At 44.9% G+C, this 144179-nt stretch overlaps 7 protein-coding genes, 1 long non-coding RNA gene and 1 pseudogene across 8 annotated transcripts; 4 read left to right on the top strand and 5 right to left on the bottom strand.

Annotated features, from left to right (window-relative positions):
* Positions 1-25438: 25438 nt before the first annotated feature.
* Positions 25439-32291, bottom strand: LOC123452927. The gene is made up of 5 exons (XR_006632669.1): positions 32236-32291; positions 32039-32134; positions 31851-31951; positions 26064-26460; positions 25439-25674 (listed from the first exon to the last, which is right to left on the bottom strand). It is a non-coding gene; the product is annotated as an uncharacterized LOC123452927 (long non-coding RNA).
* Positions 32292-61745: 29454 nt separating this feature from the next.
* On the bottom strand, positions 61746-63594 carry LOC123452922 (UDP-glycosyltransferase 91C1-like). The gene is made up of 2 exons (XM_045129663.1): positions 63013-63594; positions 61746-62911 (listed from the first exon to the last, which is right to left on the bottom strand). The coding sequence occupies exons 1-2, from the start codon at positions 63433-63435 to the stop codon at positions 61898-61900; spliced, it is 1437 nt and encodes a 478-aa protein (XP_044985598.1). The 5' UTR covers positions 63436-63594; the 3' UTR covers positions 61746-61897.
* Positions 63595-70551: 6957 nt separating this feature from the next.
* LOC123452926 (non-specific lipid-transfer protein 1-like) lies at positions 70552-71308 on the bottom strand. The gene is made up of 2 exons (XM_045129667.1): positions 70898-71308; positions 70552-70763 (listed from the first exon to the last, which is right to left on the bottom strand). Exons 1-2 carry the CDS (start codon positions 71254-71256, stop codon positions 70754-70756), a joined length of 369 nt encoding a protein of 122 aa, XP_044985602.1. The 5' UTR covers positions 71257-71308; the 3' UTR covers positions 70552-70753.
* A 7641-nt stretch (positions 71309-78949) lies between these two features.
* LOC123452924 lies at positions 78950-80047 on the top strand. The gene is made up of 2 exons (XM_045129665.1): positions 78950-79258; positions 79368-80047. Exons 1-2 carry the CDS (start codon positions 79008-79010, stop codon positions 80035-80037), a joined length of 921 nt encoding a protein of 306 aa, XP_044985600.1. The 5' UTR covers positions 78950-79007; the 3' UTR covers positions 80038-80047.
* A 2086-nt stretch (positions 80048-82133) lies between these two features.
* On the top strand, positions 82134-87588 carry LOC123397293 (annotated as a pseudogene).
* A 2212-nt stretch (positions 87589-89800) lies between these two features.
* LOC123452925 (dirigent protein 4-like) lies at positions 89801-90508 on the bottom strand. Its single transcript, XM_045129666.1, has one exon. The coding sequence runs from the start codon at positions 90480-90482 to the stop codon at positions 89925-89927; it is 558 nt and encodes a 185-aa protein (XP_044985601.1). The 5' UTR covers positions 90483-90508; the 3' UTR covers positions 89801-89924.
* A 3359-nt stretch (positions 90509-93867) lies between these two features.
* On the top strand, positions 93868-95602 carry LOC123452923 (UDP-glycosyltransferase 91D2-like). The gene has a single exon (XM_045129664.1). It carries the CDS (start codon positions 94107-94109, stop codon positions 95481-95483), a length of 1377 nt encoding a protein of 458 aa, XP_044985599.1. The 5' UTR covers positions 93868-94106; the 3' UTR covers positions 95484-95602.
* A 3110-nt stretch (positions 95603-98712) lies between these two features.
* LOC123452921 (DUF21 domain-containing protein At1g55930, chloroplastic-like) lies at positions 98713-101196 on the bottom strand. The gene has a single exon (XM_045129662.1). The coding sequence runs from the start codon at positions 101179-101181 to the stop codon at positions 99073-99075; it is 2109 nt and encodes a 702-aa protein (XP_044985597.1). The 5' UTR covers positions 101182-101196; the 3' UTR covers positions 98713-99072.
* Positions 101197-105368: 4172 nt separating this feature from the next.
* Positions 105369-107168, top strand: LOC123452920 (UDP-glycosyltransferase 91B1-like). Its single transcript, XM_045129661.1, has 2 exons — positions 105369-105930; positions 106041-107168. The coding sequence occupies exons 1-2, from the start codon at positions 105508-105510 to the stop codon at positions 107043-107045; spliced, it is 1428 nt and encodes a 475-aa protein (XP_044985596.1). The 5' UTR covers positions 105369-105507; the 3' UTR covers positions 107046-107168.
* Positions 107169-144179: the final 37011 nt, after the last annotated feature.

Below are 144179 nucleotides of genomic sequence, written 5' to 3'. Positions count from 1 at the left end.
CCACCTCTTTAGGTACTGTAGCAATCTTGATTTCTATTTATATTGGTGTTGGGCTACTGTATTCTCACTTTTCCATGGCTAGTACCCCATGATACTATCCATAGTTTCATCAAAACAAGCAACCAACTCAACAAAAACAGAATCTGTCAAAAACAAACCAGTCTGTAGCAATCTGTATACTTCATATACTTCTGGTCCCTAAAAAATTCTGAAAAATTACGACTGCCTGGGAAAAAGGCATATCAACCAGAAGAAAAAAGAATAAACTCCAAATATCTTTCTGAATAAAAATGAAAAATCATCTCATGAGCGAAAAGTTTCTGTCTTTTTCCAGCAGGATCAAACAACCATCACCAAGACTAGTCATAAAGGTTTTGCTTGGCTCAAACACAAAAAGAAATAGAAACACAATCATAACAGAATTATGATAGTGTGGATGCAACAAAACAGAAAGAAAAAGAAATAAATTCTTTGGGTTGCCTCCCAACAAGCGCTATTGTTTAACGCCCTTAGCTAGGCATAAGGCGATAGAATCACATATCGTTGTCTTTGTTCTCAAACCATAAGCAGCGTGATCAGTTATCATCTTAAGGTTTTCATCTTTCTTGCTAGATGACTCGCCACTATTTTTGGGAACAAAAATAGACTTGGTGACCTTATTGTGGGCAAAATGTGGAGTATTCTGCACAGCGGCTAAAGCGGAACCGAAGTTGGTTATAACATCCTCTAGTTTGCCAATCCTAGCGGAATCATGACCTAGTTTTTCGTTAACTGTGGGTTCCTTCTCCTTTAAATTTTTCAAAACCATTCCCACCTCGGATCCGTACTGAGTGATTTGATTATGGATCTTTTTATCCAAATTCTCAATAAGTTCGATAGTAGCGACTTTATTTTCAATGACGTCCAGCCTACGCATCACATGTTCCAGAGTTAAGGTAGTTCCATTAACCATGAGTGGGGGTGAGTATACCAAATTTATTACCGCTCCGTAAGAATCAACCGTATGGCTACCCAAGAAATTTCCACCTACGATTGTGTCAAGAATATACCTATTCAAAGGAGAAACACCCACGTAAGAACTGTGAAGCAGGACGGTAGTGGATTGCTTATGAGTAGATCTACTCTAAGCATTGCAAATCCTATACCAAGCGTCCTTTAAGTTTTCTTACTCAATATGTTTGAAATTGAGAACTTTGTTGTCAGGAGTATCGTTCGAAGTGGTGGATCTAGCCATGAGGACAAGTAGACTATCCCACACAAACGAACAGAAAACAAGCGAGGGAAAAGGGCAAACGGAAAAGGCAAATATTTTTTTGTAATTTTTTTTTCAGAAGTGGGGGAGAGGAAAATGAGAGGCAAAAAAAGTAAATGCAAGAGATTAGTTTGCGACACTTACTTGGATGAGTTCTTGACTTATCCTCCCTGGCAACGGCGTCAGAAATCCTTCTGCTACGTCGACAGAAACCTTCTGTCCTCTCTTGAGCTTGCGTTGGTTTTCCCTTGAAGAGGAAACGGTGATGCAGCACAGGAGCAGTAAGCATTTCCCTCAGTTTGAGAACCAAGGTATCCATCCAGTAGGAGAATCTCGTTAGGTCCAGAGTACCTGCACAAACACAAAGTGCTTGCACCCAACGCTACAAAGGGGTTGTCAATCCATTCAAGATTGATTGCAAAGTGAGATCTGAAGGCGTAAAGTGCAACGAAGTAAAAGTGTAAGGCTGAAAATATGTTGTGAAGTAGACCCGGGGGCCATAGTGTTCACTAGAGTCTTCTCTCAAAATAGCAAATATTACGGTGGGTGAACAAATTACTCTCGAGAAATTGATAGAACCGCGCAAAGTCATGACGATATCTAAGGCAATGATCATACATGTTGGCATCACGTCCGAGACAAGTAGATCGATACTTTCTGCATCTACTACTATTACTCCACACATCGACCGCTATCCAGCATGCATCTAGTGTATTGAGTTCATGACGAACAGAGTAACGCCTTAAGCAAGATGTCATGATGTAGAGGGATAATCTCAAACCAATGATGAAAACCCCATCTTTTTACCCTTGATGGCAACAACACGACGCGTGCCTCGCTACCCCTTCTGTCACTGGGTGAGGTCACCGCACGGTATGAACCCAAAACCAAGCACTTCTCCCATTGCAAGAATCATAGATCAAGCTGGCCAAACAAAACCCACAACTTGAAGAGAATTACAAGGATATGAAATCATGCATAAGAGAGATTAGAAGAAACTCAAATAAGATCCATAGATAATCTGATCATAAATCCACAATTCATCGGATCTTGAAAAACACACTGCAAAAGAAGATTACATCGGATAGATCTCCACGAAGATCATGGAGAATTTTGTATTGAAGATCCAAGAGAGAGAGGAAGCCATCTATCTACTAGCTATGGACCCGTAGGTCTTTGGTGAAGTACTCACGCATTATCGAAGAGGTCATGGTGTTGATGAAGAAGCTCTACATATCTGAATCCCCCCTCCGGCAGGGCACCAGAATGTGCCCCAGATGGGATCTTGCGGAGACAGAAGCTTGCGGCGGCGGAAAAGTACTTTCGATGATCTCCTGATTTTTTCTGGGATTTTAGGGAATACATAGGCGGAAGACCTAGGGCGGAGGTGGCCGAGGGAGCCCACAAGCCTGGGAGGCGTGGGCCCCCCTGGCCGTGGCTAGGGGGCTTGTGGGGTCCCTGGAGGCCCCCTGCCTTGGTTCTCAAGCTTCCCGATCTTCTTCTGTTTCAGAAAAAATCTTTTTGGAAGTTTCGTTCCATTTGGACTCCGTTTAAAATCCTCCTCTGAAAAGGGTAAAAAACATGGAAAAAATAGGAACTAGCCCTTGGCACTGAGTTAATAAGTTAGTCCCGGAAAAGATAGAAAAGGCATACAAAACATCCAAAGTTTGACTTGATAATAGCATAAAACCATCACAAATTATAGATACGTTGGAGACGTATCAGAACCACATAAGCAAGAAGTAGATTAGGTCATCGGTTGTTCTAAGACCCGCACTATGTTGTAATCTTGGGGTCTTAACCTGTATATATAAAGGGGAGCCCCTGAGGTAGATAGATCAAGTCATAAATCCTCGAGAGCTAGGTTAGCGATTCCACACCCTTGTAATCAAGATCATCATCAATTACACACAAAGTAGGACATAGGATTTTACCTCCATCATAGGGGCCAGACCTAGGCGAATCCTTGTCTCCCGTTCCCGATCAACCCCATCCAAGCAACGACCACTAGTGTAGAAAATCCTAGCTATGGCGTGGCAAAAATGGCCTTGCTGGCGTGGACACCCAACGCCACTAATATGGCGCCACAGTTAATAAATAGTTATTGTGTTCACACCGCCACACCATCGGTATTTTACATACTAATGGTGGGGCACTACTCATTAAGGCAGCCACTATTTTAAATAGCATTGGCATGAACATTTACCTACGTTAGTACTATTCAATACTGGTTGTGACGTGAGCAACACTCACCAACGCCACCACTAAGTAATTACAGATTAAAAAATTCAGTTATATAATTTCTCCGTGCAACCAAAAATTGATACATTCATCCATCTTTTCAAATCAGTATTGTTCTTATCGTGATCTACAATGTGGTTGTCATTGTGTTGATGTCATCGTCATCATCGGCACCACCGCGGCCCGTATTGATGTCGTCGCCTTTGTTGCCACTGCAACCCCGTGTCGATGTCGTCATCGCCGCATCCCCTTGTCGATGTCCTCGTTGCCGTACCAACTTAATTCCAGCAAAAATGAAGCATTAGCTATTAGTTAAAACATAGAATGCACACTTATCTTTTTATCTATATTCTCACATGCCTTTGCAAACAAATCACAGAAATTGATTGCAAGCATCACAATAAAGAAGGCATTTATTTCATAAGACAACCCATCAAGCATCAGATTAAACAAGGCAAGAATAAAGTATATAGACTAATTAATGAAACCAGAAACAATATCTAGTACTAGTTATAGCATGTTGGGGAAAGTCACATGGGAAACAAAAAAAATTCCTATGCACACACAAGATCTATCCATGGTGATGACCATCTACGAGAGGGGAGAGTGCATCTACATACCCTTGTAGATCGCTAAGCGAAAGCATATATAACGCAGTTGATGTAGTCGTACGTCTTCGTGATCCAATCACGATTTGTCCCATAATCTCATCATGATCCGTCCCGCGATCTCATCACGATCCGTCCCGTGATCTCATCATGATCCGTCCCGCGATCTCATCACGATCCGTCCCGCGATCTCATCACTATTCTTCCGATCTAGTGTCGAACGGACGACACCTCCGCGTTCAACACATGTATGGCTCTTTGACGTCTCCTCCTTCTTGATCCAGCAAGAGAGGAAGGAGAAGTAGATGGGATCTCAACCAACACAACGGCATGGTCGAGATGATGGTGGAGCGGTGCCAGCAGGGCTTCGCCAAGCGCTGCGGAACCAATCTGAGGAGAAAACGGTGTTATAGGAGAGGTAGGGCTGCCCCGGGAGCATGGGAATTGTGTTGGAAATATGCCCTAGAGGCAATAATAAATTAGTTATTATTATATTTCTTAGTTCATGATAATCGTTTATTATCCATGCTATAATTGTATTGATTGGAAACACAATACTTGTGTGGATACATAGACAAAACACTGTCCCTAGTAAGCCTCTAGTTGACTAGCTCGTTGATCAAAGATGGTCAAGGTTTCCTGGCCATGGGCAAGTGTTGTCACTTGATAATGGGATCACATCATTAGGAGAATCATGTGATGGACTAGACCCAAACTAATAGACGTAGCATGTTGATCGTGTCATTTTGTTGCTACTGTTTTCTGCGTGTCAAGTATTTATTCCTATGACCATGAGATCATATAACTCACTGACACCGGAGGAATGCTTTGTGTGTATCAAACGTCGCAACGTAACTGGGTGACTATAAAGATGCTCTACAGGTATCTCCGAAGGTGTTAGTTGAGTTAGTATGGATCAAGACTGGGATTTGTCACTCCGTGTGAACGGAGAGGTATCTCGGGGCCCACTCGGTAATACAACATCACACACAAGCCTTGCAAGCAATGTAACTTAGTGTAAGTTGCGGGATCTTGTATTACGGAACGAGTAAAGAGACTTGCCAGTAAACGAGATTGAAATAGGTATACGGATACTGACGATCGAATCTCGGGCAAGTAACATACCGAAGGACAAAGGGAATGACATACGGGATTATATGAATCCTTGGCACTGAGGTTCAAACGAAAAGATCTTCGTAGAATATGTAGGATCCAATATGGGCATCCAGGTCCCGCTATTGGATATTGACCGAGGAGTCTCTCGGGTCATGTCTACATAGTTCTCGAACCCGCAGGGTCTGCACACTTAAGGTTCGACGTTGTTTTATGCGTATTTGAGTTATATGGTTGGTTACCGAATGTTGTTCGGAGTCCCGGATGAGATCACGGACGTCACGAGGGTTTTCGGAATGGTCCGGAAACGAAGATTGATATATAGGATGACCTCATTTGGTTACCGGAAGGTTTTCGTGCATTACCGGAAAAGTTTCGGGCTCATCGGTAGTGTACCGGGAGTGCCGGGAGGGGTGCCGGGGACCATCGGGAGGGGTGTCACGCCCCAAGGGGTCTCATGGGCTATGGGAAGAGATAAACCAGCCCCTAGTGGGCTGGAATAAGTTCCCACTAAGGCCCATAAGGTTTGAGAAGGAAAAAACACAAGGTGGAAAGAGTTTCCAAGTGGGAAGGTGGAATCCTACTCCAAGTAGCATTGGAGTAGGACTCCTCCACCTCCAATTTCGGCCAAACCTTTAGGTTTTGAGGCTGCCTCCTCCCCTCCCTCCCACCTATATATACGGAGGTTTTAGGGCTGATTTGAGACGACTTTCTCACGGCTGCCCGACCACATACCTCCATAGTTTTTCCTCTAGATCGCGTTTCTGCGGAGCTCGGGCGGAGCCCTGCTGAGACAAGATCATCACCAACCTCCGGAGCGCCGTCACGCTGCCGGAGAACTCTTCTACCTCTCCGTCTCTCTTGCTGGATCAAGAAGGCCGAGATCATCGTCGAGCTGTACGTGTGCTGAACGCGGAGGTGCCGTCCGTTCGGTACTAGATCGTGGGACTGATCGCGGGATTGTTCGCGGGGCGGATCGAGGGACGTGAGCACGTTCCACTACATCAACCGCGTTCACTAACGCTTCTGCTGTACGATCTACAAGGGTACGTAGATCACTCATCCCCTCTCGTAGATGGACATCACCATGATAGGTCTTCGTGCGCGTAGGAAAATTTTTGTTTCCCTTGCGACGTTCCCCAACAGTGGCATCATGAGCTAGGTTCATGCGTAGATGTCTTCTCGAGTAGAACACAAAAGTTTTTGTGGGCGGTGATGTGCGTTTTGCTGCCCTCCTTAGTCTTTTCTTGATTCCGCGGTATTGTTGGATTGAAGCGGCTTGGACCGACATTACTCGTACGCTTACGAGAGACTGGTTTCATCGTTACGAGTAACCCCCTTTGCTCAAAGATGACTGGCAAGTGACTGTTTCTCCAACTTTAGTTGAATCGTATTTGACCGAGGAGGTCCTTGGATGAGGTTAAATAGCAACTCATATATCTCCGTTGTGGTGTTTGCGTAAGTAAGATGCGATCCTACTAGATACCCTCGGTCACCACGTAAAACATGCAACAACAAAATTAGAGGACGTCTAACTTGTTTTTGCAGGGTATGATTGTGATGTGATATGGCCAATGATGTGATGTGATATATTGGATGTATGAGATGATCATGTTGTAATAGAAATATCGACTTGCACGTCGATGGTACGGCAACCGGCAGGAGCCATAGGGTTGTCTTTATACTAACATATGTGCTTGCAGATGCGTTTACTATTTTGCTAGGATGTAGCTTTAGTAGTAATAGCATAAGTAGCACGACAACCCCGATGGCAACACGTTGATGGATGATCATGGTGTGGCGCCGGTGACAAGAAGATCGTGCCGGTGCTTTGGTGATGGAGATCAAGAAGCACGTGATGATGGCCATATCATGTCACTTATGAATTGCATGTGATGTTAATCCTTTTATGCACCTTATTTTGCTTAGAACGACGGTAGCATTATGAGGTGATCTCTCACTGAAATTTCAAGACGAAATTGTGTTCTCCCCGACTGTGCACCGTTGCGACAGTTCTTCGTTTCGAGACACCACGTGATGATCGGGTGTGATAGACTCAACGTTCACATACAACGGGTACAAAACAGTTGCACACGCGGAACACTCGGGTTAAGCTTGACGAGCCTAGCATGTGCAGACATGGCCTCGGAACACAAGAGACCGAAAGGTCGAGCATGAATCGTATAGTTGATATGATTAGCATAGGGATGCTTACCACTGAAACTATTCTCGACTCACGTGATGATCGGACTTGAGATAGCGGATTTGGATCATGTACCACTCAAATGACTAGAGAGATGTACTTTTTGAGTGGGAGTTCTTAAGTAATATGATTAATTGAACTAATTGTCATGAATATAGTCTAATGGTCTTTGCGAATTACGATGTAGCTTGCGCTATAGCTCTACTGTTTTTATATGTTCCTAGTGAAAATTTAGTTGAAAATTGATAGTAGCAAACTTTGCAGACTGAGTCTGTAAAACCGAGGATTGTCCTCGTTGCTACGCAGAAAGCTTATGTCCTTAATGCACCACTCGGTGTGCTGCACCTCGAGCGTCGTCTATGGATGCTGTGAACATCCGACATACACGTTTCTGATGACTACACGATAGTTCAGTGCAAAGTACTTAATGGCTTAGAAGCAAGGCACCGAAAATGTTTTAAAACGTCACGGAACATAAGTGATGTTCTAAAGAGATGAAATTGTGATTTCATGCTTGTGCCCTTGTTAAGAGGTACAAGACCTCCAACAAGATTCTTTGACCACAAAGTGGAGGAGAAAAGCTCAATCGTTGAGCGTGTGCTCAGATTGTCTGAGTACAACAATCACTTGAATCAAGTGTGAGCTAATCTTCCAGATGAGATAGTGATGGTTCTCCAAAGACACTGCCACCAAGCTGTGAGAGCTTCGTGATGAACTATACATATCAAGGATAGATACAATGATCCTTGAGCGATTCGTGATGTTTGACACTGCGAAAGTAGAAATCAAGAAGGAGCATCAATAGTTGATGGTTTGTAAAACCACTAAAGTTTCAAGAAAGGCAAGGGCTAGAAGGGATACTTCGTGAAACGGCAAAACAGTTGCTGCACTAATGAAGAGACCCAAGATTAAACCCAAACCCGAGACTAAGTGCTTCTGGAATGAGGGGAACAGTCACTGAGGCGGAGCAACTCTAGATACTTGGTAGATAAAGAAGGCTGGCAAAAGTCGAAAGAAGTGTATTTGATATACTTGATGTTGATGTGTACTTTACTAGTACTCCTAGTAGCATGAGGGTATTGGATACCGGTTCGGTTGCTAAGTGATTAGTAACACGAAATGAAAGCTACGGCATAAACGGAGACTAGCTAAAGGCGAGGTGACGATACGTGTTGGAAGTGTTTCCAAGGTTGATATGATCAAACGTCGCGCGCTCTCTCTACCATCGGGATTGGTGTTAAACCTAACTAATTGTTATTTGGTGCTTGCGTTAAGCATGAACATGATTGGATCGTGTTTGTTGCAATACGATTATTCATTTAAAGAGAATAATGGTTACTCTATTTTCTTGAATATTCACCTTCAATGGTTTATTGAATCTCGATCGTAGTATTACACATGTTCATAATATTAGTGCCAAAAGATACGAGTTAATGATGATAGTACCACTTACTTGTGGCACTGCCGCTTGAGTCATGTTAGTATAAATTGCATGAAGAGGCTCCATGCTGATGGATCTTTGTACTCACCTGATTTCGAATCACTAGTGACATGCAAATCATAACACATGAGCAAGGCCTTGTTTTCATTGAGATGAAATAAGATAGTAACTTGTTGGAAGTGATACATTTTGATGTATGCAGTCCAATAGGTACTGAGGCACGCAGTAGATATCATTATGTTCTTACTTCACTGATGATTTGAGTAGATACAGGAATATTTACTTAATGAATCACAAGTCTGAAATGTTGAAAAGTTCAAATCCGTTTCAGAGTGAAGATCGTCGTAACAAGAGGACAAACTGTCTACGATATGATCATAAGAAATGAATATCTGAGTTACGAGTTTTGGTACACAGTTAAGACAATGTGGAAATTGTTTCGCGGTTCATGCCACCTGGAACATCATAGTGTGATGATGTGTCTGAACATCATAGCCACGCACTATTTGATATGGTGCATACTATGATATCTTTTGTTGAATTACCACTATCGTTTATGGGTTATGCATTAGAGACAACCACACTCACTTTAAATATGGCACCGCGTATTTCCGTTGAGATGACACAGTATAGACTGAGGTTTAGAGAAATCTAAACTGTCGTTTCTTGAAAGTTTGGGGCTTCGACACTTATGTGAAAAAGTTTCAGTATGATAAGCTCGAACCCAAAGCGGACAAATGCATCTTCATAGGATATCCAAAACAGTTGGATACATCTCCTATCTCAGATCCAAAAGCAAAGTGTTTGTTTCTAGAAACGGATCCTTTCTCGAGGAAAGGTTTCTCTCGAAAGAATTGAGTGGGAGGGTAGTAGAACTTGATGAGGTTATTGAACCATCACTTCAACCAGTGTGTAGCAGGGCGCAGGAAGTTGTTCCTGTGGCGCCTACACCAATTGAAGTGGAAGCTGATGATGGTGATCATTGAGCTTCGAATCAAGTCACTACAAACCTCGTAGGTCGACAAGGTCGCGTACTGCTGCAGAGTAGTACGGTAACCCTGTCTTGGAGGTCATGTTGTTGAGCAACAGTGAACCTACGAGTTATGGAGAAAGCGATGGTGGGCCCAGATTCCGACAAATGGCTGGAAGCCATGAAATCCGAGAGAGGATCCATGTATGAAAACAAAGTGTAGACTTTAAAAGAACTACTTGATGGTCATAAGACTACTGAGTAAAGATGGATCTTTAAAAGAAGACAGACGATGATGGTGATAAGTCACTATTAAGAAAAGCTCGACTTGTCGCAAAGATGTTTTCGATAAGATCAAACAGTTGACTATGATGAGACTTTCTCACTCGTAGCGATGCTAAAAGTCTGTTAGAATTATGTTAGTTGTTGATGCATTATTTATGAAATATTGCACGTAGGATGTCAAAACATTGTTTTCTCGACGGTTTCCTTGAGCAAACATTGTATGTGATACAACCAGAAGGTCTTGTCGATCCTAAAGATACTAGCAAGTATGCAAGCTCCAGTAATCCTTCAATGGACTGGTGCAAGCATCTCGGAGTTGGAATATACACTTTGATGAGATGATCAAAGATTTTGGGTTTGTACAAGGTTTATGAGAAACTTGTATTTCCAAAGAAGTGAGTGGGAGCACTATAGAATTTCTGATAGGTATATGTGGTTGACATATTGTGGATCAGAAGTAATGTAGAATTTCTGTAAAGCATACAAGGTTGTTTGAAAGAAGTTTTCAAAGGAGTACCTGGATTACGCTACTTGAACGTTGAGCATCAAAGATCTATGGAGATAGATCGAAAGCGCTTAATAGAAGTTTCAACAAGATGCATGCCTTGACAAGTTTTTGAAAGAGTTCAAAATAGACCAGCAAAGAAGGAGTTCTTGGTTGCGTTGTGAGGTGTGAATTTGAGTAAGACTCAAAACCCGACCACGGCAGAATAAAGAGAATAGACGAAGGTCGTCTTCTATGCCTTAGCCGTAGAATCTAAAGTATGCCATGCTGTGTACCGCACCTGAAGTGTGCCTTGACTCAAAGTATGTTGAGAGGTACAGAGAGTGATCCATGATTGAATCACCAGCAGCGGTCGAAATTTATCCTTAGTAACTAATGGACTAAAGAATTTTTCTCGATTATGGAGGTGGTTAAAGAGTTTGTCGTAAAGGGTTACGTCAATGCAAGCTTTGACACTAATCCGGATAACTATGAGTAGTGAAACGGATTCGTATAGTAGAGTAGATATTTGGAGCATTTCCGAATAGCACGTAGTAGCAGCATCTATAAGATGACATAAAGATTTGTAAAGAATGCACGAATCTGAAAGTTTCAGAACCGTTGACTAAAACCTCTATCACGAGCAAGACGTGATCAGACGCCATAACTATATGGGTGTTGGATTCGTTGGAATCACATGGTGATGTGAACTAGATTATTGACTCTAGTGCAAGTGGGAGACTGTTGGAAATATGCCCTAGAGGCAATAATAAATTAGTTATTATTATATTTCTTAGTTCATGATAATCGTTTATTATCCATGCTATAATTGTATTGATTGGAAACACAATACTTGTGTGGATACATAGACAAAACACTGTCCCTAGTAAGCCTCTAGTTGACTAGCTCGTTGATCAAAGATGGTCAAGGTTTCCTGGCCATGGGCAAGTGTTGTCACTTGATAATGGGATCACATCATTAGGAGAATCATGTGATGGACTAGACCCAAACTAATAGACGTAGCATGTTGATCGTGTCATTTTGTTGCTACTGTTTTCTGCGTGTCAAGTATTTATTCCTATGACCATGAGATCATATAACTCACTGACACCGGAGGAATGCTTTGTGTGTATCAAACGTTGCAACGTAACTGGGTGACTATAAAGATGCTCTACAGGTATCTCCGAAGGTGTTAGTTGAGTTAGTATGGATCAAGACTGGGATTTGTCACTCCGTGTGAACGGAGAGGTATCTCGGGGCCCACTCGGTAATACAACATCACACACAAGCCTTGCAAGCAATGTAACTTAGTGTAAGTTGCGGGATCTTGTATTACGGAACGAGTAAAGAGACTTGCCAGTAAACGAGATTGAAATAGGTATACGGATACTGACGATCGAATCTCGGGCAAGTAACATACCGAAGGACAAAGGGAATGACATACGGGATTATATGAATCCTTGGCACTGAGGTTCAAACGATAAGATCTTCGTAGAATATGTAGGATCCAATATGGGCATCCAGGTCCCGCTATTGGATATTGACCGAGGAGTCTCTCGGGTCATGTCTACATAGTTCTCGAACCCGCAGGGTCTGCACACTTAAGGTTCGACGTTGTTTTATGCGTATTTGAGTTATATGGTTGGTTACCGAATGTTGTTCGGAGTCCCGGATGAGATCACGGACGTCACGAGGGTTTCCGGAATGGTCCGGAAACGAAGATTGATATATAGGATGACCTCATTTGGTTACCGGAAGGTTTTCGTGCATTACCGGAAAAGTTTCGGGCTCATCGGTAGTGTACCGGGAGTGCCGGGAGGGGTGCCGGGGACCATCGGGAGGGGTGTCACGCCCCAAGGGGTCTCATGGGCTATGGGAAGAGATAAACCAGCCCCTAGTGGGCTGGAATAAGTTCCCACTAAGGCCCATAAGGTTTGAGAAGGAAAAAACACAAGGTGGAAAGAGTTTCCAAGTGGGAAGGTGGAATCCTACTCCAAGTAGGATTGGAGTAGGACTCCTCCACCTCCAATTTCGGCCAAACCTTTAGGTTTTGAGGCTGCCTCCTCCCCTCCCTCCCACCTATATATACGGAGGTTTTAGGGCTGATTTGAGACGACTTTCTCACGGCTGCCCGACCACATACCTCCATAGTTTTTCCTCTAGATCGCGTTTCTGCGGAGCTCGGGCGGAGCCCTGCTGAGACAAGATCATCACCAACCTCTGGAGCGCCGTCACGCTGCCGGAGAACTCTTCTACCTCTCCGTCTCTCTTGCTAGATCAAGAAGGCCGAGATCATCGTCGAGCTATACGTGTGCTGAACGCGGAGGTGCCGTCCGTTCGGTACTAGATCGTGGGACTGATCGCGGGATTGTTCGCGGGGCGGATCGAGGGACGTGAGGACGTTCCACTACATCAACCGCGTTCACTAACGCTTCTGCTGTACGATCTACAAGGGTACGTAGATCACTCATCCCCTCTCGTAGATGGACATCACCATGATAGGTCTTCGTGCGCGTAGGAAAATTTTTGTTTCCCTTGCGACGTTCCCCAACAAATTGGTGTATTCAGCCCCTCCCTCTCCCCCACTATATAAGGAGGCAAGGGGGAGGGATGGGTCACAGCCCTAGCCCCTCCTCCAAGGAGGGGGCATGGGCCTAGGGAGGTTTCCTCCCTCCCAGGGCACCTAGGAGGTGCCTTCCCCTTTAGGGACTCTTCCCTTCCAACTGCACGGGCCCTTGAGGCTTGCCCAACAAGGCTTGGATGCCCCCTTACAACGCATGCACGTCCTATGGGATGGAGGGGCCCTTCCGGACTCCTCTGGGACCCTTTGGAACCTTTCGAAACCTTCTAGAAGCTTCCCGCACTACAAGAAATATGTCAACTAACGACCTTCAATATTGGTCACCGAATGGTCATTGATTTCCATTTGCGACCTTTATACGACCAAAAACAGACGGCCAAAAGCTCAGGGTCTCTAATGAACTATAATGACCTTTTTGCTCGATTTGTTGTAGGATTTTACGACCAAACGAAAGCATTGAAATTATTTTGGTCGTTGGTTCTCTCCCTAGGCCACATCGGATCCAATGTGGCAAGCTGACGTGGCAAAGTTACGACCAATTGGATTGGTCGTTGGTAAGAATCAGCCCGGTCCAGTTCGGTGTTTTACATGCGCCGAGCCCAACAAATCAGCCTTTTTATTATTTTTTCCTATTAATCTTCGTCAGCTACATGGGCGAGGCCCAACAATTTAGACTTTTTATTTTCGGGTTGTAGCCTTTGTTTTTTGTTTTTTAATGCACCCCAATTTTCAAGTTCTGGTAAGTGGGTCCCACATGTCACATTCTGCTTTGTGGGCCCGTGTTGTCAAGGTCATGTTTTTCAGATTTCAATATGCTCATAATTAAACAACCAATATTTATATCAAAATAGACAAAAAATAGAGACAATACTTCAAATAACAGCAAAACGCAATCTTTTACATAATATAACACATATAAATGTGATCAGCATTAAGTTTACAATCAGATAAAAAGCTCTACAAGTGTATAGTAATGAAGCATCACATGGGCTTCATTACTCCCAGAACTAGATCCACTCAACTATGCTTCTTCTTCTTTGTCCGGATGCTTGTGAAGAAACATAAAAGGCTAGCATATGCACGTTCTATAACAAAATGGTTAGGAACAAAATAAAAATAATTTAACAGCATATTTAATAGTAAATAACAAATAATTAAATAAATTGGTACACAGCAAGGTACAATGCATAGGCCAGAGCAACAAAAAATTGGTACTAAATCCAGAAATCACCATCTGAAATAAAGTTAATAGGACATTTTAGAATCAACTTGTCAGCTCACAATAATGTTTGCATTGGACACATCCAGAACTAAAATTATACAAAAATTCCTAAATTCCAATGCCCAATGCCCGAATGTAAGATGTTGGTTGTCGAAAAATAATAACTTGCAACAAGATTTAAAACAGAACAGCAAGGTGATGTTATGACCAAATCCTAACCAGAATGCATTTAATAAAATGGATTGCTTCTCGCTGTTGTAGCAGAATGCATTTAACATTTAATGCATTTAATATATATACATGCTAACGACATGTAGGTTTCATCACGTCATGATCAAGTACTCCAAACCAATGCATGCTTTGCAAAAAAAATACTAGATGAATCTCACTAATAGGAGCATGATACGTCTCCAACGTATCTATATTTTTTTATGGTTCCATGCTATTATCTTGTCAAACTTTGGATGTTTTGTATGCCTTTTATATCTTTTTTGGGACTAACTTATTAACTCAGTGCCAAGTGCGAGTTCCTGTTTTTTCCATGTTTTTGACCTTTTTCATAGGAGAATTTCAAACGGAGTCCAAACGGAATAAAACCTCCGAAAAGATTTTTTTTTTCGGAACACAACATACGCACGAAGCTTGACAACCAAGGCACAGGGCACCAAGGGAGGCCACAAGCCCCCTAGACGCGGCCAGGGGGGTCGCGCCTAGCAGGCTTGTGGGCCCCCTGGGGCTCCTCTGCCCTAGTTCTTCCGCCTATAAATCCCCGAAAATCTGAAACCACGGGAGAGAGTCACGGAAATATTTTTCCGCCGCCGCAAGCTTCTGGCTCCGCAACATCCCATATGGGGCACGTTCTGGTGCCCTGTTGGAGGGGGATTCGGACACGGAGGGCTTCTCCATCAACACCATCGCCTCTCCGATGATGCGTGAGTAGTTCACCACAGACCTTCGGGTCCATAGCTAGTAACTAGATGGCTTCTTCTCTCTCTTGGATCTTCAATACAAAGTTCTCCAAGATCTTCATGGAGATCTATCCAATGTAATCTTCTTTTGCGGTGTGTTTATCGAGATCCGATGAATTGTGGATTTATGATCAGATTATCTATGAATCTTATTTGAGTTTCTTCTGATCTCTTATATGCATGATTTCATATCCTTGTAATTCTCTTTGAGTTGTGGGTTTTGTTTGGCCAACTTGATCTACAGTTCTTGCAATGGAAAAATTGCTTGGTTTTGGGTTCATACTGTGCGGTGACCTCACCCACTGACAGAAGGGGTAGCGAGGCACGCATCGTGTTGTTTCCATCAAGGGTGAAATGATGGGGTTTATATCTATCGCATGAATTTATCCCTCTACATCATGTCATCTTGCTTAAGGCGTTACTCTGTTTGTCATGAACTCAATACACTAGATGCATGCTGGATAGCGGTCGATGTGTGGAGTAATAGTAGTAGATGCACAAAGTATCGGTCTACTTGTCTCGAACGTGATGCCTATATGTATGATCATTGCCTTAGATATCGTCATGATTTTGCGTGGTTCTATCAATTTCTTGACAGTAATTCGTTCACCCACCATAATATTTGCTATCATCAGAGAAGCCTCTAGTGGACACTATGGCCCCCGGGTCTACTTCACATCATATTTTCATCCTTACACTTTTACTTTGTTGCACTTTCCGCCTTCAGATCTCACCTTGCAATCAATCGTGAAGGGATTGACAACCCCTTTGTAGCGTTGGGTGCAAGTTTGCTGTTTTTGCGCAGGTACTTTTTGGAGAATTGGCTGGATACTCCTACTTGATTGATACCTTGGTTCTCAAACTGAGGGAAATACTTACTGCTACTGTGCTGCATCACCCTTTCCTCTTCAAGGGAAAAAACCAACGCAGGCTCAAGAGGTAGCAAGAAGAATTTCTGGCACCGTTGTCGGGGAGCATCAAGTGAAGCTTATCCAAGTAACCATCGCAAACTCATCTCTTGCATTTACTTTTTTGCCTCTCGTTTTCCTCTCCCCCACTTCTAAAAACAAAATTTACAAACAAAAATTATTTGCCTTTTTCGTTTTCCCTTTTCCTTCGCTTGCTTTCTACCTGCTTGGGCGTGATAGTCTACCTGTCCTCATGGCTAGACCTACCGCTTCGAAAGATACTCCCGAGAATGAAGTTCTCAATTTCAAAAAAAATGAGGAAGAAAACTTAAAGGATGCTTGGTATAGGATTTGCAATGCTCAGAGTAGATCTACCCGTAAGCAATCTACTACCGTCCTGCTTCACAGCTTTTATGTGGGTATTTCTCCTTGGAATAGGTATGTTCTTGACACCATCGTAGGTGGAAATTTCGTGGGTAGCCATACCGTTGATTCTTACGGTGCTTTAATAAATTTTGTAGGCTCACCCCCACTCATGGTTAATGGAACTACCTTAACTCTGGAACATGTGATGTGTAGGCTGGACGTCATTGAGAATTTGGATAAAAATATCCACAATCAAATCACTCAGTACGGATCCAAGGTGGGAATGAATTTGAAAAATTTAAAGGAGAGGGAACCCACAGTTAACGAAAAACTAGGTCATGATTCTGCCAGGATTGGCAAACTAGAGGATGTTATAACCAACTTGGGTTCCGCTTTTGCCGATGTGCAAAACACTCCAAATTTTTCCCATAATAAGGCCGCCAAGTGTTTTTTTGTTCCTAAAAATAGTGGTGAACCATCTAGTAAGAGAGATGAAGACCTTAAGATGATTAGTGTTCACCCTACTTATGGTTTGAGTACCAAAGACGACGATCTGTGATTCTATCGCCTTATGCCTAGCTAAGGGCTTTAAACAATAGCGCTTGTTGGGACGCAACCCAATGAATTTATCTTTGATTTTTGCTTTCTGTTTTGTTGCGTCCACACCATCATAATTCTGTTATGATTGTGTTTTTTGTGTTTATTTTTGTGTTTGAGCCAAGTAAAACCTTTATGACTAGTTTTGGTGATGGTTGTTTGATCATGCTGGAAAAAGACAGAAACTTTTCGCTCACGAAATTATTTTTTATTTTTATCCAGAAAGAGCTTTTGAGTTTATTCTTTTTGCTGCTGGTTGATACGCCAATTTCCCAAATTTTCGTAATTGTTAAGAATTTTTTAGATACCAGAAGTATACGAAGTATACGGATTGCTACAGACTGGTCTGTTTTTGATAGATTATGTTTTTGTTGTGTTGATTGCTTATTTTGATGAAACTATGGATAGTATCGGGGGGTACTAGCCATGGAAAAGTGAGAATACAGTAATATAACACCAATATAAATAGTAATCAAGTTTGATACAGTACCTAAAGAGGTGGTAGTTCGTTTTCTTGTGCTAATGATATCACGAGTTTCTGTTTAAGTTTTGTGTTGTGAAGTTTTCAAGTTTTGGGTGATGTTCTCATGGACGATGAGATAAAGAGTGGAAAGAGGTAAAGCTTGGGGATGCCCAAGGCATCCCAAGCTAAATTCAAGGACACCAAAAAGACTAAGCTTGGGGATGCCCCGGGAAGGCATCCCCTCTTTCGTCTTCAATCCACCGGTAATGTTACTTGGAGCTATATTTTTATTCACCACATGTTATGTGTTTTGCTTGGAGCGTCATGTATTATAGGAGTATTTTCTTTTTGTTGTGTCACAATCATCCTTGTTGCACACCTTTTGAGAGATACATGCACTCATCGTGAATTTGCTAGAATACTCATTGAGCTTCGCTTATATCTTTTGAGTTAGGCAATTTAGCTCACATGTGTTTCACTTATATCTTTTGAGCTAGATAACTTTGCTCTAGTGCTTCACTTAGATCTTTATAGAGCACGGCGGTGTCATATTTTGGACAAATAAGAACTCTCGATCTTCACTTATATCTTTTTGAGAGTGCTCTCTCTGAGTAACTGGGTAGTTGGCTTGTGCTATGAAAGTAGTCCTAATGATGATAGGCATCCAAAGAGGATACAATAAAACTTCCATATTCTTGTGCGTTGATTAGAAAGAGAAGTTTGATTCCTCTCAATTAGTTTTGAGATATGGATTTGCTAATATTAGAGTTATGTTAGTAGGGTGTTGTGAATCAAGAAATACTTGTGTTGGAGTTAGTGATTCCCGTAACATGCACGTATGGTGAACCGCTATGTTAGGAAGTCGGAGCATAATTGATTTATTGACTCTCATCCTTTGTGTTGCGGTCGGGATCGCGCGATGGTTAACACCTACCAACCCTTCCCCTAGGAGTATGCGTTTAGCACTTTGTTTCAATTACTAATAAAAACTTTCGCAATAAGTATGTGAGTTCTTCATGACTAATGTGAGTCCATGGTATAGATGCACTTTCACCTTCCACCATTGCTAGCCTCTCTAGTGCCGCGCAACTTTCGCCGGTACACAAAACCACCATAGACCTTCCTCAAAACGGCCACCATACCTACCTATCATGGTCTTTCCATAGCTATTCTGAGTTATATTGCCATGCAACTCCCATCGTTCCGTCTCATGACATGTGCCATCACTTTCATATTGCCATTGCATGATCGTAAGATATCTAGCGAGTCATACGCTAAGCTAGATCGTTGCACATCCCGGTACGCTTCCGGAGGCATTTCCTATAGAGTAATCATTGTTCTAAGCAATGAGCTGTGAGTAAATAAAAGTGTGATGATCATCATTATTAGAGCATTGCCCATGTGAGGAAATAAAAAAGAAAGAGGCCAGAGTTTCCCACAAAAAAAATATGGAAAGAGGCCAAAGAGCCCAAACAAAAAAAGATAAAAAGAGAGAAGGGACAATGCTACTATCTTTTTCCACGCTTGTGCTTCATAATAGCACCATGTTCTTCATGATTGTGAGTCTCTTGTTTTGTCACCACCATATACTAGTGGGAATCTTCATTATATAACTTGGCTTGTATATTCCAATGATGTGTTTCCTCAAAATTGCCCTAGGTCTTCGTGAGCAAGCAAGTTGGATGCACACCCACTAGTTCTCCTTTTGAGATTTCACATACTTATAACTCTAAGTGCATCCATTGCATGGTAATCCCTACTCTTTCACACTGATATCTATTGATGGGCATCTCCATATATAGCCCTTTGATACGCTGAGTCAATGTGACCATCTCCTCCTTTTTGTCTCGCAACCTCTACCACACTTTATTCCACCTATAGTGCTATATCCATGGCTCACGCTCATGTATTGCGTGAGAGTTGAAAAAGGTTTGAGAAAGTAAGACTGCGAAAACAATTACTTGGCCAATATCGTGGTTGTGCAAGATTTAAATTCGTTATGTGGGGATGATGAAGCATAGCCAGACTATATGATTTTGTAGGGATAACTTTCTTTGGCCTTGTTATTTCGAAAGTTCATGATTACCTTGCTAGTTTGCTTGAAGTATTATTGTTTTCATGTCAATAGCAAACTATTGTTTTGAATCTTACGGATCTGAACATTCATGTCACATGAAAGAAGTTACAAAGGACAAATATGCCAGGTAGCATTCCACATCAAAAATTCAGTCTTTATCACTTCCCTACTCGAGGACGAGCATGAGTTAAGCTTGGGGATGCTTGATACGTCTCCAACGTATCTATAATTTTTGATGGTTCCATGTTATTACCTTGTCAAACTTTGGATGTTTTGTATGCCTTTTATATCTTTTTTGGGACTAACTTATTAACTTAGTGCCAGTTCCTGTTTTTTCCGTGTTTTTGACCTTTTTCAGAGGAGAATTTTAAACGAAGTCCAAACGGAATAAAACCTCCAAAAAGATTTTTTCCGGAACAGAAGATACGTAGGAAGCTTGAGAACCAAGGCAGAGGGCACCAGGGGAGGCCACAAGCCCCCTAGTCACGGCTAGAGGGGCCCACGCCTAGGAGGCTTGTGAGCCCCCTGGGGCTCCTCTGCCCTAGTTCTTTCGCCTATAAGTCCCCGAAAAATCTGAAACCACGGGAGAGAGCCACGAAAATACTTTTCCGCCGCCGCAAGCTTCTGTCTCCGCAAGATCCCATCTCGATCACGTTCTGGTGCCCTGCCGGAGGGGGGATTCAGACACGGAGGGCTTCTCCATCAACACCATTGCCTCTCCGATGATGCGTGAGTAGTTCACCACTGACCTTCGGGTCCATAGCTAGTAGCTAGATGGCTTCTTCTCTCTCTTCGATCTTCAATACAAAGTTCTCCATTATCTTCATGGAGATCTATCCAATGTAATCTTCTTTTGCGGTGTGTTTGTCGAGATCCAATGAATTGTGAATTTATGATCAGATTATCTATGAATCTTATTTGAGTTTCTTCTGATCTCTTATATGCATGATTTCATATCCTTGTAATTCTCTTCGAGTTGTGGGTTTTGTTTGGCCAACTTGACCTACAGTTCTTGCAATGGGAGAAGTGCTTGGTTTTGGGTTCATACCGTGCGGTGACCTCACCCAATGACAGAAGGGGTAGCGAGGCATGCATCATGTTGTTGCCATCAAGGGTAAAAAGATGGAGTTTATATCTATTGCATGAATTTATCCCTCTACATCATGTCATCTTGCTTAAGGCGTTACTGTGTTTGTCATGAACTCGATACACTAGATGCATGCTGGATAGCAGCCGATGTGTGGAGTAATAGTAGTAGATGCACAAAGTATCGGTCTACTTGTCTCAGACATGATGCCTATATGTATGATCATTGCCTTAGATATCGTTATGACTTTGCACGGTTCAATCAATTGCTCGACAGTAATTCGTTCACCCACCGTAATATTTGCTATCATGAGAGAAGCCTCTAGTGAACAATATGGCCCTCGGGTCTACTTCACGTCATATTTTCAGCCTCACACTTTTACTTTGTTGCACTTTCCGCCTTCAGATCTCACCTTGCAATCAATCGTGAAGGGATTGACAACCCCTTTGTAGCGTTGGGTACAAGTTTGCTGTTTTTGCGCAGGTACTTTTTGGAGACTTGGCTTGATACTCCTACTGGGTTGATACCTTGGTTCTCAAACTAAGGAAAATACTTACTGCTACTGTGTTGCATCACACTTTCCTCTTCAAGGGAAAAAACCAACGCAAGCTCAAGAGCTAGCAGAGCCCTAGATGATTAATGGAAGAAGTAATCTGCAGATTACACAGTCAACAAGTAAAGGATATCTCTCCCTGTGGAAGAACTAAGTCGATGAAGACATGCAGCAGCAACAGGAGAAGCCTTGCATCATCAGTGTAATGAGAAAACTGGTTATTGCAGAGTTCATCACAACGAGATTACTGCAGCAGCAAACTATATTAGCAGCAGAGAAACTGGAACCAAATGATTATTATTACTATAAAATTAAAAGGAAGCTCAACTTATATCCATGGTTTCCCTCTTGTAAAGCAAGCATCAAACAACACAATAGCAATGAAATTGCACATCCGAATCGAACAAGACGTGATGGGGTATTGTGTCGAGAACAATTGCAAGTATTTTGTGCACATCACATCAGATCTGTATGGGTAGAAAGACGAAGTGGAGCTCACCATGTGTGGGGGTAGGAGAGATAGGTTGAGCATCCATGAGGAGTCGTCCACCTACAGCAGCAGCTTGTCCGCGTCACAGCAACCTGCACGAAAAACAAACGCAAGGATCAAAATAAGAGGAGATGTAGAAACTAAAGCTGGAAGCCGCGTTGCCGAATGCTAAATCAACAATCGACAATCAAAAGAAACTGAAATTGGATCAAAATTAATGTTTGATGTTGCGAAATCAACAATCCAAAACTGAAGCTTTTTTATATATTGGATTTAATGCTGGTAAAACATTTAATCATTGGATAAGGTCCATGCAAGGAACAATATTTTTAACATCTGAGCACAAATGAATAAATTATAATAACCTATTAACTAGCACATGGTCCATAATAGTGTATGTTGTTCACCAAATAGAATGTTACAGAGATATCACTAACACTTGCATTAGAGGATCCAAATGGAAAGTAACTCAAGCACCCTGCAGCCCCAGCAAGTCGAGCTGAATGCAACAAGTTGAGTAGGGAATGGCGACTCACCCTCCACCGCCATAGCCTCTCGACGGGCGTGCGCTTGGCGGGGATGTCGAAGGGGTCGTCGTCCCCGGTGCCCCGCCCGTCGGCCTCAAGGACGTCGTCGCAGCCGTGATCACCGGGCGGCACCTCGTCGACCCGTCGCACGTAGCGCCCCGGCGACGCCTCGGGCGACTGTTGGAAATATGCCCTAGAGGCAATAATAATTCGTTATTATTATATTTATTTGTTCATGATAATCGTTTATTATCCATGCTATAATTGTATTGATTGGAAACACAATACTTGTGTGGATACATAGACAAAACACTGTCCCTAGTAAGCCTCTAGTTGACTAGCTCGTTGATCAGAGATGGTCAAGGTTTCCTGGCCATAGGCAAGTGTTGTTACTTGATAACGGGATCACGTCATTAGGAGAATCATGTGATGGACTAGACCCAAACTAATAGACGTAGCATGTTGATCGTGTCATTTTGTTGCTACTGTTTTCTGCGTGTCAAGTATTTGTTCCTAAGACCATGAGATCATATAACTCACTGACATCGGAGGAATGCTTTGTGTGTATCAAATGTCACAACGTAACTGGGTGACTATAAAGATGCTCTACAGGTATCTCCGAAGGTGTTCGTTGAGTTAGTATGGATTGAGACTGGGATTTGTCACTCCGTGTGACGGAGAGGTATCTCGGGGCCCACTCGGTAATACAACATCACATACAAGCCTTGCAAGCAATGTGACTTAGTATAAGTTGCGGGATCTTGTATTACGGAACGAGTAAAGAGACTTTCTAGTAAACGAGATTGAAATAGGTATGCGGATACTGACGATCGAATCTCGGGCAAGTAACATACCGAAGGACAAAGGGAATGAGATACGGGATTATATGAATCCTTGGCACTAAGTTTCAAACGATAAGATCTTCGTAGAATATGTAGGATCCAATATGGGCATCCAGGTCCCGCAATTGGATATTGACCCAGGAGTCACTCGGGTCATGTCTACATAGTTCTCGAACCCGCAGGGTCTGCACACTTAAGGTTCGACGTTGTTTTATGCGTATTTGAGTTATATGGTTGGTTACCGAATGTTGTTCGGAGTCCCGGATGAGATCCAGGACGTCACGAGGAGCTCCGGGATGGTCTGGAGATAAAGATTGATATATAGGAAGTCCTGTTTTGGTCACCGGAAAAGTTTTGGGCTCATCGGTAGTGTAACGAGAGTGCCGGGAGGGGTGCCGTGGACCATCGGGAGGGGTATCACGCCCCAAGGGGTCTCATGGGCTATGGGAAGAGATAAACCAGCTCCTAGTGGGCTGGAATAAGTTCCCACTAAGGCCCATAAGGTTTGAGAAGGAAAAAACACAAGGTGGAAAGAGTTTCCAAGTGGGAAGGTGGAATTCTACTCCAAGTAGGATTGGAGTAGGACTCCTCCACCTCCAATTTCGGCCAAACCTTGAGGGTTTGAGGCTGCCTCTTCCCTCCCCCTCCCTCCTATATATACTGAGGTATTAGGGCTGATTTGAGACAACTTTTACCACGGCAGCCCGACCACATACCTCCATGGTTTTACCTCTAGATCGCGTTTCTGCGGAGCTCGGGCGGAGCCCTGCTGAGATTAGATCACCACCAACCTCCGGAGCGCCGTCACGCTGCCGGAGAACTCATCTACCTCTCCGTCTCTCTTGCTGGATCAAGAAGGCCGAGATCATCGTCGAGCTGTATGTGTGCTGAACGCGGAGGTGCGGTCCGTTCGGCACTAGATCATGGGACGGATCGCGGGACGGTTCGTGGGACGTTTTGCGGGGCGGATCGAGGGACGTGAGGACGTTCCACTACATCAACCGCGTTCACTAACGCTTCTGCTGTGCGATCTACAAGGGTACGTAGATCGGAAATCCCCTCTCGTAGATGGACATCACCATGATAGGTCTTCATGCGCGTAGAAAATTTTTTGTTTCCCATGCGACGTTCCCCAACAGCGACTACACGCCGACGTCCTCGACCGGCATTGTGTCGCTGCCATCTTGGCATAGTTGAGGAGGAGGAGCTCCTATAAACCCAACTTTTAAAGAATGAAGGCCAGCATCTGCAAATAAAAAATTATGAGAAGTTAGAAACATAATCATGTGAATTCGTGAATATAAAATTCTCATAACAATCAAAATTTCTTGCAAGACTTTAGATTTAACAGGAAACCATGCATATAACATTCTCATAACAGCGAAAACTGAGATATATTTTACAAATGATAAATACCAGCACAATGCAAGTTAACACAATAGATGGATAGTACAATGTCATGTTTTTGCATGTTTGAAATTCAAATATGAGAGGAGTACATAGATACTACAATATAACATAGCAAATTAAAACTGGACAACACTTCAACAACACATATCTTGTTTGGGCATTTTCAAATAGGATAACATATCTCCGTCACTGGCATCCACCATCAAAGTTAAAGTAAACACCCACTACAACAGGAACCCTCCTATAACAACGCCTTTTTCCATATCTAAACGTCCAAATATGCGTTGCTAGTGTCTTTACCAACGCTTTGAGATGCGTAGCCTTATCCAGTGTTGCTAGTGCATAATGCAACGCTTATACTGCCGTTGGTAAAAGGGAGTGTTGCAAGACTACAACAAATAACACGAACTTCTGCAACAGTTTTATGTGTTGGTATTGACGTAGAGGAATCAAAATCGCATTGCTCGGCAACGGAGATTTTCCAACACTTCAATTGTTGGTACATATACAGTATGAATAATAATATTATTATAATATATATTGGTTGCAATTAAATTACTTCTCCATGTAAAGGTGATAATTATGTATTTCAAGTGAGGAAAAAACAAGACAATATACTCACGAAAAGAAGAAATCATATATTAGATAAAAAAATATTGAATTACAACAGTGGATATTACAAGAGGGATATTACAAGAGGGACATCATCCAAATATGATGCACAATCTAACTATTTTATTGACATCAAAACTTAAACTCAAAGCATCCATCAACATCCATACAACTTAACTAAAAATTAACTGAGTAACAACATTCAACAAGAATATCATCCCTACAACATAACTCAAACTAAAAGCATCCATCATCATCATCATCATCATCAACATCATCATCATCATCATTATCATGAAACAAAACATCGATATCATCATTGCAGTATATATAATTGCCACACAGCCATGTAGTCATCCATTTATCTTTTGAATCTACAAACAAGATAACAAAATAAACCGTTAGCACACAATGCATTGACAAGATGCAAGTAGTAATGAAGGTAAGATATTAGTCACATACAAAGTTTGAAGGCCATAAAATCTTTGCTTTTCTGCATTACCGAGAGTATTGCAGTTTTTGCGACTTTGTACAAAAATTTTAGTTTCCACGAGTGCCATAACGACATGCACTACCCAAAATTCATTATTAATTTCAGGGCCATCAAGTTTAAATTTAGCTTCAGAACTTACAATTGTAGCTAGAGCTACGTCCTTGTTATGATTTTTCAGGCATTCAAGAATGCTGAGAAAAATAAAAGTTACCATATGAAAAAACAAAAACATAACAGGGGGACATATGAAATGAATTTGAGCACTCTTACAAGTAGTTTAGTGGCACCCATCAAAACCAGCGAACCACTTGAAGCACTCTTATTGCATGTATTAGCACCTTTTGTTGTTTTTTGTCCAGGACAACTTCTGATAGCAAAGAAGAAGTAATAAACAAGGTAGCAGTATATTTTGAACAAAATTTGTATGTGATTTTGAAAAGATACCAGCTTGTTTGCAATAGAAGTTTTTTGGTCCTGGCATGCACTAACATTCTCAAGCAAAGTTTCTTTGTTTTGAACAACATTCTAATAGCAAGATGACCGATAGATACATAACCATTGGAGTTACATATTTTGAACACATTGTATATGGTAAGAGAAATATATCTTATGTGCAGCACAATATATTTCCCCTTGCTGTGCACTGAAATTCTTGTCCATTCCATATCTGCTACAACATGACAATGACCAAAAGTTCAAATAAATTATGTAAAAGACGACAATTGATAAATTATGTGGTAATTAACCTAGTTGAGTCTAAACGTAGAATAGTAGAAAGAGTTGTAAACCGGACTGGTTGTTGTACGAGTCCGGGCTGCGCTGTGTTGGTTGCCAACCGAGTCGGCATCGTGTTGGACGCGGCAAGTCCTTGTATCCCTTTATATACGTAGAGTAAAATCTGAAAAGGTGTAAGTTACGCACCGCAAAAGTAGTCTCCTCAATCTAGCTTTCATCGTATCTTTCTGTCGCTAGTTACGTCGAGAGTTGCCGGTTATACAACACGTACAAGCCTCGCTTTCGGTTGTACTGGCAGAATCCATCAAGCTGCCTCCTTGCTAGCTTATCTAGCTAGCTTTGTACGATGTGTGTCTCCCGGGTGATTTGATCCAGCGATTCAAAGCCAACAATTGGTATCTAGAGCCTCTACGATCTACGATCTACGATGACGGACAGCGACGCTGAGTCGGTCAAGTCCGGCAGCGGCGGTGCCAAGGCTGCAACAGAGATGGAACACAAGCTGAAGGTTCGCGCTCTACGGACAGATCGCGGCGGAGAGTTTACGTCGAATAAGTTCAACGACTACTGCGAGAAGATTGGCATAAAGAGGTTCCTCACGGCACCTTACACGCCGCAGCAGAATGGGGTCGTTGAAAGGCGCAATCGAACCGTCGTTGACATGGCAAGGAGTTTACTCAAGAGCAAGAACCTGCCGGGGACTTTTTGGGGAGAAGCTGTCTCGACGGCGGTCTATCTTCTCAACCGGGCTCCAACGAAGGCGGTGGTCGGCAAGACTCCGTATGAAGCAATTTACGGACGTAAGCCAAATGTGTCTCATCTACGGACGTTCGGGCGTGTGGCACATGTGAAGACGGCGGAGCCGCATCTCTCAAAGCTTGTCGATCGTAGCACCAAGATGGTGTTCATCGGATACGAGAGGAGTTCCGGCACCAAGGCATACCGCTTCTATGATCCACAAACCAAGCGTCTATGGATTTCACGCGACGTCGTGTTTGAAGAAAACAAAGCGTGGAATTGGAGTGCAGCAGCCGACAATGCTCCAAACGGTAACATATTCACGGTTGAATTTCCAACTGATGATGATGCAGCGGAGGATGTCCAGGTGGTTGGCAAGACGCCCAACCAAGGTGACCACAATGGTAGTGATCATCATGGTGCCGACACCGACGACGACGCGCATAGGTCGCAAGGAGATAGCGACAACGCCGCGCACGACACAGGCGGAGATCTCGACGACAACATCAACAACAAGGCACATAGTGACGACGACAATCAAGATGATGGTCACGGTCACGACGACTACGCCGACGACACGGATGTCGATGACACACCAGGGTCTCAGCCATCTTCCTCAAATGCATCAACACCAACACAATTTGTGTCGCCTCCTTCGCAAGCCACAACGGACTCCTCAGGGCCTCGTCGCTACAAGACCCTCAAGAAAGTCTACAAGTACACAAAGCCAGTTACGCTCGAGTACTCCGGACTATGTCTGTTCGGAGTTGAGGAGCCGACGAACTTCGTAGAGGCGAGCAAAAGTCGTAGTTGGACGCACGCCATGGATGAGGAGATGAAGGCGATTGAGAGCAATGGCACGTGGAATTTGGTAACCCGACCTCCAAACGAAAAGGCGATAGGTTTGAAGTGGGTTTACAAGTTAAAGAAGGACACGCAGGGTGCCATTGTGAAGTACAAGGCAAGACTCGTTGCAAAGGGCTACGTTCAACGTCAAGGAGTTGACTATGATGAGGTGTTTGCACCGGTTGCTCGAATCGAGACGGTGAGAGTGCTCCTAGCTTTGGCAGCACAAGAGGATTGGAAGGTTCATCATATGGATGTTAAATCCGCTTTCCTCAACGGCGATCTCACAGAAGAAGTGTACGTGGAACAACCCCTCGGCTACGAGAAGAAAGGCGAAGAAGGAAAAGTTTACAAGCTCAAGAAGGCACTTTACGGGTTGAAGCAAGCGCCAAGAGCTTGGAACTCAAAGTTAGACCGAAGTCTGGTCTCGCTCGGGTTCAAGAGATGTCCTCTCGAGCACGCAGTCTATACAAAGAACTCCAAAGGCTCAAACCTGCTAGTTGGAGTTTATGTCGACGATCTGATTATCACCGGAGATAGCGTACAAGAAATTGAACGTTTCAAGGCGCAAATGAAGAACAAGTTTAGCATGAGTGATCTGGGATTACTCAGCTATTACTTGGGCATCGAAGTGAAGCAAAGCTCCGGAGAGATTTCCCTATGTCAATCGGCCTACGCGGTCAAGTTATTGGAAAAGTGTGGCATGTCAGATTGCTACGAGACACAAGTTCCAATGGACCAGCGTCACAAGTTGAGCAAGCGAAGCTCAAATCCGCCGGTGGACACCACAATGTATCGAAGCGTTGTGGGCAGCCTAAGATATTTGGTGCATACCCGACCTGACTTGGCTTATTCAGTCGGGATCGTGAGTCGTTTCATGGAGAATCCGACAACCGAGCACATGAGCGCGTTCAATCAAATCTTACGCTATGTGAAAGGCACCATTAATCTTGGTTGCACGTGCAAAAAGGGAAAGGAAGGATTGATCCTTCGTGGATATTCAGATAGTGACATGGCAGGTGATGTTGATGACCGAAAAAGCACAACGGGCATGGTTTTCTACCTTGGCCCGAATCCGATTAGCTGGAATTCTCAGAAGCAAAAGGTGGTGGCACTGTCTTCACGCGAGGCAGAATACATAGAGGCAAGCACGGCTGCTTGTCAAGCAGTTTGGCTGAGAAGACTCTAGCTATTCTTGCAAAGCGGGAGGTGCAGAAGGTATCATTGAAGATCGACAACCAAGCTGCAATCTCATTGTGCAAAAATCCAGTTCATCACGAAAGGAGCAAGCACATAGACACCCGGTTTCACCACATCCGGGAGTGCGTTGAGGAAGGGATGATAGAAGTTCTGCACGTGAATACGAAGGACCAGCTTGCCGATATTTTCACCAAGTCCCTCGGTCGAAGAAGTTCATCGAGATGAGGAAGAAAGTCGGAGTGCAAGCACTGGAGACAAAGCAACAAGGTTAAAGAGGTGAATGTGGTAATTAACCTAGTTGAGTCTAAACGTAGAATAGTAGAAAGAGTTGTAAACTGGACTGGTTGTTGTACGAGTCCGGGCTGCGTTGTGTTGGTTGCCAACCGAGTCGGCATCGTGTTGGACGCGGCAAGTCCTTGTATCCCTTTATATACGTAGAGTAAAATCTAAAAAGGTGTAAGTTACGCACCGCAAAAGTAGTCTCCTCAATCCAGCTTTCATCGTATCTTTCTGTCGCTAGTTACGTCGAGAGTTGCCGGTTATACAACACGTACAAGCCTGGCTGGCAGAATCCATCAAGCTGCCTCCTTGCTAGCTTATCTAGCTAGCTTTGTACGCTGTGTGTCTCCCGGGTGATTTGATCCAGCGATTCAAAGCCAACAATTCTGTAGTTCTACTCGACCTTATGACAGTCACTCCCATAGATATGAAGACGATTAATTCAGATTTCAACTCAAAGAATCATATTTTTAAGTAATTTTTGCCCCTACAATCAACAAAATTAAGTCTAGCCACATTTATTCCTTATCAAATCAAATAGCAACTCATTCCATACCGTGGAGGTACTAGGAATACATCAAGTGATTCAAATTTCATAGTGAAAACGATGAACTAATAATCATTACTCTGAAATGTAAATTTGCAAGGGGTCCATTATTTTGTTCATAGGGTGTATAAGAAAAGCAGGAAGTAACAAAAGGAGACTCCATATCGTACATCTTCCGATGACCCCATTTTTTGTTATGTTTTCATTATTGGGAACATTACTATGAATAAAATGTAGCTGTCTTTCAATAGTAATAGTTTAACTGTCTACCTTAATGCATGTAAACAAGACACCCGAACAAAATTCCTTCGCATCTTGGGGAGAGCGTGGTTCTTATGGGATAATATTGGTCACAGTATTGGCAACGTATCTAAATCAGGCTCGGTGTCTTTTTTTGATACCGTTCAAAGAGGAAATTCGTAACTTCCAGTTGTTCCCGAAAAATGAGATTCACCAAAACTGCAGCAACCATTTTAGGGATAGACGCAATGAAAAAAATAGCGCGCTATACAAAATACTGTCGCCCCTAAAAATATGCTATTAGCGTGCTATTAACGAGATATTGTACATTGATCAATTTAGCGAATCAATTCTATATATGCTGTAGCATGCTATTAGCGGCGATATAGCGTGCTATTTTTTTCAGTATAGACGCCTGCACCCTCCTATCCTTGTTTTCTCGAAGTGGATGCCCCCTCGTACTGGAATTATAAAACTGAATTCTGACGCATCCTACCTCGGTGCTTCTTGATCAAGTACGATGGGGACTGTTGTCCGAAACTCTCAAGGACAACCTTTCTTTTCCACGGGGCGCTGCATTAGTATGCGCGCTAGTGTGGAAGAAGCTAAGGGGTTGGCTCTCTTGACCAGTCTGAGAGAGTTATCTAGATTTTTTAATGGGGCAATTTTGGTGGAGCTAGACTGTATGGCTCTGGCCAAAGCATTGGAACCTGGCATCCATAACCAATCCAGTCTTTTCTCCATAGTCAATGACATTCAGGCTGTCCTGAACTCTTTGAGTTCGTTTCAGATTGGATGGGTGAGTAGAAAGCAGAGTAAGCTGGCACATAGCCTTGCTGACTTGGTTAGAACATCTAGTGATTTTTTTCTTCATGGCAGAAGTTCCTTTGGACCTGAAAGAAATTCTACAATCAGATTGTAACCCTGATGGCTGATTTTTGATATATTTATTTTATCCTAAAAAAAAGAGGTTTCGTTCATGCACAAGCATAATAGCTAGGCTGATGATATGTTATTCTCAAGTCATGGGGCCATAACGAGATCCCATGTGTTGGAAAGTATACATATGTTTTCACCATCATTCACATGGTTGTTCACTAACATTCATTTTCAGAACAAGTGTGTTGTTCTGTAGATTGGACATGTAGTTGTGCTGCTGGAGATCATGTTCTGATATTCATAACAAAATTAACATTTTATTGGGGCCTCACTAGTCGACAAGATACTTACTGCAACTTGTCCATAGGTACGACCAAGATACCACTTCACCCCGGCCATATTATAATATGATAACAATAAGAAAATTACAAGATCGCAAACATCTGCACACACAGGAAAAAAGAAAGAAACTATGCTAGGTGGTCAACTCCAAAATGTTAGCAAGAACTAACCAACTGTACTACCCAACCAGAATAGGATAGTCGGTAAAAATTGGAGTTCCATAAAGAAATTCTATGAGAGATTGAACTCACCTAGACAGTAATGGTGTACAACTAGATTGAAATATTGGGCACGTCCACACCGGACACCTTGTAAGTCACCAGATTTAAGCCACCTCTTATGTTTAGTGAACCTACGAAGCCCAAAACAAATAAGCGTCAGGGCACTACTGAATAAAACCTAAAAAGCTAATTTCAATCCAGTATAGGAAAGGTCTAACCTTATAGAAGAAGAATCAGAAACAACCCCTTCTATCTGAAGGGCCCCAAAAATTCTGAACCAGTAACAAGGACAACTATCAAACACTTGGTGTGCACTATCAAGCTCACAAAAGAAAAGAGTAATTAGAAACCATAAAAGGGACAGATCTAAAACAAGGGAGAGGAGGCAAAATCTTCAAATCGTACTAGTATTTACCTTGAGTTTCTATGAATCCGGGGTGGGAATTGATCTGGTTTCCATCCCAGTTGATGGCCAGCTACGAGGTTGCTAAGGGTGGGCATGCCATGATCGATCTGCTCAAGATATTGATCCTACGAGATGAGGAAGGGAACTGTGTTGATATGGGGGCGGGGGGGTTCCCGATTTTGGTGGCGCTGTTACCTCCTCGCGAGACCTGTTTTGAGTCTTCATGATTGATTCGTATCACCGGTGGGCCAAGGTAATCAAGTGCCCGCACTTATTTTCTTTTGACCAAAATTAGTCGCTATTGGCGGAAGATAACGGAGGGAAAGGCAAAAATGGTGTGAAATCAGAAAAGAACACCACGAGTAAAAATTTGAAGCCAAAAAAATCGTAAGAGCATCTATAACCGGGTTGGACAAATCCGGCACGGGCGTGCTTGGGCACGCCCGTAGACGCATCCGACGGTCTTTTATATTTTGCTTCGTGCATCCACATACCTCATGCTCGAACTCTTAAATTCATACGAAGTCGTTGGTTATCCGATACAAATTGTCTGAGTTCAAAAGTTTTAAACAAAAGCAAATGATATCATAGTTCAGCCAAACAGACATGCGAAAATGAAATCAATATCCGACCGACAAGTGATGATTGTCGGATCATTGGTCGGACGAGTTCATCCATGCGTCCTGCTCTGCCTAGGCATCCATCACCGTCTCCATCCGGGTTGCCTCCTCCGCCTACATCCTAGCAACGATCGTCACCTACATCCGGGATGCTTCCTCCGTCTGAATCCTAGCCGCCTGCTCCGTTGCCGCAGCCGTAGCTTCCCGCGCTGCCTCCAACGCTCTACGGTCGTTGATCTCCTTCTTCTTCTCCACAACCATTTTTTTGGCATGCTCATCCAAGGTGGATTCATCTGCGAGCTTGATTTTTTGCATCCTCCATGTCGCGTGAGGGTCTAGCCAACCGTCTGATCCTCCTCGGTCTCGACGGTACCATACAGCATAATCCGTGTCGGCGCTTGCATGGATGTGTTGCGGGGAGCCCGACGCGCCGGGGAGACATCTCGTCGACGATACCCGCATGTACCTGTGCCGCCAACTCTGCCTCCCTCTATCACTGCCGGCGACGGTGCATCCTACGGGTGATGTTCTTCGACTTGCATGACGAAGTGGAAGAAGGGTCGTCAATGGACAAGGCGGACTACGTCTCCGTCGCGGCGGTTGGGGAAGGGTTGGCAGACATCGCGATGACGAATCAGGACAGGTGGTGAGGGTGGAGAGCAAGGGTGCCGGAGAGCGAGGGGTTGGGTGCGGGGAATGTTGAAGGGTGGCGGGAGGAGGAGGAAGGTTTTGGGGCATTTGGTGCAATTTTAGGTGTGGTCGGGCTATCGAGTTCGGCGTGACAGGCGTTCCCGGACGCGCTAGGGATCCCTCATATCCATCCCATATTTGGGCTGGAAATAGGGGTGTCGGTCAGCCCGGGCGTTTGAGACCGGTATGAAAGGTCCGTCTGGCATGAATTTTTGTGACCGGTCAGTGACCGGGTAGTCTGTCTGGGCGTTTGAGATGGGTTTGAATGGTCCGGTTGTAGATGCTTTAACTTCTTTATTATCATCTGGCCTTTGAAAGGCACTTGTACATATATTTATGATAAATACAACATGTTTCTTCTATGTTTGTGTAAACTCAGTTCAAGATGGATGAAACGAATATTGATTTTTGTTACTCAAACCGAACTTGATTGACGGTGACTTGCCGCTCGTGGCATTTCTGTTCAGCTTGCTCCGCCGGCATGCGCAGGGCAGCGTCGGCCTCGATCACCACACCATTCCATCCGACCTCCCCTTGTCCTTGTCGGCGATGAAGGTGGCATTGCGCGGCGAGTCAACCATGTCGATCTTGACTAGTTGGTAGCCAAGGTGGCTCCGGCGCCATGCAGACATCTTTATTGTGGTGTTCGACTTGTAGATGGTGTAGGCCTTCGTGAGTACGGCGTTTGCAAGGATCCAACATAGATTCACGAGGTGCCCGCGTGCACTCACAGGCTCTAGGTACGGCACCTGCTTCAACTTCTTTTCCTTTTTCCTTTTCTTTCATTTTATAATTTTTTTATTTTATTTTTATACTTTGTTTTCAAGAAAATGTTTTGAAATCCCAAATTTTGTTCGTGATTTCAAAAAGTGTTCACGGTTTTAAATTTTATTCACTTTTTCAATTTACGCTCACAATTTAAACTTGTTCAATGTATATCATGAAATGTTCAATGAGCATTTAAATAATTTTCAGCACATAGCACAAAATTGTTTAACATGTAGTTAAAAAAAATTCAGCTTATACTACAAAAATGCTCAACATAAAAAATTCGTTCATCGTATATCACAAAAATGCTCAATATGTTTTAAATTTTGTTCAGTATATATCACAAAAATGTTCATCGTGTAGTTAAAAATACTTCATCGTATATCTCAAAAATATTCAATGTATATTTGAAAATCGTTGTATATGAAAAATCAATAAATTTTGCTTCATGTTTTCGGTAATTGTTCACGTTTAAAAAGAAATTTTTAACCATTTGTTCCAGTTTCAAAATTTGTCCAAGAAAATAGATCTGCCGTTGTAATTAGTACATTAACTTTACGCTCTATTTAAAACCAATCACACTCGCTAGGTGTATTGGCTGGCGACGCTGCTGTGTCACGTTAGTGTGTAGGAATCCAACCAGCGCTACTTTTTTTTTGTTCGGAATAATTTTTCTTACCTTTTCTAAAAAAAACAATTCTTATGTTCACTCGTGGCCTGGCAATGAACCGGCCCATTTACACGAGCCTTGCGCGGAAGCTCTTCTGAGCCCTGGTCACCTCCCGAATGACGACCAGGGTAGGCTGTTATTAGGTTTTATTTCGTCCAAGCAAATTTCTTATTTATTGTCGGTCGACTAGCCTTTCTTGCCTCCTTTTTTGTTCTCTTGGATGTGTGGTGCTTCTGGTTAAGGAAAAAAACATGGCCACCAGTTAAAGTGATTCCGAAAACTCATAGATTTTCGGATAAAATTCACAATTTTTTGTAAAAAATCGCTATGTTGAAAAAAGTTCATCAATTTCAATATTTTTCTCTCAAATTAAAAAAATAAATTTCTCATTGATTTCAAAAAATGTACATTTAATTTTAAAAATGATCATCATTTTTGAAAATAGATTATCAAATTTGTGAAAAAGATCACCAATTTTGAAGAACAGTCCTCAAATTTTAGATGGGCTCATCATTTTTTTAAAATTTCATCAAATTTGGAAAAAAAATCATCAACTTTGGAAAAAATCTCAATTTTGAAAGAAGTTCATACAATTTGCAAAAATAAAAAAAATAAAAAGAGACACTAAAGAAAATGAAAAGATTAAAGAAACATTAAAAAAGCGGTCCCCGGTCGAGGAAGCTTCACACAACCGGGGGCATCGCCAAAGTGAAGAAAGAATAAAACGGAAAAATGAAGTGAGTACGCACAAGTGTATAAATGTCATAATGGTTAATCGGTTGTCTTTTAAATAAGAGATCTAGAATTTAAACTGACACCCACTTCATTTTTTAAAGTTTAAACGATAAAAGAGGTAAATGGGTTGGTCCGTGCAGCATTGCTGAAAGTAGGGGGAGCGGGCGTTTGCGCCAATGCCTTTAACCTACGCGACTTGCGTCGAATAGGATTCGGCCCGCCTAGATTAGAGAATAAAACAAAGGGACTACACGTGATTTGGTTTTTTTGCTTGAAATTTTACAGTGTGTGATTAGAGAATAAAACATATTTTTATGCCACATTCATTATTTGTATCTGCGTGTCTAATTAATATCTAATTATTTTTCATTTTTTATTATGAAAATTTACAATCTTATAACAGACATAATATGCAACACATACGTGGCAACGTATATGATCTGTTGCAATCTATGTATGACACTATGGTCACAGGTTGTAACTCTACAACGCATACATTGCAACGTTTATATGTGTATCTTACATGAATTTTGCAACTTATAGTCAAAATATTGCAGAGTATGTGTTGCTTTATAAGGGGTATTCTTGTAGTGACCATTAGTCAAGCATCTTTGTAGCCTAGTAGTGAACATGAGAACCTACTGCTGCACTGTTAATGTTTCATGAGCGCCATACATTATAATGAATGCAGAAAACATGGGAGTGATTGTAGGCTACAACAGGGGATGAAAGATCTGGTAGAATACCAACCCACATGGCCGCACTTAGAGCAAGCACAATAGTATAGCCAGCTACTGGCTATAAGTCATTGCCATGTCATCTATAGCTCACCTTATAGCCAACATGTACAATAGTTCATTGCAAAAGTGTACTACTTCTTTATTATATGGTCCACCTTTCATACTCACAAAATGCCTAGGAGCACGTGCTAGAGCTGGCTCTTAGCTAAAAGCCCGCTTACCTTCTCTCTCCTCTTCTCTTTCCTCTAACTAAACAAAAATATATTAGTTTATTTCTTATAGCCAACTGACTCAGCTCTATTGTACTTGCTCTTATTGTGTTTCGTGAAAGTCAAAATCAAAAGCATGGATTCACGTAATAAAGAGCAAAAAACAGACAGTATCTGAAGAAACATAGTGGTGAAACTGTGAACGTGAGAACCGCAACCTCTGCCTGCTGAAGCTAGCCATGCAACTTTTGAGATAGAGAAGTGGCACTATCCCGAGTCCACAAGTGTATATTGATTGCAAAAAGTTGTGGGTGTGTTTTTAACAGATTCCTGAAGTGCGAAAAGGATAGGAGTAACATTCCCAGTACCATGAAGATCTACCAACCGATCTGAACCAGTAGTACCACCAACAAAAGCAATGCAGTGTAGATGTTATCCTCACGTGCATGTTTGGATAGGTGGTGCGCCTCCAACGTCTCCCATTTGTCGAACTGCTCAGTGCACCTGTGGCAACTGAGGCCGTCGGAGCCCTTGTCGCCGATCTAGTCCGCGTCGACCTCGCAGGACGCCTGGTGCGCCGTGGCCGCGGTGGCTTCATCCCTGTCCAGCAGCAGGTTCGGGGACCTCGGCGGCATGCACCGCATGCTGCCCGCCTGGCATGAGCCGGCGGCATGCACCACATGCTGCCCGCTTGGCATGAGCCGCTGTACTACAGCCCGTGGCTCCATCCGGGCCCTTGAGTCGAGGCGGGGACGCGCTTGTTGAGTTCATGCAAGATCTCGACGAGCGGCTGCCTTGGGGTGTGCTGTGCGCCGGATCCACGGCGTTGGCCCGCCCACGCCCACGTCATCTCCTCGTATCTACGGGAGAGAGAGAGATGGGTTGTGAGAGAGGCTGGGGTGGGGATGGAGGGGGTCGAGGCCGGCGGCAAGCGGCGAGGGGCGGTGGATGGCGACGAGCGGTGGTGGATGGCAGCGAGGGGAGGGGAGGTATTGGGATCGGGATCTGGGAGGGGAGGTTCACTGCACGGGGGGAGAGAGGAGTGGTGTGCAGGGGAGAGGGGAGAGAGGAGGTCCTGGTGGTTTTCCTAGGGGTAACTTGCGGTTGGTGGGGTTGTGGGTCGTTGGATCTGGCAGTATCCGATGGTCTCTAATGCTTGATCTGTGTGATATGTTTATAGACCAATCAGAACGAAGTATAGGCTTCGATGACGTTATGACCATCTCAATTGGTCGTAATCGATTAATAATAGGAGGCCGCTACCAGTCAGCCAGTGTCCAAAATTATTATTTTTTGTGAAGGACCTACCATATATTTGTTGTAAAATTGGATCAAATCATTTTTCTAAAATATTAGATCATGTTTAATATACAATTGACAAAATGGTTGGGTGTCAAAATCTTTGAGACACCTCTCGTGAAAAAGACAAAGTTTCCCCGATTCAGCATGAAGCGGGTCAAATTTGAATTGCAACTGCATCATAGATTCCTTTTTATTTTTAGCAAAAATCATTTATAGGTATAAAATTATCCATTTAATCACATAAATACCAAAAAAAGAATTCCAAGATTCAACCACTAGCTACGAACGGACATGCCCGTTGTTTTGACTGCATTTTGAAATGGGCATTTAAAATTCAAAAAAAACAAAAAATTGTAAAACCTTCGCATTGTGTCATTATATGTGACCAATTTATAATAAAAATAATAAACTTGTAATACGGTAATTATTTTTAAAAAGTGTTCTCAGAAATGAGCTATCACGTGTGAAGATTCATAACTTTCAAGCCAAATGATCAATCTTATGTCCACATTCATGGCATAGTTTGTTTAAACGATCTAATATTATGCACAAGGGTGCATATTGGAATGGCAAACAATGTTGATTAAGGAAGTTTTCATTTTCCTTATATAAAAAATTCATTTTCCATTTTTCAACTGTCCAAAATGAGTTTTTTTGTGAAGGACCTACCATATATTTGTTTCAAAATTGGACCAAATCATTTTTCTAAAATACTAGGCCATATTTAATGTACAATTGACAAAATGGTTGGGTGTTAAAGCTTTTATCCACCTTTAGTGAAAAAGACAAATTGTCGCCGATTCAGCAGGAAGCGGGTCAAATTTGAACTAGAGGTGCCTCATAGTTTGCTCTTTATTTTTCTCAAAAATCATTTTTAGGTAAAGAAATATCTATTTAATTAGAGATCCAACAAAAATTTGTCAAGATTCAACCCCTAGCTATGAACGGTCATGCCCGCCATTTCTACCGCATTTTGAAACGGTCATAACAAATTAAAAAAATCAAAAAAATGCAAAACCTTCGCGTTGTGCCATAATATGTGACCAAGTTATCAGGAAAAATAATAAACTTGTAATACGGTAATTATGTCAAAAAAGTGTTCATAGAAATGAGCTATCATATGTGAAGATTCATGGCTTTCAAGCCAAATGATCAATCTTATGGCCACATTCATGACATAGTTTGTTGAAATGATCTAATATTATGCACAAGTGTGAATATTAGAATGGAAAAAAATGTTGATTAAGGAAGTTTTAATTTTCCTTGTATGAAAAATTCATTTTCCATTTTTCAAGTGTCCAAAATGAGTTTTTTTGTGAAGGACCTACCATATATTTGTTTCAAAATTGGACCAAATCATTTTTCTAAAATACTAGGCCATATTTATTGTACAATTGATAAAATGGTTGGGTGTTAAAAGCTTTTATCCACCTCTAGTGAAAAAGACAAATTGTCGCCGATTCAGCACGAAGCGGGTCAAATTTGAACTAGAGGTGCCTTATAGTTTGCTCTTTATTTTTCTCAAAAATCATTTATAGGTACATAAGTATCTATTTAATCGAAAATACATGGTCTGGTGGCTTGACGTCGAGGTTTGGATGGTGGTCGAGGGCCCCAACTCCAGAGCGCGTGAACTTGCATGCGAGTCGCATGGTCACCGCCTGACCGTTGCGTTGCCACGCGTTCTGGGTGGAATAGGCATGTTTGGTTTATTGGACATACCCTCGATAGGTGTCAGGAAGAATAATACAATAGAAGAATCTCACGAGGAGACCGAAGTAAGCTGAAACATGAATTAGCAGCCAAGTGTTTGATTAGCGGTGCGGGTAATGCACATAGACAATGGGCTTAAATTTTGGCTGAGGATGGTCATCTACTGAGGAGACTCTCTTGCCAAAATTTTAGCTCACATGGATGAACCTAGGTGACACTTGCTTTGCAAAGTACCACATTGTGCAGAATTATGGATGTTGAAGCTGGGAACAAATGAATCAAAGGATTGAGCTGAAAATTGGTGTATGATGTTAATTAGGGCATATGAAGGCACTGTAAAAAAAATATACCATTTGGACATGCCAAAGTGACACTTCCTTCACAATATGTCAATCTGGACAAAAAATGGTAATTGAAACTGGGCTCACATGGATTGTTAGATGGGGCTAAAATTTTGTGGAGAGCTATGTTTTGGGCACATAGAAGATGTGGAAAAAATTCAACTCATGAGGATATTCCTATCTAGTACTTCCTTCACAAAGCTGTTAGCTGAACACAAACTTTGGAAATTTGTTGAGAAAGATTTACTAGGCAAATGGTTACAAAAGTTTTCATGAGGCAATGATTTGGATAGGAAAGAGTGCCCACAAAATTTGAGGGTCATCAAAGAAATAGAAATAACACTTCCTTCACAAAGTGCTATTCTAAACAGAATAGGAAAATGAATATTGTTGAATTACTTTCGAACTATGGAAGGAAGGGTTTTCACATATTTGAGGAATATACGATCCAAAGTATTTATGAGAATTTTCAAGAATTTTTGGAATGACAGAATAGTAGGTTGCTTCACAAACTAGGCAAAAAATAACATATGGACATGACACGTAGGCAAAACTGATGATGTGGCACCTAGTCATAGCTATGAGCATCTATATTGGTCGTAATTAGCTACAAATTAGGCAGCGAAACAGGGCTATCTGCTTTATGATCTTTTCCAGTAAGGAAGTCACGACCTTTCTCATGAAAAAGGTCGTTAGTTTTTGAGGTTAGGACCCCTCCGGACAGCATACGACCAATTGGTCTCAAATGGTCGTAGATTTACGACCAATTCTGCGAGTGTCACTGACAGAAGGTCGTTAGTTGACATATTTCTTGTAGTGCCGGTACAATACCGATAAAACTCGAAACTTTCCGATGGCCAAAATAGGACTTTCCATATATAAATATTTACCTCCGGACCATTTCGGATCTCCTCGTAACGTCCGGGATCTAATCCGGGACTCCGAACAACATTCAGTCACCAGCGTACATATCCCAATATTACTCTAGCGTCACCGAACGTTAAATGTGCAGACACTGTGGGTTCGAGAACTATGCAGACATGATCGAGACACCTCTGCGGTCAATAACCAATAGCAGGACCTTGATGGCCATATTGGTTCCTACACATTCTACGAATATATTTATCGGTCGAACCACGATGTCAAGTATTCAATCAATCCCTTTGTCCATCGGTATGTTACTTGCCCGAGATTCGATCGTCGGTATCTCCATACCTAGTTCAGTCTCGTCACTGGCAAGTCTCTTTACTCGTTCCGTAATACAAGATCCCGTGACTAACTCCTTAGTCACATCGCTTGCAAGGCTTGTTTTTATGTTGTATTACCGAGTGAGCCCTGAGATACCTCTCCCTCACACGGAGTGACAAATTCCAGTCGTAATTCACGCCAACCCAACAGACACCTTCGGAGATACCTGAAGAGCACCTTTATAGTCACCCAATTACGTTGCAACGTCTGATACACACAAGGTATTCCTCCGGTGTCCGGGAGTTGCATGATCCCACGGTCATAGGAACAGATACATTGACATATACAAAACAGTAGCAATAAGCTGACATGATCATATGATATGTTCATAGTATGGGTCTTGTCCGTCACATCATTCTCTTAATTATGTGATCCCATTATCAAGTGACAACACTTGTCTATGGCCAGGAAATCTTGGCCATCTTTGATCAACGAGCTAGTCAACTAGAGGCTCACTAGGGACAATGTGTTGTCTATGTATCCACACATGTATTTGAGTCTCCAATCAATACAATTCTAGCATGGATAATAAACGATTATCATTAACAAGGAAATATAATAATAACCAATTTAGTATTGCCTCTAGGGCATATTTCCAATAGTCTCCTCATGACGAGTTGATGGATATACTTCTCGCCCCTCGTTGGTTACCCGAAGTGGAAGGTTGAGAAGTAATCAGGAGCAGATTTCCCTTACACGGGGACTGTAAGGTTTATCGAACCAGGAGGACTCCGAGGATCAACAAGTAGGTGTCCGCTGCTCTGACGCTAGCACAAGACGTAGACCTTCACACACAACAAATAACTTTGCTCCCAACGAGTTCAGAGAGGTTGTCAATCTCTCCGACCTTGTGGTTTGCAATGGATCCAAACACAAGAGGGAATAGCGATAGTGATTGCAACAAAAAAGTAAATAAAAATAGTAAATGGTGGAGGTGTAAACAATGGTGGTAATATGGACCAGAGTCCCATGATGTTCACTAGTGATGTCTCTCTCCCAAAAGACGATAAACAACTATGCTGGGTAAACAAATTACAGCTAGGCAATTAACAGAATTATAAACGCACCGCAATGCTAATCATGCTACAAGAAAGTTAGAGGCTCAAAAGTAATGGTGAGTACGCCAAGACAAGTAAACCGTTTATCCATCAGCATCTACTCTCCAATCATCCACCTTGAGATATCTATCCAGAACATCTCGCTGGTATTAAGTTGCGAGCCCCACCCAAAGTGTATACTCAAAGCAACGGACAACTGCATTAACGAACTTTGTGTAAGGTAAACAATCCTTGGAACCGTGGTCACAAGCACCATTGTTTTCTTCCTAGTGGCAACAACACATCCCCTAGTCTCATGTTTCTGTCACTCAAGCTAGACATCAGGGGGCATGAACCCACAATCATGCATAACGCTCCCTCTTAGAGTCACAATCTACTACTTGGCCAAAGCAATAAAAAGCAATGGAGAACATGTATGAATTACTCAAGAACATAATATAAAAGGAGAACCAAATATATAACTCATCACAATCTGAACATAATCTCATAATCCATCGGATCCCAGCAAACTCAGCATAGCAACATCAGGTAAATTACATAGATGCCTTGATCATGTAGGGCAGCTCACAAGGGCTAAGCATTGAAGCACAAGATTGGAGAGAAGACATCACATAGCTACTGGTCATGGACTCATGGTCCAAGGAGGACTACTCACGGCACATCCGGGAGGCATCCATGGTGGTGGAGAAGCTCCCGGAGGTCAATCCTCCCTTCGGTGGGGTGCCGGGAAGAGGTCTTCTCGCGCTCCTGATCTCGAAAGCGCTGCAGCAGTGGAACGGTGGAGAAATTCGTGATTCTGGATCTATCCTCGGGATTTTCTGTCCGAGGGGTAAATATAGGCCAAAGGAGGGCGCCAAGGGTGGACCCTCCACTCAGGCGGCCTCGTGGCGCGGCCAGGAGGGGGGGCGCGCAGGGTGGACGCCTGGGCAGGGCATGGCTCCCGTCTGGCCCACCCTTGGTGTTTCGTGAACTTCCGTCACACTAATTTTTATATATTTTTGTCCGTTGCTTGAGTTTACACTTTGGGTGGGGCTCGCAACTTAATACCAGCGAGATGTTCTAGATAGATATCTCAAGGTGAATGATTAGAGAGTAGATGCTAATGGATAAACGGTCTACTTGTCTTGGAGTACTTCCCATTACTTTTGAGCCTCTAACTTTCTTGTAGCATGATTATCATTGCGGTGCGTTTATAATTCTGTCAATTGCCCAGCTGTAATTTGTTTACCCAACATAGTTGTTTATCGTCTTTTAAGAGAGACACATCACTAGTGAACATCATGGGACTCTGGTCCATATTACCACCATTGTTTATACCTCCACCATTTACTATTTTTATTTACTTTTCCGTTGCAATGATTGTCGCTATTCCTGCTTGTGTTTTGATCCTTTGCAAACTACAAGGCCGGAGAGATTGACAACCTGTCTGAACTCGTTGGGAGCAAAGTTATTTGTTGTGTGTGCAGGTCCACGTCTTCTGCTAGCGCCAGAGCAACGGACACCTACTTGTTGATCCTCAGAGTCCTCCTGGTTCGATAAACCTTACAGTCCCCGTGTAAGGGAAATCTGTTGCTGACTACATCTCAACCTTCCACTTGGGGTAACCAACGAGGGGCGAGAAGTATATCCATCAGCTCCTCATCAAGCAATCTGGCGCCGTTGCCGAGGACTCCAATCTTCAAGACAGGGGAGTTGCACACTATCCTTGACCTTTTCTTTTAGTCTTATTAGTTCGCTTTCTATTTTTTGCTTTAGAGTCTTATACGAAAAACCATTTAAAAATTAGTTTATTTGCTTTTGGTTGTCCTTTCTGCGTAGTCCAACATGTTAGGGTTTGATGCTTTGAGGGAATCCGAGGTCCTAGATTTCCATCGAATGAATGGAGAAAATATGATGAAGGCTTGGGATAGAATTTTTGAAGCACATAAATGGATTATGCCTTGGATGCCTATCAAAATTGTGTTTAGAAATTTTTATCGTGGTCATTTTATATGGTGTAAACACTCTCTTGATATTATAGCTGAAGGAGATTTTTTAGAGTGTGATGAGGCTAGAGCTCTTGATATTGTACATGGTCTATCTAATTACCTTGTTTTTATCGTGGATTTGACACTATTATAGATAGACTTGCTACCATTGAAAGAAGAATAGATGCTCTAGACTTAAGAGAAAGAGAGAAACCCATGGTTGATAAGAAAAAGATTTTGAAAATAGATGATGACTGGGAGCCTTTTGTTAGAATTAGCATCTCTAACCAAGACTTCCTTGCTTATTGTGATATTGGATCCATGGTTTCTACAAGGCCAAAAGTTGTTTATGAGTCTCTAAGCCTTTTAAACATGGACAATTTTTCATCTTATCATGAACATGCTATTGGGGATATTTCTGAGATCTACAGAAAGGTAAAAGATGTCGAGGTTACATTCTCTAAAAGGAATGCAACGGTTGATTTCTTCATCATGAAGCCAAACCAAGGAAACATAGTGCTTGGAAGGGACTTCCTCCGAGCCATGAAAGGCTTCATTGATATAGGTAAAGGACACATACGCTTACGTGGGATAGCGAAATGTACGTACCCGTTCCCTAGGAAAAATAAGGATGAACTTGTTGAGGATCCGTTTGAAGGTTTTGATGATTCCAATGACTTTGGTGAATTTTGATCCTTCTTTTTGCATCATGCCTAGCTGAAAGGCATAAAAGAAAGCGCTTGTTGGGAGGCAACCCAATTTGTTTTTTTTACTTTCAGTTTTAGTGGTCTTGATGCTTGTTACTACTGTAGCAACATCATTGTATCTTTATTTTCAAGCTTTGTGTCAAGTTTTAGCCTCCGATTGCAAGAAAGTTCAAAAGTTGTGACATGGTGTCGAGAAACAGATTCTATTTGCATGACGAAAAAATTCGCCAAAAATCACCAAATCATCTTTTTTATCTGAATTGTTTTCACAGTATGCTCTATATAATTGTCTTCATGGCGTCTGTTCTGAGTTTTTTGATTTGAGTTGCAGAACTGCCCCGAAAAAATATTTACTACTTGTTGTTCTGTTTTTCCCAGATTGTGCCCTGCTTTGCGTTTTCATTGCTTTGCAAATCTTAAGCTTGCTTTTTCTTTGCAAAAACCTTTTGGCAATCTTGAGAAACAATAGCTCTTCATGAAAATCTTTATTTCCAGTAGAGAAAAAATTATTTTATTATGGACACTAACCACTCTAATCAGCTTATGACGAGTTTCGTATGAAGGGAGTTTTCAAGTATGCGATGGAAGATGATGAAAGAAGATCTAGGAGTGTCAAGCGCTCAACTTGGGGATGCCCCCATGCACCCCCAATAAATATTCAAGGAGACTCAAGCGTCTAAGCTTGGGGATGCCCTCGTGCATCCCCTTCTCCATCAACAATCATCAGTTCGCCCTTCTCCATGCTATATTTTTATCACTTCATATGTTATGTGCTATGCTTGGAGCGTCCCGCTCTTTAATTTTTAGTTTGTTTTAGTTTTGCTTGTTGTTCATAACAAGTTGGACCCTAGCCTTCTTTTTTCTGAGAGAAACACGCTCCACTCCACCCTAGAAACACAACATAGGTTTTCACGCTTATCTTTTTGTGTGTTCTTTATCTTTTCATAGCTGCTGTCATGCTTAGCTCTTAGTTTTCATGCTTTTGTTTAGGTTGATTTTGGAACTCCCTTGAGTTATCATGCTTATCCTGTTTAGAGAGTTGGCTTGTTGCACCGAGTTGTGTGTCTTGCATGAGTAGGTAATTGAGGTTGCTATTTAAGTATAGTAGTAACTTGCAATAGTTTTGAGGTATTGATTTGAGTAATGTTTGGACTATTGGTGTCAAGAGCTTGAGCCTATTAGTGATAGGTCTCGTATTTCGGGAAATCTGTGTGTATTTTTGAAAACTAAAAAAATTAGTTGAGAACTCTAGCTACTATATGGATTGCTAATCTCTCGAGGGGTTGCAATATATAGAGTACCCTCATGTTATCATGGGTCGAGGATGCGCAAGGATAACCAAACCCCCAAACACTCCTCTTCGGGGTACTTGTCTCTTTCTAAATCTCCTGACTAGATAGAGAGTTACCGATAATAAGTGCATGAGTTCTTCGGACTAAGGCGAGTATCCGATTGTTGGCACTTCTGTTGGGGAACGTCGCATGGGAAACAAAAAATTTCCTACGCGCACGAAGACCTATCATGGTGATGTCCATCTACGAGAGGGGATGTGTGATCTACGTACCCTTGTAGACCGTGCAGCAGAAGCATTAGTGAACGCGGTTGATGTAGTGGAACGTCCTCACGTCCCTCGATCCGCCCCGCGAACTATCCCGCGAATAGTCCCACGATCTAGTGCCGAACGGACGGCACCTCCGCGTTCAGCAGACGTACAACTCGATGATGATCTCGGTCTTCTTGATCCAGCAAGAGAGACGGAGAGGTAGAAGAGTTCTCCGGCAGCGTGACGGCGCTCCGGAGGTTGGTGATGATCTCGTCTCAGCAGGGCTCCGCCCGAGCTCCGCAAAAACGTGATCTAGAGGTAAAACCGTGGAGATATGTGGTCGGGCTGCCGTGGCAAAGTTGTCTCAAATCAGCCCTAAAACCCCACTATATATAGGAGGAAGAGGGGGAGCCTTGCCTTGGGGTCCAAGGACCCCTAAGGGCTTCGGCCGAGCCAAGGGGGAAGGTCTCCCCCCCCCAAACCGAGTCCTACTTGGTTTGGAAGGTGGAGTCCTTCTTCCCTTTCCCACCTCCTCCTTTTTTTTCTTTTCTCCTTGATTTTTCTTCCAATGCGCATAGGGCTCTTTTGGGCTGTCCCACCAGCCCACTAAGGGCTGGTGCGCCACCCTCAATGCCTATGGGCTTCCCCGGGGTGGGTTGTCCCCCCCCCCCCCGGTGAACTCCCGTAACCCATTCGTCATTCCCGGTACATTCCCGGTAACTCCAAAAACCTTCCGGTAATCAAATGAGGTCATCCTATATATCAATCTTCGTTTCCGGACCATTCCGGAAACCCTCGTGACGTCTGTGATCTCATCCAGGACTCCGAACAACATTCGGTAACCAACCATATAACTCAAATACGCATAAAACAACGTCGAACCTTAAGTGTGCAGACCCTGCGGGTTCGAGAACTATGTAGACATGACCCGAGAGAATCCTCGGTCAATATCCAATAGCGGGACCTGGATGCCCATATTGGATCCTACATATTCTACGAAGATCTTATCATTTGAACCTCAGTGCCAAGGATTCATATAATCCCGTATGTCATTCCCTTTGTCCTTCGGTATGTTACTCGCCCGAGATTCGATCGTCAGTACCGCATACCTATTTCAATCTCGTTTACCGGCAAGTCTCTTTACTCGTTCCGTAATACAAGATCCCGCAAGTTATCCTAAGTCACATTGCTTGCAAGGCTTGTGTGTGATGTTGTATTACCGAGTGGGCCCCGAGATACCTCTCCGTCACACGGAGTGACAAATCCCAGTCTCGATCCATACTAACTTAACGAACACCTTCGGAGATACCTGTAGAGCATCTTTATAGTCACCCAGTTACGTTGTGACGTTTGATACACACAAAATATTCCTCCGGTGTTAGTGAGTTATTGTTGGAAATATGCCCTAGAGGCAATAATAAAATGGTTATTGTCATATTTCCTTGTTCATGATAATCGTCTATTGTTCATGCTATAATTGTATTAATAGGAAACAGTAATACATGTGTGGATAAATAGATCACAATATGTCCCTAGCAAGCCTCTAGTTAGCTAGCTCATTAGTCAATAGATGATCATGGTTTCCTGATCATGGGCATTAGATGTCATTGATAACGGGATCACATCATTGGGAGAATGATGTGATGGACAAGACCCAATCCTAAGCCTAGCACTAGATCGTATTGTTCGTATGCTAAAGCTTTTCTAATGTGAAGTATCTTTTCCTTCGACCGTGAGATTGTGCAACTCCCGGATACCGTAGGAGTGCTTTGGGTGTATCAAACGTCACAACGTAACTGGGTGACTATAAAGGTGCACTACGGTACCTCCGAAAGTGTCTGTTGGGTTGGTACGAATCGAGATCGGGATTTGTCACTCCGTGTGACGGAGAGGTATCTCTGGGCCCACTCGGTAGAACATCATCATGAGCTCAATGTGACTAAGGAGTTAGTCACACGATGACGTGCTACGGAACGAGTAAAGAGACTTACCAGTAACGAGATTGAACAAGGTATAGGTATACCGACGATCGAATCTCGGGCAAGTTCTATACCGACAGACAAAGGGAATCGTATACGGGATTGATTGAATCCTTGACATCGTGGTTCATCCGATGAGATCATCGTGGAGCTAGTGGGAGCCACCATGGGTATCCAGACCCCGCTGATGGTTATTGGCCAGAGAGGTGTCTCGGTCATGTCTGCCTGTCTCCCAAACCCGTAGGGTCTACACACTTAAGGTTCGATGACGCTAGGGTTATAGGGAATTGTTGTACAAGGTTACCGAAAGTTGTTCGGAGTCCGGATGAGATCTCGGACGTCACGAGGAGCTCCGGAACGGTCCGGAGGTAAAGATTGATATATAGGACGGATGGTTTTGGACACCGGAAGTGTTTCGGGCGTCACCGGTAACGTACCGGGACCACCGGGACCACCGGAGGTGGCCCCGGGGGACCACCGAAGGGGGGCAACGACCCCGGGAGGCTAGATGGGCTAAGTGGGGAAGGGAACAAGCCCGTAGGTGGGCTGGTGCGCCCCCCACCCAGCCCATACGCACCAGAGAAGGGAGGAGGGGGGAAACCCTAGGCGCAAATGAGGCCCAAGGCCCACCTAGGGTGTGCCCCCCCCTTTCCCTGCCCTGGCCGCCGCCCCCCTCGGTGGCTGCCGCACCACCTAGGGGGGAACCCTAGGGGTGGCGCACCTCCCTCCCCCTCCTCCTATAAATATAGAGGGGTTTTGGCCATTGAGACACACGGTTTTCCCTCTCTCTCGGCGCAGCCCTGGTCCTCTTCCTCCTCCTCTCTGCCGGCGCTTGGCGAAGCCCTGCCGGGAGACCTCGTCTCTCCATCGACACCACGCCGTCGTGTTGCTGGAGTTCTTCCCCAACCTCTCCCTCCTCCTTGCTGGATCAAGGCGCGGGAGACGTCACCGGGCTGCACGTGTGTTGAACGCGGAGGTGCCGTAGTTCGGCACTAGATCGGAATCGCTGCGAGTACGACTCCATCAACCGCGTTCTAGCAACGCTTCCGCTTAGCGATCTTCAAAGGTATGAAGATGCTCTTACCCCTCTCTCGTTGCTGGTCTCTCCATAGGAAGATCTGAATATGCGTAGGAAATTTTGAATTTATGCTACGTTTCCCAACAGTGGCATCCGAGCCAGGTTTTCTATGCGTAGATTCTATGCACGAGTAGAACACAAAAGTTGTGGGCGATGATTTGTCAATTTGCTTGCCGTTACTAGTCTTATTCTTTTCCAGCGGTATTGTGGGATGAAGCGGCCCGGACCGACTTTACACGTACGCTTACGTGAGACTGGTTCCACCGACAGACATGCACACAGTGCATAAAGGTGGCTAGCGGGTGTCTGTCTCTCCTACTCTAGTCGGATTGGATTTGATGAAAAGGGTCCTTATGAAGGGTAAATAGCTTTGGCATATCATCATTGTGGATGTCACGTAGGTAAGAAGGCGTTCTTGCTAGAAACCCAAATCAGCCGCGTAAAACTTGCAACAACAATTAGAGGACGTCTAACTTGTTTTTGCAGGGTTTGACATGTGATGTGATATGGCCAAAGTTGTGATGTTGCATGTATGATGTATGAGATGATCATGTTATTGTAATAGGTTTCACGACTTGCATGTCGATGAGTATGACAACCGGCAGGAGCCATAGGAGTTGTCTTAAATTTATTGTATGAGATGCAACGCCATGTGCTTACTACTTTTACTTCATTGCTAACGGTTAGCTATAGTAGTAGTGATAGTAGTAGTTGGCGTGATGACTTCACGGAGACACGATGATGGAGATCATGATAATGGAGATCATGGTGTCATGCCGGTGACGATGATGATCATGCGATGCCTGAAGATGGAGATCGAAAGAGCAAAGATGATAATGGCCATATCATGTCACTATATGATTGCATTGTGATGTTTATCATGTTTTACATCTTATTTCTTAAAATGACAGTAGCATAATAAGATGATACCTCTTAAAATTTCGAGAACGTATTCCCCTAAGTGTGCACCGTTGCGAAGGTTCTTTGTCTCGAAGCACCACGTGATGATCGGGTGTGATAGATTCTAACGTTCGCATACAACGGGTGTAAGCCAGATTTACAAACGCAAAACACCTAGGTTGACTCGACGAGCTTAGCATGTACAGACATGACCTCGAATACAAGAGACCGAAAGGTCGAACATGAGTCGTATGGTTGAATACGATCAGCATGGAGTTGCTCACCATGGTGACTAGTCCGTCTCACGTGATGATCAGACACGGGTTAGTCAACATGGATCATGTATCACTTAGATGACTAGAGGGATGTCGATTTAAGTGGGAGTTCATACTTAATTTGATTAAATGAACTTTATTGTCATGAACTTAGTCTAAAAGTTGTCTTTATAAATATTGTAGATGTCCAACGTCAACCTCAATTTCAACGCATTCCTAGAGAAAAACAAGCTGAAAGATGATGGTAGCAACTATGCGGACTGGGTTTGCAACTTGAAGCTCATCCTTGAAGCAGCTAAAAAGGCTTATGTCCTTAATGCGCCGCTAGGTGACCCTCCCGCTCCCGCAGCAGCCCAGGAAATTCTGAACGTCTGGCAAACGCGGAGTGATGACTACTCTCTGGTTAGGTGTGGCATGTTATACAGTTTGGAAACGGGGCTCCAAAGGCGTTTTGAGCAACACGGGGCATATGAGATGTTCCAGGAGCTGAAGCTAGTTTTTCAAGCTCATGCCCGTGTCGAGAGATATGAAGTCTTCGACAAGTTCTTTAGTTGTAAGATGGAGGAGAACAGTTCTGTCAGTGAGCACATACTCAAGATGTCTGGGTTACACGATCGTCTGACTTCACTTGGAGTCGAACTTCCGGATGATGCTATAATTGACAGAACCCTCCAGTCTCTCCCACCAAGCTACAAAGGCTTTGTGCTTAACTACAACATGCAAGGGATGGAGAAGACCATTCTCGAGTTGTACTCGATGCTCAAGTCTGCGGAAGTAGAAATCAAGAAAGAGCATCAAGTGTTGATGGTCAACAAGACCACTAGTTTCAAGAAAGGCAAGGGTAAGAAGAACTTCAAGAAAGACGACAAAGCTGTTGCCGCGCCCGGTAAGCCAGATGCCCGGAAGAAGAAAAAGAACGGACCCAAACCTGAGACTGAGTGCTTCTATTGCAAGGGAAAGGGTCACTCGAAGCGGAACTGCCCCCAAATACTTAGCGGACAAGAAGGCCGGCAACGTTAAAGGTATATGTGATATACATGTTATTGATGTGTACCTTACCAGCGCTCGTAGTAGCTCCTGGGTATTTGATACCGGTGTTGTTGCTCACGTTTGCAACTCAAAGCAGGAACTGCGGAATAAGCGGAGACTGGCCAAGGACGAGGTGACGATGCGCGTCGGGAATGGTTCAAAAGTCGATGTGATCGCCGTCGGCACGCTACCTCTACATCTACCGTCGGGATTAGTTTTAAACCTTAATAATTGTTATTTAGTACCAGCCTTAAGCATGAACATTGTATCAGGGTCTTGCTTAATGCGAGACGGCTACTCATTTAAGTCAGAGAATAATGGTTGTTCTATTTATATGAGTGATATGTTTTATGGTCATGCTCCGCTGGTGAATGGTTTATTCTTGATGAATCTCGATCGTGATGTTACACATATTCATAGTGTGAGTACCAAAAGATGCAAAGTTGATAATGATAGTCCCACATACTTGTGGCACTGCCGCCTTGGTCATATCGGCGTTAAGCGCATGAAGAAGCTCCATACTGATGGACTATTAGAGTCTCTTGACTTTGAATCATTTGACACATGCGAACCTTGCCTCATGGGCAAGATGACTAAGACTCCATTCTCAGGAATAATGGAGAGAGCAACCGACTTATTGGAAATAATACATACTGATGTGTGTGGTCCAATGAACGTTGAAGCTCGCGGTGGTTATCGTTATGTTCTCACCCTCACCGATGATTTGAGTAGGTATGGGTATATCTACTTGATGAAGCACAAATCTGAGACGTTTGAAAAGTTCAAGGAATTTCAGAGTGAGGTTGAGAATCAACGTGACAGAAAAATTAAATGTCTACGATCTGATCGTGGAGGAGAATATTTGAGTCACGAGTTTGGCACACACCTAAGGAAGTGTGGAATCGTTTCACAACTGACGCCGCCTGGCACACCGCAACGCAACGGAGTGTCTGCACATCGTAATCGCACTTTATTAGATATGGTACGATCTATGATGTCTCTTACCGACTTACCGCTATCATTTTGGGGATACGCATTAGAAACTGCAGCATTCACTTTAAATAGGGCTCCGTCTAAATCCGTTGAGACGACACCGTATGAACTATGGTTTGGCAAGAAACCTAAGTTGTCGTTTCTTAAAGTTTGGGGCTGCGATGCTTATGTGAAGAAACTTCAACCAGAAAAGCTCGAACCCAAAGCGGAGAAATGCGTAATCATAGGATACCCTAAGGAAACTATTGGGTATACCTTCTATCTTAGATCCGAAGGTAAAACCTTTGTTGCCAAGAACGGATCCTTTCTAGAGAAAGAGTTTCTCTCCAAAGAAGTAAGTGGGAGGAAGGTAGAACTTGATGAGGTAATTACACCCCCTCTCGAACAGGATAGTAGCGCAGCGCGGGAAGTTGTTCCTGTGGCACCTACACCGACTGAAGAGGAAGTTAATGATGATGATCATGAAGCTTCGGATCAAGTTACTACTGAACCGCGAAGGTCCACAAGGGCACGCTCCGCACCAGAGTGGTACGACAACCTTGTGATGGAAATCATGTTGTTAGACAACGGTGAACCTTCGAACTATGAAGAAGCGATGGCGGGCCTGGATTCCAACAAATGGCTTGAGGCTATGAAATCCGAGATAGGATCCATGTATGAGAACAAAGTATGAACTTTGATGGACTTGCCCGATGACCGGCGAGCCATAGAAAATAAATGGATCTTCAAGAAGAAGACTGATGCAAATGGTAATATAACCGTTTACAAAGCTCGACTTGTCGCAAAGGGTTTTCGACAAATTCAAGGAGTTGACTACGAAGAGACTTTCTCTCCCGTAGCGAAGCTGCCTTTTATGATTATGAAATTTGGCAAATGGACGTCAAAACAGCGTTCCTTAAAGGGAACCTTAAAGAAGAGTTGTATATGATGCAACCAGAAGGTTTTGTCGACCCTAAGGGTGCTAACAAAGTGTGCAAGCTCCAGCGCTCCATCTATGGGCTGGTGCAAGCATCTCGGAGTTGGAACATTCGCTTTAATGAGGTGATTAAAGCGTTTGGGTTCATACAGGTTTACGGAGAAGCCTATCTGTACAAGAAAGTAAGTGGGAGCTCTGTAGCTTTCCTCATACTGTATGTGGATGACATATTATTGATGGGGAATAATATAGAGATGTTGGAGAGCATAAAGGCCTATTTGAACAAGAGTTTTTCAATGAAGGACCTTGGAGAAGCTGCATACATATTAGGCATCAAGATCTATAGAGATAGATCAAGACGCCTCATAGGTCTTTCGCAAAGTACATACCTTGACAAGATATTGAAGAAGTTCAATATGGAAAACTCAAAGAAAGGGTTCTTGCCAGTTTTGCAAGGTATGAGATTGAGTAAGACTCAGTCGCCAACCACGGCAGCAGATAGAGAGAAGATGAGTTCTGTCCCCTACGCTTCAGCCATGGGCTCTCTAATGTATGCCATGCTGTGTACCAGACCTGATATAAACCTTGCCATAAGTTTGGAAGGGAGGTACCAAAGTGATCCCGATATGGAACACTGGACAGCGGTCAAGAATATCCTTAAGTACCTGAAAAGGATTAAGGAAATGTTTCTCGTTTATGGAGGTGACGAAGAGCTCGTCGTAAAGGGTTACGTCGACGCCAGCTTCGACACAGATCCGGATGACTCCAAGTCACAGACCGGATACGTATATGTGTTGAATGGTGGGGCAGTGAACTGGTGCAGCAGCAAGCAAGAAGTCGTGGCAGCATCTACATGTGAAGCAGAGTACATAGCTGCTTCAGAAGCGGCTCATGAAGGAATTTGCATGAAGGAGCTCATCACCGACCTTGGAGTGGTTCCAAGCGCGTCGGGTCCTATGACACTCTTCTGTGATAACACTGGAGCCATTGCCATAGCCAAGGAGCCCAGGTTTCACCGGAAGACGAAGCACATCAAACGCCGCTACAACTCAATCCAGGACCATGTCCAGAGTGGAGTGATAGATATTTGTAAAGTACACACGGATCTGAATATTGCAGACCCGTTGACTAAACCTCTTCCACGAGCAAAACATGATCAACACCATAATGCTATGGGTGTTCGATACATCACAATGTAACTAGATTATTGACTCTAGTACAAGTGGGAGACTGTTGGAAATATGCCGTAGAGGCAATAATAAAATGGTTATTGTCATATTTCCTTGTTCATGATAATCGTCTATTGTTCATGCTATAATTGTATTAACAGGAAACAGTAATACATGTGTGGATAAATAATTCACAATGTGTCCCAAGCAAGCCTCTAGTTAGCTAGCTCGTTAGTCAATAGATGATCATGGTTTCCTGATCATGGGCATTAGATGTCATTGATAACGGGATCACATCATTGGGAGAATGATGTGATGGACAAGACCCAATCCTAAGCCTAGCACTAGATCGTATTGTTCGTATGCTAAAGCTTTTCTAATGTGAAGTATCTTTTCCTTCGACCGTGAGATTGTGCAACTCCCGGATACCGTAGGAGTGCTTTGGGTGTATCAAACGTCACAACATAACTGGGTGACTACAAAGGTGCACTACGTGTACCTCCGAAAGTGTCTGTTGGGTTGGTACGAATCGAGATTGGGATTTGTCACTCCGTGTGACGGAGAGGTATCTCTGGGCCCACTCGGTAGAACATCATCATGAGCTCAATGTGACTAAGGAGTTAGTCACATGATGACGTGCTACGGAACGAGTAAAGAGACTTACCAGTAACGAGATTGAACAAGGTATAGGTATACCGACGATCGAATCTCGGGCAAGTTCTATACCGACAGACAAAGGGAATCGTATACGGGATTGATTGAATCCTTGACATCGTGGTTCATCCGATGAGATCATCGTGGAGCTAGTGGGAGCCACCATGGGTATCCAGACCTCGCTGATGGTCATTGGCCAGAGAGGTGTCTCGGACATGTCTGCCTGTCTCCCAAACCCGTAGGGTCTACACACTTAAGGTTCGATGACGTTAGGGTTATAGGGAATTGTTGTACGAGGTTACGGAAAGTTGTTTGGAGTCCCGGATGAGATCCCGGACGTCACGATGAGCTCCAGAATGGTCCGGAGGTAAAGATTGATATATAGGACGGATGGTTTTGGACACCGGAAGTGTTTCGGGCGTCACCGGTAACGTACCGGGACCACCGGGACCATCGGAGGTGGCCCCGGGGGACCACCGAAGGGGGGCAACGACCCCGGGAGGCTAGATGGGCTAAGTGGGGAAGGGAACCAGCCCCTAGGTGGGCTGGTGCGCCCCCCACCCAGCCCATACGCACCAGAGAAGGGGGAGGGGGAAACCCTAGGCGCAGATGAGGCCCAAGGCCCACCTAGGGTGCGCCCCCCCTTTCCCTGCCCTGGCCGCCGCCCCCCTCCCATCTGGTGGCTGCCGCACCACCTAGGGGGGAACCCTAGGGGTGGCACACCCCCTCCCCCTCCTCCTATAAATATAGAGGGGTTTTGGCCATTGAGACACACGGTTTTCCCTCTCTCTCGGCGCAGCCCTGCTCCTCTTCCTCCTCCTCTCTGCCGGCGCTTGGCGAAGCCCTGCCGGGAGACCTCGTCTCTCCATCGACACCACGCCGTCGTGTTGCTGGAGTTCTTCCCCAACCTCTCCCTCCTCCTTGCTGGATCAAGGTGCGGGAGACGTCACCGGGCTACACGTGTGTTGAACGCAGAGGTGCCGTAGTTCGGCACTAGATCGGAATCGCTGCGAGTACGACTCCATCAACCGCATTCTAGCAACGCTTCCGCTTAGCGATCTTCAAAGGTATGAAGATGCTCTTACCCCTCTCTCATTGCTGGTCTCTCCATAGGAAGATCTGAATATGGGTAGGAAAATTTTGAATTTATGCTACGTTTCCCAACAGTTATATGATCTCATGGTCATAGGAACAAATAGTTGACACGCAGAAAACAGTAGCAATAAAATGACACGATCAACATGCTACGTCTATTAGTTTGGGTCTAGTCCATCACGTGATTCTCCTAATGACGTGATCCAGTTGTCAAGCAACAACACCTTGTTCATAATCAGAAGACACTGACTATCGTTGATCAACTGGCTAGCCAACTAGAGGCTTGATAGGGACATTGTTTTGTCTATGTATCCACACATGTATATAAGTCTTCATTCAATACAATTATAGCATGGATAATAAACGATTATCTTGATACAGGAATCATAATAATAACTTTATTTATTATTGCCTCTAGGGCATAATTCCAACAACTTCCACCATCCATATTTTGCTAGCCTCTTCGGTACCGTGCATTGCCCTTTCTCATCTTGAGAGTTGGTGCAAACTTCGCCGGTGCATCCAAACCCTTGGCATGACATGCTCTGTCATCATAAGCCTCATTATATCATTCCTCAAAACAGACACCATACCTACCTATTAAGGCATTTCCATAGCCTTTCCGAGATACATTGCCATGCAACATCCACCATCTCATGACTTGATCTTCATGTCATACATGCTTTTGCTTGATCAAGGAGTCGCATGCTAGTTGGGCCTTGCCCTTATTATTGCTACATGACGCGCTAATTTCATTGCATATCCTGCTACACTAGCATAGGCATACATTTGCCTACATCATGATAGTTCTCATTTGTCTTTATGTTGAGTACTTCTTATAAAGTGTGAAGATCTTCTATTTATTCTTGTAAAACATAGAGTGTTGCCCTTAAGTGAGGAAAAGATCCCAAAGAGGACAAATTAGAAGATCCCAAAAGAGGACACATGAAAAGATCCCAAAGAGGGCAAATGAGAGATAAATAGAAAGAGCCAAAGAGGCCACACACAAAAAAGAAATGAAAACAGAGAAGGGGCAACACTAATATTCCTTTTGAAGGATCCACACTCGTACTCCATTGTTATATTTGTACTCCATAGAGATTATTATTCATGCATAACTATGTGGGGACCCTTACACTATAGAACTTGGCTTGCATATTCCAATGATGAGCCTCCTAAAATGAGCTCTAGGTCTTCATGAGCAAGCAAGTTGTATGCACCCCCACTAGTTCCATTGAAGAGCTTACCTTAGCTTATATGTGCATCCGTTGCATGGAAATCCCTACTCCTCACATCATATATATCATTTGTCTTTGTCTCGCCTACGGTTGTCCTCATTGATGTGAGCCTTTCACACTTTTTTTGTCTTCCTTCCGCATCATTATTCTCTTTGCCATACTAAGTGTCAACATATCTTGCTTGCGCTCATCCATTGCATGAGTGCTCAAAGTCGAAAGCGAGAGGATCATTTTGACTTGTGCCTGAGCAGTGGTCTGGGGATGAGTCGAAATAAGATTCCGAAGGAGACCAAGTGTGAAATTTTAGTATATTGAGTTAGTAGGTTAGTCCAAATATGTGTAAAAAGGTATAAAAGCGTAGAAAAACATATAACAATGTCACCAAAAAGAGCATGGAACAAACATAAATTATAGATACGTTTGCGATGTATCATCTCCCACTTGTACTAGAGTCAATAATCTAGTTCACATCACTATGTGATTGTAATGAATCCAACATCCATACAGTTCTGGGGTTTGATCATGTCTTGCTTGTGAGAGAGGTTTTTAGTCAACGGGTCTAAACCTTTCACATCCATGTGTGCTTTACAAATCTCTATGTCATCCTGTAGATGCTGCTACCACACGCCATTTGGAAGTATTCCAAATGACTGCTCCACTATACAAATCCGGTTTACTACTCAGAGTCATCCAGATTAGTGTCAAAGCTTGCATCGATGTAACCCATTATGACGAACTCTTTTATCACCTCCATAATCGAAAAAATTTCCTTAGTACACTACTTACAAAGGATAAATTTTGACCGCTGTTCAGTGATTCATTCCTGGATCACTCTTTGTATCCCTTGACAAACTCATGGCAAGACACACATCAGGTGCGGTACACAGCATGGCATACTATAGGGCCTATGGCTAAGGCCTAGGGAACGACCTTCGTCCTTTCTCTTTCTTCTGCCGTGGTCAGATTTTGAGTCTTACTCAAATTCACACCTTACAATACAGTCAAGAAGTCCTTCTTTGACTGATCTATTTTGAACTCTTTCAAAATCTTGTCACGGTATGTATTTCATTGAAAGTTTTATCAAGCGTCTTGATCTATCTCTAAAGATCTTGATGCTCAATGTTCAAGTAGCTTAATCCAAGTTTTCCTTTCAAAAACACTTTTCAAACAACCGTATATGCTTTCCAGAAATTGTACATCATTTCTGATCAATAATATGTAAACCACATATACTCATCAGAAATTCTATGTGACGAGGTGTGCCAAATGTTCTCTTTGTTTGTCCCTCTGTGGGACTCCGATCACTCAGGTAACCGATGAAGACGACCTGATCGTCCTTACCTCGATGCGAGTGGGATCCATCCCAACTCACTGATTGGGCATTCGGAGCTCAGAGCTCTTGATTGTCTAATTCACTAAATCTGTCTTCCCGAAAGATAGTCGATCACTACCGACTGCGGACATAGTTGTAAGTTCGGGCGTTCGGGATTCCTCACTCTTGAATCCGTAGAGGTTTGCCGAGAGTCCGAATGACGCAGCCCCGAGATACAACCCAAGCATCTCCGAAAGTCCAGCGATATCTAAGGAAGTCATTCACTCGGTCTGCAATACCTCAACTGATTCGGGGGCTGCTAACGGGGTTATACATTAGGAGTAGGCCTACGGACCTACTTCCCTAGGCCCACATAGGTCCCCTTACGAACATCAGTGTCCTTCAAGCCACCAACGCAGTCTCGACCTCACTTGGTATAGCGTATGGTCACTCGGCATGTCTGGGGTCATTCGGATCGCCTTGTGTCAGTCGGATGCATCTTGTCACTCGGACCATAGCAAGGCAATGGCACCGAAGAGGCTGCAATGGCTAAGTACTTAATTCATCACATGAGGTGCAGTGAAGACCCACATACCAGTAACGCCGCGTGTAATAGCTGTCATTTCTAGTAACTCCATTACTTATTAGCATTAACTCACCTTGTAATGAAGCTCCATCGGTCGCGGCATGCACTATATAAGCCACTCCTGGGCTCCAGCTCAAGGGTTCAGCACCTTGTAATCTTTCATACCCCATAAGAAAACATCAGCCCAGGGCTAGAGACGTTACCACTTCCGAGTGGGGCCCGAACTCGTATATCCGAGTGTATCTACTGCATCTACTTAGACTTCGCCCCGAACCTTCGTACCCCTAGGTACTACTGTCAGGGTCATTCCCACGACAAGGGCTACAGGTAATATGGTGATAAAAAATAGAAGAACTCCTTCAAGCTATCGATTTTGAATGAGCCAGGTCTCATTTCTTCGCGGAGGTTTGCAAAGATCATCTTCTCCAAGTTATTCATAGAAAGGCCCAAAAGCCAGCTCAACATCACACGAATTTCTTTATTCCCACTAATTTTATCAAGTCAACTAGAGTCCATTTGCTTGGCCTGTCAGCACCAGCGATCACGACCCGACATCATCAATGTTCATGACCCGGCAGAGTCTATATATAACCCGGCTTCACTAGTTGGTAATTTCTACGCCCATAAATCAGTAATATTTTCATCCTAATTCAACAGCCACTACATATCATGCCCCAACAAGAGCCCCGCGTCCTAGAAAGCCGGTTGAACAACAGACGAATTTATATTCCTAACATTTTCATCAATCCCAAGCACGAGGAGTTGGCTTGATATTAAATGCATTGTTATTTCCAGTACTTTTTCTATGGGGAAACCACATCAGCAAGTGGATTGTGAAGCCAACCCAATGATATATGTCCAAGAGAGACCCTGATTTTCGAGGAGCCACTTCATTGATATAAACCGGCCAGTGGAGCAAGCAGGGCCCTTAGCATATTTATTATTTTTATTTCAGGACCTTACGATGAATAAATTCAAGATAATCTGGGCTAATGTTGGGGATATTCCCCACAGTTATAACCTGGCTAAAGATTTGACCCGGCCTAGAATTTGAAAGCTCTATGGGTTGCCCATTTTTTGGGTTAAGATAAGATGAGACAAGGAGAAATCCAAGGCTCAATGACGAGACCCGGCAGGAGACTGACTTGACACGAGCCGAATATACTGGATCGCAAAGAAGGGCCCAAAGGCCTAGAATGAGACCTGGCCGAAGGCCGACTCATGGAGGGACCATGAAGGGCTGGCTCATGAAGAATACTCAGTGGGGTTCTCAGCGTGGGAGACAAAGAAGACCTATAAGATTTAGAGTATGACTCCCATTAAGGGAAGCAAGACCTGAAATAGGGTTCAACTTGTAATTGAAAAAAGACTATTTATAGTCCTAATAGGACTCCACATATAAGTTTTGTCCCTTCAACTTATATTAGAAGGGGTAAGATATCAAGAAGGGGAGGACATTAGAGATAGAGATAGATAGATTAGAAACCCTCGAGACTAGAGGTAGCGAAATATCACCTTTATAGTCGAGATCATCATCATCATCATCAATATCAATCAAGGAGGATGTAGATTTGTACCTCCACCATGAGGGGCCGAACCTAATTACGATGGCCTCACACCTAAGTTCTTTCACGGGGATATCTACCATGACAAAACCACGACACTTTTAATACAATATTATGAATTAATAAAAGAATACAGGTCCACACTTTGATAGATTTCTCATGGGTGAAAAAATCAAGTGTGTCATAAATTCTCCGGAGACCACGTGAGATATGTGTAGCACCACCTAGCGAGAAAGAAAATAGAGCCACATCACAGATGACACGCTGGACCACATATGTTCCGAGTAATGCTACGTCTACAAAGGCTTACTTAAAGATTTTACGTACAAACTGATGTGTAAGATTGTGATTTGTAATTGGGGGATGAGGGGCCTCACCCCCACTGAAAATCAAGGGAATAGAAGAATTAGTTTGAAAGGTTAAATAAATCTTTGTAAGTTTTTTGTAGGACTAGCATTATTGCATATGCTCCGGTTTGAGTATCAAACACAGAATGTTCCACCCGCCAATAAAAAAAAACACACACACACACACACAAAATGTTCCCTTATTGTTCACGAACTATCCCGTTTCAGCTGGTTGTGGGGGCGGCGGTAGTGTCTTTGCCACCAGTGGCAATTGCGGCGCCGTGAGATCGAAGCCGTTGCACAAATTCGTCGATGTACCTCTCCTGTCGCTCCGAATTAGCCACGACCCTCTGCATCTTCGCCGCACCTGCCACGAATCTCCTCCTTGCCTCTCCGTCAACCATGACTGCCCGGACCGCGCTCGCGATGCCATGGCGGTCGAACGAGCCATCGCTCTCGTCCCTCGCCACCTGCAACCCCGCCATCTTCGCCTCCATTTGGCGCGCATTGGGGCCTTGGTCGCCGAAGATGGGCAGCATGACGAGTGGGTGCCCGAACAGGAGGCCTTCGATCAGCGAGTTCCGGCCGCAGTGCGTCAGGAACCCGCCCACGGCCGCGTGCGCCAGGATGCTCATCTGAGGAACCCACCCCGTGGTCACCAGCCCCTGGCCGCGAGTTCGCTCCTGGAAACCGGGCGGAAGCATGTCGGCCCCGTCATCCAGGACGGCGGCACCGCTGGGCTTCCTGAGAGCCCAGAGAAAGCGCGTCCCGGTGAGCTCCAGCCCGAGGGCCAGCTCGAGCACCTGCTCCAAGGGCAGCGGCACTTCGCTCCCCAGCGCCACGTACACCACGGAGCCGGGAGGCTGCTCGTCCAGCCAGCGCACGGTGGCGTGCTCTGCCGATCCGTTGGTGCCGCCAGCACGGCGGCCTCCGTCCGGTGACGGCGGCAGAAGGCCGAGAGGCACGACCGGCATGTCCAGTATGGTTGGCACCAGCGGGAAGGACTCGGGCTCCCACTCGACGCAGCTCCGGATGACCCCGAGCGCGCACCTATCTTTCGTCAACTGCCAGCGCTGGGCAAGGGACATACCCGATGCGCCTTGGTCGTCGTACATCGTCGCCAGCTCCTCCTGCTCGTAACGAGGGCGGGTCTCGGCGACCGCTCCACTTTGCTCCGTCGGCGGGGGTTGCGCGACAGCGATCACCGCAGCGGTCGGGAGAAGCATCGCGCATGGCACCTGATTGATTGAGCATCGAGCTAGATCTTTAGGACGTGCATGCGACGGAATTAATGGAACCAAGCGAGCAGCGGGCACGGCATGCAGGTGGGTCGTCAAACCTTGTGCTCAACGGCGGAGGCGGCGACCCAGTGGTGGAAGCAGTCGGCGATGACCCATTGAGGCCTGGTGCCGTCGTCGGCGCACGCGGCGGCCATGAACTCCGCGAAGGGCGCGGCGAGGCCGTCGAAGGCCTTCCAGTGGAGCTCCCGCTGGTCGTCGGGGACGTCGTTGGTGGACTCGGCGCCGTCGGGGAGGCCGTCGACGCGGGGCAGCGGGAGGGCCACGAGGTCCACTCGCGGCGCTGCGGCCGGGCGCAGCGGCGGGAGGCGCGCGAGGTTGCGGGGCGTGGAGACGTAGGACACGCGGTGCCCCCGCGACGCCAGCCGCTCGGCGAGCTCCAGGTACGGGAGCATGTGGCCGAACGCGAGCCAGGGGACGACCACGACGCGCAGCGGCGAGGAGGAGGACCCGGAGCCGTCCATGGCGGGGATCAGGAGCTCGCTCGGCCTGACGACGGGCCGGCCGTGTGCCGGCGAGAAGTGAAGAACCGGCAGATCGGTGGTGCTCTGCTCAGTGGGAAGCGCGCCACCACTGGTTGACACCTATATTTTGTTTCTTAATTGTGCAGCGTGGAACGTTAAATAGGCTCCACGCCACCCACCATCTGACTAATTTGTTTCTTAATCGCCTTTGAAATCTGCAGCATCACCGGATATTGTAGATTGTAGTGTACGAGAACGTTTGTGTGTAGACTCTAGAGTATGTCCAGTGGGCTCAGGATGGTCCCACCATGATCCTCGACAGAGTGGTAAACAGTAGTGTACGAGAATGAAGGCAGGTACAAACAGGATCTGTGTATGAGAATAACTATTTGCAATTATTATGTGGTCTACGATGACTATACCGCTACTCTGATGTCATGCCTGATGCATCGCTAGATCACACGCAGGTCAGTTTTTTTTCCTTTTGCATATTCATGGTTTGAGATTGGTAGCACGCGGTGATGGGCAAGTCGTTAGAGCATCTACACCCTCAAATTCGATCCCCCGAACGCTCGTGAACATCTCTGCGGATATTCATCGTCCACGTCTCAAATATTATATTGTATATCTGGATACCTTAAATTAGAAACCTCAAATCCATACTATGTAAACCTAATACTAAACGGAGCTCGTCCGGCTCCGTCATGCCTATGTTCGATGGCTGGCTGTGTCCCTCGTAGTGTCGATCCGATCGCCGACGAGGTAGAGTATGACATGGGACACTACTCGGTTCACGGGGGTCGAAGTCCTGCCGTCTCCCATCCTACTCTTCCTCGTCGGAGCCCGTAACCGGCACGGTGCCAGTCGATGACGGATCCTTCCTGAGAGGAGCTGACGTTCACCACGACGCGGTTGCATCAAGAACGCTGCTGCACCCTACGGGGGCGTAGGAGAGTGTGTTTCCGCCTCTTCAACATCCGTTGCCGCGAGGGCCTCCGCCACATCCCGTGTCCGCTGCCTCGCCCGGCGGGCACGCCGCGCCATGACATCGTCCGAGGCCGACCTTGCTTCGTGCCCGACGCGCCAACGGAGGGGTTGCGCTTCCGCCACGGCGTTCGGACGCAAGACGGTCCGCACCGCCTCCGGTGAGGCAGCAACGCCGGATCCAAGCACCGGTTGTGCGGAAGCAATGAATTCCCGGTGTTGCGAGTCCGAGCGCTGCCGTCATGTGGTCGCCTCCCAGGAGCGGCGGAGCGCAAGCCGGACGACCATCTCCTCCTCGGGGTCGCGTGGAACGAGCTCGTGGTCGATGGATCTGGAAGTGAAGGACTCGGTTCCGCTGTCAGCCATGCCGGATGTGAGCTTGGGTGGCGGATGGGAGTGAAGGAGAGTGGAGTGAAGTGTCTAGGGTTTGGTCCGACGAACGAATGGGGACGAATATACGTGGGCTAGATGTGGGCTAGTGCGGGGCCAGGCGGGCGTGTCCGGGCACACCCGGGCTCCTGTATATCCGCCCCGTATTTGGGCTAAAAATGAAAGGTGCCGGTCGAGCGTTTGAGGCCGGTTTGAGAGGCTCGTTCGAGTCGGTTTTTTTATCAAGCACTGATCGAACGGCCTGTCTGAATGTTTGAGGGAGAATTTGAAGTGTCCGGGTGTAAATGTTCTTACAAATAGAGGAAAAGATGACGGGCAACGATACAACGACAAATGCATCCATGCGTTGGAGTTGCTCTAAGCCGCCGTCTACAAAATACGTACGCAAATCACATGTACATACCATAATACCGTTGTACAATCTTAAACTCACAATCATGACGGATATGGTTGGTGACAATTTTGGAGCCACCAGCCCACTTGTTCCGAGACCGACCGTCGAAGTAACCTGGAAATGTGGTCATGGTCATCACCCGCACCGTAGCGGCGTTGACGATAACAACCAGGAAGATGTTCAAGCTGCTTTGAGATTCTCCTTTTTTTCGTGGGGAAAGGTGCTTTGGGATTCGGTGTGTGAACAGTAGCACATTGTCTAGCTCAGCGTTTGATGTCCTAATGCTAAAGTGCTTCCCCGGGCATCTTCGGGTCTTGTAAACCTGAATGTAACCTCTATTTTTTTTGGCACAACACGTGTATTACCAGTTTACCACATGTCCATTATTAAACAAACAAATTACATTGAGTACATACATGGTCACTTCATGAGACAAAGAGATGGCCTAGTGTCTTGGAGATCCATATGTCTAATCTAACCATCGCACATCGTCGATCACCGCCGTTACCATGGCACAACCGGAGAAAGACGTTAGCAACCTTCACACCAAAATCTGAAAGAACTTCAATGCAAAGCACACTGATTTATGAACCGATTAAACGGCTCTCAAAAGAGACAAAGCCAAGTCTTTGTCGCACGTCGTTCGGAGATCACCCCCAAGTCTATCAAATCCTGATTCTTCATTCAAAGTGATTGGAGAAGATGAACGCCGCCGCAAGCAACCATCTGCACACCACACTTCAAGACACACACATACTCTGCACTAGCCAACGTTGTCGCCCGAGAAGACGCCAAGCATCAGCCACCACAACCTAACATCGTCAAAACCAAAATTCAACGCACAGAGGCTACCTGCTTTCCGACGATGTCGATTGAAGCATCACCAAGGCAAGGAAGAAGCAAGGCCAATTTATTTCGACACGGCGTGCATTCCACCAGCAACACTATACCTTGGAGGAATACTAAACCTATCATATCTAGTAGCCAGAGCGAAGTTGCCGGGGTCCCCAAGCCCTCGGGCCGCCGGAGTGAGAGCCGAAGGGGCCGGGGCCCGCAGCCACACCGGCGAAGAAAGAAGCCGCGAAAAGATAAACCTCTATTTTATTGGGATAATATGTACAGCTTTCTTTTTACAATAAAAATGGATTAACACCCATCCACACATCAAAGTTTTTTTTTACTTTGTATTGTGCTTACCCTATTTCGGAAATATTATAATTAACTTTTGATTGCATCCACAAATCTTTAAAAACCAATAGACTTTGAACATTCGGCAAATATAGATTCTAAGAAATCATTTTCTAACTGTTTTATTCAATATTCAAGAAGTTTTACATATGTTTCACTAAATTTCAGTAATGATCTTTGAAATACTTTTTTTCACGTCTTAGACTCCATTAAATAATATTTCAATCATCCCACACAAGTTTCAAATCAAAAATAAAATAAAATTATGTATCTACTCAAATATTTAAAATATAAGACATGCGATTTTTTAAATGTGTAGTAATAATTAAATTTGATTGGAATCCAGCTATAATAATTCAAATATGTACGATTATTTATGGGTTTTGTTGAAATTTTAAATTAAAAAATTCACTTCGAAATTAAAATTTAGCCATGCGGTTTGGTAACAGTGGCGACCTCATGGTCAAAATTAATTAATTAGCAAAACACCAACATAACCAAAAGCTTGTTTAAAAGATCGGAAACACAATTACGTGACATGTGGCATGCAAACTAATAGTACTCCACATGGGAAATCAAACGAGAACAAGCTTGAGAACTGACAGGGGAAAGGACCGCAGAAGACGGCACCTGTGCCTGACCATGTCTGTATCTTCGCCGCAGAGGTCTTCCTCTCCTTGAACATATGGAGAAAGTGAAACTAGTGTCTCTTTGATGATATCAATAACCGCCATTGAAAGCTTGTCAACCTTGCCCCTCGGCTCGGACACGATGAAGTGTATGTGATTGGGCTCGTCCCTATTCACAAGAGGGAACATGGGCACTACATTGCGAGGGAGAAGACGCTTAAAGACGGCAATATACCAAAACATTTGAGACGTAATCACCGCATCCTTGTGTCAAACATTGTCTTCTGATGATGCACGAGTATGGCAGGTGATGGTGAAACTAGAACTAGCAGCGAGCGGGCCAGAAAAGACGTCATCGTCACGGGCAACGTCGACAAACTTGAGCTGATCGCCCTCTTTCCCGGCGACGCACAGGCTGCGGTACATCTCGAGGGTCTTTCCGCTTGGTGAAGAATCTTCAGGACGGTTGTTGATGGGCAATCGGCTGTAAGAGATCCTACTACTTGGTACTATAGTTTCTGGTGCATCATGACGTGTGTTGTAGGACATGATGCCTCCTTGGTGGTAATCAACCCGGATTACGCAGTCTTTGGATATGATGGTAGCGTCGGTCGACCAACGGGTCAGGTCGGTGAATTCCTCCTTTGTATGTATGACCGGGAGCGTCAGATTCTTCCAATTTCCCTTAGCAACTACATCATCAGAACCATCATTGGCCGTCCATAGAGGGGAGTGGAAGACGCATAGTTCTGCTCCCATACGTGCTCTACCTTTTGCTGAAACATCAAACTTGGCCAGCTGCACCACGGTGAAGTCGCCATCCATGCCGCAGTGTATTCCGATGGTGTCACGATCGAAGTGGCGTTTCGTGGTTGCATGCTTGCCCCGATGTTTGATCACCATGGGTTCGGTGCACTCGGGGAGCAGTTTGAGCGCGCCTAGAGCGGCATTGAACACGAAGTAGTCCCTCCCGTAAGGGTCCCTGTCGTCGTCACTCACCTCCGAGGTGAGGTTTAGCAGCAGTGGCGTAGCTAGCTCGATGAGCCGGGGTGGTCCAATAATAAAATTTTCATGTAATTGTATGCATTGTAAAAAATATTTTTTTTTTCTATCCTATATATTGGCTATGGTGGAATTTTAGGATGATCCATGGACCATCCTGTCCACCCCTTAGCTACGCCACTGTTTCGCATGAGGAGGTCCCCGTGGGCCGACTGGAGCTCGGTTCCCCTACACGTCCCGTCGTGGTTGCGTGGACCGCGGGGCCAGTGCACGTAGAGGCGGGAGAAGGACGGAGGGGCGGCGGGGAGCAAGGCGACGGTGAAGGGGTCTCCCATGGTGGTGACGGAGTTCGCCCTCAGCGGCGCGGCCGCTTCGTCCCTGAAGGAGCCGTCGTTGACGTACTCCCTGCGGAACACGAAGCGCTCCAGCATGATCCACGAGCTCTCCATGGCCGGACTGTCTGCGGACCAGTAGGTGGAGGAGGGCAGGGGACGAGGATAGACAATCGGCCATGACGAAGATGTATACACCGACATGGATATAGATAGGCGAACACCAAATGGATATTCAGGGTATTAGGGTTTGAGAGGCGCCAGCGCACTGATCGCGTTGTAGTTTACGTCTTGAGATGGACTATATGGAACACTTGGACGTGTTTTTCTGTGTGGAACACTCAGGGCCGGACCTGAGATTTTGGGGGCCGGGGCGAAACTAAAACTTGAGGCCCCTTAATGCAAAGATCATATCAATAATAAACATCGGGCCCTAAACATTGTTCTTAATGGAGTATGTTGATGTCGGATAAAAAAACTATGTTGATGCCATCTTCTCGAAAAAAGAAAACAATGTTGATGTCTACATTTTCTTCTTGTTCACATTTAGAATTCCCATTAGTCTGTTGTCTTCCTCCACAAAACTTATTCCAAACTCATGATTTGGTTTCATTGACACAGTAGTATTCCTGCCTTTTTTTGTCAATAGCTTCTCTTCATGATTCTACCTAGTCATCTACCTGTTCTTTTTTTCCTTTTACTCTTTTCACTGCGATATGGGTATTTTGGAATGACTCGGTATTCTGGTAACGAACATAGCAAAAAAAAAATTATTACATCCAATATCTAGGAGTGCAATGCATGCATCATTTGTACAAAGATAAATTGTTTTGTTAAGAATATAACTATAGAGAATAGGCAATGAAAAATGCATAATATCGTTACAACATACCACAAAGCGATTGATTGGCGTCGGAATCGAGCAGTCTACGAAGACATGACCTGGGCTGGTATCTCGCGGGAGGGAGGAGGCGCTCGCCGCTCGGATGTGCGTGTACATCCGCATCCAACACATGGATGTGTTGGGCTACGCACATGCCTCATGGACCGGTGTGTGTCCCTACGTCCAGCGGTGAGATCAGTCTGTTGAGTTGGATCTTAGAAGGTCTAAGGGGGAAAGCCGAGAGATTTGGGGATCGTCGGAGCCGCGCGACTCATGAACGGAAGGAAACCCTAGACAAAACGAAAAGTGATTACGTTTTTTAGGGACGAGATGTGATTACATGAATTCCCTGGTTAGATGCGTACACAAAGCACAGTCCCGGCTTCTCTTCGTGTGAGCCACGGGCCAGCTTGTTTTTTCTTTGAAGCCATGGGCTAACCTACTTGCTGGCGATGCGTACCTCGGAAGGGCCCCCTAGAATTTAGGGGCCTGGGGCGGTCGCCCCCTCTGCCGCCCCTCAGGGCCGGCCCTGGGAACACTACGTGTTTGGTTCCGCTGCTGGTAACGCAAACGGAAGGACGATGCTGAGCCTGAGCGTCGGCCTATCGGTCGCGTTGCTGGGTCGGTCGGCTTCCCAGCCGCACGATCACCCTGCGCGCAGCCGTTCGATCACCCACATCTCATCCTTCTAAAAAATTAATGAGACTAACCGGACTAGACTAGCCTGCTGGTATTTTTTTATAGAAGAAAACTTCATGAGCACCGAGTGCAAGCCAACTGAGCTAAGCTCGGTTCTCAACATCTCACCCCTCTCAAGCCGGCCTCCCAAGGGAAGCTCGGAGGCAAGAACCTGTAAGGATCCCTGTCGGCGTGTTCGGCTGCGTGCATCTTCTCGGCCAGTAGCAACCAGAAGTGCTTGCTCGCGCCGTCCACGTTGTGCCTCGATGACATTAGGCCGGAAGCCCTCGTGTGTGGCCGTGGCTACCTATTCGACGGCGAAGCACGCCCACATCGACCACCGGCAAGCCCAGCTCCACGGACGTGGTTGGCTCCGGCTATCTCGCTCCTTCGTGCATTTGTTTAGGAGATTTTTAGCAAATGAAGGAGCTGTTCGGCAATCCATCCGCTCCCTGAAATTTAAGAATCTACAGAGCGTTCCGTGGTTTTTAACTGAAACTTCACGACACAAATATGAATGCGATCTGTCGCCTGGATGAACTGGTTGGGGGAGCAAAATTCTTGTGCGAGTTGTGGTAATTCCTTTGGTGCGGGTTTAAGGAGAGATACGTGGATAGTGTTTGCAAACCAGCCAAGTGGTGCGAATGCGAAAGATTAATACTGAGACCATTATTCAACCATGACTACGGACGGTAGTAGCAGGGCAGGCGAAATACAGGTAGTATAGTAGCTACAGTAGTATTTATTCAGCCATGAACTCCTCCATGGAACCCTTCGTGCCATCACATCACGCCACCCGGCCGCGCCGCCGGTCACCATCCACCCGCCCGCCGGCCGCTCACTGTATCCTGCAATAGCGCAATGCATGCAAATGCGGCATGAGAATCAGAGAGTTGGACGTACGAGCTAGCAATTTTTCCATGCATGCAATACAAAATCCCTAGCGTAGTGCTACTACTCCGCAGGTGGCGTGAGGGCGTACTTGTCGCAGTCGGTGTGGGGGCTCACGGGGATGGAGATGCCGAGGTTGCAGCGCGCCGGGAGCTGCCGGGCGCGGTCCGGGAGCACGCCGAAGGACGGACCGGACTGCTCCAGGCACCTGCACAGCGCGCGCCGCGCCCCGACCGTGCCCGCCATCCCACGCAGCGCCTGCGCGCCGCGGCAGCAGCTCTCGCTCGGCGCCCCGGCGACGGCGCCCACCAGGAACGACCCGCACGGGATCAGCGCGCTCACCGCGTCCCCACACGACACCTGTGCCGCCGCCACCGCTGCCATGGCAGCCGCGAGGACCATCCCCACGACGAGGATGGCATTGGCCCTACGAGTGCTATGCGCCATCATGCTGTACTCTACGTGCTACGGCTACGCCCTCGAACGATTGAGTGTGGGCTTTAGCTGTACGCGTATGTATAGGGGGAGGAGGTCAGGAAAGTTGGTGGAGCACCTGAATGCGCCATGCCGCTCCCGGCGTGCTCGTTGCCGCTTTGGGTGCTCTTATCGTAACCGCTCCCAGGAGCCTTATTAAACCGGACCCTGCTAGAGTAGAAGACGCTCGGTGGCCAACTCAATGAGCCGCACCGTGCCGGTGCAACTGCAACGACTGCCTTGGCTTAATTGATCTGTTGACAGTGCCTGTTTTTTCGCGCGTATGCCCTTCTCGCTGCTTCATGGTGTATAAGACTATCCATAATGGAAGGAACTCGAGTAACATAAGATCTAAGCCAATAATTTTTCTTATGTGACAATGATTTAATGAAGAAAAACTGAATTAAGTAACATAGCTAGTACTACATATCAACACAAGATAAATCAATAAACTAATAAATAAAGTGCTGAATGACATCACGCATATGTTACTTAAAATTATTCTTCGCTATGACTAGTCTAAGCATTAAGGGTGTCACATAGGCAAAAAGATGATGTGGCAAAGTAATTGAAGTGAAGAAAGAACGTTACATTGATCGAGAAGAAAACGGTGCTAAAAGCATGAACCTATGTAAAATGACTATTTGACGGAGTTTAAATGTTAAACAATTCAATGAAAAAGCTTAGCTACAAAAGCTAAGCCCTTATGCATTGAAGAGACTAGTTGCTAAAGTTTTTAATGCACTTAGTACATCATATAAACACCCATGCATTGGAAGTGGTCTTAAGTGTACCCCGTGAAACTCTTCTCTATCACTAGTAAACTTGCACATAATACACATCTCATTTTTAATGAAAATGACCCTACAAGGACGCTCATAAATCATAATAAAACCAATAAATGGACATATGTTGCCGGGAAAATTTTGTTTCAGTCGCTCTAGCTTTTGCCAATTTTTCTTATGCCATTCGAGGTTTTGACATTACACTTTTGCCACTCTTAGTATTTGATAATTATCACAATTGCCATTTTGTGGCATAAACAAATATTTTAGAGTGGCAATTGTGATACATTGTCAAAGCTAAGAGTGGCAAAAATAAAATAAAGTTATTTTTTCATTTTTCATGGAATGACAATTGTGATAATTGCCAAAAGTTAAAAGTGGCAAATGTGAAATGTTGAAATGTAGACTGGTACAAGGAAAATTGGCAAAAACTAGAGTGGCAAAAACAAAACAAAAAACCTATCTTGCCAGGCTCATTTTCTCATAAGCGTGTCCAAGTAATTCTATGATGGCAGCTTAATTACGAGCCACGGGGAGCTCAAGTTTACTCCCAACACAATCTTTCCTCCTCCTTAAGAAAAGTCTTCTTCCTCCTCTGGTCGAAGCCACCGCCGGTTCATCCCACCTCTGATGGTCTTTGGTCATGGAGGTGCGAAGGACCTCGGCCCGTTGGAGTTTCTCTTATAATCCATTTGAATATTGGTGTTCTTGGTGTTTAAATTTCAAAAAAAGATTCTTAGGGGCGTGTTGTGCTATGTCCTCGGCTGAACTTAATTATTTTGCCTTTCTTACTTCTTGAACCCTTCATTTCGCTCTTGACTACTTTTGTATGGTGCTTGGATGCTAGGTGTGGTTTATTTATAATATAAAGCGGGGCCAAACCCCTTTTTCGTAAAAAAAAAATCAAAACAAGATCAATCTTGGACATATTTTTAAAAAAAGTTCAAATTTTAAATTCTGAAACTATATTGAAACTTTTATGTCACACATACCTCCACTATTTCCATTTCACAAAATATATTATTCCCAAAGTGCATAATAAACATGAAAAAAAATCGAATCATGGAAATATCATAAATATTCCTTCGATGACAATAAAATGATTCTTCAAAAAATTTATGGTTAACTTCAAGATAAATTGTATAAAGTACATAGGTGCACATTTCTGATATGAATCCACAATTGATGAAAATAACTAAAATTTGTGATTTAGTAACAAACTATCCAGTTGGATATTTTTAAATCTAAAAATACAAAAAAGTAAACTTTCCAATTGCAAAACTAGTTTCCTTTTTTTTTTCTTTGAGCAAAAGAAGGGGCTCTACCCCTTCCGATTTCCATCACTCCCTCCATTTCAGTTTATAAGTCATCTTATGAAAACCAAATAATCTTAAAATATTTAGGCACGGTGCATTAACTTTTACCTTGTTTCTTGTTTTTTGACATGAATAAGGGAATCAACCAATAAGAGACATGAGGCATGCATGTTTTTAATGACTTCAAACTAACTAGCACGACATGCAGTGGTTAATTTATTTCATGCAATGATATTAATTAGTAAATTAACATTAATTTCTCTTGTTTTTCTCTTCGTCTTGGTCGCAGTGCACAACCTAAGATGACATATACACCGAGATGAAGGGAGTACTAGAAACTAAGTTTGCCACTATGGAGTAAGAACTAGAAGTTCAACGCAAATGGCATAATTTTCACTCTAAAGTAGCACAATTATAAATTGAACAACTAGTTTCAGAAAGCACAAATGGAGTCTCTTCGGGAACGTCTGATAGAAAGCACAAATGAAACGTCCAAAATTAGCATATGCGCTTTTACAACACAGATATATACTCTTTGTTTTTCTTGAAACACAAGCAAACACAAAATGCTCATATACACGTCTGTATGCTATCCTTATGAACGCACATAATGAGAAAATTTAAAATAAATCCAAAAAAGGTAAGTATCTATAAAATTCTAGAACGTAACTAATGTGAGCTGGTTCAAATACAAAGAACCTAACCACCTTAGCTAGTTTTAGTTCTCCGCATGCCACACCTTTTTTGCTGCATACCATGAGTATTTGGCCAAAAACTACCATAATTGAGGTCGGTGTCTCACTAAACTACAACTTCTAAATATTGACAAAACATTATCACTTTTTCTAATTTTGTGCTAAAAAACTATAGAAAACAATTGACGCACATTTTAGGTATTTTAAACAACGCCACCGACGGTCGTGGCAGAAAAGTCAACATCGTTTATTTTAACCGTTAAACTGACCACTAAAATAGGTTGGCCCACACCAACCTTCTTCTTCATCCCCTCTTTCTCTTTAGCATTTTCTTGAACACACCTTCTATGCATGGGGCAAAAGTTGGCCACCGTAGGCGAGTCGTCAGCATCCATAACCGGTGTCTCGCGTGTCCTCTCTCGCCAGCCATCGTCGTCCCCCGACCCAAAAGCAAGCACGGATCCGCGCTTCACGGAAGAGGATGCAACCCTTCCCTTCCGGCTGAAGCATCCCCTTTGTCACTCCGACGAGCGTTGCGGCCGAAACTAGGGAAAGGGGAGGAATATACCTTCCGGGCTTCCGTGAGTTTGATGAGTGGGCCCCGGACATGGAAAAGACAAAGGGATCCACCATGGCCGGCCGTAGACTACTGTAGTGTATCCTTGTTGTGAGAATGGAGCTCCACATGGCCGTACGTGCACATAATTTTGCCTATTTTACTTCAAATATGCCTAAATCGTAACGAATTTTGTCCGATTTATTTGAAATCCGTTTGGATGAAATTTCATTCATTCAGGTTGTTTAAAAAATTGTTGAAATATATGCGGATAGCGTTGGATGGAGGTTTGTCGTATCGTGTCCCTGGACTAGTCGCACTGTCTACGGACCGCGGGAGGAAATTTGTGGGTCGTGGTTGAAGATGGCCTTAGTGATCCCGCACAACAATAAAAGAGGTGTCTTAGAGCATCCGCAACCAGACCTTGCAAATTCGACCCTGAAACGCTTTTGGTCGTTAAAAGCTGAGCGAATCTCGCACGGTGAAAATCAGGCTACCAGATAGATGAAACAAGTACAGAATACTCTGCCTAGAAGAGCCCGTGGGTATGGTCGTTATTGACCCAATCACCTCTCCTTTAATATCCTCACCTTCGTAATCGATTTGACCCTCTCGCATTTCATCTCCCACATGGCCTGCTGCCTCTCTCTCTCTCTCTCTCTCTCTCTCTCATCTCTCGTCTTCCACGCGATCTGCCGCCACGAGCATCACCTCAACCTTCGGTTATGCGCCTCGTCCACCTTGCTTTCGAGATACAGCACATCCATATCATTCTCGTCCACGTCCATCGGGAGGAACATGCCGAAAAGGAGAGGTACTGGCTAACCCTAGATCGGAATTCCAGGTGGTGTAAGGGATACGGGTGAGGAAGATGGATAAGCGGCGGGTGCAGGGGCCGAGTATTCTTTGCGTGGGAGTAGGATCTGCATGACGAGATAGAGATGCATCAACAAGGAAGGCCCGACCCTGAAGATGATGTTGTATATTCCTTGATGCAGATTTGTGTGGAAGAACAAAATTGTAGTACAAGCTCTTCCTGACATGTTTTTATTTTATGATCTTTCTCCAATTAAGGTATTTTAGGAATATGCCAGTCGCTTAAGTTGTTTTGTATAGAGAAGATGATTCTGCGTAGGTCTGGTTGTTCTTGAATCAACTGGTGCTGATTTGGTTCCTTTAATTTCAACATGTTTGAATACCACGGTCAGCAAAACCCGTTTGACAGTCACAATTTTCGCTGGACTGGAAAAACGTATTAAGTTCATTCTGAACTTTAAGTTCAGAGAAGAAGGTATTTGTTTCCTGCAGACAGTGATGCCAATGCGCGAGGTGTCAGTTATGACCAAATTAGTCTATAAGATACTCATGACAGGTTAACTTTACATTCTCTAGGGTGTAGGCTAGCTGTATAATAGTCAATAGATTCTATTTATTTGGTCATGAAATTGATTGTGCATATGCAGATGAATCGGTAAAAGAAAACAACCATTTTAATTCCTGCCCCAAACTGGCCGAAGCAGCTCACTGTACAAAGCTAGCATCAAGATAATTCATTCTAGGCTGAAGCAACACGCATGTACACAGCTCCTGATCATCTTTGCTTTGATCGATCCTCACGGCTGGTAACGTACTAGTACACACGTACACAAAAAAAACTGGGTGTATTGCAAGTTTGCAATTAGCTTGTATCGAGTTTCTTTATTTCTACTCGTATTTAATGTTTGCAAATATTGCGCATGCGTATATATTATAGTTAGGACTAACAGAAGCTTGCCTACTCGGTTACAAGTTCTAATCCTATTATACTAGGTGATTGTTGTCTGTAGAACTAGAATATAACGCCATGCATGCCGTCGTTATTCCCAACATATTATTTCTGCACTTTATAGCTGCAGTAAAGAAGAAAAAATTGGCACAACTGTGGTTTCTTGTTTAACTGTATCTGCCAGTTGCAACCGGCAATAGGTGCTCTTGTCTGATTTTAATAAGAGTCGAATTCAGTTATGATCATTCATATTAGTATATGTCGATGCTCTCTGTGTCTATAGTCATAAAGGCCTTCTAATTTTGTTCTGTTTTGTCGGTCAGTGTATATGCAAGCAGTTTCTTTTAGTATTTACTTTGCAACAATGTCTATTTTGAGTGAAGTGGTCAGATATGACTTCGTTCATCCTCACTTTGCAGGTACTTAGGTAAACATGAAGCTGGTGGTTGGCAAGTATTACTTTCGAATGATGAAGCCATGTAGAAAAGTGACTCATCAAATCAGCATGACCATGTAGCTTGGATTTGGTGTGGGAATTAGATTCGGAGTGTCAGAAATTAAGCAAAGCGTCGTCTTATGCATGCTCAAGTAAGTTGTTCTCATAGACCGATTTTATCTGCCTTTATACCTTTTGCCAATTTGTTTACGTGGACTGACATTCATAAATTATTTAAAGTTTTGTAGGAATGATGGTACACCTTAATATACCAAAGCATGAGAAGGTATCGTAATTGATGAAGAAGAAAACAACGATGGCCCCCTTGATGGAAGATTAATAAATATTATCTTTTATAGTTTGGTTTCCCAATTAGATTTGTGCAAGTAGATTGGTCATGTAAGAAGTGTTTTTGACTTAAATTTCTTAAATGGTATTGTAATTCTAGAATTGTATGTTCAAATTTTGTAAATTTACCAGATTTCATTAATAAAAGAGGCTATGATCCTTTCAATATTCAGATTCTTTTGTTTCCTAAGTAATGTGGATAATATTCAAACGTTGGATGCTGCACAAAATTGTCCCTAATGATTCTTTAGGTGGCTGAACGGAGATGGTATAAAAATATTAGCGATGATAAATGTGGTCGCTAATAATACAATTGTCGTTGTTATTGCCTCACAGGCAACGACCACAGACCATCCCGTCGTTATAAAAATAACGACTGGAAAAGGTATGTGGTCGTTATCACCTTTAACGACGGAGCCTACTACGACCATTAGATTGTGGTCGTTAAAGACCACAATGTGACTTTTAACGACGACATATACCGTCGTTATAAACTGTTTTCCTAGTAGTGCAGTCACGCCTTAAATAATGCATTCTACATCCAAATACCTTAAATTAGAAACCTCAAATCCAGACTATTACATGCGACGTAAACCTAATACTAGCGGAGCTCGTCTGGCTCCGTCGTGCCCATGTCCGACGACTTGCTGTGCCCCTCACAGTGTTCGTTCGGTCGCCAGCGAGGTAGAGTATGACATGGGACACTAGCCGGGTGACGGGAGTCGAGCTCCCGCCGTCTCCCATGCCTACTATTCCTCGTTGGAATCGGTAACCCGAACGGTGTCAATCAACGTGAGATCGATGACGGATCCTTCCTCGGAGGAGCCAACGTCCACCAGGACACGGTTGCATCGCCTGCATTGGTGCACCCTACGGGACACCGGAGAGTGTGACTCCGCCTCTCAAGCATCCACCCCCGCAATGGCCTCTGTAGCATCCCGTGTCCGCTGCCTCGCCTGGCGGGCACGCTGTGCCATGACATAGTTCGAGGAAGGCCTTGCTTCGTGCTCGGCACGCCAACAGAGGGGTTACGCTTCTGCCACAACGTTCGGACGCCACACGGATCGCATCATCTATGATGAGGCAGCGAAGCCGGATCCAATCACCTGTTGTGCAGACGCAATGGATTCCAGGTGTTGTTAGTCCGAACACTGCCCTCGTGTGGCCACCTCCCGGGAGTGGCGGAGCGCAACCCGGACGGTCATCTCCTTCTCGGGGCCGTGTGGGATAAGCTCGTGGTCGATGGATCTGGAGGTGAATGACTCAGATCAGCTGCCCGCCATGCCAGAGGTGAGCTTGGGTGATTGTTGGGAGTGAAGGGGAGTGGAGTGAAGTGGTTAGGGTTTGGTCCGACGAACGGATGGAAACGAATATACGCGGGGTAGATGCGGCACAACGCTGGCCACCGCGGGCCAGACGGGCGTGCCCGGGCTCTTAATATCCGTCCATATTTGGGGTGGATATGATGGGTGTCAGTCAACGGGACGTTTGAAACGAGTTTCGTTTCAAGGGTCCGTCTAAATCGCTTTTTCGTGAGTGTTCGGACGTTTGGGGAGGGTTTAAGGGTCTCTCTTGTGTACATGTTTGCTTATCGGAAAGAAATACTTGCCTTCGTGTTGGCACTCATCGTCGGCATCGCTTTATTCCCTCGCGTCGCATCTTTCCCATGGCAATGGCACCGCCAGCCAAAACCATTTGGCGCGCATCCAATTCCCTTCTCTTCTTTTCTTTCCCATTATTTTTCTCATCTACAAACCCGTTTCGTTCCCATCATGAAGCGATCCATTTGATTGAGACAGACGTTCTGAGCTCGATCTGTCGGGCAAATGAGGATCATGGTGCGGACGCTCCGCGGGGACAGGGTGGCGCTGGACGTGGACGGCGCGACCACGACCGTGGCGCAGGCCAAGGGCATGGTCATGGCACGGGAGCGCGTCCCCGTGGCCATGCAGCGGCTCTTCTTCGCCGGCTGCCACCTCGACGACGACGACCGCATGCTTGCCGACTACGGCGTCCAGCACGACTCCGTCCTCTTCCTCGGCCTCCGCCTCCGCGCCGCCGACGCCGCCCCGTGTCAGTACGTGCGCGTTTGCTCTGCTCTCGCTCTGCCAAGCATAACTTCCTTTATTCTCCGGCAAGAGACGTTCGCCTGACAAGATCGATCCGTCGTCGTGCTCGCGGTGCAGGGACGAGATGCATAGGTTGCAGCTGCCGGCAGGATTGATCGACACGAAGCACGAAGTGCGTCAGGAGATTGATGTGCATGCCCATGGCCACACGGGCGCGAACGGCGGCGGCGGTGAGGAGCCGGAGAAGGCCAGGGCCAGGAACCTGCCGTCGCGGCGCGCGCTCCGCAAGATCCTCTCGAGGCTGCACGTGGACGCGTGGACGAGGCAGCAAGACGCCAAGCTGCTGGACCTGCTGCAGCGCCACACGGCGGGACGAGGCGGCGGCGTGGGCGAGCTGACCGGCGAGGACTGGTCGGCCATCCGCGCCGAGCTGAACGCGGCCACGGGGTCCGGGTTCCACGTGGAGGAGCTGCAGCGGCGGGTGGGAGAGTTCCGGCGCGAGCTCGAGGCCGTGGGCCGGATCAAGAGCCACCCGCGGTCCGGCTACGACCCGCGCCGCCGGGTCGTCGTCGTCGCCGAGGAGGCCGACTGGAAGCGATACACGCCGCCGGAGAATCCAGAGGCGGCGGCGTGCGAGGGGAGGAGCCCGCGTCTGGTTCAGCTCCGAGCAGTTTTCTGCGGAGACGGGCGTGCCAGCGCCGGCGCCGGCGTGAAAAGCCGGGAGTCGCGGCCGAAGAGATACCTGAACAAGTTGCTGCAGAGTTTTGGGCTTCGATATAAGTTGTAGACAGACCCACCGATCGGTCGATCACACATTCACAGTTCCCATACTGTACAGTTTTTTTTTTTTTTTTTTTTTTTTTTTTTTTTTTTTGCCGTGTGACACTCTGTACAGTTGGATGAACAGGTTGCGGATTTGAACAATTTGTTTCCGTTGGACAAATGATTACTCCCTCCGTTTTTAAATATAAGTTTTTTAAGAGATTTCACTAAATGACTACATATGAAGCAAAATAAGTGAATCTACACTCTAAAGTATATCTATATACATCCGTATGTAGTCCTCTGATGAAACCTTTAAAAATATTTATATTTAGGAACGGATGGAGTAGAAGATAGTAGCTAGCTTTGCCGATTTCAAAAACAACTAGTCCAAACATGTGGTTGGATGGGTAATCGAACGGCTGAGCCTCCTAAACCCGTCATGTCCTTGTAGAATTCATTACGAAAACAAGGAGAGGCTAAGTTAAGTTCACCCGAAAATAAATTTAAGATCTGTCGATCCTTTCAGCCTTCATATGCAGATCCAACAGTGGAGATGCCTTCTTCTACCTCCACCCCCCCCCTCGCTGTTCATCTTCTACCTCCGTCCTATCCAAGCACCGCTATCCATGGCTAGTTTTTAGGTCGTATTTCAGTATTATATCTTTCTTTTACGGTCTCATTCGATGTCAAGTTCGATATATTCCGGTCATTATAAACCCGTTTTAGCCATCTGTTATGCACTGAAGCTTCTTGAGGCTTCCGTTAAATATGCCCAACGCATCTGAGACAATGTTGCACAAGCTTCTATTCAATCAGTGCTATCCCAACTCTATATCATGTATGTGATTATTTTAACTTGATCGGTTTTATAAGAAAGTAAAAAAATATTTATTGAAAGTTTTAGAAAATGTATTTTTTCCTATATATTCATGATGAAATTAATTGCACCGATAAATATTTAGAAAAGAATAGTTGATCAGTGATATTTGAAAAATCTTAGTCTCTCGACTGATGGCGGTGAGTATTTGAAACTTCAGCAAATGTGGTGGCAAACCATTGCTGCCTCAAATGTGATGGTTTTTGTAACTTGATGATTACAACAAAATAAAAAATAATACTTAAATATACCAAATGCATTAGAGATGATTTTGAAGAGAATAACTATAAGTAACATGTTGTAAATGTAAATCCTAGTAAGAGAGGGTATAGTATATTTTTAAATAACAGGCAAAACATTGTTTCACAATTAGTGATTGGGTTATTAGAAAATTAGATTTAAAAGCTCTAATGGCTGAGGCCCAAAGTACCTTCGTCTGAACTTGTACTATACACTAGAGGGTATATAATTGCACTTAATCGTGAGAATATCGTTGTATGGTTAGAAGTTTATTTGAAATAATTGGCAATTATGATAAATAATATTGCGATCATGACAATATGACAATAGGATTCAAAACATGAAATGAGTACCCCGCAAAAAAATAACTACTGCCTCTATACCTAAATACTCCCTCCATCACGATTTAGAATGCACAGTTAAATTTACGTGCGTTTTCACAATAGACAATGTTTAAGGCGTCAATATAATTAGTACTACTAATTAGTAATACTCATGTATGCATGGCCGTGTTAATTTCTTGTCGGATACTCCGAGGAGCAAATCGCGTCAGGTATAGACGGGCTTATTCCAGCGGCTGACGAAGCCTGGAAGGACCTGGGTGACGCTGAAGAGGACAAACTCGAGGTAGTACGACGGGTTGTCCATCGGCGCACATCACAGAACGCCATTAAGCCATGGAAAGGTCCTCTACCAAAGGTGCGTTTACCGGCCATTACTCTAGCGGATTTCTTTCTAAAGTGCAAAAATGAGCCTATTAGAGGAAAGCACGGACGACCGACGGTCAAAGGAAGGCAGCCGGCGGCCACATTGTTCCGATCGGAGTCCAGATCCGAGAAGGAAGATCAGAGCGTTTGAATCGTTTGATGTGCCAAGATGGGCCAGAAAAAACGAGTTGTGGACAAGTGGCGGCTGGGTATACGGCCCAGTTTGCTACGGGATCGGTGTCCTCGACGGATAAGATTACATCACGTATCGTCGGGGTAGAGTACGGATCGGCCATGGTATTGCCTGGAATATTATCGCATCCACAACCAAGGTTCCCGTCTCGATCTGGGAGGGCTCGGCGTATCCCGTTCTGGAATTCGATGACGGTGCCTCGTCCTGAGGCTTCGGCGGCGGCGCAGGCAGAGCAGCACGCGGCGGCTACCATTGCTGCACCTATGGGAGCAGGAGATCCTGGGGCTGCAGGTGTTACGGCAGGTCAGCGAGATGTTGCTGAACATCGTGACCACCAGGGGCAGGGGCTCAAAACTGCTGGTAGAGCAGGGCCTGCTGCTGTCCATCAGGGACGCGGCTTCAATCAGTCTGGCAGGGGCGGTCCTGCAGCCATGGGTAACAGAGGGGGCGGTGGGTATCAGGGCTACAGGCATTACAATAACCAATGGAACGAGTTCAACGGCCGCTCGAACTGGAATGCAGGAGGGGGTCATGGTGGTGGAGGAAACCAATGGCATCGCCCCTTTCAGCCACCGGAAGGGAATTTCGTTGAAGGTACTAGAGGGGAAAACTTTAGGCAACGAGGGGGTGCCGGAGTTCGTAACTATGGCAGAAATAACACAGGGCCAATGTGGAAGGAAGTTTTACCTTCCGGCGGAGGGGAGGTGCAGAAAAACAGTACATCCACGGAGTATTCGCAGCATAAAAACTCCGAGGACAGGGAAGTGGCGAGAGTGAATAAGGCTGCTCGCAAAAAGGAGAAGCTTATGTGCTATAGGTGTGGGGTGTCGGGCACTTTGTGGTGGATTGCACAACTATTTTATGTGATATTTGTTTGAAGCCTGGACATACAAAGGCTGCATGTCCCTTGCTTCTAGTTCCCAAGCCAATTATGAACATCTATGGGGTTTGTCATAGCAAACTAATGTTCTTTGAGACGCCAGGATCTTCTTCGGTCCTTTCCCCTCCTCGTCTTGAGAGTTCAAGGACGGGCATGGTAAAAGTGACTAATGGTGAGTTGACTGTCGAACGAGTTTCTCAACAGATGAAAAAGCTTGTTTCTGAGACATATAATTGGGATCCGATAAGGGTAGATGATAATTCCTATCAGGTGGAGTTCCCTAGAAGAGAAGACCTGCAACGCTTACTCACATTTGGTGTTAGTAAGGTCAGTGGGAGCAAATGCCTACTGGAGTTCGAGGAATGTATTAAACCTGCACCACAGGGTATTCGGTTACAGAAGAGGTGCATCAGATTTTCAGGTATTCCAGAGATTCTCCTCAATAACTTCCTTATCGTATGGAGCTTGGGTTCGTTGATTGAGAAGACTGAGAAGGTGGATATGCCATTTACTCGTAAAAGGGGGATTGCAAGATTGCTTGTGATGGTGCTTGACGTGGAGAAGATACCAGATTTTGCTCCATGGTCATATGATGGGCTGCACTATGACCTCGATGTGGAGGTTGAGGAGGTGGTTCATCAGAAAACACAGGATGGCGATGTGCTCATGGCTGATGGCGAGGATAGAGATAGAGATCGTAGTGATGCTAATCAGGATAGGACTCCAGAGGCACCAACGGATAACATCAGCCCATCCTTGCCTAAATCTAATAAACCGAGTGTCACAGGGGGTGCTACGTCCTCTTCTCATGTGCACATGGCTGAACAGAGGTTTGGGTCGTTCAAGGTAATGTCAAGCTTAGGAGAGGAGGTTCGTGAAAAGGCGTGTGAACAGCCGAGTGTTCAGGAGAGATCTTATGCACTCGGTACCTCATATGGGAGGGGTTCCCCTATGCACATTCCTAATGAGAAGGATGATATGCAGTGTACTGCAGTCATTCCGAAAGTGGATCCCAATTTGTCTATTGCTGCTAATCTGAAGAAGCACATGGAGGCTGCAGACACACCTAGACCGGAGTCAACTTTCTATACACCTGCTGTTCGGAACGAGAGGTCGGCCACCAGGGCAGATTCTGAGCCGCAGCAGGAGTGTTCAAACGAAGCAACCCCGCCCCCCTCTCATAATACTGTTGCTGATGAGCCAATGTCTTGGTGCAAGGACAATAGCTTTTCAAGCAGGAAGGATAACAATGAGTTTTCCAAAGAGGATGTGATCTCTTTTGGTGGGATTCCTGATCCGTCCGCAGAAGATAGACGCTTCAGTCAGCGGATTCAGGAGAAGCCTGATGCCGATGATATGTCCATGGGGCGTGCTATGAGGGCTGCCAAGATTCGAGACGCTGAGATGACTACAGGTATGGTCATTGAAAATACTCCTTCAATTCTAAATTTTTCTGATTTAGAGATTGTGAACAAAGCTAGCGACATAGGAATATCTCTGGGTTCATCCTCTAAAAACATAGCTAAATCCATCAATGACATGCTTGATTTAGAGACGGATAGAAACATTGAGTTTATTAAAAATTTAGCTGCGTTAAAACCAATGACTGAATCGGATATTAACGAGTTAGGAGGGGTAGAACTCCAAAATATATGTGATTCATTATTACATGAAGAGGCCGAAGAAAACGAAGTGGATAATACGGATTCGGAGGGGTATATGGCCTCTTCGAAAGCCAATGTTTATCCACAACCAAAAATACATTCGGAGGAGACCAACTGTATTCACGGAAAACCAAAAAGACCTTGGAAAAGGAAGGTTTTTCCTGTATCAGCGGTAAGAAGCGCGAGAGTGAAGCAAAAGAAAAAAATTCTACGATGAAATATGAAAGGAATTTTTTGGAATAGCAGAGGTCTTGCGGACTTGGCTAAAAAAAGATTCCTTCTGGAGGCATCTCTAGAATATAAGCTAGATTTTATGGCTATACAAGAAACCGGAAGGGATAATTTCACACCTCAATTTTTAACTTCTTTATCAGGAGGGGTCGAGTTCGATTGGCATTGTTTTCCACCAAGGGGAAGATCCGATGGGATCTTACTTGGGGTCAAGTGTGAGACTCTAGAGGTGATGAGCGTGGTATTTGGGGAGTTCACCGTCAAATTTTGTGTGTGGTCGAAAGTTGATGGCTTCAAATGGGCTCTGGTTGTTGTATATGGGGCGGCACAACCACAACTCAAACCTGATTTTCTAGCAGATCTGGTTAGAATTTGTGGGAACGAAACGCTGCCAATTTTGGTGGGAGGAGATTTTAATATCGTTCGAAGGCAGGATGAAAAAACAATGATAATTTTGACACTAGATGGTCAATGATGTTTAATATGGTTATTGAAAGCCTAAATCTGCGAGAGATTGAGCTTACTGGTAGACAATTCACATGGGCTAACTCATTACCTGTGCCAACATATGAAAAGCTGGATCGGGTTCTCTCTAGTGTTGATTGGGAGCAGAAGTACCCTTTGGTTAATGTGCATGCCTTACAGAGAGCTATTTCAGATCACGCTCCTATTTTGGTTGACTCAGGGGAGGGCAGCCATATGGGCAATAAGAATTCTTTCTCATTTGAACTAAGCTGGTTCGAAAAAGAGGGTTTCACGGATCTAATAGCTACCGAATGGGCTAGAGATTTAGGAGGTGCTACCAATGTAGAAATTTGGCAAAACAAAATCAGAAATCTACGCCAATTTCTAAGAGGGTGGGCGAAAAATCAGAGTGGTACTTATAAAAAAGAGAAACAAAGACTCACCACTCTCATTGAGGATTTAGACATTAAGGTCGAGTCGGTCCAACTAAGTTTGTCTGAAAGAAATATTAAGAATGATGCTGAGATCAAACTACAAAAACTTTTGAGAGAGGAAGAGCTCAAATGGGCTAGTGGAGCTAAGGTGATGAACGTCGCCTATGGGGATGATAACATTAAATTCTTTCATATGATTGCAAATGGCAAACATCGAAAGAAGAAAATTATCCAGCTAGAACAAGATGAAGGAACAATTATAGGACATGAGAATTTAAAATCTTATATATGTGAATATTATAAGAGTCTTTTTAGTGCACCTAGGGAGTCGACGATATCCTTAGATGAAAACAAGGTTAACGATATACCTCAACTCAATGCACAGGAGAATGATGTTTTATCGACCCCATTTATAGAAAAAGAGGTGTATGAAGCAATTACTAGCATGAAACAAAATATAGCGCCGGGACCTGATGGGTTTCCGGCAGAGTTTTATAAAAAGTGTTGGCACCTGATTAAGGGGGATCGCATGCCTATGTTCCAAGATTTGTTCAATGGACAATTACAGTTATTCCACCTTAACTTTGGAACAATTACGCTGTTGCCAAAAAAGGCGGATGCTATGCGTATTCAGCAGTTTAGACCGATTTGCTTACTTAATGTCAGTTTCAAAATTTTCACAAAGGTTGCCACTAATAGATTAACGAAGATAGAAGATTCTGTGGTTTAGCCAACACAGTCGGCGTTTATGCCAGGGAGACACATCTTGGAGGGTGTGGTTGTCTTGCATGAAACGGTCCACGAAATGCACACAAAAAAACTAGACGGAGTTATTTTTAAAGTGGACTTTGAGAAAGCGTATGATAAAGTCAAATGGTCTTTCCTGCAACAAGCCTTACGGATGAAAGGATTCAATGAAAGATGGAGAAACCAGGTTGATACTTTCATCCATAAAGGGAGTGTAGGAGTGAAGGTAAATGATGACATTGGTCACTACTTCCAAACGCATAAGGGGTTAAGACAGGGTGACTCAATGTCTCCGGTGTTGTTTAACATAGTAGCAGATATGTTGACAATACTTATTGATAGGGCCAAACACATGGGTCATGTAGGTGGTTTAATTCCACATTTGATTGATGGGGGTATTTCCATTTTACAAAATGCAGATGATACAATTATTTTCATGGAGCATGATATGCAGAAAGCGATTAATATGAAATTGGTATTATGTTTATTTGAACAACTGTCAGGGTTAAAAATAAACTTTATCAAAAGTGAACTCATTTGCTTTGGAAAAGCAAAAGAGGAGCAGGATGCTTATAGACAGTTATTTGGATGTCAAATAGGAGTACTTCCAATTAACTACCTTGGGATTCCGATTCATCATAGGCGACTAACAATTAAAGAGTGGAAATGCATTGAAGAACGATTTGAAAAGAAATTAAGCTGCTGGAAGGGTAAGCTTATGTCCTATGGAGGAAGGCTGGTGTTAATTAATTCGGTGTTAACAAGCCTACCCATGTTCTTATTGTCTTTCTTTGAGATACCCGTAGGGGTACGAAAAAGATTAGATTTTTACAGATCGCGGTTCTTTTGGCAAAGTGATGATAATAAGAAGGAATACAGATTGGCGCGTTGGGATATAATCTGCAGACCCAAAGACCACGAAGGATTGGGCATAGAGAATCTGGAAGTAAAAAACAGATGTCTACGCAGTAAATGGTTGTATAGATTATCCACAGAGACAGAAGGAATGTGGATTCAAATAATTAAAAATAAATATCTGAGCTCAAAATCACTAGCGCAGGTTACTGCTAGACCTGATGACTCACCTTTTTGGAAAGGGTTAATGAAGATTAAGTTAATTTCTTTCAGAGGGTGATATTTATTGTAGGGAATGGTGCATCAACAAGATTTTGGGATGATACTTGGCTTGGACATACTCCGCTAGCAGTACAATACCCCATGCTTTACAATATTGTTCAACGTAAACAAGACTATGTGTCCACAATGTTACAATCGATTCCTCTTAATATAAACTTCCGACGGTCTTTAGTAGGAGTACGTTGGGAGGCATGGTTGCATTTGGTAAGAAGGATTATGAACGTACAATTATCTGTCCAACCGCATAAGATTCGTTGGATATTATCTGTGAATGGTGTCTTCTGTGTGAAGTCCATGTATACGGATCTGATTAACACAGGACCTTTACTTAGATCAGTTCAGATTTGGAAAGTCAAAATACCCCTAAGAATCAAGATTTTCATGTGGTTTTTGCACAAAGGTGTGATTTTGACCAAAGATAATATAATTAAACGTAGTTGGAGAGGCAGATCTAAGTGTTGTTTTTGTGACCAGGATGAAACAAAAACACATTTGTTCTTACATTGCCCTCTTACAAAATTACTTTGACGCACTGTGCATATAGCTTTTAATGTGCCCCCACCTACATGCATTAATGCGATATTCGCAACGTGGCTCAATGGAGTAGACGTGCGAATTTCTAGACTGATTAGGATTGGAGTATGTGCTCTTTTTTGGGCTATATGGAACACCAGGAATGGTTTGATTTTTAATGGCAACAAATTCAATAACTTTTTGCAGGTCATTTACAAAGCAACTTATTGGATCCATACGTGGTCATTACTCAGTCATGTGGACTCCAGGGAGCTTATGGATATTGGGTGCAACCGATGGGAGATGGTCGCACGGGTTATCTTCAACCGGTTTGGATGGCATGTTAGCAATAGACTAGGTGTATAGACATCGGAGTCTATTATTATTTTCGCCGGATGCGGCAGTTCGCTCTTTTATTTTTATTTTGTTCATTGCGAGATGCAATTTATTTTGGAACCTAGATTATACTTTGTTATTTTAATAATATGGCTGCATGCATCGATTGATGCAGAGGCCGGAGGTCAAGCCTTCATTTCCAAAAAAAAACAAAAAAAAATCTCACAACCAATCAATAACTACCTAGGTTTCAAAGATTTTTTAAGCATGTCTAAATGAGTGTGACCATGGTCAAATGGTCATAGTTCCAAGTTTTGGAGGAGGTGAAAAGTTGTATATTAGTTAGTTCACTAAAGTAATATTTGAAAAATGTTTAGATCACTAAAGTCAAAAAATGTTTAGATCACTAAAGTAGTGATCGGTGCTATCCCAACTCTATATCATGATGAAATTAATTGTATCAATAAATATTTAGAAAAGAATAGTTGATCAGTGATATTTGAAAAATCTTAGTCTCTGGACCGGTGGCGGTGAGTATTTGAAACTTCAGCAAATGTGGTGGCAAACCATTGCTGCCTCAAACGTGATGGTTTTTGTAACTTGATGATTACAACAAAATAAAAAATAATACTTAAATATACCAAATGCATTAGAGATGATTTTGAAGAGAATAACTATAAGTAACATGTTGTCAATATAAATCCTAGTAAGAGACGACATAATATTTTTTTAAATAACGGGCAAAACATTGTTTCACAATTAATGATTGGGTTATTAGAAAATTAGATTTAAAAGCCCTAATGGCTAAGGTCCAAAGTACCTTCGTCTAAACTTGTACTATACTCTAGAGGGTATATAATTGCACGTAATCGTGAGAATATCGTTGCATGGTTAAAAGCTTATTTGAAATAATTGGCAATTATGATAAATAATATTGCGATCATGGGAATTAGATAACAATATGATTCAAAACATGGCATGAGTACCCCGCAATTTTTTTTTTACTGCCTGTGTATCTAAATACTCCCTCCGTCATGGTTTAAAAAACATAATTAAATTTACGTGTTAATTTCTTACCTCATGAGGCATATGAGTATTGTTGATGTTATTTTTTAACTCATCTCACAGTCATTCGATAATTACCTAGGTTTTAAAGATTTTTCAAACACGTCCTTCAAACTGTGACGAAGGGAGTAAATGTAGTTGGTGAGAAATAGTAGTAAATGAGTGTGACCATGGTCAAATGGTCATGGTTCCACGTTTTGGAGGAGGTGAAAAGTTGTATCCGTTCATCGTGAAATTAAATGCACCCTGTAAATCTTTTCTTTTGGTGACGGGAAATTCGCAGGGCAATGGGAAGTTTACAGTGTACTGTAACGAGAGTACGGCTGTGCAAACCAGCAGACAAGCACGGAGCAAGAAAAACCAGGAGCATCAGGCCTCCATCACGCACGTTTTTATATGGTCATAACCACCGGAGCATCATCACTGGTGCAGGAGCGTGACGTTGTACTCGATGATGGCGTCGCCGTTGCCGGTGTTGAGGTAGTGCGTGCGGAGCAGCGCGAAGCCGCGTGCCATCCGGAAGGCGCCGCGGCCGCCGACGACGGCGAGCTCCCTGCCGTCGCCGTCCGCGACGGGGTTGCGCGAGAAGACGACGAAGGAGCTGCCGTTGTAGTCGTTGAGGGCGAAGTCGATGCCGAGGACGAGGCCCAGCGCGTGCCTGCCCGTGGAAGCGTAGAGGCCCTGCGCGCTGCCGACGACCCTGGACGTCCGCTCGGGGCCCTCGGTGAGCACGTCGTCGACGACGTAGACGGAGCTGAAGGGCGTGGGGTCGCCGGGCCTCGGCGTGGCGCCGGCGCCGCGGGCCACGGGGACGGCCGTCGGGTCCCGGCCGCTGAGGGTGTCGTGCAGGTAGAAGTGCAGGTTGGTGACCTTCTCCTTGCCTAACCGGAACCGGTGGGCGTGGGCGTCGGCGGCGTTGCGCGGGTGGAAGGCGAGGAGGAGGAGGAGGACGGCGAGCACGGACAGAGTCCTCCTCATGGCGTTCTCCGTTTTCAAGAACTGAATCTCGTTTTGTATGAGTCCGGAGCTTTGGTTTTGCATTGCATTTTTATAGGCGTATCTACAGAACTAAAGAAGGAAACTAATAATGGTGGAATACGCTCCGTTGGTAGGATGACAGCAGTACTGGAGTACAAAGAGAAGGAATTTACACGACCATAATTTCCAGAATCAAGGCGCCTAAAATGGTGCCATGCGTAATATTGATGGCCATATCTATTGGCCTGGCCGCAAATAATGACCGGAGAGGGGATCACTAGGAAACCTGTCTCGATTCACTGCTTCACCGGACAAGCCAAGACGAGCGACTCATCATCACTACGCCATAGGAATTCAGAGCTGAAAACTACCGACAGGTAAAATTAGTACTCTCTCCGAATCCAGAATTACTTATCACACAAATATATAAAAATGAATGTATCTAAAACTAAAATACATCTAGATACATCCATTTCTATAACAAGTATTTCCGGACGGAGGGAGTACAATGTATAGGACACAACATGCAGCAGAATGTAATTCCCAGAATTACCCATTACTAAGAGCATACCCTATAAAAACACAAACTGGAATACGGATTAAAAAAAGTATTTTAAAGTTAATTTTAGCTACGCCTAAACAGAAACTGTAAAACTGCGGTAAAGAGCTCCTTCCTCCGGTCTGATGACCGCCGCCCCTTCCTCCAACCGGCCGCGTCCAACCCCGTCGACCGCGCCTCGTTGCCCGTTGGCCGCGGCCACGCCCCAGGACGCCGCCGGCCGTGCCCAGCCTCGCCGGCCACGCCTTGTCGTCCGCCGGTCATGCCCCGTCGCCTCCGTTGTCAGCGTCTTGCTCTGTTGCCAACCGCATCGGCCGAGCCGTGCCCTTTGCCTGCCGCGTTGGGAGGATTCTGGCGGACAGGCTGAGGTCATGGGAGGCCATGGCAAGGTCGAGCTCATCCAGTTCAAAACGTTGGCGATCGATTGCGGCGTCAAGCGTCCTTTTCTAACGCGCGTTGATGAATTTCGACAAATTTAGAACGAATTCTGGCAAACTCCGCGACGACATGTTTGCTCCGACGTGGTTTGACCGGTATACAGAGCCCCTTAGAATCGGCCTTCCAACTTAAAAAATAAGGGTTTCGGGTGTGGCTTTACCGCACCCCTTAAAAAATTTACCAGTTGGACCACTTTTATGATTTTTGTTCTGCATACTTTTTGCGACTAAAACTGTAAAACGCAAAAAAATTACGGGTTGGACAACTTTTATGGTTTTTGTTCTGCATACTTTTTGCGAGCAAAACTATAAAACGCAAAAAAAAATACGGGTTTGATCATTTATACGGGTCTGCTAAAGATGCTCTAAGAAGGAGCCAACCATGGGTGATGGGTTACATCCAAAACGATGGAATCACAAAGTACTTGTCATATGATATATCGACACCTTGCAAGAGTGAGCACGTCGGTCCGTGAGGCTGATACCGTGGTGCTTGCCGCCGACGTGAGCAGACACTGTCGCCATTGCGCAAGCACTCCCTTTCCTCGGTTTTCTCGGGCCATAGCTGCTCGACGACACAGTGCTCGCCGCGCTCCACCGTGTGCACGAGGATGGCCTCGAGGTACCTCCAACCCCAGTCATTGAAATAATATAAAATCATCTACAGTCGAACATAGCAAATATAACCCTCTAAACGTCCGGAGACGCGTCCGGTCAGTGACTGGACGTGTCCCTTGTATGTCTCAAAAAAACTTCATCGACTTTAAAAAAGTACATAAATTTGAAGAAAAAGTTCACTCATTTAAATAAAAAAAAGGAAAATCAAACGAAAACCTTTTTAAGAAACTAGAAAAAGAACAAAAAAAAGGAAACGAAACCGTTTCCAAAAAACAAATGATAAGAAAGAAGACAAGTAATGAAAAGCTAGAAGTAACACGAAAGGCATATGGCTGAGTTAGCGCAGCGTTCTGGTGGCTAGGAAGTTGCGGTTCGAATCGTGTGCATGCAGTATTCTTTTAAGCACTCTGAACGAAAAAAGGAAAAAGGAAGAAGGATGGGCCGAGCCCAGCTAACGCTGCTGCAGGCGCCGGTTAGTAGAAACCGAAATAACCGGGATTGCCGTGATTGGTTAAGGGACGAAAGGGCTATTCCTATTTGACGCATTTTGCGCTAAGTAGACGACCGTTCGCACAGAACCGATCAAGCAAGCCAGGGAACTGGGGTAGCCCATCTAAGAAGCGAACGAGTACATCAAATCCGAGTTTGGGAACATTTTGAAAGGTTCCAACCTGGTTTTTATAGTTCTGGGAACATTCCAAAAAAATCCAAACCATTTCTTACTAGTATTTCGATTTTTTTCCTTTTTTTTCTCTTTCCTTTTTTGTACCTATTATTTTCTAATTTTCTGTTCATATTTTCACAACTTTTTCCGAAAAAATGTGGATTTCCATAAGTAATTTCGTTTCATAAACTAGTTCGCTACTTTTAAAGAATTTCCATATTTCCGAATTTTGTTCAGAAGATTCAAAAACCGTTCTAGTTAGAGTTGTTTATGTTTTAAAATTTTGTTTGGGAGTTTTAAAAAATGTTCCCGTTTCAAAAATTATTTTCAATTTTCAATAAATGTTAGTGTTTCCATTTTTTGTTCCGTAGTTAAAAAAAGCTCTATTTTTTCACAAAAAAAATTTGCTTTCCGAATTTTAGTTTGGAATTTCAGAAAATGTTCCCGTTTTGGAAAACAATATTGTTTCCAAATTTTGTTCCAGAGTTTCAAAATTTGTTCGTGTTTTCCAAAAAATTGGAATTTCAGAAAATGTTCTTGTTTTGAAAAGTGTTTGCGTATTAATGTTTCTCAGAGTTAAAAAAAAGAATTCTCAAAAATGGTCACGTTTTCGAAAATATTTTGTTATTTAAATTTAATTCACAAATTAAAAGGTGTTAGTGTTTCATAAAACATTCCCTTTCTTTTAAAACAAATGAAAAAAAGAAATTTAAAGAATACTCGGATCTTCGGAGGTTTTGGTTCTTAACTATTTCGCGCAATGCAATATTCAGATAGGTATGTTAGCTCAACTGGTAATAGCAGGTCTTTGGGAACTGGGGTCTTCCGTTCGGTCCATAATTTGTCGCAAAGAGTAACATATAGAAGGTCCCGAGAAAAAAAGGTAAGTCTCCTTCAGTCTCGTAATATAAAAAATATTTTCAATGTTATGTTAATATAAAAATGTTATGTTAAAAATGTTACTGAAGTGCTTTCTATGTTTCTAAATGTAAGTATTTTTAGAGGTTTCATTAAAAGACTACATACGGATGTATATAGATATATTTTTAATCTCAATTTACTCATTTTGTTTTATATATAGTCTTCTAATTAAATTTGTAAAAAGACTTATATTTAGGAACCAAGGAAATAGGACAGAGGGAGTATGACGTGGATGTAGCATTTTGGGAGTAGAAGAGTCCTACTTGACTACCACGGCCGCGCGTGGAAAGTAAACGTCGACACTACCCACCAAAAACGGACCAGCCAACAAATCTCATTCCGCCCAGTCCATGGCGTGAGCAGAGCACTGAACACGAACAGAGCACAGTCCAAGTGGACGAGCAATCTAGCCCCTGATCCCCGCCATGGACAGCGCCGGGTCCTCCTCCTCGCCGCTGCGCATCGTGATCGTCCCGTGGCTCGCGCTGGGCCACCTGCTCCCGTGCCTGGAGCTCGCCGAGCGGCTCGCCTCCCGGGGCCACCGCGTGTCCTACGTCTCCACGCCGCGCAACCTCGCGCGCCTCCCGCCGCCGGCGCCGCGCGTGGAGCTCGTCGCGCTCCCGCTGCCGCGCGTGGACGGCCTCCCCGACGGCGCCGAGTCCACCAACGACGTCCCGGCACACCAGCGGGAGCTCCACTGGAAGGCCTTCGACGGCCTCGCCGCGCCCTTCGCGGGGTTCCTGGCCGCCGCCTGCGTCGGCGAGGCCACGAGGCCTCACTGGGTAGTCGCCGACACCTTCCACCACTGGGCCGCCGCCGCCGCCCTCGAGCACCGTGTGCCGTGCGCGATGCTCCCCCCGACCGCTGCTCTGATCGCCACCGTGCTCAGTCACAGCCAGCCGTCGGAGCATAGCGGACCTCCCCGTTACGAACGAGAGGGGAGGGAGCCGATTTACAGCCACCATGGCGTGTCGGGCATGTCCATCATGGAGCGCCTGTTGTTGACGAAGGAGAGGTGCACGGTCGTGGCCATCCGGAGCTGCGTCGAGTGGGAGCCCGAGTCGTTCCCGCTGGCGGCGACGATCCTCGGCAAGCCGGTGGTTCCCCTCGGCCTTCTGCCGCCGTCAGCCTACGCAGCCCGCCGTGCCGCCGCCAACGGGGCAGAGCATGCCACCGTGCACTGGCTGAACGCGCAACCTCCCGGCTCGGTGGTGTACGTGGCGATGGGGAGCGAGGTGCCGCTGCGCGTGGAGCAGGTGCGCGAGCTGGCCCTCGGGCTGGAGCTCTCCGGGATAGGCTTCCTCTGGGCTCTCAGGAAGCCCAGCGGCGCCGGCGCCGCCGTCCTCAACGCCGACATCCTCCCTCCTGGTTTCCAAGAGCGCACGCGTGGCCAGGGGGTGGTGACCACGGAGTGGGTTCCGCAGATGAGCATCCTGGCGCACGCGGCCGTGGGCGGGTTCCTGACGCACTGCGGCCGGAGCTCGCTGATCGAGGGCCTCCTGTTCGGGCACCCGCTCGTCATGCTGCCCATCTTCGGCGACCAAGGGCCCAACGCGCGGCAAATGGAGGCGAAGACGGTGGGGCTTCAGGTGGCGAGGGACGAGGACGACGGCTCGTTCGACCGCCATGGCGTCGCGGCGGCGGTCCGGGCCGTCATGGTTGAGGGAGAGGCCAGGAGCGGCTTCTTGGCAGGCGCAGCGAAGATGCAGGAGGTGGTAGCCGATAGAGAGCGGCATGAGAGATACATCGACGAGTTTGTACAGCAGCTTAGATGTTACTCTGACGCAGGTGCAACAAACTGATGGGAATTTCACTGTTCTTATTTGTGTGAATCTCCCGGGTTGAGTCATCAGCGTCAAACCTAATGGCCGGCGTTGGATGTTTATCAGATATTCTCTAAAGCATTCCAGACCTTCAGTGACTCGTCCATGTGCTGCGACCTCTATTCTCTTAAGAAACATACTATGAATTTTTTGCACAACCTTTTATACAATCTAAAAAATGCATCAGATTCCACTATCAAAAGATGATCGCCACACATTATTAACACTGATCCAACGATCTTTGTCAAAACATCAATCACTACATAATACTAGATGATGCCCCGCACGTTGCTGCGAAAAACTTGTTACAAAATATATATGGATAAATGTTAAAAAAAACTAATGTTAATGTAAAAACCATTATAAAAATGTCGCTTAATTACCTAGAAAAAATTTCAGGTATGTTTTGTATGAAGAGATTAATAACAAAATAACTTATGGCTACATGCATAACTTGATGATGTGACATTGTTGCATGAAGAGGAAAATTGGATAGTGGGTTCTAGCTATTTACGAATATAAGATAAGTGAAAACCGAGTTAATAGCCAGAGCTAGAGATTAAGATTAAACCACAAATTAGCTACAGGTGTGTACTGGAAACAGTTATTATACCAAAGAAATCAGTAAAATCGTTCCAGATTACTTTGGCAACCACACATTCAGAGGACAGGTGACACACCGATTCCAGTTCTTTACAGAAAAGACACTCAGGTGGCTTCTTCATATGCCTCTTACTCAAGTTGTTTATAGTCATAATTTTATTCTCAGAAAACAACCACAGGAACACATGAAGTTTAGGAGAGACTTTCAGTTTTAAAAAACAGGAAGGTAGGCATGTGTGCCTCCTCTGAAATCAACAATTTTGTAGAGGTAGAGTGTAAACACTCATTGATCCAGACTGCCAAATAAACGCATTCTCATCCGATGAAAAGTTAATGCTCTAACAAGTACTCCCATCGTAAACTAATATAAGAGCATTTAAAACACTACTTTAGTAATCTAAACGCTCTTATATTAGTTTACAAAGGGAGTAGATTCTAGGTCCCGTCATTTTTTGCATAATACAAAAAGTGCATTTGACTTGGCAGCCATCCGAGAGACCCTGTATAGTTTTATTAACCTCATTGACAATGTAATACAAGTCCCAGAGCTGGATGGCCAAAGGGGCATTGATAAACCACCAATCCTCCCAAAACATAATCATGTTACCTTTACCAATCTTCTAGACAATTGTTCAAAGCATGCAAGGACCCACTTCAGATTAATGGCAGTCCTAGCATTTTTCTCTACAAACAAGGGAGTGGCATCTGCATATTGCGGACTAATAATTTCTCCAGCAGTTAAATAAGTGAAAAACGCTTTATTTAAGCCAGCTGCAGCAACTTTCCTAACATCCTGGTAAACACATCTACTACTGTGCTAGACTAAATACAAGTGGGGACAAGGGATCTCCTCGCCAGTCAAAAAGAACTTAGCCTCACAATTTACTAAGAGCAAGTACAATAGTATAGCCAGCTGCTGGCTATAAGCCATTGCCATGTCATCTATAGCTCACCTTATAGCCAACATGTACAATAATTCATTGTAAAAGTGTAATACTTCTTTATTATATGATCCACCTTTCATACTCACAAAATGCCTAGGAGCACGTGCTAGAGCTGGCTCTTAGCTAAGAGCCTGCTTACCTTCTCTCTCCTCTTCTCTTTCATCTAACTAAACAAAAATATGTTAGTTTATTCCTTATAGCCAGCTGACTCAGCTCTATTGTACTTGCTCTAAGCTTGACTCCAACACAGCCACCTCTGACTAAAGACTGGGTCCAGAAGATCGATTTGGGACTAAAGCCTCTCAGAGTCAGCCAGACTTCAATTGGGAAATCCAAATCGACTTTATCATACGCTTTATCATAGTATAGTGTAAGAACTAAACCTTGTTCATGTTTAGAGTTGATGGAATTTCATGAGCAATCACCACACTCTCTAAAATACATCTGCCTTTGATCAAAGCCACCAATTACGGAAACTAGTACTCCCTCCGTTTCTAATTATAAAATGTTTTAGATATTGCAATATGGACTACATAAGGATTAAAACTGAGTGAATATACACACTAAAACGCGTCTAGATGCATACAAAACTAAGAAAATAGAGATAAGCTCACATATCTTATACTCTCTCCGTCCCAAAATAAGTGACTCAAAAGTGACTATACTTTGTACTAAAGTTAGTACAAAACTGAATCATTTTTTAGTCACTTATTTTGAGACGGAGGGAGCATTTAGGAACGGAAGGAGTATGTGCATAAGGAGGCCTAGATATCATAGTTAAAAAAGGCCCGCCTAAGCAAACGCTTAAGTGCGTCTAAGCTCTAGGCGATAGCAAAACGCCTAGCGCATAACTGCGCATAAGCATGCGCTTTGGTCAGAAAAGCGCAAGGCGGTGGCAAAAAACACAATTAACGCCTAGCGCTTTTTTTAACTATAATAGATATTTTTAGGAATTTTAGGAAGAAAAAATCTTTGATGCTATAGTTCAAAAGGCTCATTGGTCAGAATTCAAAAGGCTCGTTGGTCAGAATTCTTCATAGTCAGAGTACCAACTTCCTTAGGAATGAGAGTAAGCATGACAAAGTTCAGTCTAAACAGCTAAGAGATCATCAGTATGGCATCCCATATTTTTTTGCTAAAACATAAAAGAAAGGACATCAAGGCCTAGAGCTCCATCAGAATAAGAGTAAAGAACAACATCTTCCACTTCCTCGTCGGAGAAAAGTGCATCTAGTGAATTATTTTCCTTAAGTCAGCTTTCCTCTTCTCTAAAGAAGTCCTCTCTAAGGGATATGTTGTCAGGTCTGTTCTGAAGCTAAAAAGATATTTGTAGTAATCAGTTCCTACCTCTATCATCCTCCACTTCAGTTACAATGCCCTCATGTCCCGCTAGTTCATGGACTAGGGTTTTCCTCTCCCTTTGATTAGTAAGATGTGTGATCTCTAGCCTTAGCTTCTTCCATCACCCGAGAACTATTTATTTCTACAATAACTTCCTCCATTCTAGCATGCTCTTATGGTCTCTCATTGCAGCCTCTATGTTAGCACTCCAACCCTGGGATGGTTTCTTAAATTTTCTTAATTCAAATTGCCAAACATCAATAGAGTTGGAACAATTACAGGGACTATTCCAAGCTTCCTATCTAGATTATTACTTAGGATTCATGGAAACTAGATTATTGGTCTCCTCATGGACGGCCCCCATATACGATGGCGGATCCAGGAATTGACTTTTTTGTTTAAGAGCTGCACCACGACCAAACTTGCTGCTTACAAGTACGCACAATGCTCTTCTCCACTACCACCACTAAAGCCTCACACACGCACACATCAAGCAGACCAAAGTAGCGAGACAAACAAAAACTCCACCCAACTCAACACGAGAGCAGTCAATGCTTACTGCCGCTGTTTTACGTCGCCTACTATGTTTCTCCTCTTTTCTCTTCTTCGGTTGTATGATGCAACAAGGGGCAGGAGGTTGGTTATTGGCAGTAGCACAATGGTGCTAATTGCTTACTTTGTTACCTTGTCCCCACAGAACTGCCAGCATCTTCTAGCTCCGCACTATCATCTGAGTATGAAACCGGCTCCACAGGGCAACCATTTTCTGTTATATCAGGACACTCGTCGTCATCATCGCTGTCGGAAGAATTACCAGAGTTCTTCTTCTTCCGCTTGATAATCTTTTTTGACATCAGCCGGTTCACACCCTTGTTGTCAACGTCTACACATTCACTGCTTATGGGCTTGAAACGTACTTTGCTAACCTTTCTTGCATTAGCTTCAAGTATCTCAAGTTCATAAGCTTGAGTCGTTTCTCGGCCATCTTGGTTATCAGATCCTTCGTCCTGATATTCATCGTTCTCCTCTCTTTTATCCCTTTCGAGTATCACAAGCATTTTCCCACCTTCTTCTGGTATATAGCCAAAAGATTCACAAACAAAACCAGACACGGTCTCATACTGATGGCCATCTGGTATTTTAACAACAAGCTCTTCAGATAGATCGTCTATCGATGTATTTGCATCAACAACAAATGTTCCATCTTCCAGCATTACTATGTTGCCTGTTTTCTTCTGGATTTCCTCCTTTGAATCATTCTCATCGAAGATTTCACCGACTATTTCTTCCACCACATCTTCTAATGTCACAATACCAATCGTTCCACCATACTCATTGAGGACCACTGCCATATGAACCTGCCTGATCCGGAACTCTCTCAGCAGGTTCCAAACGGACATTGAATCAGGGACAAAGTATATAGGCATATGTGCAATTTCCTTCACTGTGATGTCCTTCAACTTCTCGGCCTCTTCCACATATTCAAGCATGTCCATTGCATATACAATTCCCACGATATTATCTATGCGCTCCTCAAATACAGGAACTCTAGAGTACTGGTGGGTTTCCCATAGGTTTTTGAAATCAATCAGTGTTGCGGCTGCATCAATTGCAACCACATCTACCAACGGTGTCATCACCTCCCTGACATGTGTGTCTTTAATCTCGAGTACATTCTCAATCATGTCCTGCTCGTCTTCTGCAATTGCACCACTCAGCTCCGCTCCCCGGAGCATTAGCTTCAGTTCGTCTTCAGTCACATATGGCTCGCTTCTTCCTTTCAGGCCTAGGAGCTTCAGAATTCCCATGGATATAATTGTAACAATCCGGCCAACGGGATAGAGGATGATTGAAAGCCAAGCGATTGGCCTGACCACAAACCTGGCAACTTCTGTGGCATTGTGGACTGCAACACTTTTGGGCGTGATTTCTGTAAGAAGCAGAACGGCAACAGTCATGACGCCTGTAGCTGCACTGACACCTGCTTCGCCAAACATCGCCGTGGCTGCCTCGGTGACAATTGCTGTGGCGCCAATGTTGACCACAGTCGTGCCGATGAGTATGGTTGTGAGGAAGCGAGTGACATCGTTCCGGAGCATTTTGAAAACGCCGTTCTCGGGTTCCTTATCGGCCAGCTCGCGAACCTTCCAGGGCCAGAGCGTGGTGATGGCGGTCTCGGCCATGGAGAAGAAGGCGGAGAGGCCGAGCAGTAGGGCGAGGACAAGGCCCTGCTCCCTGAGCAGCTGCAGAACCTGCAGCACCGTCGGCCAGCTTCCTCGGAGCCGCAGCGCCACCCAACCGACCACATCGGCGGCCTCCACCGCCGTGGACGCCCCCGCGCCAGCTCCCGCCGCGGAGGCCCCCGCGGCAAGCGCCCGATGGCACCACACCGCCGCCAGCGCGCTGCAGACCAGCGCCATCGCGACCCTCCTCGCGGCCGCCAGCCGGCCCGATTCGTCATCGGCCTCCGCCTCAGGCGGAGGAGCGGCCGTCACCCGGAGGGGCGGCAGGGAAGAGGACATGGGGACGAGCAGGGGGCGCCTGGCGACGCCGCGGAGCCACGGGCGGTGGGGGGAGGCGGAGGCGGAGCGGTACGGTGGCTTGGTGGGGGCTCGGAGCGACTTGATCTGGAACCGCGGGAGCCGGCTGCCGGCGAGCAGCAGCGTGGCCGTGGAGGGGAATGAGGCGGAAGGGGCCGCCATGGCGCCGGCCGGCGGCGGGATTGTGAGGTGGATTGGACGGGCGGAGGGTGGTTGCGTGAGGGGACGGAGCGGGGGGGATGATGCCATCGAGCCGGAGGTGCGGGGTGGGGCTGGCTGGCGGCCGGTGCGCAACAAACCTGGCCACATGGGAATGGGCCGGGCCGGCATGCCCGTGGCAGCCCAAAGGCCCGTCCATGGGGGTCGGCCCGGCACGACACAGCTGAGGGCTGGCCGTGTTGATTTTCGGCCTTGTGGGCCATTTCAGCCATCCGAGCTTTTTTATTTTTTTAAATACGGAAAATTCTAAATTAAGATAAAAATGCTGAGAAATCTAAAACAAATACAGAAAAAATCTCGAAGAGATATGGTGAGGGCACTGATGACAGTGAAGGATAGGGAAGTAGCCACACGAAGAGCCCAACACACTACACACAGCACATATGTGCATCCAGGTTTAGAAATCTTTATCTAGTCGATGAGCAACCAGAAGATTAGTAGTAATCTTTGTAAATTTCTTTTCCTTATGTAATTTTGAGAAATCGTCCTTACGAGGGTTTTGCTTCAAAGGGAGTTTTACCTAGAAGGTTCAAATGAGACAGCTATTAATAAAGCTCAATATTTATTCATATGACACTTTGTCGATTGTGAGATATATTCATCTCTCCCCAAGAATTATTCCAGCTAGAACGAAAGCAAACTTCATTGATACCATTGAGATTAATATCGTTAACACACCTTGTTTCAATATGGAAAGCATTGAATATGTAAGTTTGTGGTCATTCCATCACAGCAATATGTTGAAGTCATCATCATTTTGTTCCTATAGTTGATTTTGTTGTTGTTGAGGTATTTCGCTAACTCCCCTTCCCCATTACGAGTGTTGTTGTTGGTGTCGCAGAGCTCGAGGAAAACGAGAAGGAACCAAATATCTTTCCCGCCGTGCTTTCTTCTTTCTCACCATTCCTGCTGATGGAGGTCATTGCAGCCGAACTACGGCATAGTTTTCATCGAACATAAATTTTAGAAAATTTATCATAATCAATACCAGTAGAAAAATGGCTAGTCACAACATTAATTCACGGCACACCAATTTCAATCCAGGACATCACTATTTTAAAAAAATAGTGGTGACCTTGACATATTTGATATGGCACTTTTATAGTGTTAGTGATAACATGTCGTATACAATCCATGTCACTAGTATTTTAGATACAGTAGACGGACCTAACAACAGTTATTTAAAGACACGTGGGATGAACCAACATGTTATTACTAACTACTCCCTTTATATCTAATTAATTATAGTTAAAGAGAACTATAAGGAGGAGTAAATCATTCCGTGCTAAAAGTAAGAAATCAACGGTGTGGTGGATGTGTGTGCTATACTAACTAGGTCATTGGTATCCACTGATGCATATGAAAAAAAAAACTCTTTGTTTGCTCCAGTAAGAAAAAGGAAAACATCTATGTTCATTTGACCGATCTTATTGCGCGCATCGCTCGTGTCTGCGGCCATCGAATCTTTTTTAATCGAATGGCTTAAAAGCATCATTTTTCCATCGCCTAGGCTTGCAACTCGGCCATTGTTGTGATTTCCTACCATGCAACAACTAGTTTGTTGCAAGATATGGATCCAAACACGCGCAACATGAGATGTGCCTGTGCCGGTGCGGACGAGCATGCTCTCCTCCATCTCCTGCGCTTCACTCTATGTTCCTAATTTCTCTTTACAATCAACGGGTCAGACTCTCTCTCTCTCTCTCTCTCTCTCTCTCTCTCTCTCTCTCTCCTCGACCGTCGATGACCTCTCCATCGACCGTCCGAAAATCTTAGCCGAACCCCCCCCCCCCGGTTGAATCTGCGTCGCTCCGTCGAGATCGATGGCACATTGGATTCGGAGTATCCACCCCTTGGTCGTCCCCAACCTCACATCGCGTCTGACGTTGCTGCCGGATGATGTGGAGTGGGATCCGCACTTGGTTTTTGTTTTCTGCAACAGGTTGTTTTGCAACAAGACACTTGTTGCAAAAAGGCATTTGTTGCAACAGGTCCATAGAAAAAATAAGTTTTAAAAATTTCCGCATCATGATCTTTGTTGTAAAAAATTCCGCATCGTAACCTCTATTGCGAAAAAATTGTACAACTAGACATCTCTTACATAATATATTGTAGTGACACATTTCTTGCAAAGATGATGTGTCACGTGAGTAGATCACACGATCATCCACAACTTCATCCAATGGTCACGGAGGCGACCGATCTTTTAATTTTATCCGCTAGCCTACACATAGCGTCGCCCTAAGAGAAAACTCTCTTCGCTCTCCTCTCTCCTAGATCCCCTTTCTCAATCTCAGTGCCGCCGCCCGGTTCCGGTCCTCGACATTTCCCGCCACCCAGCTCGCCTTCCCAAGATTGCCCGTGGCTGCTTCATCGCCCCTACCCAACCCTAAGAGCATCTCCAGCCGTTTGATCCCCAAGGACTTTTTTCGAGGGAAAAGAGCACCTCTTGGGACGTCCCCAGCGAAATTTGACATCAATATGCTAATGGGCCAAAAGTAAAGCCAAACTTGTTTTGTATATTATTGAGTGTTAAATTTATCATTTTTGTATCTCGAACAATGTTTCAAATTTTGATCTGAATTTTTATGACAACATACATTGATATTGCGTTACTAAACTAAAAAAAATTGGACATTTTTCAAACATTTTCGAATGTGCAACGGTGGATCGGTGCACCGGTAGCACTAATTTCCCGATGCACCAGATACGTTCCCGCACCCAGGTGAACCCCGACCACTAGTGTATAAGCCTTTATCACGGGAGAGGTGTTTTATCTCCCAGGTGCATTTGCGCCCGGATAAACAGTAACACAGAAAATAATAGTAAATGTTTTATTGAAATTTTTTGTACATGTTCGTTTTACTGTCTCAATCATGCTTGACAATTTTCATGCGAAACAAAGCAGTGGTGTTTCGTCAATGAAATGAACAAATTTAGGTGTGACATTTTGGAGTAACAGTTCATGTTTAATTTGTTTTATTTTGCACAGCCCAAAATACTTAACCTTTCTGCCTCAGAATTTTTAGGTAACATTTGAATGTGACAAAGAACACATAATATTTTTGTTGAAATTTTTTGACATATCAAAAATCATTTTTCATGGACAGGACCACATGCTCCTACAAGCCGAATTGCATTTTCGTATATGGCACGAGTAGCTATCACGATTTTAATGGGGCGATCCATTTCGTCCGTCGACGTCCGTTTGGATACGTCTGGACAAATGTGATGGTCCAACGTGCGGGCCTATTGTTAAAACGCGTCTGCGCCGACCCATTTTCGGCCTAAATTTGGGACCGAAATGCGTCGGCACGGACACGAAGCGAACGCGCGCGCCTCTCGGTGTCCACACCAGCCACACCCGCCGGTAGTTCAACTACCCGCGGTCAACTTAATTGATGACGGCCACCCTCCACGGGCCCACGTGTCAGCGATCGCGGTCAATCTTTTTTAATCCGAGCGTGCGGTGGGGTTCGACCTCATCTACTTCCAGACCCCTGTCCCCATCTCGCTGCCTCTCTGCTCCCTCGTCGGCGACCAAACCCTAGCTAGCAGCCATGGTCGGCTCCGCCCGAAACATGGGCAAGCCCCTCGTCGTCTATCCTTGCGCGCTGCGTCCGGAGGAGGTCGCCTACCTCCAGCATAGGAGGGCGCTGCGCTTGGCGAAGGAGCGCACCCATGCTGCGCTACCGCCGCCATCAGCACTACCCGCGTTAGCACAGCCCGCCCCCGCGTCGGCACAACTCAACCTCACCGGCCCTGACGCCGACGACGAGGACGCCTAAGGTAGCGGGCAGTTTAGTTTTTTTTAATGTTCAATTATGTAATGGATGTGCGCGGATTCTCACCGGCCTTGGTGGCCGACTATAATGTTTGATTTTATTTTTGAAAATGTCTGTAATTTTTCTTACGCACTATCAAAATGGATCGGGTCAGTGTTGAACGCATGCGTCGACCTAAATGTGAAAGCAGATGGTGTTCACCAGATCGATCCAAACGAACTAAAAACGAACAAAAATCAACTTCATTTGGATCGGTCCGTTTAAGTTCTCTCAGCGCCGATAAAAATAGCTTTCTTGAAGGGGCGAGGGGACCAGAGGACAAAGGAGAAGGTGTCAAATTCAATTCTGTAGGGCATGTTTCGGGAGCTACCCAAACCGTGCCAACCGCTAGGTTGTCTCACCATTTTAGGTGGCGCACGTGTTCATGGGAGGAGAGCACCGAGCCAAATCTCAGTGACCACCGATGGCTTTTTAGCAGCGCTGTGAGCAGCTGAACAGTGAGCACTGAGCACCACCACCAAGAGCCAGCAGCCGCTTGTCGCCACGCCGGTAGGCCGAGCTTCAGCTCTCCATGGACGCCCTGTCCTCGTCCTCGCCGCCGCTCCGCATCGTAATCTGCCCCTACCTAGCTTTCGGCCACCTGCTTCCGTACCTGGAGCTCGCCGAGCGCCTGGCGCTGCGGGGCCACACTGTGTCCTACGTCTCCACGGCGCGCAACCTCGCCCGCCTCCCGCCGCTGCGCCCCGCAGCGGCGCCGCGCGTCGACCTGGTGGCCCTCCCGCTGCCGCGCGTCGATGGCCTGCCCGAAGGCGCGGAGTCCACCAACGACGTCCCCGTCGCCGACCGTGAGCTCCACTGGAAGGCCTTCGACGGCCTCGCCGCGCCCTTCGAGGAATTCTTGGCCGCCGCGTGCGCCGACGAGGGTACCAGGCCTCACTGGATCATCGCTGACTGCTTCCACCATTGGGCCGCCGCTGCCGCCCTCGAGCACAAGGTTCGACCCAATCCACAAAAGTGAAAAGACGGCTTGTTTGTGCGGTCGCTTGTTGTTGTTGGTTCCATTCCATCCCATGCATGTCTCAAACCTAGCTGCATTGATGCCAGGTGCCATGCGCGTCGCTCCTGGCGACGGCTGCCATGCTCGCCGCCGTGCCCCGCCCACCATTGGAGCACCCCGAGGCCGACCCTGCCGTCGCCGCTGTGTTTGAACGGGCAGCTGCGGCCAGGCGCGCTGTGCCCAGTTACGAGCGGAAGGCAATGACACAGTTTGTCACCGGCCATGGCACGTCGTCGGGCATGTCCAGCCTCCAACGCTGCATCTTGACAGAGAAGAGGTGCACGCTTACGGCCATCATGAGCTGCGTCGAGTGGGAGCCCGAGTCCTTCCCGCTGTTAGCAACGCTCCTCGGCAAGCCGGTGTTGCCCCTCGGCCTTCTGCCGCCGTTACCTGACGGAGGCCGCCGTGCCACCGGCACCGACGGAGCAGACCATGCCACCGTGCAGTGGCTGGACGAGCAGCCGGCCGGCTCGGTGGTGTACGTGGCGCTGGGGAGCGAGGTGCCACTGGGCGAGGAGCAGGTGCGCGAGCTGGCCCTCGGCCTGGAGCTCGCCGGGACGCGCTTCCTCTGGGCTCTCAGGAAGCCCATCGGCGCCGATAATGACGACCCTCTCCCTCCCGGCTTCGAGGAACGCACCCACGACCGCGGGCTCGTGGCCACGGGGTGGGTTCCCCAGATGAGCATACTGGCGCACGCGGCCGTCGGCGGGTTCCTGACGCACTGCGGCCGGAACTCGCTCATGGAGGGCCTCCTGTTCGGGCACCCGCTAGTCATGCTGCCCATCTTCGGCGACCAAGGTCCCAACGCGCGGCAAATGGAGGCAAAGAAGGTAGGGTTGCAGGTGGCGAGGGACAAGGACGACGGGTCGTTTGATAGCCATGGTGTCGCGAGCGCCGTCCGGGCCGTCATGGTTGAGGGAGAAGAAAGGAGGGGCTTTGTTGCTAACGCACTCAAGATGCAAGCAGTCGTAGGCGATAAGGAACTCCAGGATAGGTACATCGACGAGTTTGTACAGCATCTGAGGTCTTACGCCGCTGCAGGTGCAAACTAATGGCGGTTCAATACTGCCGCACTCATCTCCGTCTGCAACTCAGGCTCTTTACTTCATGAATGAGGCAAAATCATCTGTACTTCATGTCTGATTTACTGAATCTTTAGTTACCTTTTTTTTGAATTGTACATAGTTATGTTATGTTATTTTACTTGCAAATACAGTGGCTTCGTAAATTTTAAGATGATATAGCGGTTCAGTCTTTCGAAGATGCTCATAGGGATAGGATGTTCATAGGAATGAGTGTATGCGCGTGTATATGATCGCTTGCGTTAGTACCGTGTTCAAAAACAGGAGAAGAAATAATAAAAGCGGACCCCCGGAAAGAGCAAACCTCGTAGCAAGGCGAAAAGGAAGCGACCGAGGCTTCCCTTTGTGTTCTGCCACCACCACCGTTGGTTCACTCTCCCTCCATCGGCCGCTCGGGCGAAAGGAGGGAGGGGGAAACTTTAGTCCGTGCGTCGGTTCTATTCATAGTACGGTTAGGATTCAGGAAGACGTTGCCGAGGCCGTTGCGGCGTTCACTGGGGTTCGTACTTGATCAGACGGGGCTCTTGCCCCCATCTAGGAGCAAACAGGGTTGAGGGATCCCCGGATCTTATTGAGGTCGCGGGCTATGATGGCTGGAAGTAGACCGACATTGGTTGTGCAAGTCCTCGAATGGTTGGTTGTTCTGCGGAGACAGAGCTTCTTCTTCCTCGTCTCATTGGTATGATATACTATTGTTTTTCGTCCTTTTTAGTTGTATTGTTGCTGGAGGAATGTCCTGCTTTGCCAAGACAATTGTCTGGCCGTGATGTCGGAACAAGATTCTAGTTCTCTTTCATCCAGGAGGGGCACATATGACGGTACTCAAGCCACGGATGGCGAAGGCTAGTACACGCTTGTTGGATGCACAAGTTGAGCAATATGGCACTGATGATGTCTTGGTTCAAGATGACATCCTATTTGGGTCAAGCTAGTTGCATATTCATTTGTTATAGGGGTCTTTCGCAAGGTTCAGAGGTGATGGTACACAACTCCGGGGATCTTGCACTTTTTTATTCCGCTTGATCGTGCTTGTACGAATTTATCCATAGATTGTCGTCGCCTTGCATACATGCCACCACCAAAAGCCCGCGTACCATGGGCAGGCCCACACCAATGAGAAGCCAGTACCTCTCGTGCCACCAACCTACCTCATGTGAGAGACGAGCAGCCTCATCGTCGCCGATGTCACATGTGCATGGAGGACAAGTTTTGGTGGCACGGGAATTCACCCGTGTCGCTCCCGGGAGTTGCACGAGATGATCCACTTTGTACGCTAGCCCTGATAAATGGCTCGGGAGGAGGCCCTGATCTATGATGTCTACTATGCAACTTTATTCTTGTAGATGTTATTGGGCATTCAAGTGCAAAGTTTTGTAGGACAACAACAAATTTCCCTCAAGTGGATGACCTGAGATTTATCAATCCGTGGGAGGTGTAGGATGAACGTAGTCTCTCTCAAACAACCCTACAATCAAATACAAGAAATCTCTTGTGTCCCAACAGACCAAATACAATGGAAAATTATATAGGTGCACTAGTTCAGCGAATAGATGGAGATACAACTATACAATTGTAGTATGGATAGTAGATATAGGTTTTTATAATCTGAATAAATAAAAACAGTAAGGTAATAAGTAGTAAACAACGAGCAAAATGTTATAGAAATACTTAGAAACAAGGCCTAGGGTTCATACTTTCACTAGTGCAATCTCTCAACAATGCTGACATAGTAGAATCATATGATCATCCCTGAGTGTGCAATAAAGAATCATCCAAAGTTCCTATTATCAGAGAACATAAATATAAGTTGTTGTAGGCAGCGAACCACCTCAAAGTTATTCTTTCCGATCAATCTTTTGAGTTATTCCTATAAGTGTCACAAACATCCCTAGAGTTCATACTATAATAACACCTAAGATACATATCAATCAACCCTAATGTCACCTAGATACTCCAATGTCACCTCAAGTATCTGTTGGTTAATTATTCAACATGCATCAAACAATTTCAGATTCGTCATATTCAATCCAACACAAAGAACTTCAAAGAGTACCCCAAGATTTCTATTGGAGAAAGTAGGACAAGAACGTGTGTCAACTACTCTGCATAGATTACCCCATTATCACCACGAGAATCCGCAAGTTGAGTACCGAAACATATATCAAGTGAATCAATAGAACAACCTATTGTCACAACGGGTATTCACATGCAAGACATACATCAAGTGATCTCAAATCTAATATTCAATTCGACATAACAAAATCTCTACGGGAAAGATTCGATTCATCACATAAAGATAGCAAGGAAATAACATCTTATGATCCAACTATGTTAACAAAGCCCATGATATTGTTGGAGAACCTTGCATGGGAAACAAAAAAATTCCTACGCACACGAAGACCTATCACGGTGATGATCATCTACGAGAGGGAGATCGGATCCACATACCCTTGTAGATCGCTAAGCGGGAAGCGTTTAGAAACGCGGTTGATGTAGTGGAACGTCTTCGCGATCCAAATCGCCGCCGTCCTACGATCCGTCACCATCTAGCGCTGAACGTACATCACCTCCGCGTTCAACACACGTATAGCTCAACGGTGATCTTCGCCTTGTTGATCCAGCAAGAGGGGGCGGAGAGGTAGATGAGTTCTCCTGCAGCGCGGCGGCGTGACGGCGATGGTGGTGGAGCTAGTCCAGTAGGGCTTCGCCTAAGCACCGCTGAAAACTAGACTAGAGGAGAAACAGATCTAGAGAGAGGACAACACATGGCTGATTATTGTGTCTCAAAAATGCTCAAAACCTCTTGTATATATAGGAGGAGAGGATAGGAGGCTTCCTTGCCCCTCCTCTAAGGAGAGGGGTCGGCCGAACCAAAGGAAGAGTCCACCTTCCTTGTGGGAAGGTGGACTACTTTGGGAGGACTCCTCCTTCCCTTCCTTTTAGAAATCCTTTAACCTTTTATCTCTTCTCCTAGCTGCATGGGCCTTTGAGATAGGCTTTGGACAGCCCACCAGGGGCTGGTCCACCTCTTCTCATAGCCCACAAGAATCTTGGATCGCCACACCCCTCCCGTGGTCCCCCGACACCCTCCCGGCACTCCCGGTACACTACCGATGAGCACGAAACCTTTTCGGTGACCAAAACAGGACTTCCTATATATCTTACCTCCGGACCATTCTGGAGCTCCTAGTGACATCCAGGATTTCATCCGAGACTCCGAACAACCTTCGGTCACCAACACCTATAACTCAACTACACCGAAACGTCATCGAACCTTAAGTGTGCTGACCCTGCAGGTTCGAGAACTATGCAGACATGACCGAGACACTCTCACTACTGGAATCAGAGATTTTGCCATCTGCAGCTTCTTTGCCGTCTGCTGGCTGATGGCAAAGACCCTCTTTGCCATCAGCTACCAGAAACCAGACGGCAAAGAGAAGGCTGATGGCAAAGACCCTCTTTGCCATCAGCCAGCTCTTTGCCGTCAGCTGGCTCACGGCAAACACCACTCAGGCAGACGACAAAGAGCTGGGCTCACGGCAAACATCACTTAGGCATACGGCAAAGCGCTCGGCTGGCCCACCCGCACCCCTCTCTCCCCCCTAACGACCTCTCTCTTTGCCGTCCACTTTTCTCCTCTGTGCCATCGGGAGGCGGACGACAAAGAGGGTGCACCCTAACGGACGTTAGCCCCACCCCACGCGCCTCTCTCTCACCCCTAACGGCCACCCCACACCCTCTCTCTCACCCCCTGACACCACCACCGCCGCCGCGCCCTCCTCCGGCCTCCCTGCGCTGCCGCCCCTCCTCCTCCGGCCTCCCTGCGCCCCCTCCTCCTCCGGCCTCCTTGCGCCGCCACCCCTCCTCCTCCGGCCTCCCTGCGCCCCCTCCTCCTCCAGCCTTCCTGCGCCCCCTCCTCCTCCGGCCTCCGGCTTCCCTGCGCCGCCGCCCCTCCTCCTCCGGCCTCCCTGCCGCCCCCTCCTCCTCCGGCCTCCGACCTCCCTGCGCCGCCGCCCCCTCCTCCTTTGGCCTCCCTGCGCCCTCCTCCGGCCTCCCTACGCCCCCTCCTCCACCACGCCCCTCCTCCTCCCCGGGACCTCCTCCTCCACCACCGCCGTCGGAGCTCGCCCCTTCTCCATCACCACCCCCTCCGCCACCACCGCCCTCTCCTCCATCGACGCGCCCTCCTCCTCCCCGGACGCCCCCTCCGGTGAGTCCTTTTTTTCTTTTTTTGCTAATTAACAGATTTAGTGGCATATATAGTTTAGTTGGTAGGTTAGTTAATTAGTAGTTTTAGTGGTAATTTAGTTAGTTGGTAGATTTAGTTAGTTAACTAGTAGATTTAGTAGGTAGTTTAGTGGTAGATTTTGTTTTGTTAATTAGTGGTAGCTAGATTCTTTTTAGTTACTTAGTGGTAGATTCGTTTTTTGTTATTTTGTTGTTGTTTAGTGCTATCTAGGTTTAGCGATAGGTTTAGTTAGCTTGGTTAGTTAGGTTAGTTAGTTAGTTAGTTAGCTTAATAGAAAGAATAGGAAGAAGAAGAAGAGGAGGAGGAGGAGAAGAGGAGAAGAGGAGGAGGAGGAGAAGAAGAAGAAGAAGAAGAAGAAGAAGAAGAGAAGACAAAAATAATAAGAAGAAGAAGAAGAGAAGAAGAGAAGAAGAAGAGAAGAAGAGAAGAAGAATACCTTCTCCTCCTCCTTCTTCTCCTCCTCCTTCTCCTCCTCCTCCTTCTCCTTCTTGATTTCTTCTTCTTCTTCTCCTCCTCCTCTTTCTTCTCCTCTATCTTATTCTCCTTACCTTATTTTCCCCAACAATGAGATAATTAGCCCATTTAGCTACAAAATGGCATAAAAACCTTGGTTAGCTCATGAATATTATATTCTTAACTTGTTTTCCTCTAAAATGACATAATTAGAATATTTGTGTTGATCGGGTGGATTTACATGTTATAGTTGTCTCGTCGCTGTGAGGTCTGCTGTGCGAAGACCTGCCCGTGCGTTGTACGAGCTCCGCCCCTGCATTCGTGGGCCAGTACAAATTTCATCTCCTCCCGCCCCTTCATTTACTGTGGCTCGGTTTCCGGATTAAACTTTATAGATTTAGGTAATTAAATTAATTTATCAGTATGCCTGACCAGTATGCGTCTCCCGTTCGAAAGGGCGACATCTATAAATATGCATGTCTTTGCATATTTATAACCGCCATCCTTTCGAATTGTCCAACATTATCCATGGACAGCCCGAGTATGTGTAGATTGGGTTCGTTTTCCCGTATGCTGTGCTCTGGATCCGATGCGGAATTTCGTCAGTGCCTCCCTGTTGTTCTCCGGATGCACATCCTCTCTGTTTATTGCGGAGACGTGTATCAGGAGAACAGCGGGGAGGTGCTGCCGAAATTTTGCGTTGGATCCGGAGCAGAGCATGGGAAAACGAACCCAATCTACACATACTCGGGTGGGATTAGGACCTATCTTTACCTATTAGTGTGTAGGTTGCCTGGACGTAATAAAAATGGCGAACCTGATTAACCGATGAATATAAATGCTAAATTATATATAAATATATTTCTTCTGTCTTTAGTAGCTAGGCAAGATGAGTGATCGTGCGTGGATGTATACCGGTCACCCTAGTCAGAAAGAGATGACGAAAGAATGGTTTGTAAAAACAAAGGAATTTGTGAAAGCCGCATTCGCAAATGGCCAGGAAAGAAACTATTGCCCCTGTCCTGGATGCGACAACTATAAAAAGACGACAGAGGCTGTAATGATTAAACACCTGTAGAGGAGGGGTTTTAAGCCTAATTATACGGTGTGGACATTTCATGGTGAGTCTATACAACGCACAAGAGCTGAGGTGGTCCGTCGTCGCACGGACGAGCATGGTACCGGGATCGAAGACATGGTGCAAGACTTTGATGATGCTCGGGATTCGGAAGATGAGATGGAGGAATCTGCAAAGGCCTTTTATGAAATGTTGGAGTCTTCAAAACGTCCTCTCCATGAGCACACTGAGCTCTGTCAGCTGGATGCAATTGCACAAGTAATGGCTCTGAAGGCTCAGTTCAACTTGGGAAGAGAATGCTACGACGCGATGATGACACTATTTGGACGCTTCCTACCCAAAGGCCATGTCATGCCTGCAAACCTGTACCAGTCGGACAAAATACTTCATGTACTTAAGATGCCCTATGAGAAGATAGATGCATGTGAGAAAGGATGTGTCTTATTTACCGGACGCTTCACCCGACGTGGAGAGGCCCGGATGGGAGACCTGGCCGGATCGGACCGAGTTGCCGGATTGGACCGAGGGTCCGGGTGGCTCAGGGGGCGGGGATGGCGGGGATGAGCTTACGGATAGCGAGGGAGATGTGCAGGTGGAAGGGTCCATCGTGTACAAGCGTGGTAGTACACGTCTCCCGGTCGTGTCGGTTACCCGCGAGCAGAGGCCGGTTATTAAACCTGAAGGAGATAGGTAAGTACATTTACTCTTTTTTTAGCTTTTGCCTTCAAGTTTGTTCAAATATCTAATGCATTGACCTTATCATACTGCAGGGGATGGGTACACCCTCTTGGAGTCCGCAGGCCGAACTCCGTCCTTGGTGTGCTTTACCGGACAAATTTCCCGGGGTTTGTCACGTTGCCTGGTGAGGGTCAGGTTCCTACAGTAGGATTTTCCTGGGAGCACTACCAGGTTGCGCAGGCCCCGCCGGAGGAGATTATAGATGGTGTCTTGTGCCACACAAGGGCCGAGATGGTGATCAAGAGCTTTTGGGTAAATTATCCTTTTACAGAATCTAAAATTAACAATATAGCTAATTATTGTACTAATCGGTGTTTTCACGTTTGATTGCAGACCTTCTATAGGTGTGAGGATGGATATGAGGAGGAGGCGGCCAGGGTTCTCGAGGCCGAGTGTAGGCGGTTACTACAGAACTTACGCCACGAGGCTCGGCCGCAGGCTATTCGAGAGTACTACGCCACGCGTGGTATTAAGAAGCAGAAGAAGGATTGCCGCGGAAAGTTTCTGAAGAAGGAGCAATACATGAAGGTAATTACCTATTCTTAAGTCCTTCTACGTAGTTTTCTTGATTTCATTCATAGGCGTAGTGCTCAAAATTATTTCTAATAACTTACAGGTGCCCCCGAGATGGTGTGCGGATAAGATGGATTGTTGGGAAGCGTTGGTTGATGAGTGGTGCACAGGCAGCTGGCGAGCCGTCCACGAGAATGCGAAGGATCGGCGTAGCCAAATGGTTGGTGTGCCACACCATCAAGGCAGCGCCAACTTACTTCAGTTCAGACGAAACTGGGTATGTGATTTGCTTCCTGATTCATGCAATTCATTCTTCATGCTAATATTTTGTTCATCTCTTTTAGGCGCATCACAATAAGACGGAGATGCCACACTTGTACGACCTTTATGGCATGGCCCATACTGCCTCGTACAAGAAGGCGAAGGCATTCTCTGAGTCTGACCTCGATGATCCCAATAACTTCACCAACATATCATCCCACCAGAAGCTCGTGGCATACAGGGACGCGGGGAAGGCTACGAAAGGGGATGAATTTAACCCTAGCCAGGAACCTTTGGATCCAGAGCTGGTGATGATATCTGGTGGCGGGAGGCCCCATGGCTCGATAGCCATTGGAGATGGGATAATACGTTGTCCACTCACTCTCCCGGAGATCAAGGCGCGCCAGTCGAGCAGCTGTCCTGAGATAATGCGTCGTCCACGGCCAATCGATCTTGCCATTGAGGTTAGTTGTATGTACTAAGAACACTTTCATCCATTTCATTATGTGTGTCACCATAGATCATTACTGTGGTAACGAGGAATGGTGTTTCAGGCTGCTCTTCAGAAAGAGAGATTGGCAAACCAGGCTGCTCTTGAGAAAGAGAGATTGGCAAGCCAGGCTGCTCTTGAGGCTGCTCTTGAGAAAGAGAGATTGGCAAGTGAGGCTGCTCTTGATGAGAGGGACCAGACCACAGCACGATTGATTGAGGAGGAGAGGTCTCGGAATGAGGCGGGTCAACGGGCCTTGTACGAGCTTTTTGTGGTAAGTTTTTTTTCACATTAGCCAAATCATGTGTGTAATGTCTGTTTGATTACTAACTAATACGACCCACTCTTCAGGGTCTGTGTGAGAAGAGCGGTCAAGTCCCTCCGCCGATGCCCGTCTTCTCTTCGATTGGCACGGTGAGTTTCATTATAAACTAGTATTAATAATTGAGTGTCATCATGCTAACTGAGACATTGCAAAATATCTATTCTGCAGAATAACTCCCGAGCGGCATCGCACGACCCTTCTACATGTGTTTCTCCTCCTTGATGACCACTACGGTAAGTTTCTGTTCTCCTCTTTCATATTCTCCTTGCCTTAATTCCCCAACAATGACATAATTAGCCCATTTAGCTCCAAAAAGACATAGTTAGCTAATTTAGCTCCAAGAAGAGGAGAAGAGGAGAAGAAATAGGAAAAATGAAAATAAAGAAGAAGAAGAAGATAAGAAGTAGGAGGAGAAGGCCAAGGACCTTCTAGTCCTTCTCCTCCTCCTCCTCCTTCTCCTCATTCTTCTTTATTTCTTCTTCTTCTTCTCCTCCTCCTCTTTCTTCTCCTCTTTCATATTCTCCTTGCCTTAATTTCCCCAACAATGACATAATTAGCCCATTTAGCTCCAAAATGCCATAATAAGCTCAAAATGGCATAAGAACCTCGGTTAGCTCATCAATATTATATACTTAGCTTGTTTTCCTCTAAAATGGGATAATTAGCCCATTAGCTCCAAAAAGACATAGTTAGCTAATTTAGCTCCAAGAAGAGCAGAAGAGGAGAAGAAATAGGAAAAATGAAAAGAAAGAAGAAGAAGAAGAGGAGGAGGAGGAGGAGGAGGAGGAGAAGGAGGAGAAGGCCAAGGACCTTCTAGTCCTTCTCCTCCTCCTCCTCTTTCTTCTCCTCTTTCATATTCTCCTTGCCTTAATTTCCCCAACAATGACATAATTAGCCAATTTAGCTCCAAAATGCCATAATAACCTCAAAATGGCATAAAAACCTTGGTTAGCTCATTAATATTATATACTTAGCTTGTATTCCTCTAAAATGGGATAATTAGCCTATTTAGCTCCAAAAAGACATAGTTAGCTCATTTAGCTCCAAGAATAGGAGAAGAGGAGAAGAAATAGGAAAAATGAAAAGAAAGAAGAAGAAGAAGAAGAGAAGAAGGAGGAGGAGGAGGAGGAGGAGAAGGAGGAGAAGGCCAAGGACCTTCTAGTCCTTCTCCTCCTCCTCCTCCTTATCCTCCTTCTTCTTTATTTCTTCTTCTTCTCCTCCTCCTCCTATTTCTTCTCCTCTTTCATATTATCCTTGCCTTAATTTCCCCAACAATGACATAATTAGCCCATTTAGCTCCAAAATGCCATAATAACCTTAAAATGGCATAAGAACCTTGGTTAGCTCATTAATATTATATACTTAGCTTGTTTTCCTCTAAATGGGATAATTAGCCCATTTAGCTCCAAAAAGACATAGTTAGCTAATTTAGCTCCAAGAAGAGGAGAAGAGGATAAGAAATAGGAAAAATGAAAAGGAAGAAGAAGAAGAAGAAGAAGAAGAGAAGAAGAGAAGAAGGAGGAGGAGGAGGAGGAGGAGGAGAAGGAGAAGGCCAAGGACCTTCTAGTCCTTCTCCTCCTCCTCCTCCTCCTTCTCCTTCTTCTTTATTTCTTCTTCTTCTCCTCGTCTTCCTCTTTCTTCTCCTCTTTCATATTCTCCTTGCCTTAATTTCCCCAACAATGACATAATTAGCCAATTTAGCTCCTAAAAGACATTATAAGCTCAAAATGGCATAAGAACCTTGGTTAGCTCATTAATATTATATACTTAGCTTGTTTTCCTCTATAATGACATAATTAGCCCATTTAGCTCCAAAAAGACATAGTTAGCTAATTTAGCTCCAAGAAGAGGAGAAGAGGAGAAATGAAAAGAAGGAAGAAGAAGAAGAAGAAGAGAAGGAGAAGGAGAAGGAGATGAAGAAGAAGGAGGAGGAGAAGAAGAGAAGAAGAAGGAGAAGAAGGAGGAGAAGAAGGAGAAGGAGCCCTCCTTCTTCTCCTTCTTCTTCTCTCCTCCTCCTTCTCCTCCTTCTTCTCCTTCTTCTGCTCTTCTTCTTTTTCTTCTTCTCCTCCTCCTTCTCCTTCTCCTTCCCCTTTCCCCCTCCTCCTCCTCCTCCTTCTTGTTTTTGTTCTCCTTGTTTTCTTCTTGATTATTATATTTCTTCTTCAATTTAGCTTATTTGTCATATATATCTTCTTCTTCTTCTTCTTCTGACTTTCTTATTCCCATTTTGCAGATTGGATGTGCTACATGCATGGAAGCTGGCATTGGAGTGCTTTAGTTTCCGTTTTTATTTGAGTTGATGAACAATGTGGAACTATATGTATATGTATATATGGATGAACAATATATGTGCAACTATATGTATGTATATATGGATGAAACTTTGTATGTGTTGGTTCTTTTGATATATGGGATGTACGTTGATGAACAAATGGCATTGATGAGCTTTATATGTATATCATATATGTGTTGTGACCTATTTATCATATATGTGCTATGAATTATATGTATATGCACTGTGAAATAGAAAAAATAAACAAAAAATGTGACAATATAGGCTCTTTGCCGTCTGCCAGCTGATGGCAAAGGCCTTCGCCGTCAGCTGGCCGACGGCAAAGGTGCCACGTGGCGCCCAGCTGTGCAACCTGGGCAGTAGCAGCTGGCCATATAGTATCTTTGCCGTCTGCTTCGAGGGGCAGACGGCAAAGAAGAGGGCACGGAGGAGGGGGGAGGGATAGGTAGACGAAAAAGAGTGGAGGTGGGTCGAGGAGGAGGAGGTAGACGACAAAGAAGAGGGGGAAGGCAGACGACAAAGAAGAGGGGGAGGCAGACGGCAAAGAAGGGGGGGGGGAGGCAGACGACAAAGCCTCCGTTAGCCCCTAACGGAGGCAACGCCTGTCGGCTGCCGTCTCGACCACTTTGCCGACTGCTCCTATGAAAAGCTGACGGCAAAGCTCTTTGCCGTCCGCTTTGGGGAGACAGACGGCAAAGAAGCTACAATGCCGTCGTAGGCTGACGCACAAATTTTGCCGGCCGTGAGATTCTTTGCCGTCTGTGATATTCTCTTTGCCGTCCGGGATTTACTCTTTGCCGTCTGTGATGGCAGACGGCAAAGAAGCTAATTCCTGTAGTGTCTCCGGTCAATATCCAATAGTGGGACCTGGACGTCCATATTGGATCCTACATATTCTACAAAGATCTTATCGGTTGAACCTCTATCTCAAGGATTCACACAATCTCATATACCATTCCCTTTGTCCTTCGGTATGTTACTTGCCCGAGATTCGATCGTCGGTATCGACATACCTATTTCAATCTCGTTACCGGCAAGTCTCTTTACTCGTTCCGTAATACAAGATCCCGCGGCTAACTCTTTAGTCACATTGCTTGCAAGGCTTGTTTGTTTTGTTGTATTATCGAGTGGGCCCCGAGATATCTCTCCGTCACACGGAGTGACAAATCCCAGTCTTGATCCATGCTAACTCAATGGACACCTTCGGAGATACATGTAGAGCACCTTTGTAGTCACCCAGTAACGTTGCGACATTTGATACACACAAGTCATTCCTCCCGTGTTAGTGAGTTACATGATCTCATGGTCATAGAAATGTATACTTGACATGCAGAAAACAATAGCAACAAAATGACATGACCATATGCTATATTTATAGTTTGGGTCTTGTCCATCACATCATTCTCCTAATGATGTGATCCCGTTATCAAGTGACAACACTTGTCTATGGCTAGGAAACCTTAACCATCTTTGGTCAATGAGCCAGTCAACTAGAGGCTTACTAGGGACAATATTTTGTCTATGTATCCACACATGTATTTATGTTTCTATTCAATACAATTATAGCATGGATAATAAACGACTATCTTGAAACAAGAGATATAATAATAACTATTTTATTATTACCTCTAGGGCATATTTCCAAAAGACTCCCACTTGCACTAGAGTCAGTAATCTAGCTTCACATCTCTACGTGATTTACAATGTAATGAATCTAACACCCATACAGTTCTAGTGTTGATCATGCTTTGCTCGTGGAAGAGGCTTAGTCAGCGGATCTGCAACATTTAGATCCATGTGCACTTTGCAAATATTTATGTCCTCCTTCTTGATGTACTCGCGGATGGCATTGAAGGGCCGTTTGATGTGTCTGGTCCTTTTGTGAAACCTTGGTTTCTTGGCTAGAGCAATGGAACCAGTGTTGTCACAAAACAGATTTAATGGATCCTGTGAGCTCGGCACAACTCCAAGATCTGTCATGAACTGCTTCATCCAGACACCCTCCTTAGCCGCCTCCGAGGCAGTTATGTACTCCGCTTAGCATGTAGAATCAGCTATGATGCCTTGCTTGGAACTGCCCGAGCTTACCGCACCCCAATTAAGAATAAACACGCATCCGGTTTTTGAGTTAGAGTCATCCGGATCAGTGTCGAAGCTTGCATCGATGTAACCCTTTACTACGAGCTCTTGGTCACCTCCACAAACGAGATCTATTTTCTTAGTCCTTTTCACGTACTTCTGGATATTCTTGACTGCTGCCCAGTGCTCCACTCCTGGATCACTTTGAAACCTTCCAGAGACCCTCCTTCGCCGCCTTTGAGGCGGTTATGTACTCCGCTTCGCATGTAGAATCAGCTATGACGCTCTGCTTGAAACTACACCAGCTTACTGCACCCCCATTAAGAATAAACACGCATCCGGTTTGTGACTTAGAGTCATCCGGATCAGTGTCAAAGCTTGCATCGATGTAACCCTTTACTACGAGCTCTTCGTCACCTCCATAAACGAGAAACATTTCCTTAGTCCTTTTCAGGTACTTCTGGATATACTTGACCGCTGCCTAGTGCTCCACTCCTGGAGCACTTTGAAACCTGCCTGCCATACTGTAACGCCCCGGACACACCCGCCGACAGTCGCTACCCCTGGCAGGATCTAGACTGCCCCCACATATCAATACTAGTCTTTTCTGCGCACTTTGTCCTCACTCATGCGCACCCGGGATCAACTTCCCGGTCGGTCACCCATCCTAGAACTCGCGGTTGGCATTGAAGCATCGTTTGATGTGTCTGGTCCTTTTGTGAAACCTTGGTTTCTTGGCTAGAGCAATGGAACCAGTGTTGTCACAAAACAGATTTAATGGATCATGTGCGCTCGGCTCAACTCCAAGATCTGTCATGAACTGCTTCATCCAGACACCCTCCTTAGCCGCCTCTGAGGCAGTTATGTACTCTGCTTCGCATGTAGAATCAGCTATGACGCTCTTCTGGGAACTGCACGAGCTTACCGCACCCCCATTAAGAATAAACACACATCCGGTTTGTGAGTTAGATTCATCCGGATCAGTGTCAAAGCTTGCATCGATGTAACCCTTTACTACGAGCTCTTGGTCACCTCCACAAACGAGAAACATTTTCTTAGTCCTTTTCACGTACTTCTGGATATTCTTGACTGCTGCCCAGTGCTCCACTCCTGGATCACTTTGAAACCTTCCATACACCCTCCTTAGCCGCCTTTGAGGCAGTCATGTTCTCCGTTTCGCATGTAGAATCGGCTATGACGCTCTGCTTGAAACTGCACCAGCTTACTGCACCCCCATTAAGAATAAACATGCACCTGGTTTGTGACTTAGAGTCATCCGGATCAGTGTCAAAGCTTGCATCGATGTAACCCTTTACTACGAGCTCTTCATCACCTCCATAAACGAGAAACATTTCCTTAGTCATTTTCAGGTACTTTTGGATATTCTTGACCGCTGCCGAGTGCTCCACTCCTGGATCACTTTGAAACCTGCCTACCATACTGTAACGCCCCGGACACACCCGCCGGCAGTCGTTACTCCTGGCAGGATCTAGACTGCCCCACATATCAATAATAGTCTTTTCTGCGCACTTTGTCCTCACTCATGCGCACCCGGGATCAACTTCCTGGTCGGTCACCCATCCTAGGACTACTCGAAACCGAGCACGCTTAACTTAACTTGGGAGTTCTGTTCGAATGGGCTCCTGGAAAGAAGGAATTCCTTATTTATATGAGTAGTCTATCATCCCTAATAAGCCAGGCTATCACATACACCACCACTCAGAGGAACCAACATCCTCCTCGGGCCACATGAGCGTTCCCTCTTGGTACATATGTATGTGCTTCTAGTCTAGTACATGTGTCATGCCGTGTGCCATGACGGGTCACAAACGTCATGAACAACATGACCGTACACCTGTCCGCGAACATCTGTGTAACCGCGAGGGTCGGCTCTGATACCAACTTGTAACGCCCAAGATGCAGTACTATCCTTATTTTGGGCGCGAGGGGCCTCGACAGGGATAGAATCGCATCTCATCGTTTTGCAAGAATGGATATCGTTACAAGTACATGTACTGAAAATATGAGTATAAGGAGTTGGCTTACACTTGCCAAAAGCTACATCAGAGTCACAACAGTACAACACATACGGTCATCATGAAGAATAGCAGGGTCCGTCTACGAACGAAAACAAACGATAAAAGAACGACGTCCATCCTTACTATCCCAGGCTGCCGGCCTGGAACCCATCCTAGATCGATGATGAAGAAGAAGAAACTCCAAATGAACAATCAACGCGCTCGCGTCAAGTAACCCTTTACCCATACCTGCAACTGGTGTTGTAGTAATCTGTGAGCCACAGGGAATCATCAATCTCATTCCCAAAGGTATCAAGACTAACAAAGCTTAATGGGTGAGGTATGGTTAAAGTGTGAGGCTGCAGCAAATGACTAAGCATTTATTAAGGTGGCTAACTTACGAGTACAAGAATAAAAGAGGGGGATGAGCTACGCATAGTGGATGTGAACTACTGATGATCAAATGAATGATCCTGAACACCTACTTACGTTAGACATAACCCCACCGTGTCCTCGATCGGAGAAGGAGCTCACGAAAGAGACAATCACGGTTACGCACTTAGTTGGCAAGAACTAATTAAATTTACTTCAAGTTATCTAGAACCGGATGTTAAACAAATTTTCCACGTTGCCACATAACCGCGGGCACGGCTTTTCGAAAGATATAACCCTGCAGGGGTGCTCCAACTAGTCCAACACAAATTACCACAAGCCACATAGAAATCCTCAATCACGAAACTCGCGATCTCGTCGGACTCCTTAGTGGAAAACCTCAACTCTGAGATTACTCAAAGTTTCACCAGAATCCCGATGCACAAGATATTTCGTAAAAGGTAAAACTAATCCAGCAAGGCCGCCACTACAAGGAATATGCTAGTACACGACGCTATTTTTTTGTTGCTACATTGTCACGGTTTTTCATTTACGACGATCTCACGACGAAAAACCAAGCATAAAAAATGGAGCGTCACAAATGAACAACAACGATGTTTTGATCAAAATCGTCGTAACTTTTACGACGATTCCTGGATTGTCGTAACCTTTACGACGATCCTAAATCGTCGCTGACAATCAAACCCAATCCTACGTGGCAGTCCTAAGTGGCAAAATTACGACGAAATCAAAACGTCATGGTTGAAATCAGCCCAACCCATTTCAATTGATCACATGGGCTCGTTTTATTTTTTTGGGCTTTTCTTATTGGGCTTCTTTTGGGGGCGTTGGCCTATTCTCAGTCACTTTAGTTTTTTTGTCGATTTTTTTTATCATTCTAATTTGGGCCCTGGCCTTTTCATGCCCAAATACATTTGATCGAGTTTCAGTTTTGGCCTTTTTTCATTTTTGAATTCAGCAACTTGTTTTTCTTTTATGTCCAAATAAATCTGAGTCCATACAGATTCGAAGCCCATACACATAAATCTGAGCCCATGGAACTTTGAAGCCCATACACAGATTCTAAAACATCTCAGCCCACATCACAAAGTATGAAGCACAACCAAAATCTGATATTATATAGCCCACATCACAATGTATGTAGCACAACCAAAAATTTCAGCCCGCACCAAAATTAGCGTAGCACATACATATCCTAAATCTGAGCCCATACAAATCCTAAATCTATAGCACGAGAACTGCTACCAAAACATGTAGCACAACCAAAATAAATTTCAGCCCACACCATAGTTATCAAGTGCACAAGAACTGCTACCAAAATCTAGTTCTAAAACCAACTAGTTTCCTGTTTTGGCTCCAAGCAACGCCATCAACTGAGCATACTTTACATTGTTTTCTTCCGCCTTCTTGAGCAGCAGCTCATAGGACTTGTCGCATTCAGTTTGTGCAGCTTCAGCTTCTGCTGCCTTCCTCTTCATAGCATCCATCTCTTCACGCATGACTTCACTTCTTTGACGCGACATCTCGTGCTGCTCTTGTAGATCCAGCACACGAGCATTGACAACAGCATTTGACTTGCTGGACTTGTCAGTAGAGTTTGGCTGCAGACCAACATTCTTCAAGAATTTGCTTGATGGGCGATGCTTGGTCAGAACTTCCGCAACAACTGAAACAGAAGACTTTCGCTCTTCGCCTTCTTGTACAAGAGCAGTCATCTTCTCTTCCATCTCAGATTGAAAGATAATGAATGCATTGAGAAATAGTTTAAATCCATGAGAAAGAAAGCAAAATAAGCGCCCAATAATGAGGAAAGCATGTATCGGCAATACTTATACAGAAACTAAGATAGGAACATAAGCAGACATACTTGTTTCATGTTAATAGAACCAGGGAGAGGAAACTCCTCATACAGAAATTACATACAGAAACTAATGAAACCAGAAACTACATAAAACCAGAAACTAATGAAATAATGAAACTACATACATAAACTACATACAGAAACTACTTATACAGAAATTAATGAAGAATAATGCTATACATATGCTTCCAGAAACTAAGATAGGAACATGTTTTCCTCAAATCAAGCATGTATCAGCAATACTTGTTTAATTTTAATCGAACCAGGGAGAGGAGCATGTATCAGCACATAAAAAGTGTGGTATTCCATATTCTGATAAGCCGAGCAATCAAGATATTTTAGACTCATCCATATACTGGTTGTTATTTTACTGGTTGTTATTTTAGACTCAGCAAACTACATGGATAAGCATGTATCAGCACATAGCAGGATAATAATACAAAGTCAAACAGGCATTTTATTGGTTGCTACAATAAAATGCTGGACACAAAAGGAGCTGATGCATATACTACTTATAGTGGCTCATCCAGAAACAAATCCATGTTTTTCACTCCTAGAGCATACAACGGTATAGCACATGAGGCCAGAAACAAATCCAAGGAAGATTACTTACTATAGCAACGTGAACATCCTCTGAGAATCCATGTTTGGTGTTGTTGTGTGTTGCCTTGAAAATGTCGAATGCAGATAACACTTCACCCTTTCTTTGCTCTTGCTGAAATGTTGTTCAACAACAACCCAACCATTAGCTTTTGCAACAAATTGATGCTTATGTCTAAAGGAAAACAACTAAAGGAACAACAGTGTTGGATCTTACAGTTGCATGCACATGAGCAACATAGCATCTTGAACCAGTTTTCTGCACAAACTTGATTTTGTTTGATTAACCTTGTTATTGGCACATGTCTCCTACATATGTGCACATCAGATCATCACTTCCATACAATAAAGCAAATCACACAGTTTGCATGGGCAAGGTAAAGCAACAGTCAAGCATTTACATACCTTGTGTCTTGGAGTTGACCACAACTCGACCAGCCTTTGCCATTCAGTATCCATTATGTCAGAAACAGGGGACTTGATGCTGACCTTGCTTGCTTCGATATTGTCAAGGTACTCCTTCTTGACATGATGGCGTCTGTTCCTCAATGAATTCTTCAAGATATCAGTGCATGCATACTCAATGACACTTGATTCCGTGTCCATCTCAAAATTTTCCTACAAAGGCAGCAAACAAGATGAGTACCAAGATTAACCATCATATGAGATGTATAATAACAGGGAATAAAGACCACATTCAGCAACAAGATAGTTAGCTTACAAATACTTTTCCTATATAATTCTGCACAAGACTTGGGTTCTTTTTATACTCCTTGAAGTGAGGAAGCAGCGGCATATGAGCTCTCGCAATGAGGCCACCCTCAGATGCTAGCTTCGCAGCCTGCACGGGCTTCTCCGGACGCCTCATCCCTTCAGCGATTTCAATTCTCACCTTTGCTCCCATTGCACGTGTCAACTTTTCTAGCCCTTTGCCATTCCTAGAACTCTTGAGCACATCAACAGCGCCTGAAAAGGATACATTCAAACATTAGTCAATACTAGTAGTTACCCATACATGCATTTCTTACATTTAGAAAACGAACTAGTAAGAAAAGAAAACTAGATGAACATGCCTTCATCACCCATTGGCTGCTCAGGTTTTGTAGAAAGGACTGCCAAGTTCAACTCATGGCCATGATTGCTGACCACACAAGGTGCAACGGGGCTGAGGTCCATGCACATCCTGCTTCCTTCTTCCATGGAGGCCAACTCATCATCAGTTCGCAGTGGTCCTTGTGTTGGGGAACGTCGCATGGGAAACACAAAATTTCCTACGCGCATGAAGTCCTATCATGGTGATGTCCATCTACGAGAGGGGATTTCCGATCTACATACCCCTGTAGATCGCACATCAGAAGCGTTAGTGAACGCGGTTGATATAGTGGAACGTCCTCATGTCCCTCGATCCGCCCCGCGAACCGTCCCACGAACCGTCCCGCGATCCGTCCCACGATCTAGTGCTGAACGGACGGCACCTCCGCGTTCAACACACGTACAACTCGATGATGATCTCGGCCTTCTTGATCCAGCAAGAGAGACGGAGAGGTAGATGAGTTCTCCGGCAGCGTGACGACGCTCCGGAGGTTGGTGGTGATCTAATCTCAGCAGGGCTCCACCCGAGCTCCGCAGAAACGCGATCTAGAGGTAAAACCGTGGAGGTATGTGGTCGGGCTGCCTTGGAAAAGTTGTCTCAAATCAGCCCTAATAGCTCCATATATATAGGACGAGGGGAGGGGAGGCTTGCCTTGAGGCTCCATGAGCCCCAAGGGCTGTGCCACCAAGGGGAGGAGGAGTCCTCCTCCAATCCTAGTCCAACTAGGATTGGAAGGTGGAGTCCTTCTCTTCTTTCCCGCCTTTCCTTTTTTTTCTTTCTCTTATTTTTGTTTTTCTTTCTCTCTTGCGCAAGACAGCCTTGGGCTGACCCCACCTACTTGGTGCGCCACCCCCAAGGTCCTTGGGCCCTCCCGGGTGGGTGGTCCCCCCTCCCGGTGAAGATCCGGAACCCATTCGTCATTCCCGGTACATTACCGGTAATGCCCAAAAACCTTCCGGTAACCAAATGAAGTCATCCTATATATCAATCTTCGTTTCCGGACCATTCCGGAAACCCTCGTGACGTCCGTGATCTCATTCGGGACTCCGAACAACATTCGGTAACCAACCATATAACTCAAATACGCATAAAACAACGTCGAACCTTAAGTGTGCAGACCCTGCGGGCTCGAGAACTATGTAGACATGACCCGAGTGACTCCTCGGTCAATATCCAATAGCGGGACCTGGATGCCCATATTGGATCCTACATATTCTACGAAGATCTTGTCGTTTGAACCTTAGTGCCAAGGATTCATATAATCCCGTATGTCATTCCCTTTGTCCTTCGGTATGTTACTTGCCCGAGATTCGATCGTCAGTATCCGCATACCTATTTCAATCTCGTTTACCGGCAAGTCTCTTTACTCGTTCCGTAATACAAGATCCCGCAACTTACACTAAGTCACATTGCTTGCAAGGCTTGTTTGTGATGTTTTATTACCGAGTGGGCCCCGAGATACCTCTCCGTCACACGGAGTGACAAATCCCAGTCTCGATCCATACTAACTCAACGAACACCTTCGGAGATACTTGTAGAGCATCTTTATAGTAACCCAGTTACGTTTCGACGTTTGATACACACAAAGCATTCCTCCGGTGTCAGTGAGTTATATGATCTCATGGTCATAGGAACAAATACTTGACACGCAGAAAACAGTAGCAACAAAATGACACGATCAACATGCTACATCTATTAGTTTGGGTCTAGTCCATCACATGATTCTCCTAATGATGTGATCCCGTTATCAAGTGACAACACTTGCCTATGGTCAGGAAACCTTGACCATCTTTGATCAACGAGCTAGTCAACTAGAGGCTTACTAGGGACAGTGTTTTGTCTATGTATCCACACATGCACTGTGTTTCCAATCAATACAATTATAGCATGGATAATAAATGATTATCATGAACAAAGAAATATAATAATAACTAATTTATTATTGCCTCTAGGGCATATTTACAACAGTCTCCCACTTGCACTAGAGTCAATAATCTAGTTCACATCACCATGTGATTCCAACGAATCCAACACCCATATAGTTATGGGGTCTGATCATGTCTTGCTCGTGAGAGAGGTTTTAGTCAACGGTTCTGAAACTTTCAGATCCATGTGTTCTTTACAAATCGTTATGTCATCTTATAGATGCTGCTACTATGTGCTATTCGGAAATACTCCAAATATCTACTCTACTATACGAATCTATTTCACTACTCATAGTTATTCGGATTAGTGTCAAAGCTTGCATCGACGTAACCCTTTACGACGAACCTTTTAACCACCTCCATAATCGAGAAAAATTCCTTAGTCCATCAGTTACTAAGGATAAATTTTGACCGCTGCTAGTGATTCAATCATGGATCACTCTCTGTACCTCTCAACAGACTTTGAGTTAAGGCACACATCAGGTGCGGTACCCAGCATGGCATACTTCAGATTCTACGACCAAGGCATAGAAGACGACCTTCGTCTATTCTCTTTATTCTGCCGGGGTCGGGTTTTTAGTCTTACTCAAATTCACACCTCACAATGCAACCAAGAACTCTTTCTTCGCTGATCTATTTTGAACTCCTTCAAAAACTTGTCAAGGCATGCATCTTGTTGAAACTTCTATTAAGCGCTTTCGATCTATCTCCATAGATCTTTGATGCTCAACATTCAAGTAGCGCAATCCAAGTATTCCTTTGAAAAACTCCTTTCAAACAACCTTGTATGCTTTACAGAAATTCTACATTACTTCTGATCCACAATATATCAACCACATATACTTATCAGAAATTCTATAGTGCTCCCACTCACTTCTTTGGAAATACAAGTTTCTCATAAACCTTGTACAAACCCAAAATCTTTGATCACCTCATCAAAGTGTATATTCCAACTCCGAGATGCTTGCACCAGTCCATTGAACAATCGCTGGAGCTTGCATACTTGCTAGTATCTTTAGGATCGACAAAACCTCCTGGTTGTATCGCATACAATGTTTGCTCAAGGAAACCGTCGAGGAAACAATGTTTTGACATCCTATGTGCAATATTTCATAAATAATGCAGCAACTACTAACATAATTCTAACAGACTTTTAGCATCGCTACGAGTGAGAAAGTCTCATCATAGTCAACTGTTTGATCTTGTCGGAAACATCTTTGCGACAAGTCGAGCTTTTCTTAATAGTGACTTATCACCATCATCGTCTGTCTTCCTTTTAAAGATCCATCTTTACTCAATAGTCCTATGACCATCAAGTAGTTCTTCCAAAGTCTACACTTTGTTTTCATACATGGATCCTCTCTCGGATTTCATGGCTTCCAGCTATTTGTTGGAATCCGGGCCCACCATTGCTTTCTCCATAACTCATAGGTTCATTGTTGCTCAACAACATGACCTCCAAGACAGGGTTACCGTACCACTCTGCAGTAGTATGCGACCTTGTCAAACTACGAGGTTTGTAGTAACTTGATCCGATGTCGATGATCACCATCATTAGCTTTCACTTCAATTGGTGTAGGCGCCACAGGAACAACCTCCTGCGCCCTGCTACACACTGGTTGAAGTGATGGTTCCATAACCTCATCAGGTTCTACCTCCCTCCCACTCAATTCTTCCGAGAGAAACCTTTCCTCGAGAAAGGATCCGTTTCTAGAAACAAATTCTTTGCTTTCGGATCTGAGATAGGAGATGTACCCAACTGTTTTGGATATCCTATGAAGATGCATTTATCCGCTTTGGGTTCGAGCTTATCAGACTGAAACTTTTTCACATAAGTGTCGAAGCCCCAAACTTTCAAGAAACGACAGTTTAGATTTCTCTAAACCTCAGTCTATACTGTGTCATCTCAACGGAAATACGCGGTGCCCTATTTAAAGTGAATGCGGTTGTCTCTAATGCATAACCCATAAACGATAGTGGTAATTCGATAAGAGACATCATAGCATGTACCATACCAAATAGTGCGTGGCTATGACGTTCACACACATCATCACACTATGATGTTCCAGGTGGCATGAACTGCGAAACAATTTCCACATTTTCTTAACTGCGTACAAAAACTCGTAACTCAGATATTCATTTCTATGGTCGCATCGTAAACAGTTTATCCTCTTGTTACGACAAACTTCACTCCGAAACAAAATTGAACTTTTGAATATTTCAGACTTGTGATTCATTAAGTAAAGACTCTTGTATCTACTCAAATCTTCATTGAAGTAAGAACATAATGATATCCACTGCATGTCTCAGCACCATTGGACTGCATACATCAAAATGTATCACTTCCAACAAGTTACTATCTTGTTTCATCTCAATGAAAACAAGGCCTAGCTCATGTGGTATGATTTGCATGTCACTAGTGATTCAAAATCAAGTGAGTATAAAGATCCATCAGCATGGAGCCTCTTCATGCAATTTATACCAACATGACTCAAGCGGCAGTGCCACAAGTAAGTGGCACTATCATCATTAACTCGTATCTTTTGGCACCAATATCATGAACATGTGTAACACTACGATCGAGATTCAATAAACCATTGAAGGTGATTATTCAAGCAAATAGAGTAACCATTATTCTCTTTAAATGAATAATCATATTGCAATAAACACGATCCAATCATGTTCATGCTTAACGCAAGCACCAAATAACAATTATTTAGGTTTAACACCAATCCCGATGGTAGAGGGAGCGTGCGACGTTTGATCATATCAACCTTGGAAACACTTCCAACACGTATCGTCACCTCGCCTTTAGCTAGTCTCCGTTTATGCCGTAGCTTTCATTTCGTGTTACTAATCACTTAGCAACCGAACCGGTATCCAATACCCTTATGCTACTAGGAGTACTAGTAAAGTACACATCAACATCATGTATATCAAATATACTTCTTTCGACTTTTGCCAGCCTTCTTATCTACCAAGTATCTAAAGTTGCTCCGCCTCAATGACCGTTCCCCTCATAAGAGAAGCACTTAGTCCCGGGCTTGGGTTTAATATGGGGTCTCTTTATTAGTGCAGCAACTTCTTTGCCGTTTCACGAAGTATCCCTTCTAGCCCTTGCCTTTCTCGAAACTTAGTGGTCTTACTAACCATCAACTATGGATGCTCCTTCTTGATTTCTACTTTCGCAGTGTCAAACATTGCGAATCGCTCAAGGATCATTGTATCTATCCTTGATATGTCATAGTTCATCACGAAGCTCTCACAACTTGGTGGCAGTGACTTTGGAGAACCATCACTATCTTATCTGGAAGATCAACTCCCACTTGATTCAAGCGATTGTCGTACTCAGATAATCTGAGCACACGCTCAATGATTGAGCTTTTCTCCTCTACTTCGTGGACACAGAATCTTGTCGGAGGTCTCATACCTCTTAACAAGGGCACAAGCATGAAATCACAATTTCATCTCTTTAGAACATCTCTTATGTTCCGTGACGTTTCAAAACGTCTTCGGCGCCTTGCTTCTAAGCCATTAAGTATTTTGTACTGAACTATCGTGTAGTCATCAGAAACGTGTATGTCGGATGTTCACAACATCTACAAACGATGCTCGAGGTGCTGCACACCGAGTGGTGCATTAAGGACATAAGCCTTCTGCGCAGCAACGAGGACAACCCTCGGCTTTACAGACTCAGTCTGCAAAGTTTCCTACTATCAACTTTCAACTAAATTTTCTCTAGGAACATATAAAAACAGTAGAGCTATAGCGCAAGCTACATCGTAATTCGCAAAGACCATTAGACTATATTCATGACAATTAGTTCAATTAATCATATTACTTAAGAACTCCCACTCAAAAAGTACATCTCTCTAGTCATTTGAGTGGTACATGATCCAAATCCACTATCTCAAGTCCGATCATCACGTGAGTCGAGAATAGTTTTAGTGGTAAGCATCTCTATGCTAATCATATCAACTATACGATTCATGCTCGACCTTTCGGTCTCATGTGTTCCGAGGCCATGTCTGCACATGCTAGGCTCGTCAAGCTTAACCCGAGTGTTCCGCGTGTGCAACTGTTTTGCACCCGTTGTATGTGAACGTTGAGTCTATCACACCCGATCACCACGTGGTGTCTCGAAACGAATAACTATCGCAACGGTGCACATTCGGGGAGAACACAATTTTGTCTTGAAATTTTAGTGAGAGATCACCTCATAATGCTACCGTCGTTCTAAGCAAGATAAGGTGCATAAAGGATTAACATCACATGCAATTCATAAGTGACATGATATGGCCATCATCAGGTGCTTCTTGATCTCCATCACCAAAGCACCGGCACGATCTTCTTGTCACCGGCGTTACACCATGATCTCCATCATCATGATCTCCATCAACCTGTCGCCATCGGGGTTGTCGTGCTACTCATGCTATTACTACTAAAGCTACGTCCTAGCAATATAGTAAACGCATCTGCAAGCACAAACGTTAGTTTAAAGACAACCCTATGGCTCCTGCTGGTTGCCGTACCATTGACGTGCAAGTCGATATTAACTATTACAACATGATCATCTCATACATCCAATATATCACATCACATCGTTGGTCATATCATATCACAAGCATACCCTGCAAAATCAAGTTAGACGTCCTCTAATTGTTGTTGCATGTTTTACGTGGTGACCATGGGTATCTAGTAGGATCGCATCTTACTTACGGAAACACCACAAAGGAGATATATGAATTGCTATTTAACCTTATCCAAGGACCTCCTCGGTCAAATCCGATTCAACTAAAGTTGGAGAAACCGACACTCGCCGGTCATCTTTGAGCAACGGAGTTACTCGTAGCGATGAAACCAGTCTCTCGTAAGCGTACGAGTAATGTCGGTCCGAGCCGCTTCGATCCAACAATACCGCGGAATCAAGAAAAGACTAAGGAGGGAAGCAAAACGCACATCACCGCCCACAAAAACTTTTGTGTTCTACTCGAGATTACATCTACGCATGAACCTAGCTCATGATGCCACTGTTGGGAAACGTCGCATGGGAAACAAAAATTTTCCTACGCGCACGAAGACCTATCATGGTGATGTCCATCTACGAGAGGGGATTTCCGATCTACGTACCCTTATAGATCGCACAGCAGAAGCGTTAGTGAACGCGGTTGATGTAGTGGAACGGCCTCACGTCCCTCGATCCGCCCCGCGAACCGTCCCACGAACCGTCCCGTGATCCGTCCCACGATCTAGTGCCGAACGGACGACACCTCCGCGTTCAGCACACGTACAGCTCGACGATGATCTCGGCCTTCTTGATCCAGCAAGAGAGACGGAGAGGTAGATGAGTTCTCCGGCAGCGTGACGGCGCTCCAGAGGTTGGTGGTGATCTAATCTCAGCAGGGCTCCGCCCGAGCTCCGCAGAAACGCGATCTAGAGGTAAAACCGTGGAGGTATGTGGTCGGGCTGCCTTGGAAAAGTTGTCTCAAATCAGCCCTAATAGCTCCATATATATAGGAGGAGGGGAGGGGAGGCTTGCCTTGAGGCTCAAGGAGCCCCAAGGGCTGCGCCACCAAGGGGAGGAGGAGTCCTCCTCCAATCCTAGTCCAACTAGGATTGGAAGGTGGAGTCCTTCTCTTCTTTCCCACCTTTCCTTTTTTTCCTCTTCTTTTGGTTTTTCTTTCTCTCTTGCGCAAGACAGCCTTGGTATGACCCCACCTACTTGGTGCACCATCCCCAAGGTCCTTGGGCCCTCCCGGGTGGGTGGTCCCCCCTCCCGGTGAAGATCCGGAACCCATTCGTCATTCCCGGTACATTACCGGTAATGCCCGAAAACCTTCCGGTAACCAAATGAAGTCATCCTATATATCAATCTTCATTTGAGGACCATTCCGGAAACCCTCGTGACGTCCGTGATCTCATCCGGGACTCCGAACAACATTCGGTAACCAACCATATAACTCAAATACGCATAAAACAACGTCGAACCTTAAGTGTGCAGACCCTGCGGGCTCGAGAACTATGTAGACATGACCCGAGTGACTCCTCGGTCAATATCCAATAGCGGGACCTGGATGCCCATATTGGATCCTACCTATTCTACGAAGATCTTGTCCTTTGAACCTCAGTGCCAAGGATTCATATAATCCCGTATGTCATTCCCTTTGTCCTTTGGTATGTTACTTGCCCGAGATTCGATCGTCACTATCCGCATACCTATTTCAATCTCGTTTACCGGCAAGTCCCTTTAATCATTTCGTAATACAAGATCCCGCAACTTACACTAAGTCACATTGCTTGCATGGCTTGTGTGTGTGATGTTGTATTACCGAGTGGGCCTCGAGATACCTCTCCGTCACACGGAGTGACAAATCCCAGTCTCGATCCATACTAACTCAACGAACACCTTCGGAGATACCTGTAGAGCATCTTTATAGTAACCCAGCTACGTTGCGATGTTTGATACACACAAAGCATTCCTCCGGTGTCAGTGAGTTATATGATCTCATGGTCATAGGAACAAATACTTGACACGCAGAAAATAGTAGCAACAAAATGACACGATCAACATGCTACGTCTATTAGTTTGGGTCTAGTCCATCACATGATTCTCCTAATGATGTGATCCCGTTATCAAGTGACAAAACTTGCCTATGGTCAGGAAACCTTGACCATCTTTGATCAACGAGCTAGTCAACTAGAGGCTTACTAGGGACAGTGTTTTGTCTATGTATCCACACATGCACTGTGTTTCCAATCAATACAATTATAGCATGGATAATAAACGATTTTCATGAACAAATAAATATAATAATAACTAATTTATTGTTGCCTCTAGGGCATATTTCCAACACCTTGACCCTTGTGCAACAGGCTCTTGTCAACATCCTCCCTTACTTTCTGCCTAGTGAGTCTAGCGACAACTGGTTCATCATCAGGTGTCAGAAGCCTCTTTGATCCTTCTGGAGATAGAGCTAACACCCTTCCTGGAGCCATTGGACTAGATGTTTCTGAAACTTTCCTCATGTTTCTGTTAGCACACTTCTTCTTCCTAGAAACCTGCAGGGTGTCGTATAAAAGGCAAGGACGGAGAATTAGATCACAAGAAAATTCTGCAATGTACGAAAAAAGAAAGCACACAACATACAACTCCCACCCCAAACAAGATAGAGTTTGCACCTTCCTTTCTTCTTCACTAATTTGTCATCAACTTCCTCTCCATCAATAACTTCATCATCTTTAGGGTTGTTGTCTGAGCTTCAAGCTTGTGTTATGGCAGATGCCGATTCATCACAAGTAGCTGCACTACCGTCTTCACGTGCATTTGACTTCCTAATCATTGATACTATCGCACCAATACCTAGCGATTGGAACATGCGGTTGTTCCTCGTCATAGTTCTAGCCCTAATCTTCTCGATCTTAGCCAGGGGTTCTTCTTTACATGAATAAGAAAACACAACCATTAGATGAATGGTTGAAATGCATAGCGTAGCAAGACAACTCAAACAACTAAGGTATCCTATAAGATCTTAGTTTTATTTAATCCTAGTACATTAATGGCACAAGCAAAATATAAACCAATTGTTTGGACTAAAACAATACATTTCAATTACCAGATTACAAGCATGAGCTAGACACATTTCTATAGTTAGTACATAGACACACCCAGGCGCATAATACTATATTTTGTGTGAAACTTACAAACAAACAGTATTGCACCCAATGTCCCATGCATCCTGGTAGCTTAACATGGCTGATAATACAAGCGGTAAAATAAGTAGCAAGTTGTATACCAGACGACGGCTGCTTCATCCTTGTCATGGCTGATCTTGAGGGGTTGTAGGATGATCTCGAGGGGCTGTATATGTGCTGATTGTGCTGATGGTATCAAGTTGCCCTAATAGCTTGCAAAACAGAATGAACACGAATGAGATACAATGGGGATAAAGTAGAATGATCCTCCAATGAACTAATATTTTATCAATCAATTTCAGGAACAAAACCACCATAAACAGGGCCAAGAACTCAACAGATTCAATTAATATCTAGGAAGAAGCACTTATATAACAAGCTTATACAACAGGGCCAATCAAGCTTGATGCAATAACAGGCTAGTGATGCCGTACAAAATATAGATTAAAGTAAAAGATGAGTTACTAACAATAGACTATTTACATTAATAGTTAATAACAAACCAACAACCATATACACTTTCTTTAGATTAACTAAAACTACGAGCCTACCAGCCACATGACCACTTGCTTCAGATCCACAATTGTGTTTAGATCGACAAGAATTAGTAGATGCACAAATCAAAACCTACAACAAACAAATTACTCCCAGGATTTTATTATTTACAAGGTGATGAGCACTCGCAATGAGCACTACCGTATACAGCATAACTACCATATAAGTGTTGGAATTATGCCCTAGAGGCAATAATAAATGTATAGTTATTATTATAATTCCTGTATCAAGATAATAGTTTATTATCCATGCTATAATTGTATTGAATGAAGACTCATTTACATGTGTGGATACATAGACAAAACACCGTCCCTAGCATGCCTCTAGTTGGCTAGCCAGTTGATCAATGATAGTCAGTGTCTTCTGATTATGAACAAGGTGTTGTTGCTTGATAACTGGATCACATCATTGGGAGAATCACGTGATGGACCAGACCCAAACTAATAGACGTAGCATGTTGATCGTGTCATTTTGTTGCTACTGTTTTCTGCGTGTCAAGTATTTATTCCTATGACCATGAGATCATATAACTCACTGACACCGGAGGAATGCTTTGTGTGTATCAAACGTCGCAACGTAACTGGGTGACTATAAAGATGCTCTACAGGTATCTCCGAAGGTGTTAGTTGAGTTAGTATGGATCAAGACTGGGATTTGTCACTCCGTGTGACGGAGAGGTATCTCAGGGCCCACTCGGTAATACAACATCACACATAAGCCTTGCAAGCAATGTAACTTAGTGTAAGTTGCGGGATCTTGTATTACGGAACAAGTAAAAAGACTTGCCGGTAAACGAGAATGAAATAGGTATACGGATACAGACGATCGAATCTCGGGCAAGTAACATACCGAAGGACAAAGGGAATGACATACGGGATTATACGAATCCTTGGCACTGAGGTTCAAACGATAAGATCTTCGTAGAATATGTAGGATCCAATATGGGCATCCAGGTCCCGCTATTGGATATTGACCGAGGAGTCTCTCGGGTCATGTCTACATAGTTCTCGAACCCGCAGGGTCTGCACAGTTAAGGTTCGACGTTGTTTTATGCGTATTTGAGTTATATGGTTGGTTACCGAATGTTGTTCGGAGTCCCGGATGAGATCACGGATGTCACGAGGGTTTCCGGAATGGTCCGGAAACGAAGATTGATATATAGGATGACCTCATTTGATTACCGGAAGGTTTTCGGAGTTACCGGGAATGTACCGGGAATGACGAATGGGTTCCGGGAGTTCACCGGGGGGGGGGGGGGGGCAACCCACCCCGGGGAAGCCCATAGGGTTTGGGGAGACACACCAGCCCTTAGTCCTCCCACCAAACCAAGTCCAACTCGGTTTGGGGGGGGGGAGTCCTCCCCCCCTTGGCTCGGCCGACCCCTTGAGGGTCCCTTGGACCCCAAGGCAAGGTCCCCCTCCCTCCTCCTATATATATGGGGCTTTTAGGGCAGATTTGAGACGACTTTCTCACGGCTGCCCGACCACATACCTCCATAGTTTTTCCTCTAGATCGCGTTTCTGCGGAGCTCGGGCGGAGCCCTGCTGAGACGAGATCATCACCAACCTCCGGAGCGCCGTCACGCTGCCGGAGAACTCTTCTACCTCTCTGTCTCTCTTGCTGGATCAAGAAGGCCGAGATCATCGTCGAGCTGTACGTGTGCTGAACGCGGAGGTGCCGTCCGTTCGGTACTTGATCGTGGGACTGATCGCGGGATTGTTCGCGGGGCGGATCGAGGGACGTGAGGACGTTCCACTACATCAACCGCGTTCTCTAACGCTTCTGCTGTACGATATACAAGGGTACGTAGATCACTCATCCCCTCTCGTAGATGGACATCACCATGATAGGTCTTCGTGCGCGTAGGAAAATTTTTGTTTCCCATGCGACGTTCCCCAACAGTGGCATCATGAGCTAGGTTCATGCGTAGATGTCTTCTCGAGTAGAACACAAAAGTTTTTGTGGGCGGTGATGTGCGTTTTGCTGCCCTCCTTAGTCTTTCCTTGATTCCGCGGTATTGTTGGATTGAAGCGGCTTGGACCGACATTACTCGTACGCTTACGAGAGACTGGTTTCATCGTTACGAGTAACCCTTTGCTCAAAGATGACTGGAAAGTGACGGTTTCTCCAACTTTAGTTGAATCGGATTTGACCGAGGAGGTCCTTGGATGAGGTTAAATAGCAACTCATAGATCTCCGTTGTGGTGTTTGCGTAAGTAAGATGCGATCCTACTAGATACCCTTGGTCACCACGTAAAACATGCAACAACAAAATTAGAGGACGTCTAACTTGTTTTTGCAGGGTATGATTGTGATGTGATATGGCCAACGATGTGATGTGATATATTGGATGTATGAGATGATCATGTTGTAATAGAAATATCGACTTGCATGTCGATGGTACGACAACCGGCATGAGCCATAGGGTTGTCTTTATACTAACGTTTGTGCTTGCAGATGCGTTTACTATTTTGCTAGGATGTAGCTTTAGTAGTAATAGCATAAGTAGCACGACAACCCCGATGGCAACACGTTGATGGATGATCATGGTGTGGTGCCGGTGACAAGAAGATCGTGCCGGTGCTTTGGTGATAGAGATCAAGAAGCACGTGATGATGGCCATATCATGTCACTTATGAATTGCATGTGATGTTAATCCTTTTATGCACCTTGTTTTGCTTAGAACGACGGTAGCATTATGAGGTGATCTCTCACTAAAATTTCAAGACGAAATTGTGTTCTCCCCGACTGTGCACCGTTGCTACAGTTCGTCGTTTCGAGACACCACGTGATGATCGGGTGTGATAGACTCAACGTTCACATACAACGGGTGCAAAACAGTTGCGCACGCGGAACACTCGGGTTAAGCTTGACGAGCCTAGCATGTGCAGACATGGCCTCGGAACACATGAGACCGAAAGGTCGATCATGAATCATATAGTTGATATGATTAGCATAGGGATGCTTACCACTGAAACTACTCTCGACTCACGTGATGATCGGACTTGGGATAGTGTAAGTGGATCATGAACCACTCAAATGACTAGAGAGATGTACTTTTTGAGTGGGAGTTTAGCATATAATTTGATTAAGTTGAACTCTAATATTCTTGAACACAATCTAAGTCCACTTTGAATATATTTGTGTTGTAGATCATGGCTCACGCGAGTGTCATCCTGAATTTTAATACCTTCCTAGAGAAAGCTAAGTTGAAAGATGATGGAAGCAACTTTGTAGACTCGGCTCATAATCTTAAGCTAATCTTACAACCTGGGAAGAAGGATTATGTCCTTAATGCTGCGCTAGGAGATGAACCACCCGCTACGGCTGATCAGGATGTTAAGAACGCTTGGTTAGCGCGTAAGGAGGACTACTCAATAGTTCAATGTGCAGTCTTGTATGGCTTAGAACCGGGACTTCAACGTCGCTTTGAGCGTCATGGAGCATTTGAGATGTTCCAGGAGTTGAAGTTTATCTTTCAGAAGAACGCCCGGATCGAGAGGTATGAGACCTCCGATAAATTCTATGCTTGCAAGATGGAGGAAAACTCGTCTGTCAGTGAACATGTGCTCAAAATGTCTAGGTACTCAAACCGTCTAGCTGAACTGGGGATTGAACTCCCGCAAGAGGCTATCACTGACAGAATCCTTCAATCACTGCCGCCAAGCTATAAAGGCTTTGTGTTGAACTACAACATGCAAGGGATGAACAAGTCTCCCGGCGAGTTGTTTGCGATGCTGAAAGTCGCAGAGTCTGAACTCCGTAAAGAGCATCAAGTGTTGATGGTGAGCAAGACCACTAGTTTCAAGAGAAACGGCAAAGGCAAGAAGGGCAATTCGAAGAAGAGCGGCAAGCCTGTTGCCAATCCGCCGAAGAAACCCAAGGCTGGACCTAAGCCTGAAACAGAGTGCTTCTATTGCAAGGGTATGGGTCACTGGAAGCGCAATTGCCCCAAGTATCTGGCAGATAAGAAGGCGGGTAAAGAAAAATCAGGTATATTTGATATACATGTTATTGATGTGTACTTAACCGGCTCTCGTAGTAGTGCCTGGGTATTTGATACCGGTTCTGTTGCTCACATTTGCAACTCGAAGCAGGAACTGCGGAATAGACGAAGTCTGGCGAAAGACGAAGTGACGATGCGCGTAGGAAACGGTTCCAAGGTTGATGCAATCGCCGTCGGCACAGTGTCACTTCAGCTACCATCGGGATTAGTGATGAACTTAAATCATTGTTATTTAGTGCCTGCGTTGAGCATGAACATTATATCTGGATCTTGTTTATTGCGAGACGGTTACTCTTTTAAGTCTGAGAATAATGGTTGTTCTATTTCTATGAGTAACATCTTTTATGGTCATGCACCGAATGTGAGAGGATTGTTCATATTGAATCTTGATAGCGATACACATATACATAACATTGAGACCAAAAGAGTTAGAGTTAACAATGATAGCGCCATATTTTTATGGCACTGCCGTTTAGGTCATATTGGTGTAAAGCGCATGAAGAAACTCCATGCTGATGGACTTTTGGAGTCACTTGACTTTGATTCACTTGACACGTGCGAACCATGCCTCATGGGCAAGATGACTAAGACTCCGTTCTCCGGAACAATGGAGCGTGCAAGTGACTTGTTGGAAATCATACATACCGATGTGTGTGGCCCAATGAGCGTGGAGGCACGCGGCGGATATCGTTATTTCCTCACCTTCACTGACGATTTAAGTAGATATGGTTATGTCTACTTGATGAAGCACAAGTCTGAAACATTTGAAAAGTTCAAGCAATTTCAGAGTGAAGTAGAAAATCATCGTAACAAGAAGATCAAGTTCCTGCGGTCTGATCGTGGGGGTGAATATCTGAGTTTCGAGTTTGGTGCTCACTTAAGACAATGTGGAATTGTTTCACAGTTAACACCGCCTGGAACACCACAGCGTAATGGTGTGTCCGAACGTCGTAATCGTACTTTGTTAGAGATGGTGCGATCTATGATGTCTCTTACTGATTTGCCGTTATCCTTTTGGGGTTATGCATTAGAAACAACTGCATTCACTTTAAATAGGGCACCATCAAAATCCGTTGAGACGACACCATACGAACTGTGGTATGGCAAAAGGCCAAAGTTGTCGTTTCTTAAAGTTTGGGGATGTGATGCTTATGTCAAAAAGCTTCAGCCTGAGAAGCTGGAACCCAAAGCAGAAAAATGCGTCTTCATAGGTTATCCAAAAGAGACAGTTGGGTACACCTTCTATCTCAAAACCGAGGGCAAAGTGTTTGTTGCTAAGAACGGAACTTTTCTCGAGAAGGAGTTTGTCTCGAGAGAATTGAGTGGGAGGAAGATAGAACTTGACGAGGTTGTCGAACCTCTCATCCCTCTGGATGGTGGCGCAGGGCAAGGGGAAACCTCTGTCGTTGCAACGCCGGTTGAGGAGGAAGTTAATGATGATGATCATGAAACTCCAGTTCAAGTTTCTGTTGAACCACGCAGGTCGACGAGATCACGCGCTGCTCCAGAGTGGTACGGTAATCCCGTCTTATCAATCATGTTGTTAGACAACAATGAACCTGCAAATTATGAAGAAGCAATGGTGGGCCCAGATTCCAACAAATGGCTAGAAGCCATGAAATCCGAGATAGGATCCATGTATGAGAACAAAGTGTGGACTTTGGAGATACTACCTGAGGGCCGCAAGGCTATTAAGAACAAATGGATCTTTAAGAAGAAGACGGACGCTGACGGTAATGTGACCGTTTATAAAGCTCGACTTGTGGCAAAGGGTTTTTTCACAAGTTCCACGAATTGACTACGATGAGACTTTCTCTCCCGTAGCGATGCTTAAGTCCGTCAGAATCATGTTAGCAATAGCTGCATTTTTCGATTATGAAATCTGGCAGATGGATGTCAAAAACGGCATTCCTTAACGGTTTCCTTAAGGAAGAGTTGTATATGATGCAACCCGAAGGTTTTGTCGATCCTGAAAATGTTGACAAGGTGTGCAAGCTCCAGCGATCCATTTATGGACTGGTGCAAGCATCTCGGAGTTGGAACAAACGTTTTGATGAGGTGATCAAAGCATTTGGGTTTATACAAGTGGTTGGAGAATCTTGTATTTACAAGAAAGTGAGTGGGAGCTCTGTGGCGTTTCTAATATTATATGTGGATGACATATTACTGATTGGAAACAACGTAGAGCTTTTGGAGAGCATAAAAGGTTACTTGAATAAAAGTTTCTCTATGAAGGACCTAGGAGAAGCTGCTTACATTCTAGGCATTAAGATCTATAGGGATAGATCAAAACGCCTTATAGGACTTTCACAAAGCACATACCTTGATAAAGTTTTGAAGAGGTTCAAAATGGAACAGTCCAAGAAAGGGTTCTTGCCAGTTTTACAAGGTACGAGATTGAGTAAGACTCAGTGCCCAGCAACTGATGAAGATAGAGAGCATATGCGCTCCGTCCCCTATGCTTCAGCCATAGGTTCTATCATGTATGCAATGTTGTGCACTAGACCGGATGTTAGCCTGGCCATAAGTATGTCAGGCAGGTTCCAGAGTAATCCAGGAGTGGATCACTGGACAACGGTCAAGAATATCCTGAAGTACCTGAAAAGGACTAAGGAGATGTTTCTCGTGTATGGAGGTGACGAAGAGCTCGCCGTAAAGGGTTACGTTGATGCAAGCTTTGACACAGATCCGGACGACTCTAAGTCGCAAACCGGATACGTATTTATTCTTAATGGGGGTGCAGTAAGCTGGTGCAGTTCCAAGCAAAGCGTCGTAGCAGATTCTACATGTGAAGCGGAGTACATGGCTGCCTCGGAGGCGGCTAAGGAGGGTGTCTGGATGAAGCAGTTCATGACGGATCTTGGAGTGGTGCCAAGTGCACTGGATCCAATAACCTTGTTCTGTGACAACACTGGTGCCATTGCCCTGGCAAAGGAACCAAGGTTTCACAAGAAGACCAGACACATCAAACGACGCTTCAACCTCATCCGCGACTACGTCGAGGAGGAGGACGTAAATATATGCAAGGTGCACATGGATCTGAATGTAGCAGACCCGCTGACTAAACCTCTTCCACGGCCAAAACATGATCGACACCAGAACTGTATGGGTGTTAGATTTATTACAATGTAATTCACATGGTGATGTGAGGGCTAGATTATTGACTCTAGTGCAAGTGGGAGACTGTTGGAATTATGCCCTAGAGGCAATAATAATTGTATAGTTATTATTATAATTCCTGTATCAAGATAATAGTTTATTATCCATGCTATAATTGTATTGAATGAAGACTCATTTACATGTGTGGATACATAGACAAAACACCGTCCCTAGCATGCCTCTAGTTGGCTAGCCAGTTGATCAATGATAGTTAGTGTCTTCTGATTATGAACAAGGTGTTGTTGCTTGATAACTGGATCACATCATTGGGAGAATCACGTGATGGACCAGACCCAAACTAATAGACGTAGCATGTTGATCGTGTCATTTTGTTGCTACTGTTTTCTGCGTGTCAAGTATTTATTCCTATGACCATGAGATCATATAACTCACTGACACCGGAGGAATGCTTTGTGTGTATCAAACGTCGCAACGTAACTGGGTGACTATAAAGATGCTCTACAGGTATCTCCGAAGGTGTTAGTTGAGTTAGTATGGATCAAGACTGGGATTTGTCACTCCGTGTGACGGAGAGGTATCTCGGGGCCCACTCGGTAATACAACATCACACATAAGCCTTGCAAGCAATGTAACTTTGTGTAAGTTGCGGGATCTTGTATTACGGAACGAGTAAAAAGACTTGCCGGTAAACGAGATTGAAATAGGTATACGGATACTGACGATCGAATCTCGGGCAAGTAACATACCGAAGGACAAAGGGAATGACATACGGGATTATACGAATCCTTGGCACTGAGGTTCAAACGATAAGATCTTCGTAGAAGATGTAGGATCCAATATGGGCATCCAGGTCCCGCTATTGGATATTAACCGAGGAGTCTCTCGGGTCATGTCTACATAGTTCTCGAACCCGCAGGGTCTGCACACTTAAGGTTTGACGTTGTTTTATGCGTATTTGAGTTATATGGTTGGTTACCGAATGTTGTTCGGAGTCCCGGATGAGATCACGGACGTCACGAGGGTTTCCGGAATGGTCCGGAAATGAATATTGATATATAGGATGACCTCATTTGATTACCGGAAGGTTTTCGGAGTTACCGGGAATAACGAATGGGTTCCGGGAGTTCACCGGGGGGGGGGGGGGGCAACCCACCCCCGGGAAGCCCATAGGCTTTGGGGAGACACACCAGCCCTTAGTGGGCTGGTGGGACAGCCCCAAGGGGGCCTATGCGCCAAGAGAAGGAAATCAAAGGAAAAGAAAAAAAAAGAGGGAAGAAGTGGGAAGGGAGGGGGACTCCTCCCACCAAACCAAGTCCAACTCGGTTTGGGGGGGAGTCCTCCCCCCCTTGGCTCGGCTGACCC

This window comes from Hordeum vulgare, chromosome 5H (genome assembly GCF_904849725.1).
Source record: "Hordeum vulgare subsp. vulgare chromosome 5H, MorexV3_pseudomolecules_assembly, whole genome shotgun sequence".
Lineage (NCBI taxonomy): Eukaryota > Viridiplantae > Streptophyta > Magnoliopsida > Poales > Poaceae > Hordeum > Hordeum vulgare.
This window is presented reverse-complemented; position numbering and strand designations above follow the sequence as displayed.

Coding starts and splice junctions, on each gene's coding strand:
- LOC123452922 (XM_045129663.1), bottom strand. CDS start 63,435: ATGGACGGCTCCGGGTCCTCCTCCTCGCCGCTGCGCGTCGTGGTCGTC. Junction 62,912..63,012: donor CCTCCGCCGTTGAGCACAAG/GTTTGACGACCC, acceptor TCAATCAATCAG/GTGCCATGCGCGATGCTTCT.
- LOC123452926 (XM_045129667.1), bottom strand. CDS start 71,256: ATGATGGCGCATAGCACTCGTAGGGCCAATGCCATCCTCGTCGTGGGG.
- LOC123452924 (XM_045129665.1), top strand. CDS start 79,008: ATGAGGATCATGGTGCGGACGCTCCGCGGGGACAGGGTGGCGCTGGAC. Junction 79,259..79,367: donor GCCGACGCCGCCCCGTGTCA/GTACGTGCGCGT, acceptor CTCGCGGTGCAG/GGACGAGATGCATAGGTTGC.
- LOC123452925 (XM_045129666.1), bottom strand. CDS start 90,482: ATGAGGAGGACTCTGTCCGTGCTCGCCGTCCTCCTCCTCCTCCTCGCC.
- LOC123452923 (XM_045129664.1), top strand. CDS start 94,107: ATGGACAGCGCCGGGTCCTCCTCCTCGCCGCTGCGCATCGTGATCGTC.
- LOC123452921 (XM_045129662.1), bottom strand. CDS start 101,181: ATGGCATCATCCCCCCCGCTCCGTCCCCTCACGCAACCACCCTCCGCC.
- LOC123452920 (XM_045129661.1), top strand. CDS start 105,508: ATGGACGCCCTGTCCTCGTCCTCGCCGCCGCTCCGCATCGTAATCTGC. Junction 105,931..106,040: donor CTGCCGCCCTCGAGCACAAG/GTTCGACCCAAT, acceptor CATTGATGCCAG/GTGCCATGCGCGTCGCTCCT.